The sequence below is a fragment of the Lemur catta genome, chromosome 9 (assembly GCF_020740605.2).
Source record: "Lemur catta isolate mLemCat1 chromosome 9, mLemCat1.pri, whole genome shotgun sequence".
NCBI lineage: Eukaryota > Metazoa > Chordata > Mammalia > Primates > Lemuridae > Lemur > Lemur catta.
This window is the reverse complement of record NC_059136.1, coordinates 90056792-90194131: the sequence shown is the minus strand read 5'-3', so window position 1 is coordinate 90194131 and position 137340 is coordinate 90056792. Positions and strand designations below refer to the sequence as shown.

Below are 137340 nucleotides of genomic sequence, written 5' to 3'. Positions count from 1 at the left end.
CTTCCGAGTCCTAAGAGGCCTCACTTTCCCACCTGAGCACACCTCATAATGATAAACATGACGCTTCCTTTAATTTTCCTGGAAAGTATTCCAGGCTCCTTGTCCTGCTAGAAAAAGTTATGCCCGTTCAGGAAAATTCTTCCTCAAACTTGTATTCCCAGAGGAAAAATCCTCAGGAACCTTGCTTGACTCAGGGGTGTCTGTTTTTAAGACTGTATTGAAAAATAACTGCTTTTTGATTAATAGTTATGAATCATATTGAAAAAATTAGATGTTGGCGTTGGAACTGGGGTATGGGGTGCGGTGAAGGAACACTTTCCTTCTCGTGGGCTGACATGTCCTGAGGCTTCATTTTGGTTTGTTTGTTGAGTTAGAGAGAGGCTGCAGAGGTCGTGGGGGCCTCTGACTGGTCAGGCTGGTCTGGGGGGCGGGGCCCCTCCACAGCCAGTCCATAGTCCTCTCCTGGGCTTGGCCGGGTGAGAAATGATGTTAGGGCACTTGGAGGTGTTTGGCTCAAGACTGCCTCTTGCTTAGCCAAAACCACAAGAAATTGACATGTGAAACCTAAGTCCAGTTTATTCATATTTAGCGCAAAATACACCAGTCAAGTGGTCAAGAGCATGTGTAACGCCCACTCTGCCTGACTCTGCTGAACTTCAACCTCATTTAAGCACACCAGCAAATAAACATTGTGTAGGGGTCTCAGAATCCAAAAGTTCCACCCCCAGGACGCTCGAGGGTGCTCACCTACACACACCTGAACACACTGTGAGTGAACCAGTGGAAACAGAATTCCGTATCAAAAATCACTGAAAATATGTATAATTTCTCTGGCCTATGTTTTCACAATCAAGTTTGCATGTTACCGAGTTCTCCTAAAAATCTGTTTGGTGTGAATATTTAAATTTAAAAACCCATCTGATGGAAAGGTAGATGACGTCTCACGCTTTAAGCAACCTGCTGAAAATGCGTACAGGTGTCAGTGTGGGTAGCTTTTGCCTGTTCAAGCTCTCACAACAGGCAGAGATGACTGAGAACTAGACCAGCTCCAGGTTGTTCCCCGCAGCCCCGCCTTCGCACCCCCTCCCCTGGCAAGTAGACGTTGGCTTTCTTTCAGCAACAGGGAGACTCAAAGTAAGAAAAAAGTCACATGGGTTAGTCAGAATGGTATCCTGGCTGGAAAACCACCACCATCGGAGGGGCCAGGAAATGACAATTTTTAGTCTTCTGCGGTACGTGAGGTATAAACCATACACAGTGTCATGTGAAACCAGGGAAACTCATATATTTCAGGAAAATCCCCCCTCCCCCCGGGGTTGTTGATTTTTGTTCTATGTGAATCAAATTGCTGTATTTTCCTGCGGAGCAGCTAGGTTCCTCGCTGGAAGGAAATGGAAAACTTCAATTCTCTGGAGGGAAGCTTCTTCTGCAGCGTAGAGGCCTTACTGGAACCTGCTGCATTTCCTCTATAGGACACACAGCTTATGGAAGCTGTGACGGCAACGTTAGAGATAAGACCCACCGTATTTTCCTTGTTACAAAAAGGCTCTCTGCTTCCTGTTTGGAGAAACCAGGAACTCTTTATTTTAAACTGACTCCAGCAGTTTAGGCATGAAAACAGCCCCTCCTCTTTTATTCAAATTACACCCTTGGGTGAGGGCTGCTTCTAAGTTATTCAAAGATTTAGAAAGTCGCCGGAAGGTCCCTGGTTTGTGGTTGCATTTGGCTCCTACTCTTGTGGAATAAAACCATGTTCTGCTTGTCTCCTTAGGTGAGAGCAGAAATGACTGGACGGAATGCCCAACCTGCCCCTACCCTTTGGAGAAAACAGTTCAAGTGCTCAAATACTCTGAAAACTTTTCAAAAAATCAGAAATAGTAGTAAACGTTATCTGAAGCCACAACATACTTCAATGCTAACCCCTGTGGCTGGAATAAATGTGCAAACCAATGTGTTAAACTCTGACGTATGTGGAGATATTACCCTTATGCAAATTTAAGTTGTTTACAAGTTAAATAAGTTCATTTTATATGGACTCCCAATTTGATTGGAACATGTCTTCATGATCACGTGTGTCTGTCATTTTGTTCTTGGTTGCCATCACTGGTAGCAACCTGAGTTAGGCACGGCCCATTCCAGGTCCAGGTGTATACTTTTGACAAGTTATTTAACATCATTGTGCCTTAGTTTCCTCATTTATAAAGTGGTAATAATAATATCTAGCTCTGAGGATGCTTCTGTATTTATTAATTTAACAAACATTGTTGCATCTTCCAGAAGTGTTACTCATTGAAGATACAGTGGAGAGCAATCTGAATGCTCTGGTCTCCTGGCTCTGGCTCTTACAGTTCAAGGAGGGAAATGAACAAGTAAGCAAATAAAAAACAAGTAATTTTACATGGTGTTAAGCTAAGAAGGAAGAGAACAGGGTACTGGTGATTGGATTGGTTTGAAGGAAAGTCTCCCTGAGGTGGAGACATTTAAATTGAAGGGGGAAAAAAAAAAAAGCCCGGCAAGGGCTAGGTATTGCAGGCAGAGGAAGAAGCATGTGCAAAGGCCCTGAGGTGTGAATGTCTTTAAAGGTGGAAGAAGCCCAAGCAGGTGACACAAGGTTGGAGGAATGTGGTTGGAGGGATGTGACGTGGGCCAAGGGAGTAAATAGGCAATAGGCAGGTAGGTGTAGGTGATGCTGTGTTGCAGGCCAAGAGAAGCAGTTGGAGTTTTCCTGAATACAGTGGAAAGCCTTCAGAAGCCTTTAACCATGGTCAGGACTTGACCTCATTTACATTTTAGAAAGAGCTCTCTGGCTACTGTATGGAGAGGGCACTAGGGAAGGAAGCCACGGCTTTCATTGTCAGGATTAAATGAGATTATGAATGTTTAGCATTTGGTGTCATACCAGACACATGATAATTTCTCAGTCCATATTAATCATTTTTATTACTAATTATTATGAATACTATTAATGACAATACTTCAGTTTGGCATCATAATCTGATGGTACAAATTCAACATGTACACCAGAAATGAAATGTCCTCTCAGATTTCAGTCACTACAATGTCAGAAAAAAAAAATTAGGTGCTCGCTTCGACAGCACATATACTAAAATTGGAATGATACAGAGAAGATTAGCATGGCCCCTGCGTATGGATGATACGCAAATTCGTGAAGTGTTCCATATTTTTTAACATTAATCAGGTGTTGGGCAGATGTGGGGGGAGGGGATGGGTGTATACATACATAATGAGTGCGATATGCACCATCTAGGGGATGAACACGCTTGAAGCTCTGATTTGGGGAGGGGGCGGGCAAGGGCAATATAGGTAACCTAAACTTTTGTATCCCCATAATATGCTAAAATTTAAAAAAAAAGGAAAAAAAATTTAGGTCAGATGGGAAGTGAGTTTATTGGCCTAGGTGGGATTCAAGCATAAAGTTGATTTTGATTCCTAAATTCTTTATTATTATCCACAGAGTTGCATATATTAAATGCAAACTTTTTGCTGATCCAGTTTGTGACATATTTTCCACTAATTAAATTAGTATATCAATCTATAAAAGAAGGCGCTTCTTGAAAACACTTTATTTTCCAGAAATGACAATACAGTACAGCACTTACTTTTGTGAGATTTACTTCTGGACCAGATTAGGATGGGTGTCTGGAGAGCTGGCATTTACACCAATCCAAGCTTTGAGAAAGGCTCTTGATTGGCTATAGAAAACCAAAGGACATGTCCTCAGTTCCTCTTGCTTACTGGTGGGTTTTCAGCACTTTATGGAATCTTTTCCACCTTCAGGCAGTGGGGCAGAACCATGCTCCTGTCTCAGCAGAGCAAATGTGGGAGCAAAATGCTGAGGAATTTTGCTTACTCTTCCTGCCAGCCTCAGCTTTCTCATCTGTCAAATGGCGGTGACAATCATGCCCTCCTTTTAAGGCTGCTGTGATTGAGGGAAGGAATTCATGGTGTCTGACACATAAAAAGATCTGGGCAATTGTTAACTATTGAGGTTACTATTGTTATTTGAAGACCAAAGTACCTGCTCTCTTTTATTCGACCCATTTAATTCCAGATAAAAAGACTGGTTCTGGTATTCTAGGTAGAACTGCTTCCGATATCAGAAAATTTTAGTCTGATGACCTTTGACTCCTTATCTATGACAGTACTTTGACCCTTGAGCCAGGATGAGACCTGAAAATGAGCCCTTGGGCCACTGGCTCCAGCTGTCAGGTCTCCCAAGTGTCCTCTCTAAAGTCACAGACTCACAGCTCTGAGAGGTGGCTTTCCCAAAGCTGCTTGAAATTACACTCGTAACCTGGGAGTTTGATAAGCCAAGGGCTCTGGAGTTTCAATTCCCTCTGTCCTCCGCTTTTGCAACGCCCAGTAATTATCTTTGTAATGCTCTAATGCTAAGTAATGACGCTGCTAATGCAGACTGCATTGCGAGCACAGGTGCCAGCTGTTACCTCGCCGGGCAGCTGACCGCGCTGTGCACACTTGGGCGCATTCGCTGGGCCCAGCCTCTGCCCACACCAACTACACAAAGAAAGCGCCAGTCTTCTTACCGCTCCACCCCGCCCCTCTCTCGGCCTTAAGCAGGCCCTCCTCCCTCCCCCTGGGCCCTCCCTCGCTTTTTCCCCTAACAGCCCTCCCTCCCACCGGTGGTTTCTTCCTGCAACAGAAATCCAGGAAACCACCCCCCCCCAACACACACACACACATTTCCTTTACCCACAATTTTCTCCAGCGCCTGACTCACACACAATTCAGCTTGATTTGGAGTTCCCTTTTCTCTGCCCCAGGAGAGACCCCAACTCTCCCATTCATTTCTGGGAGTAGGGGCTTGCCAGATAAGGGTGCTTATTTCTGAGTCTGATAATTGACCTTTCATCATTAAAAAAAGGCATATTGAAGACAAATTACTAAAGAACAAATATGAAGCTGTTGACTTCTCTCCCTCTCTCTCTCACTCTCCCTCTCTTCCCTCTTTCACACACACACACACACACACAAAAGACCCTTTACATATTTGTCAATAGAGCAGCCTTCAGCACACAACATCTGCAGGATGAGTCGTTTTTCGGTAACTTTAATCTCGTAATTCATTGTTTCTGTGGTGCTGGTTACAGTAGCTGAAAGGGCGGAAGAGCAGGCCAATTTGGCACACAAACAAATTGAATTGTGAACCGAGGGGTTTGCCACCTTATGATGAGTGGTTGACTTGTTGCCAAAAAAACAAAAACAAAAACAAGAGGTGGAGCTGATGCGGGCAGGGGGAAGCGAGTTGCAGTTGCTAACAGAGCGGAGGCTCCTTTCATCCTGACAGCACGAATGCTACCAGGGGTCACGGCACATCTGCTCGGGAGAAGAGACAAAGGGCAGGGTGGGGCCACCGGAGCCTGCGCGGGACTCCTCTCGGGCCGCCGGCTTTGTGCGCCCCGCCAGTGCCCGCCCGCGGCCCCGCCGCAGCATTTAACCTTGACTTCTCCCTCCTCGCTTCTGGCACCGGAGGAGAGCCGGTCCAGATGGGCGTCCTGGGTGTGACGACGTCCCCTCCGCCCCCGCGCTCCCGCGCAGCTGTCGCAAGCCGCCCCGGGGCCCCGCCACGCCGCCCACGTAGGCCGCGGGCCCCGCGCGCCCCTGGGTGGCGGCCGCAGCCAGCCCGCCCGCCCCCGGCGCCCCTCGCGTGCCCGGCCCCTTCGGACCTGGGCGCCCAGGCCGGCTCGGGTTGTCCCCGCGGGGAGCCCCGGGAACAATGGCGAGCCTGTGCTCTGCGGGCCGGGGGGCGTCGTCCCCGCAGCTGGCGCGTCCCTCCAGGCTGAGCGCCGAGCAGTCCCCGCGGCCCGAAACTGGGCCTCCCCTCAGGGCGCAGGGGCCTGGCCGGGCGGGGACATTTGAAGCCCGGGAGACCTGTGCTCACGGACAAGTGTCGCCCGCGCCAGGCAGGCCCATGGAGACCGACCATGCAGTGACAGGCCGGAGGCGGCTCGAGGGATCCATAATTTATGATGTTGTTCTTACCAGTCCGGCTTGGGATTTCACAAGCCCTGCCTGTTTCCTTCCCATTTGTGGCTTCCGTCCGTCCTTTTGGAGAAAACTCTTCTTCTCCCCAAGACAGAAGCAGTTACCGCATTGAATTATTGGGATAAGAGAAAAAAGTGGGATTCCCCTTGCACTGGCGAGGGGAGTGGGGGGAGACACAGGTGAGGGGGCGGGGCTGAGAGGAGTTGCTCGGTCCCGTGTGTGCCCCGGGCCAGGCTAATTTTACCCAGACTAAGTAGGAAAAAATAACCTTATTCCCAGAGAGTTGGGGTGGAGGACAGAACTGAGAGGTGGCGACAGCAGATCTTCCCCGCCACCACCACCAATCGTCTTCCTCATTTACAAATAAGCTCCTTGGCCATAAGTGATTTTTTTTTTTTTTAAAGCACTGCAGGCCAGTAAAAGTGAAGACTTGGATCACAGGAAGGGAAGGGGTTAATTGCTCCTCTGGAAGCTCTGAAGCTCCGAAGTTCCCTGGGAGGGGCCCGCATAGCCGTAGGGCAGCCTGGGGGCTCCTAACTTAGGATACCTTTGGAGACCCTTTGGCAAAGGATGCTCCTATCCTGAAAATTCCTTAAATTGCTTTAGCGATGGGGTAAAACTTTATGGATTTCATTAAGTTTTACTGCAATAAATGAGTAAATGATAGACACAAAAAAGGGCCCCAAACTAAGTTTGAGGAGGTTTTCCTTCCTGTTCCCTTTCCAGTTTTTTTTTTTTTTCCCCTAGATCCCTTTTTCTCTTGTGGACCTGATGTCGCTAAATGGAACTCAGACCAGAAAGCAACTGTTGCAAAGCTTGCTGTGGCAGCCGTGGGCAACAGAAGCCTGTCCAGGTTTGAGTAGGAAGAGTTTTCGAGTGATCAGTTCCATTCTGGTGGCTGCAAGGGTGGGGAGCAGGGTCTGAACCAGAGCTGCTCTTATTCCTCCTTTGGGTGAGGAGGGGACAGGCCTGGGAAGAACTGTGAGCTCCAGAGCCCGGCGGCTCCTGCAGATGGCTGGGTCATTTTGTGGTTTACAAATGACCAAGTCAGGTTGAAGCCACAGTCGCTGTGGTTACAGGCAACTGTGATTAGTCACACAGTTAGTGACCCAGTTATGGCACACCCTCTTTTAAAAAGGCCATCATTCAACATCTTGCTAGCTTGATTTCAGAAACAGTCCGTGTGTACAAAGAAAATGTAAACTACACGGGGCGAGGGATTGAAACCTAGGGTGCATATTCAGGTATGCCGGGAGTTGGTTTGCTGAAGAGGAGCAAATCTGGGGTGTGACTTTTGAGACACGCAGAATTTCACTAAACTGGAGATTGCTTTCCAAGTTCAGGTGTGGCCCTTCTGAGGGGAGTCTCAAAGGGTATCTGGGAGAGACAGGAGGCTTCTGGCTGCCTCGTGAGCTTTGACGTGGCTCATATACTTGTGGCCGTCTGTAAAATGAAAGTGCCGAGTGAGGAAGGCAGGAAGGGGAAGAAGAACTCTAAATATGGAGGCTTGTGTGGGTTTTTACTTTTTAAAAATAGCATTTCTTTTACCACAATGGTACAGGAACTTGTAAACACGAATCCCCAGCAATAGTAAACAAATTAGTCTTTTATCTGAAAAGTAGAGCAAGTGTCTCTCTGTCTCTGTCTCTCATTTTTTTCTTTTTCTCTTTCTTTTTTTTACCAAGAGAAAATGCAAAACAAAAAAATCCCCCTCCTCTTAAAGGCTTCTTTGCTGGTGAGTGTTTGTCCAGGAACAAATAGTCTTTTATTCGAATGGTCTCCAAAAGTTCATAAGCAAAAAAGTGTCCAACGTCTGGTTACCCACAATACAGTCTCTGGCTGCATAGTGGAGCTTTTCTGTCCTGAATTTGTGATCTGCTATCAGAGTCCTTTAATTTCTCTGAACAGAAGGCTCTTTGGGAGAAGAAAGGATGGGGGTGGGGGAGCAACATTGGAATCAGGCTCTTTTTTTTTTTTTTTTTTCCTTTTGCTGTTTTCTTCCAGTCAGCAAGTAGTGCTTGAATTCTTCTGATCTTTCCCAGCATCTTACTGAGGTGAGGGCCACGGAAGAGTCCCTGCCGGGTGGGGCAGCTGGGCTGGCACCCCCGCTCCTGCTGCCCTTTATCTCCTTTGGAGATTTTCCTTTTACCGTGTGTTTAATACAATCTTCAGTGAGGACCGTCTGTTTAAAGCCATAGGTTTCCTTTAACTATTGGGAGTCTACAGATATTCTCAACATTCCAAATGTGGTATCTGGTGAGATGAAAGGAAAGAGGTAACCGATTAGGGAGAAGGTGGACTATTGTCTTGAGAGCCAAGCAAACATAATGATTAGTAACTATGTTTTAATCGTGGATGAACAAATCATTTTAGATGTTTGGCCACTTGTTGTGGGTTGAAGCTTCCATTTCAATGAATTCAATTCGGCACACTTTCACTGAGCAGTGCGATACAAGCCGGGTGCTATGCTGGGTGCCTAAGGCACAGGAGAGAGCAAGACGCAAGGCCACGCTCTCCTGGAGCTTATATTCTGGTGGTGGGGGGAGCTAGGAATTAATTTTTAAAACAACTTTTGGATAAGAAGAATCGGACAGAGAGGTGTCTCTGAGGAGTTGATTTTTGAGCAGAGACCTAAAAACGAGGGGGGCGATCATGGTGCAGGCAGGGCAAGGCGACCTATGAAGGTCTGCCGCGGGGGTGAGCTGCTGCAGTGGCAGAGAAAGAAAAGGCCTGTGCCACAGGCTTGGGGAGAAGGAGGCTGGAGAGGAGGTGCACAATTCCTTCACTTTGCCGTTCTTCTGTTGCTTGCCAGAGTTGGTGACTTGTGCAACTTCAGGGGTGCTGTCGTTACCGTGGCCTGCCTGCCACCAGCATCTGCCGTGACTCACTTCCACCTGTGAGCCAGCAAAACAGCTGGGAGGTCAGACCCTGCCCCCTTTATCTGCAAATCTCCTCTGCCTGGACTTTAAAGCCAGCCTTATTTATTGAAAGAGGGAGACGCAGTTACTGCAGAGCAAAAAATGGTGTTCCAGGTGGGGGAGGGGGAGGTGTAGGTGTGTGTCTTGTGGAGTTGGCAGGACATGGGGACAGGCTTGGGTTTCATAGTCTTGAGGCTAGAGGTCCACCACCCATCCCACCATCTAGGGCCAATATTTCCCCTCGGGTGAGTTTTGTGCCCTCCAGAACCCTCCAGAAGCAATCCCCTCAGACCTGGGGGTGGCTTCCCTTCTCCTCTGCCTTTGACTCTTTGAGTCCGTCTGCCTCCCAGGAGCTGACATTCAGCCCCCAAATCCACACCCCTCACTCATATCCCCTGGCCCAGGAGGTAGCTGGCAGATTTGCTTCTTGTCCCGTAAGGCACCCAGGAAAAGAGCTCATCTCTCTCCTTTCCTGCTTTTGTGTTTCCTAAACTTAAATTCTTGATGGGCGAGGGTTCTCCAGTCCTTGAGCAGAATCTGGGGAAGAGGAAGAAATGAAGACAACTGAGGGAGCAGGAAGAAAAGGAACTAGGGACTGGCTAGGGCTGGGAAGGTTCTTCTGCCTTCATCCCCAGGGCTCCACGTTGAGTAGTGAGAATTGTTTTCACGCTAAGGTCGGCTTTTTCTGGCTGCCTTTTTAATGGGGTGCTGTGGACGCCCCAGCTTCTCTGAGTGGGCTGGTCTGCCCACCCCTGTTCCCCTCAGGGCCTCTGCTCCGGCCTGGGCTGCAGGGAGCTTGGACCCCTGCTCTGGGAAGTTGGTCCGGGAGCTGAGCTGTTGTCCGTCTCCCTCTCCACACTGCCAGCTCTCCTTGGCCTCTTGGCCTGTTGAAAAGCACCCAGGATAGCAACCCTGAGGACAAGTTTCCAGTCGGGGGCGGGTGTGGGGGAGGGAGAGAAGGCTCTGGAGTAGCCTCCCTTGCTCACTCTGTCCAGGTGGAGGCAGCCACTGCGCAGACACAGGGACATAGGCCCCACTTACCCTCTGCCTGTCACCCCCTCCTGGCCTCACCTCATCAGAAGAGTAGCTAGACTCCCTCTCTTTTTCAACTTCCATTATTTTCCAGAATAAAGATTTCTGCTTTGCTTTATCCAGCTATTAAGAGTCACAGAAAACTAATATTCCCCCTCCCCCACCTTGCCATTCCATCTTTCCCTTGATCTCCCAAATTCCAGCTCTGAGTTCCAAGACAATGGGTCTGAATCCTACCGCTGTTTTCTGGTCATGTGACCTTGATAAGTTGTATGCTTTCTGGCAGCCTCAGTAGCTCCTTTGTAAAATGAGGATAGTAATAGCACCCATCTCAGAGAGTTGCTGTGCAAATCATTGATGAAGAGTTCCTCAAACAAAGCCTAGCCCATGGAAAGAGTGCAAATACATGCTGGCCATTATGGTGACCGGCACTGAATCTTGCAGATCAGCTCCTCCTTAAACTCTCTCCTCCCTTGGCCACCATAACCTCATATTATGCTCTGCATGACCTCTGATCTCTGCCTTCTCTTTCTCCTTGAAGTTCTCCTTCCAACTTCTTCTCTGCTCCTCTTGACTTTAACTAGGGGAGCTCCCATTGGCCCTGTAGTTGTCTCACGCTGTAGAGTCTCCTTCATCCATCCTGCAGCTACTGAGTCTAGACAGGTCACCTCCAAATTGTCACCTCCAGCCCTCACTTCTCTGCAGCTGGTGTCTTAAGACTCAAAATCCCACTTGGACTTCTCATACCATCACAATCCCAATCTGTCTAAAAAACAAATTATTTCTTCCTTCTAAATCAGAAATCCTCTCCCAACTTCCAGATCTGTGACTCCACTCTTGGAGCCATATTGGTTCCATCTTCTCCTGAATACTCTCCTTCCTAGCTACTGTCCTCATCTGCTGAGATGCTGGGTCTGAAGCATCTTCGTTCACAGTGTTTCCTTCTTACAGCTGTTTCTTTTCCAAGACCAGCACACATGCCTGTTTCCTGAGCCCCTCATGGCTGTGATCCTATATAACCTGCCCCCAGGCTTCAGGTTCTCCTCTCTGATCAGCCTCCACAGGCAGCCTGTAGGGGAGAGAGAGCATTCGGATCTCTTAGCCTCACTGGGAGCCCACTTTCCTCCTCTGAATGATATGCTCCTGCATGTGCATAGCAGAGGTTTTTTGGCTTAGGTATACCGTGGGTTTAACGTTACGAGAAGTGACTTCTGGAAAGGCCTGTGAAATTGACTTATATGAAGGCCTAAGAAGGTCCTAGGCAAGGACTCACCCTAAGGGTAAGGAAAGTTGAGAGTACTAAGAGTATAAACTACTGGTGTTGGTGTGATGAGGGAGGAGAAATTTCAGATGTGCTAATAATAATAGTAATAATAAATGTTATTATTGATGTTGTTCTCTGGCCTCATCTCCCACCTTCCCTTTCAGGGACTTGTAGCAGATCTTTGAGGAGTGTAAGCTACAACAAAAATGAGTACAAGAGCTGGTTCACTAAAATGTCTCTGTGTTGTTATGAGCATGAGAGCAACACTTTGATGCATTAATACATTCATTCCTCCAGTGCATACTAAGCATGCACTGTGGGCTCTGCATTCGAGATGTAACTGAGCAATGTCCTGCCTGCAGGGCGTTTACAGTCAAGCCAGGGAGGCAGATAATACAAACAAGTAATTACAATGAAGGAGGTCGGCAAGTGCTCCCGGTGGCCAGGTACAGGAGATCACAGGGCACTTAACCTTAAGCTTGGGGAATCAGGTCAGGCTTTGTGGAGGACATGAAATCTAAGCTGAGGCACAGGAGAAGAGCAGGAGTCAGAAAGCTAGAGCAAGAGTTTCATGCTGAGAGGCTCAGGGTACACGAAAGTCCTTCAGTCAGAGAGGCGCGCCATTTTTGAGGAACTGAAAGAGGTTCTGGCTGGGCAGAGCGTGGGTGGGATGCTGAGGCAGGACTGGAGAGGGTACAATGCACAGGGCCCTGGAGACCGTGCACAGGGGTTTTGATTTTACCCTAAAAGGAAAGCCATGGAGAGTTTTCAATGCAGGCATGTGTGTTTGGGTGCATGTGTGTGTGTGTGTGTGTGTGTGTGTGTGTGTGTGCGTGTGCCGGTCAGACTTGGGTATTGGCTATTGGAGAGGAACAAGACCGAGGCAGAGAAACCATGAGGAGGCAGTTTATCCCAGATGAGAGGTGACAGCCTGGGCAGGGCAGGGTTGGAGAAGCTGAAGGATTGGGGCAGGATTTGAGAGCACTTGTGATTGGTTGGATTTAGGAGGCAAAGAAGAAGGGATGGTCGAGGGGAATGCCCAGGTTTCCGACTTGAGCAACTGGGAGCATATTAGTGGTGTTCGCTGAGTTTGGAAACACCGGGATAGGTGTGGAGCGGAAGTGGATGGGTTTGCCTTTGTGCATACTGAGTTTGAGGTCCCTGAGAGATACCCAAGTGGATATGAGTTTGGGAACACTGATCGCCATTCGCAAAGCCAGGCAGAGACCTGAGAGTCCTACAACTTGTGTCTGTATTTCTGCTGTAGTTTGAGATCTTTTGGTTGTAAGGAAAGGAATTCACTCAGGCTAGCTCCAGTGGAACGCGGTATTGTTCAGACACAGAGGGCTTCATGGGAAGCACCGCTCACGCGGGAGCTGTGAGGAGGGGAACAGCCTTCTGGACCATGCCGGGCAGCGTGGCCCTCGGTCCCCCATTTCTGCTTCCATGCCCCCAGCCAACCTCCTCTGCTTCCCCAGGGCCCTCTATCCTCCACATCTTTGCTCTCTATAAACTGACTCCTTCGCAGCCTGCCAACTGACTTAAGGTCTGAATTGAAGAGCTTACTGTAGACTTTTCCAAAATGTATACATTTCTTTATGCAAATTCTTGAGAAGATCTGATTGGTCACTGAGAAGTAAATGACGTGGCAGCTCTGGATCAGGTGACCATTCTTGGTCCAAGCAGTGACAGCAGTGTGTGTGTGTGTTGGGGGGGGGGTCTGTGTAACGGGTATGGCCAGGCCAGTTGTACTGTAGAACTGCGGTCCGATCCTCCCGGCCGCGGACCGCTACCGATCAGTGGTCGGCGGCCAGCTAAGAACCAGGCCACAGAGCTCCGCTGCACTTCCCCTCCCCGACCTCAGGAAAACTTGTCTTCCATGAAACTGGTCTCTGGTGCCAAAATGGTTGGGGACTGCTGCTGTAGAGTACAAAATTGTTGGTGGCACAGAATGTTTTTTTTTTTTTTTTTTTGAGACAGAGTCTCACTCTGTTGCCCAGGCTAGAGTGAGTGCCGTGGCATCAGCCTAGCTCACAGCAACCTCAGACTCCTGGGCTTAAGCGATCCTACTGCCTCAGCCTCCCGAGTAGCTGGGACTACAGGCATGCGCCACCATGCCCGGCTAATTTTTTTTGTATATATATTTTTAGTTGGCCAGATAATTTCTTTCTAGTTTTAGTAGAGACGGGGTCTCACTCTTGCTCAGGCTGGTCTCGAACTCCTGACCTCGAGCGATCCACCCGCCTCGGCCTCCCAGAGCTAGGATTACAGGCGTGAGCCACCGCGCCCGGCCAGAATGTTGATATTAATACTTAATTTATTTTGTCTAACCTATTAAATGTTGATTCTGCTGCCACTATGCCTTTCATGTAGCAGGAGGAAAGCAGGGGCCCACAAATGTGAGTGTGAATGGCCCCTTTACCAGTGAGATCTTGGGCAGTTTACATGCACTCTCAGGGCTTCCGTTACCTACAATCACTGATAATGTCTCCTTTACCAGCAGAGGGAATTAAATGAGATAACACCCTGACATGCCGGACAGATGGTAGGAACACTCACTGACTGCTCCTTTCTTCCCATTACTTCTTCTTTATGCTCGTGTGAATTACTGTTTTTTCAGAAAACAGAAATTGTACTTGTTAAGTCACTTTTTTATAGTGATTCCTATCCATGAGCATTAACAAATGTTTATGGAATGATCGTATGTTTTATTTCATTAAAAAGCAATTATAACCAATCAGTAACATTTTGGAAAACTGAGACAAGGAAAAATCATTTACTCACAATCCTGCCATCTAAATAAAAATACGTAAACCATTTATTTCTTTTTAGCTTTCTTCCTAGGCATTTTTTGCTTTTACATAACAGAATCATAATTTACACACAATAAAAATGCAGTGTTTTAAGATGTTTAAAACTAAATTATTTTCAGAATGAAAAACATGTTAAAAGCATTTGATTTTCATAAATCTAGAATACTGATTGGCATTTTACTCTAATTTCCTCTGTTTTGTCCAGAAACATCTCAAGATGGAGCAGTGTTCAGGAGGACCATGTTGGATTCTACCAAATTACAAATATGTTCCAGGCAAGAGCTATGTCCATTCAACTGCACTTTGAGATGTTAGATTTAATGCAGGGCTAATGAGGCCGAGCCATAGGTTTCATCCTCAAATGAGTCAATTAGCCGTACTAACTACCACATCCACAGATTTCACCCCAATCTTGGTTCCCTGCCCTGCAGATGAGTGGTGGGGGTCACAAGGAAGACTGAAGGAGAACGCAAAGAGTTTAATGCAAATCCATTACCATTATCAGACAGTCAACTCAACAGCTTCATGGGTGAACCATTAGGTGAACTTGGAACGGTGGGACTGGGAGGGGGAGGAGAGCTTAATAGGCATGCGTAGAATATTTTGTGATTGAACAATCGTTGAATTCTAGAATGAGAGTTCTAGATCCAGCTAGAACAAAACTAGTCCAGAGCCAGCTCTTTTCAAGGATGTTATGTGTGAAAATCTCTCTAGCTTCAAATGGAATAGGGGTTAGCAGCTACAAACAGTAAGAAAAACTAGAGAATTCTTTCAGCAGGGATGTGATGTTTTTCTTTAAATAAATACCACTCAGCTGGTTGGAGTTAGTAATTCTGAGAGAAGTAAAGTATACCTACTGATTGTGCCTAGACTTGAACGAACTTTAGAGATCTGGGAAAGCACTTGTGAGAGGTTGGAGAAATTTGGAAATATGCTCACTGTCTTAGTCCATTCAGCCTCCTGTAACAGAATCCCATAGACTGGGTAGCTTGTCAACAACAGAAATTTATTGCTCACAGCCTGGAGGCTGGGAAATCCCAGATCAAAGTGCAGGCAGATTTGGTGTCTGGTGAGGCCCTGCTTCCTGGTTCATTGATGGCACCTTCTAGCTTTGTCATCCCATGGAAAGGATGAAGGGTCTCTTTCAGGCTTCTTTTATAAGGGCACTAATCCCACTCATGAGGGCTCTGCCCTCCTGACCTAATCCCCTCCCAAAGGCCCCACCTCTAAATACTATCACCTTGGCGGTTAGGATTTCAACATGTGAATTTGGGGGAGGATACAAACATTTAGACCACAGCACCTATTAGCCCATTTACCTGGGGTCATCTTAGAGGAGACACAAATTTTAAAAATTCTATAGAGAAAAATGCATCATGCTATTGGGGAAATTTCTACAGTGACACCAAATATTTGTCACTCAACGTTTACATTGAGTGTCACCAGTCTTAGCTCTACCACTTGCTTTCTCTGCACTGAAGTGCTTTTTTTTCAGGCTGACTTGCACATACACCCACCTGCAACTCCATGGAGAAGATGTAGGCTGTTGAGAAATACGTTTGGTGGTCCCATGAGCTCTTTCGCCCAGGCAACAGGGGTCTGTGCCTTATTGATATTACTTGTCATCCTTTGTGTTTTTAGGTGGAGAAGGGACCTTGGCTTTAAGGAGAAGACAGGGACCTTGGTTCTTTCCCATGGTGGCTGTTTGTCAACACTCAGACATCCACTACGCTGGCTTAGTCACATGCCAGAGAAAATGTGTACCATTGAAGCTCTTGGGCTGCTTTTGTAGCATCTGGATTTATTCCCCGTCGAAGTCCTTTTTTCCCCTATATTTGAGAACATACAGTTCAGGCTAAGAGCACATGTTTGAGGCCTCATTGAGCAGCTGTTTGAGATTGTTCTTGCTTGTTACCACATTGGTGGCATCAAATGTCCTTATTGATTTTTGCCTGATTGGTCCAACCTAGAACAGAATCAGCTTCATAAATGGGACATCTTGTGGTCTGAAATATGAGATTTGTTTTAACAAACCGCTTTTAACCATCATCTCTCCAAGGAAACTAAGGATAGGCAATAGCTGAATTTCTTCTTGGCTTCCCCCTGGCAACCCCTCTTACCCCTCTGGGTTCCCCCTTTCCCTCCTGCCACTTTCTCCCACTGCTTCCAAGAAACATAAACCCAAAACAAACAAACAAAAAAACCTCCAAACAATACTCACTGAACTCCCAAATTATTCCCTGAGCCCCTGAATCAGACAGAACAGAATCATTCTGGTTGCTGATTCTGGCAGCTCTGTTAAAGCTGTGTTGGGATTCTCCTTTTAAACTATCCAAAGGCATAAATTAAGAACTGCAACCTTGGCCATATGACTACTGAACAGAATTCTAGTTTTATATTGTTTTGTTTTGTTTTGTTTTTCAGTGAAATTCTGCTGTTTCCCAAGAATTCCCACATGAAGCTTTACTTATTTTTCATGTCAGCCCTGTTCCCCTCCACCTTTGTTTTCCAGCTCGCCTCCCCTTAACAGCTGGACACATCACCGTTCCATTTTTCTATTGGTGGTGACTGAAGTAGCTTGAGGTCAATTATTTCCCCAGCAATTGACAAAGAATCTTGATGAAGAGGAAAGTGACATTGTCCCTTAAACAACACTGCTCCCTCCTCCCCCTGCCCTCCCAGCTGAGAGGAGAGAGGAGGGCGGACTTTCCTTTTGCAAGGAGCCCAGCGGGGCAGTGGCGGTGGGGTCTGTGGAAGTGCGTGGGTAACATATGGTAAGTGGAGGAAATATTTATATTCATAGTGAAAGCGCAGAAGATCCAAAGAAGGTCATTCCACAGAGATTTCAAGCAGGAGTCATACAGACTTGATATTCTGCCTCTGGCCTGGATACAACGGAGAATTTAAAGGAAGAGTTTTGTTTTGCTTTGTTGCTTTCCCTGCCACCTTTACTCCTAACAATCCGCATTGTTGGCAATTTGATAAAGGAAATATTCCTCCCCCTAAACTTCATTAAAGCACACGCTGGCCCTTCCCGGCGCCCTGCCCGGGTTGCAAACCGCCTTTCCCCTCCCCCCGCCTCTGCCCCCGAAGGCCAGAATTCGGAACAGCAGTCTCTCCCTGGCTTCTGTGCCTTGGGCCTGTCGCTGCGTTTGTTGTTCTGGGCGGCCGAGGTAAGGCGGGGCGCACAGGCAGAGTGGACATTTGGGGCGACTGGTTCTTGGGGGAAGATATAAATAATTAATCGGTGTTAGATTACTTTCTGATGAGACAGAAAGCTCCAGTGCCCTAGTGCTTTTAGCTTCCTAAGAAAGGTGAAGGCCTTTTTCGGCTGTGCCGCAGCACCACGACCAAACGCGCGGAAGGGAACGCCGGCCGCGCGGGCGCCTGTCCTGGCGCGAGGCAGACGCTTCCAAGCGCACCCTCGGGCCACGGACGAGCGGGCGGACGGACGGAGCCCCGTGCGCATCCCCTCGCTCCCGCTAGTCGCAGCCGCGCGCGTCCCTTCCCCCGGGCGTGGCGGCGGCCCCGGCACCGAGCCCGCAAGGGGCCACGTGTGCAGACTGTAGACAGAGCAGAGAGACCAAGGCTGGGCCGTTTCCCATCTCGCCGTCGAAAGTTGACCCCTCCTTCCCGGTGTGCGGGAAGAGATGGCGCCAGGGCAGGAAGCTGTGAAACTGGGGCTCTAGGCCGAGCCCCCCCTCCCAGAGGCGGAGCTCCTGGGCTGTCCTGTATAACTCCGGTTTGGGGGCCTCTTCCCCTCCACTTCCCCCAGATTCCAGTTCCCGAGGGGGAACGGTGAGATGGGATACAGGTGCGTCTGGGCCCCAGGCCCCTCGTGGAGCAGCCCGTAAACGGCGGCTGGCTGCACAGAGGCCTGTGCCTAATGGATTCTTGCAGATAAAAGAGCCCCGCTACCTTTCTTTGCAATAATGGCCCCTGAGGCTAACGTCTTAAAGAGGAAACAAAGGGATTGTTTTACAGCACACAAGGGGGGCCGGCGCAACCGGGGCCGGGGGGACTGGATGCGGGGGAGGGGGAGGTGGCCCCCAGCTTCTTAACCCTTCACCTCCCGCGGCCGCCCCGGTCTCTCTGAGCCGCGCACCTGCACCCACGACCCGGATCGGTGTCGGGACGGGGGAGGGAGGGGGCCGAGACGACCGCGCCTGGAGGGGACGGCCCTGTGACCCGACCTCCGGCTCTCCTCGCTTCCTTCCCCGTCTTCTTTCTAAAGAACTTCTGAAAAGGAGAGCGGAAGAGATCAGGCGACCCACGTCTCGTGAGCTGCAACTTTAAGTCCATCTAAGGGGGCACGTTTCTCGGGACCCCCGGGTGACCATGCAGAACCGACGCGTGGCAGTGCCAGCCGGGCCGGGACTCTGTCTGGGACGGCGGGAGGCGGGCGCGCCCGGGGCGGGGACCTGGCGTGCGCTGAGGGCACCCGGTGAAGGCCGGAGGAAGCGGGCAGCTCGCAAGCGCGGCCTGCACCTCGCCCTGGCAGCCGCTCCCGGGTCACTTGGCAGACACGGCCCTCAGGTGTGAATGCGAGGGGTGTGCGCGCGGCCCCGGCGTCTCTCGCAGGAAGTTTACGTTTGCAAACAGCGGAGGGAAAGAGAGGGAGACAATCGTAGTCGCTTCTGCTTCCTGGCTTTTTGTTCTGGCTCCAGGAAAAGATCAAAACAATAGTTAAATAGCAATTGAAGACAAGTGATGTAAGAAATAAACAACTCAACAAGAAAAATGCCCATAGGGATGGTTTTTAAAACCCTTTATTATGGAAATCAATGCACATACACAAAAGGAGAGAGAACGGTATTGTGCAGTGGGTCTCAAATTTGAGCACGCATCAGAATCACCAAGCAGAATCCTCTAGAGGGCTTGTTAAAACAAAGATTGCTGGGCCCCACCCTGGAGTTGGGTTTTTTTGTTTTTTGTTTTTTAGTAGATCTGGGATCGGCTCTGAGAATTTCCAACTTGTTAGATCTCCCAGGTGCTGCTACTTCTGGTCTGGAAAGGACGCTTTGCATTCCACTGGCACAATAAATCCCCAAGTAACCCTCTCCCAGCTACAATATGTGTAACCGCTCCCCATCCTGTTTCTTCTATCCCCTCCCCCAATCTGTTTGGTTTGCTGGAGAATTATAAAGCAAATCCCAGTCATCCTGTCATTTCACTCACATGGATGGTTTTTGATGCAGCAGTTACTTAAGCAGAGAGGACTGCATGCTACTGCGGTCCTGGAAAAACCTTTCCTGTGCTTCCAGGAAGTTCAGCCGCCCCTCTGGTCAGTTTGCACTGAGTGGGGTCCAGCACCTCTCTCTGTAAAAGCCAGGCCTGCATCTTGGTTCTGAGACCACCCTTCGGGAGTTCCTCTCCAGGAAAGCTTGTCAGGTGCCTGAAGGCCACTGAGTCTTCTGGCAAGCTGGCCTGGCCTGGCTGGGCACCACCGGTCCCCACCTGGTCCCCATCTCTCAGCTTCAGGTCATTATCCCCAATCTGTCGTCATGTACCCCCATGACTGTCATTACCTCTGAAGTATTTTCCTAACAAGGCACCTTCCCCCCAGGTTGGAGCTTTGAACCCCCCGAGTTGGGTGGTACCCCCAACAGTGGAAGCCCACAATGGCGTTTTGCGTTGGTTGCCTCCTCCTGTAAGGATCCTGGGCTCATATCCCAAGGACAGCTATTCTGGGCTACCTGCCCCTTCTTATAATTACTGTTACTGGACAAGGGGAGATTCCAGCCATAGCTGGAGTGGCCATCGTTGAAGCCCAGAGTAACTGCCCTTGATGGGTGGGTCCTGACACAGTCTGGCTGTGTGTGCCGCTCGTGTTCCAGAGAGGTCCGGAGTTCTCTCTTACGTTCTACTCTGCCAGTCTTCAGTGTGAAGTCTCTACCCAGACTCCTGGACTCTCCTGTGGGCCACTAGAAAGGGGCCTTCCTTCTTTCCTTCCCCTCCCTATCCTGGTTTAGGATCCCTTCCCCCCGCCCCCCAACTTTCTCATCCTGACCCCACACTGCCCCACCCTTACCCCAACCCTCCCAGGTCTCTTCGACTATAACAAAGTTTACAGTCCTAAATGCTGGTAGTTCTCACTCCTTTCCTGATTCTCCAAGAAACTATATGAATTTTTCCTTTTTCCATGGCTGCTGAAGGAAGCTCCAGGGATGGGGTAGGTTCCTCCACCCCGGAGCTCTGTTCCTATTTTCATATTACTTCATCTTCCTGTGTTTTTCTTCCTTCACCAGCCTGGAATCAGCTGTCACTTTTCTGTTTTCTCATGAGTACTTCCGCTTGCGTTTGCTTTTGTAGCCTTTCTCAAAGAAAATGCAAACAGCATATGTTTGTTCCCCTTTGGGTCCTATCACACCTCATTTTGCTTGGTGGTCTCTCTGTCTCCCGTGATGCCCACCAATGTAGCCATTTCCCCACTTCTGCCAGGAAGGGGGACACATGGTGCCGGGGGAAGATTTGGTGGAAAATTAGAGCCCCAAACAGTGCTGCCTTTTAATAGCTCATGTTGCCGGGTTCAACCTCGGGAGCTTCAAGTTGTCTCATTCATTCACTCGGCACATCCGTGTGAGCCTCTGCTGCACACTAGGTGCTCTTGTAGGTGCTGGGGACATGGCCCTGCCCTCACAGAGCTTTTATGATACATAATTATAACTATTGTATATTTTAGCGTGGGAGACACACTGTAAGGGAAGTGAGTAAAGTGGTGTGTTGGAGAGTGATATCGTGCTAAAGTGGATGGGGGTTGGATGTGTTCAAGCAGGGGCTGGTGTTGGTATTTCATTTTTTTAATTAAAAAATATATATATTCTGTTTTTTGTAGAGACAGGGTCTCGATAAGTTGCCCAGGCTGATCTCAAACTCCTGGGCTCCAGCGATCTTCCCACCATGGCTTCCCAAAGTGCTGGGATTACAGGCGGCATGAGCCACCCGGCTCAGCCTCGCGTTGGTATTTCAGACAGCAGACCCAGGAGAGGCTTCCTTGAGAAGCTGACATTGAGCAAAGGCCTACCGGAAACGACCTCATCTGTTGAATGGGGGTATTAGCATTACACAAACTTGTGAGGAGTATGTGGAAAGCTGCCCATAGAGACAAAGCCACTTGCCTTTGTCTTGTCAATGCTTTCTGCTAAAGTTGTGGTCCTTAAAATCTTCTCTGAACAAACACAAGGTTAGCGTCCCCCTGATGGCTTTGGTGGCTGACTTTCCTGTTCCACACTAACTTAGGTCAGTGCTGGCTTGGAGGTGAGCCTCTGCGGGAGGCCTGGCTCGTCCTTCCCTAACCCTGAAGAAAATGATGTCACTGGGGTGGTTGGACGGAGCACGAATGGGCAGGGCTATGTGGGGGTGTCACACTCTCCCTTGCATTTCTGTGACCTCAATGACAATGCAGAGGAAGTGATGATGCAGAGGCTGACTTTTAATGAGAGGAGGTAACAGTGGTTATGGGAGAGTTCCCCATGAGAAAGAGGATGAATTGTCTGGCTGAGGCAAAAGCTGAAACTAGGTTGTAACCGCAGCGGTGGGGTTGTTGATATTCATTAAAGTCGCTGTGCCTTTTAGCAACTGTCCTAGGTGCTGCTGCTGGTTGTTTAGTAGACCAGAAATCCTCAGAGGTGTTCATGCCCCATCCTGTTGGGCACGTAGCCAGTGGTTTTGAGCACGCCCTTGATCTCATGCAGCTTCATCCTTCCCACCATTCCGAGGTCGTCCTCGGTGTCGGGCTGCAGCCTGGTCCTGCGATGGCCACGCTCCTGTCTGCCCCACGCTCTTTCTGCGTGTTGTAGGGAATGAGGAAAAGGGGACTGTGGACCTTTTGTACTCTTGGTGGTTCCTGAATGTACCAACTCAGAGTTGAGGGGCCCTGTGACCTGTTCCCCTAGAGTGAGGCTGCCTTACGCTCTCTGATCCCTTCACTGTTGTTTAAAGCTGTGTTAGTCACGACACAGTCAGCGTCTCTTTACACCCAGGTCTCCACAGTGCTTTCAATCCTAAAGCAAACGGCCGTGCCTCTGGCAGCCCTCCTCCCCAGTACGCCTGAGCGGGGCTGCGCTGGCCGCTGCCGGTGAGTCACTGGGGTATTTGTCATGTTAGAGCTGTGGAAATGAGCCACCAGAGTCCGACCCCTGGAGAAAGCTTCCTGCTGGCCACCCCTCTGAAGAAGCTGCGGGCACGCGGGAGGGGGAGGGGGGGTTTCTGGTCTCCTTTTTGGGAAACCTTCCAAACCTTCTCCCTTCAGGAGGCCGGCAGGGTTGGAGGGAGCTACTCCACCTAACCCTTGTCCTGGGCGCACTCTGGAAGCATCTCTGTGAGTGTAGCCGGCTGGGCAGGAAGGGAGAAGCAGCCGAAGGCAGAGGATGTGGTTACTCGGCAAGACCCTAGTTCTGTTACAGGATCAAAAAAAAATTGTTGCAAAACACATTCATGTTACGATTTAATAGGTCTGTGCCCATTAAAACAGCTTGTGAGCAAGTGAGTGTGTGTGTGAAGGTGTTTTCCTCAGTGTTATTCTATGGAAGGCCTTGGTCACAGTACGCTTTTGTGGTCAATGACTGCTTAGTGTGATCGGTATAGTTTACCAAGAAAGACAATCGTATCTCCTTGTATTCCTTTGCTAGGGCTGCCGTAAGAAAGTACCCCAGACTGGGTGGCTTGAACAATGGAAATTTACTTTCTCACAGTTCTGGAGGCTTCAAGTCCTAGATCAGGGTGTTGGCAGGGTTGGTTCCTTCTGAGGCCTCTCTCCCTGGCTTGCAGACGGCCGTCTTCTCCCTGTGTTTTCACGTGCTCTTCCCTCTGTGCGTGTCTGTCTGTGTCCCAATCTCCTCTTCATGTAAGGACACCAGTCATTGGATTATGGCCCACCATGGTGGCCCCATTGATACCATTAACTTAATCACCTCTTTCAAAACATTATCCCCAAATATAGTCACATTTTGAGGTGCTGGGGTTAGGATGTTAACATATGAATCTAAGGGGGACACAGTTCAGCCCATAACACTCACCCAGAGTCATCACAACATAGGTCCTTGGAGTTTAGAAAGCAGAGGGGCTTAGCCTTGATAAAAGTCAAATGTATTAATAAGAATTTTTTTTCTGAAAAGAAAAAACAGGTAAAACATTTGAATACTTTTCAGAACCAATTAGGTCTGGTATATCCTGCAGAATATAGACATTGAAATACAAAACTAAAGTATTTATGTTAGGGTGGTAGAATTAGGGTCATTAAATTTGTTTCTATTTCATGAATTTTACTGTTATGTGTTATATCAACCTTATCACTAATAGTTATGCACGTAAAATGAGCTGAGACACTGCACATACATTACCCTTAGAAACTACTTATTTCAACCCCTTAATTTTGGAATAAGAAGCCAAAACACAGGAAGACAGTGAGCTGCCACGGCCAGGCGTGAGCCCCGGGCCCCCCTCCACCCCCTGAATGCATGGAGGTATTTGGGTTGGTTCTTAGATTCACGGGCTGACGGAAATAGATCAGAGGTATTAAATGAGATGATCGTCCTCTGATCCTGAGTTGGGACTTTTGCTGCTTTTTCAGAGAATACTTTCTTTTGTTTGTTTTTCTGATAAATCTTGAAACCAGTGCAGACTCTTCCGCAGCCTCCACGGTCCCCAGATGAGACATGCACTGTCTCATCTTCCTTCTCATCTCTGCCCACAACACCCACACAAACAGCAGTTGAGACGGGTTGAGTACTCGAGTCCTCCCTGATTCTTCTGAACATAGCACTTTATTCCTTTCTCTGTAAAAACAATGTGAAAGCCTCTGATCAGGGTCCTGCTTGTTTCCACAGGAGGCAGGTGTGGCCTGAGCTGGTCCCTCGTGGCTTCCCCGCGCTCCACCTCAGCCCTGTGGCCCGGCAGGGGAGAGCTTCCTCGGAGCCCCCTGGGAAATAGCTCCTGCAAGGCAGGAACTGCCCGTCAGCACGCATTTATCACGAGCAGCACGACGCTCTCTATTTGGACTCTGATGTGAATAAACATTTCAGGTTGCACGAATGTCTCCTGAAGGCCAGCCGGTGACTTCATAGGTCAACTGCTTCCTCACTGCAATTACAATTAGGATGCGCAGATGTTTATTTACAGGTTTGAGGAAGGATACGGCATTGTTTGATATGTGGAAGGGCTAGTGTGTGTGTTTTTAAAGTAATTCCCCAGTGTCCTGAGATAGCTGGTTTGTTTCTCAATGATATGGAATCCCTCAGCCGTTCCTTGCTGTCAAGACCAAACTTGCCATCTGCTCTGAGACTCTCTGGTTCTGTGCCCGGGATTGTCTAGCAGAACTCACGTCCTGCCTTCTCCGTCTCTTCCCTCTTCCAAGAACACGCAACTTCCCTCCTCTTGGCTCTCACCTGGTTGTCCAGGACATACTCCTCTCCTGGAACACGGGTCCTCACTTTTACTCTATCACAGGTCTCAGAACTTTTCCTTATTTTGATTTGGGGGTAGCACAATTAGGACCAAATCACTTTTGGGGGACAATTTTAAAAAATTATGGTAAAATATACATAACATAAAAGTTACCATTTTAGCCATTTTCAAGTGTACAAATCAGTGGCATTAAGTCTATTCACACTGTTGTGCAACCATCACCACCAGCCGCATCCAGACCTTCTCCCCAGACAGAAGCTGTGTCCCCGTTACACAGGAGCTCCGTTCTCCCCTCCGCTAGCCCCGAGAGCCTCTATTCTCCTTTCGTATTTATGACTTTGCCTAGTCTAGGTGTCTCATAGAAAGGGAATCATAAATATTTGTCCTTTAACCATGTGGCCTTCAGCAGATCACCCCATCTGTCTAATCCTTGTGTTCTGCCATAATAGGGGGCATCATAGCAGATGGACAGGGCTGTGTTTAGAGTCATGGAAAATACTCAAAGCCCCTGTCCCAAAGCACTTGCTGAAGGGCTATGTCCACAGCCCATCAGAACAAAGACATTGCTCCTGAGGTGGCTCGATTTCACTATTACACAAAGCTGAGGTGCTAGGGACTATAAAAGGGATCACCGTTTCTGGGATGTTAAAATGTGTATGCTAGAACGGATGAAATAGGGTACCTGCCTTTTGGTGAGTTCCTAAGGAAAAGTCATAAAGGGAAAAACAGAAGCTCAGACACTGCCTGACCTTGCTGGGAAAGGAACAAAGGACCTGGAGCAGTTCTGCTTGTCCTGCGATTAAATGGGGACCCACAGCTGGGTCAGTTCTTACCTACTCATGTCCAAAGAACTCAAGGAGAAAAAACTCCTTTGGTAATGCCAGCCCACTCGACACACCAAACAGAAGACAGGATGCTTTGTGGGGAAAAAAACCTTTTCACTTACCTTGCAGAAAGGAAGCAGCGTCCTTAACCCAGTCATCTTGGCTGGTGGCTGGTGGTCTGAGCTGACAGCGGGGAGGAGTCTCCACAGGTCCACTAAGTCCGGCTACCCCTTCTCTTCTTATCCAGAGCATCTTACACAATCGATGCTTTTTGAAGGTGCCAACTGTAGGCAAGTGACTCACTTCTGAGCCTCCGAAACAGCAACTTGTTGGGTCTTGACACAACTTTAGAGTTGACTTTAAGTAATGGCCTTGCCTGCAAATAGCTCCTATTCCCATAGTTGGTGGTGGCTCAGGGGGTAGTAGAATCTGGGACTTTTGAATCCCCCTCCAATGTGCACGTTGTGTCCCACAATTTTACAAACAAGACTGACTACCTTGTTAGAGTTCGAAGAGGACCCCTGGTGATACTCCCCAGATTGCTGGGACTCGCAGGCACCCGGGTTAACAAAGGTTGTGTTTGCTGTGGCAGGGAGTTAAACTTTAATAGCTGTGACCTATTAGTAGTTCTGTAGTTAGTTAGTGGTCTCTTCACTTCTCAAACTCTTCCCGTGCAGCCAGCAAACACGTCCTGAGCATGCACTGTGTTTCAGGCACGATTCTAAGCACTTTTACGTGGGGAAAGGAACTTTAACATTGTCATCTCACAGGCATTGATTAAGGCTGGAGGAGTCTGTGCACTCACTGCTGAGCAGCAAATTTGAGCTCCAGCTCTGGAGACTAACTTCTCAACCCAGGGCTTTAGTGCCTCCCTTGTTGACCTGTCACTTCCTCTCCAGAACAAATAGAAGCTGTCAGATGGGAGCACACTCAATTCCCCTCCACTAAACTTACAAATCTACCCCTCTCTGCACCTCATCTTCCTTGTCCTGCTCTACAGCTGCTGGCTCCAGAGACCACACTCTTTTTCCTGTATTTTCAGCCTCTTGCCATCTACTGACTCCTTTCCTCAGTTAAGTGTCTACTATATTAAAAAAAGAAATGGAATGCCCCCCAACCCTTGGGCCTACGTCCCCACTTCCACACTTACTGAATGGGTGGTGTAAGTTCCTGCTCTTATCTCCCCACGTTGCATCACTGCCCCTCTGCAGTCTGGCTTCACTGGTTAATTTTATGTGTCAACTTGACCTGGCCACAGGGTGCCCAGATATTTGGTTACACATTATTTCTGGATGTGTCTGTGAGGGTGTTTCTGGATGAGATTCACGTTTGAATCAGAAGACTGAGTAAAGCAGATGCTCTCCCCAGTGTGGGTGGGCCTCACCCAATCCCTTGAGGGCCTTAACAGAATAAAAGGCAGAGTAAGGTGCAACTCGCTCTCTTTGCCTGTCGTCTAGCCGGGACCTCGGTGCTCCTCTGCCTTCAGACTCAGACGTTGACTGGAACTTACACCATTGTCTCTCATTGGTCTCCAGCTTGCCACCTGCAGATCTTGGACTGCTCAGCCTCCATAATCACATGAGCCCATTCCTTACAGTAATTCTCTCTCTCTCTCTATATATATATATGTATATATATATGTGTACCTACATCTATATCTATCCTATTGTTTCTATTTCTCTGGAGAACCCAGTCTAAGGCAGATACTTACCTTCTGATCTCCCTCCTTTGGAAAATGAACCCCTCTTTTCCTTTTGGAAACCTCTCCTACCTTGCTGGTGGGACTGTCAATGGAAAGGCTGGTCTCCCTCAACTATCCACCACTTGCCCTGGCTTGGCTCAACTTCCTGGTTAGGGAGGAATGCTTGTCTCTTGTTCCTGGTTTCCTGCTCCTTGTTTCCACGTGGAGGAGTTTTATTAGATCTTGGTTCCTAAACTGTGGGCCCTGGGTCAGTGGTATAAGCATCCCTTGGGAACATGCTAGAAATGCGGGTCATTGGGCCCCACCCCAGACTCACTGAAGCAGAACTCTGGGTGGAGCTCAGCAATCTTTTGTACCAAGGTTTTCAGGTGATTGTGATGCACATGAAAGTTTGAGGACCACTGCACTAGCATAGAATACCTATTTGTTGTTGTTTTTGTTTTGTTTTAGGTTTATTGAAGTTTCATTTACAAATAGTAACCTTTGCCTTTTTAGATATACAGTTCTATGAATTTTGACAGATATATATATATATAATCATATAATCATTATCATTAACAAGATATTGAATACTTCTATCACCCAAAAAATTTCCTTCATTGTCTCCTTTGACTCCCAGTTCCTGGCAACCACTGATCTGGTTTCTGTTCATATAATTTTGCCATTTCCAGAATATCATGCAAATGCAATCTATGTAGCGTATAGCCCTTTGAGACTGGCTTCTTTCACGATCCATGTTGTGTGTGTCAGTAACGTGCTTCTTTTTATTGCTGAGTAGTATTCCAAACAAACTAGAGTTTGTTTTGTTATTCACCAGTTGATGGGACATTTGGATGGTTTTCAGTTTTTGGTGACTATGAATAAAACTTCCATAAACATTCACATGTGCTCGTTGTGTGGACATAGGTTTTCATTTCTTTGGAGTAAATACTTAGGAGTGAGATTGCTGGATCAGATGGTAAAAGTACATTTAATTTCATAAGAAATGGTCTTCCAATGTGACTATACTATTTTGCGTTCCCATCGGCAATGGATGAGACTTCTAGTTGCTCTGTGTTCTCATTGGCACTTGGTATTGTAAGGTTTTTAAATTTTAGCTATTCTAATACGAATATATCTGGGACTTTTTTTTCTTCTTCATCATTCCCCAGGGGATGGTGGAGGGGAGAGGTGAATCACCAGGTAGGTAAGTTTGGGAGGAGCCATGTGTGGCTTGGGTCCATCCTCCCATCTTTTACCTGCAGAGAAGAATGTTAGGCTGAGAAGGAGCATTATGATGCCATGTGGCAAGCTTAGCTGGGCAGGCTGTGTTCCCAGGCTGTGCCCTTGCTGGGACAGCTGCCAGTTGTTCAGTGTTGCCTATGACTCAGGTAACTTTTATTCCTAGGTGCAATATTAGAAACCCAATTTTTGCCAAACATGTTAAGTCATGTCTCCACTATAGCTTTTCCCCCCATTAAATTTGACATGTGGCCTCTGTCTGGCTCTTGCACTCATCTTTTCTAAATTTGGGATGGGGAAGGGTTGTCTTAATCTGTTCAGGTGGCTATAACAGAATACTATAGATTGGGTGGCTTATAAATAACAGAAATTTGTTTCTCACATTTCCGGAGGCAGGAAAATCCAAGATCAATCTGCTGGCAGCTCTGGTGTCTGGCGAGGACTCACTTCCTGGTTCATAGACAGCCATCTCCTTGCTGTGTCCTCACAGGGCAGAAGGAGCAAGAGAGCTCTCTGGGGTCTCTTATGTAAGGGCACTAATCCCATTCATGAGGGCTCCACCCTCATGACCTAAGCACCTTCCAGAAGTCTCACCTCATAATACTATCACATTGGAGATTAGGCTTCCATTTTTAATATTATATATTTTGGGGGGACACAACTAAGGGGAATTCACCTTCCTGGCCCCTGTGATTGGTTTGAGGGGGTAAGGCTGGACCTGCTGGGAGCTGTCTTTGCCATGTTGTCCATAAGGCTTGTCTGAGAATAAAGCCAACACTAGGGAGGCTGAGCTGAGAGATGGAGAGAGAAAGGAAGGGGAGAGGCTGGGGTGGAGTGATGACATTGCTCCAATCCCCTAGGTGTGCCTGAAATACATTGTATATTCCACCTCTCATCTTTTTAGTTATGGTGAACTAGTAAAACCCTCTTGCAGTTGAGCCAATTTGCACTGGTCTTCTGCTCTCATAACAGAAAAAGTAAGTTGAACATAAATGGGTAAGAATGTGGGCTCTGGAGACAGCCAGCCACCTGAGTTGCTCTGCCATTTACTAGCTGTGTGACCTCGGGCAAGTTACTTATTGTCTCTGTGCCTCAGTTGCCTCATCTGCAATACAAGGATACTAACATGATAGTGCAACGTGGGGGAGTTGTAAGGATTACATGAGTTAACACCTGTCATCCACTTAGAACAGTACTTGGCACATGGAATGTTCTTAATAGATGCTGACTATTATTAATACAACCATATTTCTAGTTTCCTCTTGCCTCTCTGCACATTCCTTCTCAGAGTCTTTTGAGACTCTTCCATAACTACGTATCAACCAAATGTTGGTGGATCCGCTGGTCCCTTTCCTAGAACTTTTCCTTGTTATTGGCATAGCCTCCCATGGCTTTGGCTACTATTAATACCCATATGTTACTAATTGCCAAATGTAACATCTCCAGGCTTAACCTCTGTCTTGAGACCCAGACCCAAATATCCAATTGCTTGTTTTTTATCTCCAATTAGATGCTATATTATTTTTCTAGTGCTGCATAATAAGTTACCACACACTTAGTGTCTTTAACCAACACATATTTATTATCTCACAGTTTCCATGGGCCAGGAGTCTGGACACAGCTAAACTAAGTCCTCTGTCTCTGCTTACGTGGCTGCAGTCAAGGTGTCAGTCAGGCTGTGTTCTCACCTGGAGGCTCGACTGCGGAACAGTCTACTTCCAAGCTCACTCCGGTTGTTGGCAGAACAAATTTCCTTGCAGCTGTTTGACTGAGGTCCTGATGTTTTGCTGGCTGTTGGCTGAGGACTATCCTCGGGTTCTAGAGGCTACTCTCGGTCCCTTGTCACGAGGGCTTTCCCAGCGTGGCTGCCCCCTTCATTAAGCCCTCGGGAGAGCCTCCAGTTCCAGCTGGCTGAGAGAGAGTCTTTCGTAACATTGTGTGATTGTAGGAGTGACATTCTACTGGTTGGAAGGGAATCCAGGTCCTGCCTAGACTCCAGGGGAAGGTACTACTCAGGGGTATGAACACCAGGAGGCCGGACCACGGGGCTACCCCAGGGTCTGAGTGCCACAGATGTCATGCACACTGGGCAAGCCCCAGGTGAGGCTCCTTTCCTTCTGACCACTCAGCTCTTCTAACGCGGATGGCATCACTGTTCAAACCAAAGGCCAAGAGGGCATCCTGATTGCTTCTCCTAACCAGCTCCTCATACAATCGACCCTCAAACCCTATTGATTTGCCTCCTAAATGCTTCCTGATTCTTTCATTCTCTCCTCTGTGGTTACAACAGCTGCCTGCTTGCCTTCATTCTTTTCTTTCTATAGCAGCCAGAGATGTATTGCCCAAGTGCAATTCTGATTGCATTGTACCCTTGCAGTGTACTTCAAACTCTGTGATAACTTTTCATCGACCTTAGGATGTGGCCCAAATTCCTTAATGAGGCCCATCAGACCCTTTGTCATCCGGCTTTGCTCCGCTTCCAACCTCTCCCGCTTTTGGCCTTTGTGCTTTCTATCCCCTCTGCCTGGAACACTCTCCTCCCTTGGCCTGTTAGTCCCTCTCTTGTGTCAGGCCTCGGCTTCCATGCGCTCCCTGGGGAGGCCCTTCCTGCCTACTTGCCTGCAGTGGCACCCCCGCCCCTCTCTCAGTACCCTGGACTTCCATGTTCCAGACACTCAGCACACAGACTGTCGCTCCTGTTCACTTGCCCTTGTTCTCCTCTAAACTGTAAGCTCTGTGAGGCTGGGGGGACGTCCCTTGGGCTGGCCCCAGCTTTCAGCACTGGGAACCTGCAAAGTTGTCAAGTGAAGAAAATGACAGATGAAACCTTGGATCTCAGCCTACTCTTAAAAATATTCCCACCCTTCCCTTGTAGCAGCACCCAGCGTTCACTCTTGATGGGCTCTGTTCCAGTTGGCAGACCTTTTTAAATCGAAAGTAATATATTAATAGAAGCACCTTTGTTTGGGGTAATATTTCTTTCCTATTATGGCCAGTCCAGCCTCAAGACACTTCCTTGCTACTGACATACTCCAACAACATCAGCACCGGGACATCACCTATTTCCTCCTTACGCGGCGTTTGTCTTTTTGCTGTGTAGCTGGAATTTTGTAAAAATAGCTGACCAACTGCAGTACCTATATTAATAGTTCTACAAACTCACTGGGAACAGTCCTCTATGTCTGCCCCATGGAGGGGCCTGCAGCTGCTCCCCGGACATTCCGAGAAATGCTCTCATCCACTGAGAACAGAAGGAGCATTTGTTTCCTGAGCCCACTTTGGAGGGACAGCTGAGGCTCGGCCCCATCCAGCCAGGTCGGCCTGTCCCTGGGCCCATCCCTGGGCCTGTCCCTGGGCATCAGGGTCTAGTTTCACACAACACGCAGCTGAGCTTCATTGACAGGTGTGAAGTATGTCCTTTCTAACCCATCTCAGTTCACTTCTGCCTTGTAGGGGTGAGGCAGACTCGCTTGGAAGCCCAATTAGCATGTTATGGTGGGTGGGGGTGTGAGAGAGAGAGACAGAGAGAGAAAGAAAGAGAGAGAGAAAACTCAGATGCAGAAAGACAGAAAGAGAGATGAAGAGAAAGAGACTCAGTGAGAAAGGGAGAAGTGGAGAAACAGAAGGAAACAGAAGCGGAGAGCTGGGAGCAGAGAGGGGGACAGATAAGAGGGCCTGGGAGCTGGTGCAGATGGGCACCCTTAGTGGCCTTTTAGTTGGGTTAAGTGCACACAAATGGAAAGTGGGATAGTGTCGAGTGTCAGTGCCATCTGGAGGACCATGTGTGGATCAGGACAAAGTGAGCGTCTATGTGGTCATTAGGAGATTCCTAATGGGCCAGGAGTGGATTCTGGGAGGGAGTTGGGCTGGGGTAGGATGAGACTGGGAAACCTGTGTGTCCATAGCAGGAAGCATCATCCCTAGTCAGCTCTCCTGCATACATGCGAGGTTAGGTAGATGGTAGAGTGACCCCCAAGTCGTGATACTGGGTCTAAGATGGCCTTGGATGTGAGGGCCAGTTCTGCATGGAGTGAAATCATTCTCTGGAATGTTTAGGGGGTTCCTAGCATATAAAGAGTCTGGATGCCCAAGCAAAACCCAAGAAAAAGATTTTTTGGACTGTCCCTTGGCTTCAGAACCCCAAATGGGACAAGGTGCCAAGTGTGCATAAAGCATGTAGCACTCCTTACACTCGTCATATATTAGCTCATTTAGTCCTTCAACACCCTTATGTGGTAGATACTGTTATTGCCTCCATCACACGAACGAAGGTATGAGGTACAGAGAAATTAACCAGCTTGCTCAATGCTACCCCATAGTACGTGGTAGAGCTGGACTTTGAAGCCAGGAACCCGATTCCAGAATCAGTGCTCTTTACTGTGCTGTCCTACCAGCTGAGATGCAGCTCTCAAACTAAGTTCAGTTGTTTGTTCAGGGCTCTTTCGAGAGAGGATAGAAGAGGCTGTAGAGTATAGTGCAAAGAACTGACTTCCTGCCTTGGCTCTGCCATTTCTAGCACTGAGATTTTGAGACGGGCTCTGTAAGCTTCAGCTGGACCAGTGACTAGGTGCACAGGCTTTGAAGCCAGACCTGGCTGGCCCACTAATGCGACCACCCTGCCTCTTACCAGCGGGGTGCCCTTGGTCCTGTCCTTAGCCCGTCTGAGCCACAGATTCTTCCTCTGTAAAACGAGTATGAATACAGGGCTGTCCTCATGGGGTTGCAAAGACTAAACAAGGTTGTATATTTAATGTGCCCGGCATGAAGTAAGCCCTCCACAAATGTTACCTGTTGTTATTATCTGTCGAATGGTGGCCCTTCCTATTTTATATACTTATTGTTGGAATGAGATGAGATGGGAATGTTAAGTGCTTTGTAAACTTTTTTGTGCTATTGGAATGTTAGATAGTGTTATTGCTGCTATGAAACACTGGCTGAGTGTAAGGCACATCTGTAAGGTGTGCGAATTAATAGCTTTGTCAGAGAGTCAAGGAGGGCAGGATGGGCAGGGCGTGGGCAGCGCCAGGAGGAGGAATAGACAGGGACTGTCATATCAGATGGAATATGGAAGGTGCCACAAAAGAATTTCAGCACCATCCTCTGGCGTCCAGCATAGGAAGGGATCAAAAAAGCCTTAATTAAAAAGTTGATTTTTGAAAATGACGTGAACATGTATTCATTCAATGCATACTGAGTGTCTACCCCGTGCCAGGCATTGTGCTGGGTGCTGGGAGTGCAGCCATGAGTAAGACATGGTCATGGGGCTCAGGAAATGGTCTTTGGGCTGAGACTTCCACTGGGATGGGGGGAGTTTGGAAGGTCATTTCAAGAGGAGAAGATAGGGTGAGCAGAGACATAAAGATAAAAAAAGGCAAGCTTTGCAAAGCATCCGGGAGGCCACTATGGCTGGCAGGAAGTTCATACAGTAATGGAAAATGGATCCAGGAAAGGTGTTTGGGGCCGTATCTGAGCAGTCCTGAATGACAGGCTGTAATTCACTTGAAAGTTGGCGGTGGGGTGGGGGGGGGGAGCCACTGAAGGGCAGTAATATACCTGCAGCCACATAAAAGTCCACTCTCAACTGTGAAATCATATTAGTGTAACTTATTTTAACTGGTATAGAGATCATGTCTTAAATATAGATGATAGTCTATCCCAGAAAATATCTACCGAAAACTTTTTCAGGGCATGAAAATGTACATTCAGTCTTTGAGAGTGATATGAAGTCGATTGCAGTAAACCGGCAATTTGCACTTTTCACAGATTTTGTACATATACATGCACACACACACACACACGTAGTAGGTGAATTAAATTTTAAAGTCAGTTCTACATTTGGGGGTATTTACATGTGTCATTTTCTCTTTCAGTTCCAAAATTTAATGTGTCAATATATAAAATTTAAGAATAAATGTATATGGCAGGGTAATTGTTTAAGAATTAAACTATATGCCAACAGAACATTGGCAGGCTTTAATTCGTAACATTTGGGGCTCTTGTCTTTGCAATGTTTCCTTGCAGTAAAAGAGGTAGATTAAAAATCATTGCAAATCAAAGTGATGCTTTCAACCTCTGAAACAATGCTAGCTTGTCTTTTTCCACTTTTCATATATTTGCATAGATCTGTCAACCGAATTCTGAATTCTTTTAAGAGTACTGCTGAGTACAAAGTTATGAACACCCGCGTGCCACAAAATTGTTGTGCCCTCTCTCCTTCAGTTCACGGCCCCATGCCCTCCGCCGCCCCCTCTCAAGAGCACGATTCTCTCCGAAGATCTGGAAGAAGCTTAAACAGGTGGAATCAGAGCCTTAAAAACAAACTAACTGCTGCTAAACAGAACTTCCAGGTAGAGACTGACCTCTTCCTGCCACTGTCCCTTTCTCATGAGTTTCTGTGTTTAATTGCAATTCTGCTGACAGTTGGAGAAATGTGTTTTCAGGTGTTTCTCCGTGGAGCCTCCGAAGTATCTCCCAGCCGGATCTGCACTCAGTTGTGGATTCCCCTGGGGGTTGAGGATCTGCTCTTGGCTTCAGCAGGGCCCAGTGACCTCAGCCGGAGACAGCCCTAGCTGGGGGGGGTGGGGGGGTGGAAACCTGACTGGCCATGCTGCGAGCCCATGCCCCTCACCTGTCACTTCTGGATACTCGCAGAGATCCACTGGTGCGTTTGATTCTGATTGGCTGCCAGCTGTGTTCTAACATGTTGTCAGATGCCACTCAGATTTGCAAGCCATGTGGGCTCTGCTTGCCTTTGGGTTACTAACCACGACTGTCAAGGACTTGAAAGGGAACAAAAACCCTGCGCAGGCAGGGTCTTGGTTTGGAATATGTTTTATTGTCTGTTGTTTTTATTCCAAATTAATAGCACAGATCAAGCCCACAGTTAAATACCACATCTGCCTGGGGTTTGGGTAGCAATTCACAATATGTTTTTATTCATTATTGGTTTAATTACGGCTCAGGATTGTTTTGAATAGCTCCCAAGTAACAGGTGGTTTTCTGACCATGAGAAATGCTAAATGCTGCTGAGGATGAGGTAGTCAGGCATTGTTTTCCTAGCTGTGGTTATGCCTAGGCCCCAGGCAGCTTCTGAATTCGGAGCCTGCAACGGATTGGAATTCCTGGGGGACTTCACTTAACCCTTAGTTCTCCCAAACCTGTTTTCAACGCACTGCCGGTGGGGGCTCCCCATTATACCCAGCTGTGCAGCAGATGTACTTTTTGTATCCTGGGAGGTAGCAGGAGGGTTCAGTGTAGGTCAAAAAGTTAATATGTCAATGTTCTGAAGGGTGACAGGAGTAGAAACTTGGTAATATTAAAGATGATTTGAATTCAGATTTTTTTAAGAATAAAAGCATTCTTTTTTGTATCTGCAATAGATGATAACAATTAAATAAGTCACACATGAATCATCAAAATTAGAGCGAGGGCAAAGACCTATTAGATCATCTAGCCAATTCCCCGGCGAATGCAGAATTATTCCCCACAGTGTTTTCAGGAGTGCTTTGTACAGTTTATTTTGAAAGACTTGAGCAATTGGGGCCTTCAATTATTTCCTTAGGGAGACACTTTCCCTTATAAAAGGCCACAGTGTTTTCCTCCTTAGCCTGATATTCAAGCTAAAAAATAATGTCTGTATGGCACATGCAAAATCATTTGCACAATGAGACTGATCGCAGGTAGAAATTATACCTGCAGGTCTCCCAGAAAACAGTGTGCATGCACTTGCTATTCTTCCCTGCACTCTGATTTCTGTTTTTTACACTTGAATTTGCATACTCCTTGGTGGTGGTGGTATTGAACTACCCTTTGGAAGGCTCCCTATTTCTGATACCATGATCACAAATTGGTCCTGGTAACATTGCACGTCTTAATTTGAAACTAGGGGAAAAGACGTTTTTGAATAAATTCTGTTCAGACTGTCCATGTTGTCAGGGTAAAGAATACTCAGTCATCCAGGAAATAGCAACTGCTTAGAATTCCTCTCTCTTTGGAACAGACTGGCATTGTCCTTCCCGGGTTGTTTGTATTGGACAGGCTACTGATTGTGCGCACACATGGCCGGGGGCTCCAGGACAGACACTCGGCCTTCAGATTCTCAGTAATCGGGGCCTGGAGCTGCGGGGCCAGCACCAGCGGGGGTGGCACACACAAGGCTTCCTGTGGAGTTGCCACAGCTTGTGTCAGAGTCCCCTTGCAGGGCAGATTTCAGTTCTAAGAGGTCAGATTTTGGAGAGTTACAGACACTGAAAGGGACAAATTGCATACATTTCCAGAACTCAAGAATGCTGTAATCGGAGCCACTTCTCCTGCCCCGTTCCCCTCAGCCTCTATTAGAGTCCAGTCAATGTGCCAGGCAATGAGCTTGGAAATGGGGAACAAAGAATCAGCCTCCTGCCTTGGAGGACCTCGGGAAAGGGCAAGGCAGGCAGGCGTGGAAATAATTTTGCAGCACTGGAGCAAGGGCTATGACATAGGTAATCAGGGGCAGCCACATGGTGCAGGGGAGTAGCCCCCAAGCAAGCCCAGTGTTGGAAGCTTCCCAGGGAAACAACTTAAAGATAGGTGCCAGGAAAAGGGAGGAAGTACAAACAAGACAAGGATTAACAGTGGCAAGGCAGAGAGGCATGGGAAGCAGTTCAGCTGGGGTGGGCAGGGGCGGAGGTGTCGCACCTGGGAAGTTGCCTACCGGGCCAACTTCAGCAGTCTGTGGAATGGGCCTTGCTGTCCTCATTGTGCAGGTGGCTCAGAGAACTGAGGTGCCTTCTCCAAGTCACACAGCCCAGTGGCAGAGCTAGGATTTAAACCAGGTCTGTCTTAACCCATTGACGGTGCTGTCTCAGGAGAGAGAGGCACCTGGAGTACAAATTCAAGGGCAGGCATGTTTGTGGCCTCCTGAAGGGATCAGGTGGCCATGGGAGCTCCAGAGCTCTGGGAGCTCCCAAAGTGGCCAGAACCTTCTGTTATCCACAGTGTATGGGACAGAGTCAGGGACCTCTGTGCCTCAGTTCCTGCAGAGTTTATCAGCTCTTAACATTACTCAGAATGACTCATGCTGTGGCAAAACCCAGTGTCGTCTGCAGACTGACCACCTTGACCAGGGCTGAGTCAGCTGGGCTAGTGGAGCCACACTGAGTCTGTGGCCATGGTCAAGGCAAGTGTGGAGCTTTGTGGTCACAGCCTTCTAACAGGCATGTGAAATATGGGGGAGCCAAGGGAGTGTTTTGCACCTCAGCATTGGGGGGAGGGGTGAGGAAGACAAAGGAGCAACAGAAGCAGAAGGCGCATGTATCCCTGGTGGGTGTTGGTGGCCCTTGTTGCCAATGTGGGCACTAGTTCCATTGGAATCATGGTCCTGACTTTTTCCCCCTGCCTTACTCATCCCTTACTCTGTTATTTCTGCCACAACTACTCAACTCTGTGGTTATTATGTAGAAGCAGCCTAGACTATATGTAAATTAATGAGCATGGTTGTGTCCCAATAAAATGTTATGGTACCGTCCTGGTCCTTTCCAGCTGGCTTATAAGCAACAGAAATTCATTGCTCATGGTTCTGGAGGCTGGGAAGTCCAAGATCAAGGGACTGGCAGATTCAGTGTCTGGCCAGAGCTAGCTTCCTGGTTCATAGATGGTCGTGTTCTCGCTGTGTCCTCACATGGTGGAAGGTGCAAGGCAGTTCTCTGGGGCCTCTTTTATAAGGGCACTGATTCCATTCACAAGGGCTCTGCCCTCATAGTATAATTATCTCCCAAAGGCTCCACCTCCTAATACCACCAGCACATCGGTGATTAGGTTTTCAACATTTTGGGGTGGGGGAGGGACACAAGCATGCTGACCATAGCAAGTACCAAAATTTGAGTTTCATTATAATTTTCACTTATCAAAAAATATTCTTGTGATTTTTTTTCAACCATTAAAAAAATGTAAAAACCAATCTTAGTTCACAGCTATACAAAAACAGGTGGTGGGCTGGATTGGGCCACAGGCTGTGATTTGCTAACCCTTGATTTTGGCAATAGTCAGGTTGCCTCTAGTTAGAAAACTTCTTAGGTACTTGATCTGGTCCATTATGTGTTGATTTTATAATGTCGTTATTAGGAACAAACTCATTTCCAAGTTTGTTGAGCATATGCACTTTGCTCCCTCTCTTTTCCATGCCCCCTTCCCACTATGTAATGGCCACACCTGCCTTGTAGGCCTCATATTCCTTATGTGTGAGGATTAAATGACATAATGTGGGGAAAGAGTGGGGCCTGGTGCCCTCATATGAGTTTTCATTTCCTTTTTCCCCTAAGGTTGTGCTTGGAATCTGCCATCCACAATGCTGAGGCCTGACCTTGGTGGAAGTTGAGAGTGCTGCTTAACTTTTCTTCTGAGACATAGTCCAACCATAATCCACCCTGGTGAGTAACCAGGTTGCTCTGTAATCCAACCTAAGTAATTCCTTTTGCTTATGATGTGTGGTATGGAGAAAAAAATATGAAAATGCTCTACAGAAACAATACTAGTGGCTCCCACCAGAAAACCCTTAGGCTATGCTCTCTACAGCTAAGGGACACATCTGGGGAATGTCCACTCCTCCCTCAATACCCCACATATAGCACCTGTTTACCTTCTTCTTGCTATTCATATATGTTGAGCATTTATCTGGCTCTTGATCCCATCTCAAGAAATAGATTGAGCTCCACTACATATTTAAGAGAAATGTGTATCTTACTGAAGATATTGTGGGAAATCAAGAAGAATCCACAGTGCATGCCACACTGCAAAAACATAATAAGACACCTTTACATACCTCTTTTGACTTCCATTAAGTGTTTCTCTTTTGCCAGCTTTTTTGTCTCCCTCTCTTCTCTTATCTCAAAATTCTCTCTATTTTCTGAGCAATTCACCTCAGCATTTCTTATTCTATGAGAGCATTCTGTTAGGACAATGTTTCTTTTTATGTATGTTCATCCTTTAGATGTTCCTTTCATAAAGGGCTGTGAGTGGTAAACTGTCTCAGTTATTGTTTTGCCAAAGTGTCTTTATTTCACTATCATTTTTTTTTTTTTTTTTGAGACAGAGTCTCACTTTGTTGCCCGGGCTAGAGTGAGTGCCGTGGCGTCAGCCTAGCTCACAGCAACCTCAAACTCCTGGGCTTAAGCGATCCTCCTGCCTCAGCCTCCCGAGTAGCTGGGACTACAGGCATGCGCCACCATGCCCAGCTAATTTTTTCTATATATATTTTAGTTGGCCAGATAATTTATTTCTATTTTTTTTTTTTTAGTAGAGACGGGGTCTCGCTCAGGCTGGTCTCGAACTCCTGACCTCGAGTGATCCACCCGCCTCCGCTTCCCAGAGGGCTAGGATTACAGGCGTGAGCCACTGCGCCCGGCCTCACTATCATTCTTAAAAGATAATATTTCTGAGGACACAATTCTGGATTGACAGTTACTTTCTTTCAGCCTTTGATGGCATGATTCCACTGTCCTTTGGCTTTATTATTCCCAATGGAAGTCTGCTGTCAGACTAGTCATTTTGTATAGATGATCTGTCTTTTCTTTCTTGGTGCTTTAAAAATTTTCTCTTTGGCTTTGGTGTTTTATAGTTTCACATAGTGTGCCTAATGTGTGTGCTTATTTTTAAAAAATTTACCCTGTCTAGGATGCATTATACTTTCTGTACTGAGGACTCATGTCTTTCATTAGTTCTAGAATTTTCTTAGCTAGTATCTCTTCAAACAGAGTCTCTCCCCTATTTTTTCTTTTCTTTTTTGTGGAACCCTGTTGTGATGTGTGTTAAAACTTCTCATTCTTTCCTCCCTTTCTCTTACTGTTTTCTATTTTCTCATCTTATTGTGCTGCATTTTGAGTGTTTTCCTAAGATTTATCTTCAGTTCACTAATCCTTTCTTTGTTCATGTTTATTTTGGTGTTTCACCTATCCATTAGTTCATCCATCTACCTACCCATCCATGTATCTTTCTATCTATACATGTACACGCATATATGTGTATATATGTAGTTTAATATATATCATTTTAATTAGATGTAGCTTAATTTCTATAAATTCTATTTGGTGCTTTGTTAAATCTGGTCATTTTTGATAGTCCCCTTTTCCTTGTTCATTTTTTCCTATCGTTTTTTATTTCTTTCAACATTTCATACATATATATTTATTTTTGTGTGTGTGTGTTTATTATGGTAAAATATATGTACTATGATTTGAATGTCGCCACCAAAACTCACATTGAAATTTAATTGCCATTTTAACAGCATTAAGAAGTAGGGCCTTTACGAGGTGATTAGGTTGTGAGGGCTCCACGCTTACAAATGGGATTAATGCAATTATTGTGGGAGTGGATTAGTTATCAAAGGAGTGGGTTCCTGTTCAAAAGAACGAATTTGGCCCAGTTTGTCTCTTTGTTTCTCAAGCTTGCTTCTACCTTTCTCATGGAGTAACCCTCACCAGATGCTGTTGCCATGCTCTTAGACTTCCCAGTCTCCATGAGTCAAATACATTTTTTTAAAAAATATATTACCCAGTCTATGGTATTCTGTCATAGCAGCAGCAAATGGATTAAAACAATACATGACATAAAATGACCATTTTAGCCATTTTAAGTGTATAGTTCAGTGGCATTAAGTACATTTACATCATACATTGTTATATTCTATATCTGATAATTCTAATATTTGAAGTCCTTGGGAGTTTAAATCTTACCTGCTGTTTCTTTCTGTTGACTCTCACTTGTGATTGTTGGTTATCTTGAGCTTTGGTAAAGTTGTTCTCTTTTAAAAAACATATATTTAATTGAACTTAAATTGTGGGAATTCTCATGTAACTGCATAATGAATGCTTTGCTTTGGAGAAGATTTTCATTTCCTTCTGTCAGACGTTTATTTTCTCTGATTGGGGTTTTCTGGATTAGCTGGGTAATAAAAGTTTGAACCTGAGACCCATGTGAAAGTTGTAACTAACAGTCTCATAGTCTCATAGGGGAGCCCATAATTATTATTTTTTTATTATTATTACTATTATTAATCTTCTCTGCCTAGAGCTATGGGTGGAGACATATTTTCCTCTGGTTTGTTTTGCCAGCAGGTATTTTTTTTTCTAGCCAACCCTTTCCCTAGAGAGTGAGCCTCTTTGAAGGTTCAAGCTTTACATGAGTCTCAGGTTCATCCCTTCTCCTTGTACAGGCCCTGTTTCCCTGAACAACCATTAAAGGTTTTCTGAAAGGGTCAGATAGTAAATATTTTAGGCCCGTGGGCCATATGGTCTCTGTTGCAACTACTTAACTCTGCTGTTGTAGCACAAAAGCAGCCACCACAGACCATACATAAATGAATGGGCATGGCCATGTGCCAATAAAACTTTATTTACAAAAACAGGTGGTTGGCCTGCAGATTGTGATTTGCCAACCTCGCTTTAGAATCCTGGTGTTGGCATTTGTCTCCTAAGTAACCTTGACTCTTGATTTTCTTACCTTTTTGTTCATGGCTTATTTTGTTTTACTTTATTTTATATTTCTGGAAATTTCTCTTATTATCCTGAGAGTTAATTCATTTAATATTGCAATTTATCCAGTGTCTTAGTGTTTTGCAATGGAGGGATTTTCAAAATATCTAATCTTCTATAGTTTCTGTAGCAGAACCCAATAATTTCTCTCTCTCCTTCAGCTTTCATACCCTCTTAGCTAAACAACACTTGGTAAGGTAGCTAAATGACTGCCATCTATTTTTCTGTAAGCATCTCCCCTAGTCCTTTCGCATCTTGTCACACCAATTTATAGCTCCTCTTCCCTCTGAGAGCTATGGTCTCAGGGTAGCAAGATGTCAGAAGAGAGATGCTAAGATTCTGACCTCTCTTCTGTCGTGTCAGAGGATGGAGTAGGAGAGACGTGGGTGTTGTGTGTGAATGTGGCCCTCTGAGAGCTCTTCCAGCCATGCTCACTGAACCTCTTCTATGTGCCTCTCCCTCCTCTAGGGCTGGGATTCACAGGTAGAAAAGACAAAAACAATCCTGCTCTTGGACCTGGCATTTTGATGAGAAGGACAGAATATAAATAAGTGAATAAAGTCAGAAAAATATCAGCAAATGAGAGTATTATGTTGAGAATTAAAGAATTTGTTTTAATAGAAAAGGGGAGGTTGTTGCTTTTTTTAGATTTGATGGGGTGGGGGATGCTCAGTGTTGAAGGAACATTTAAAGTTGACTTGAACGACATCAAGGAGCTGTGTAAAGATCGAGGCTGGGGCTGGGGGGTGCAGTTTTGGTATTTTCTGGGGCCAGAGAGAATGCTAGTGTGGCTGAGATATGGCATAGCAAAATTAAAACAAAAAGGACTCAAAGGAAAAGGAAAATGGGAATCTGAGAAACAGTGGGACCAGCCCAGGGGTACAATGAAAAGGAGCCCTGGGATGGCAGCTGTGCAGCAGTCTTAGGGAACAATTGGTCCGAATTAGAGCAGGAAAGCTGAGGGCCCAGTAAAGAATGGCTTGAAAGAGAAAGGGGGTTATATGACACACATTATACGATGAAGAGCCTGGGAGATTGCCATGATAAGATGGGTGCATATGTCTTCTGCTAATCAGAAAATAGAAAGGCAATAGCAATTGTGGGAAAAATAAAAATTTTATAAGAAATTTATAGTTTAAGTGTGAAGCAAGCTGAACTGTAACATGATTTAGAGCAGCTGATGTAATTTAAGAAAAGAGAATGCATTTGATCTCAATGTGTAGTACCTCCGTCCTTGGGCAGTACAGGTGTAGTGACATGCAGTGTGGGTGCTGCACTGAGTTTTGTTTTTTTAAAAAAAACAGCATGACTGAGATATCATCAACATATAAAATGGTATCTATTTAAGATGTACAACTTGATGTTTTGATACACATATACATTGTGAAATGATCACCACATTGAAGCCAATGAACATATCTATTATCTCTGTCACCATTTGTGTGCGTGTGTGTTTGTGTTACGTACTGACTTTTCTATGAGAACAATCGCACTCTTCAGAGCTGCAGTAGATAATGTTTATGCAATAACAGTAGCATCATAGATGTGGTTTCCGAGTGTAAAGTTTTAGATTCAACCTATGTTTAACAAAGCAAGAAAGACCCAAATACAGTTAAGGACAGAAGGTACACGTTCTAAGCCTTAGTGCTGTGGAGGCGCGCACACAGCTGGCTGATGCTGGGAGGACCGTGTGCTCTGGGTGTAATCATTTCCTCGTCTCATGTAGTGGGTCTGCGTGGTGAGGGTTTGAGGGAGAATTTGAATTTTACATTGTTTGGTATGCTTTATAATTTTTTTTTTTTTTTGAGACAGAGTCTCACTCTGTTGCCCGGGCTAGAGTGAGTGCCGTGGCGTCAGCCTAGCTCACAGCAACCTCAAACTCCTGGGCTCAAGCGATCCTCCTGCCTCAGCCTCCCGAGTAGCTGGGACTACAGGCATGCGCCACCATGCCTGGCTAATTTTTTCCATATATATTTTTAGTTGTCCATATAATTTCTTTCTATTTTTAGTAGAGATGAGGTCTCGCTCTTGCTCAGGTTGGTCTCGAACTCCTGAGCTCAAATGATCCACCTGCCTCGGCCTCCCAGAGTGCTAGGATTACAGGCGCGAGCCACCATGCCCGGCTTGCTTTATAATTTGTAAAACCCTCTGCCTGTATCATTTGTATTATTTATTTATTTATTTAGAGATGGGGTCTCACTCTATCTCCCAGGCTGGTGTGCAGTGGCACAATCATAGATCACTGCAGCCTGCATCTCCTGGGCTCAAGTGATCCTCCCACTGTGACGTCTCAAGGTGCTGGGATTGCAGGCGTGAGCCACTGCGCCCAGCTCATTTTTATAACCTTATTTTATAAAGAATTATCCTTTAGTTCTTTTATTCCACAATATTTATGGGACATTTCCTACATCCCATATGCCATGTACTAGGGAGTAAGTAGAGAACAAGAGAAAAAATGTGCTTGTCCTCGTGTAGCTCGTATTCCAGTGGGGAAGTTGTGCCTTTCTACAAGCATCAAGAGGACACAAGTTAAAGGAATGGGTGTCAGTGACGTCTCAGTCATGCTCTGTGTATATTGCCCGGTGTACACTGGTGACTCCTAAATCTCTATGTTCAGGCCAGATCTTGTTCTTGAGTTTCAGATCTGCATGTCTAAATGCCTACAGGGCACGCTCAAACCTGATCTTCCTCCAGCATCCTGCAGCGCCATGGAAAACATCCCCCTCCCTCTTCCACCTTCGTTCTCTCCTCTTACCCTCATGTCCAATCCATGACCGAGGCCTGTTGACTCTGTCTCCGGTGTAGAGCTCGACTCCTCACACGGGTACTGTAGCTGTTGCTCCTTCTCAGTGCTGCTCCTCCCAGCTGGGTGTTGCAACATGCCCGTCACTGCTCACCAGTCCATCTTCTACATGGCAGCCAGAGCCATGTTTCAAACAGACAGATCTGATCGTCTCCCAATGACCTTCAATGACGTCTTCGTCTGTTTTGTGCTGCTATAACAGATTACCTGACACTGGGTAATGTATAGTGAACAGAAATTCATTGGCTCACAGTTCTGGGGCCTGGGAAGTCTAAGTGCCGGCGTCTGGCGAGGGCCTTCTTGCTATGTCATCCCCTGGCAGAAAGTGAAGGCAAGAGCCCAAGAGAGTGAACCCACTGCCACGAGCCCTTTTTACAATGGCGTTAATCTGTTCATGACCCAAACACCTCCCGTTAAGCCCTGCCACCCAACACTGTCACACTGGGGATTAAGTTTCCAACACATGAATTTTGAGGGACACATTTGAAACATAGCAAATGACTTCCCATGGCCCCTAAGAGAAGGTTCAAAATCTTAGGTATGGCTTGCAAAGTCTCTGTCTCTCTCTGTCTTGTATGCACACATGCCTGCACACACATACAGGCCTATGCAGATGCTGTTCTTCTCTTCCCAGGATACTCTCCCATCATCAGCTGTCTTTTGCCCGGGTCTCTCTGCCCTGTGTCCCTGCACAGCTGCCTGTGTTGCTGGCAGGGCACAAGCCCCACGCTTACCACGAGCGTCGGCTTGTTCTGCTGTCCTTTGACTGTGTTTCTGGTAGAGTGATTATAGAGTGCAGGCTCTGGTGTCCCACCTCCTTGGTTCAAATTCTGGTTCCACCTCTTCCTTGGGCAAGTTACTTAACTTCCCGTAAGCTCTGTGAGCATCTGTAAAGTGGGAGTCACAGTGAACTTGCCTCACAGGGGGTTGGTAGTCATGTGATGTGCCCTTAGCACCCAGCACTGAGCATCCCGTGCCACCATGATGGCCAGCTATCCTCTCCACTACTGCTGTGACTCTTATTGTGACTTTCACTGTCTGGCCCAGCTTAGTGAGGCTCTCGGGGTGGCCTTGCCAGGCCCTCTGCTTGTGTAGCTCCCACGTTGTCCCTCCATGACGTGCACCCCCTTTGTAGTAAGCATTCCTGGATTGCCCGCTAGCGTGTGAGCTCCTGTTTCCCACAGCCCTCCCAGTGTTTCATACAGTGCTTGGTACCTTGGAGGGCCCAGTAGAAAAGAAATAAGTGAGGGATGCATGAGGTAGATGCAGAATTTAGTTAATTGGACTTGCCCCTGGAAAGAACATTCTGACCTTGAGAAATGCAGGAGCCTGGAACCACTGAGCAAGATAGCTCTGCGTCTGGAAATGCATCTGTTGTTCTACAGTTTAGAAGATCCTTAACAAGTGTATTTCTTTATTGTTTCTGTGGAATGCTGGTTTCCCAGCCATGTTTCTAACTTAGAGAATATTAGATGTGTTTGCATGTCCGCATGGTGGACCCACTTCCACCAGGTGAGTGCAGAGTGGTTTGGAGCTGCCCCTGCAGAGCGCCATGCGGGCCTCGGTGCACTGTGTCTCTGCCTTGGAAAGGTCCTCTTTAAAGGGGCTGTGTTATTTATTCATCCATGCCCCCGTGCAAACCTTCCGTAGGGCCGGCTAGCCCTCTTCCTGCGGGATGTTGCTCTCAGCTGAGACTGGTGGACCGATGTCAGGGTGCCTGTGACGTGAGCCCAGGCATCGATTTGCCTCCTTTAAGAGTGCAGACAGGCTCCCAGAGTTCTGCGGCTCCCACTGCTCTGCAGCCAGCAGCAGAGCCCAGCTGTCTGTGAGCCCCATGGGGCCCTCACTGTGTTTACACCACTGGTCATATGGTAACCTCTTCCAGCTCCTGGGCAGGCTGCACTGTTACCTCATCTGCAGCCCAATGACCTCATCCACGTAGAATGTAGCAAGCATGCACTGGGAGCAGAGCGGCCCAGCCTCTCGCTGGAGCCTGGGAGAAGCTGTCTTCCATGTGGGCTCAGCCAATCCACCAAGGGGACGGTGTTTACTTAGTAATTATTCCTGGCCGGGAGCCAACTGGGAGCCAAGTGGTGCCATGTTCCAGGGGTGGGGCTGGGAGGGGCCTGTGCAGACATGTGTGTGCCCGCACCTGGAAGTAGCTGATCTCAGGCAATTCATGTCCCCTCCAGAAGGGCCACTGACCACAGACTAGGCAGAGTTGCCTTCTCCGCAGCCTCTTAGGTAGGCACCTCCAAGATGCTGGTGTACAAACAGGCCGCGAAATGCAGGACAAGAGGGGCGAGAAAGGCACGTGGTCTCACGATGGGGGTGGAAGCTTCATTATTGTTTTTATTGTTTATCACTTTCTTTGAATTACATTTGCGCTCCCCCTCCAAAAAATATTGCATGTGATGACTAGGAATATAAAATAAATTACCTTTGCCATAGGCTGCTGGGTTTATTAGCCCCTTTCAAACTCTTCACAATGCAAAGGACAGGCTGACCTACACTGCTCTCCTCCTTCCAACAGGCCTGCACGCTCCCTCTCCCTCTCTCTGTAACAGGAGCTCTGCTGTTTGTGCATTTAACAGCTTAACCCTTTGAGTTACTCCAGAGCTCCATATTCTTTCTGGGATTTCTTTTGGAATGATGTTAATTTTTTTCCAGCTTTATTGAGGCATAATTGACAATTAAAAATTGTATGTATTTATGGTGTACAACGTCACGTTTTGATATATATAATGCATGCACACATTGTGAAATGATTACCACAGTCAAGCTAATTAACATACCCATGGTTTCACATAGTTATCATTTTGTGTGTGTGCATGTGTGTGGGTGTTGAGAACATTTAAGATCTGCCCCCTTAGCAATTTCCAAGTATACAGTACAGTATTATGAACTCTAACCACCATGCTGTCCAAGAGATCTCCAGAACTTATCCATCCTGTCTAAATGAAACTTTGTACCTTTTGACCATTTAAAAAATTTTAAAGCAGTTGATTTGGGTTATACACACCATTTATATGTATATACTTAAAAAATAAAACAGATTAAAATGCAAACCTGGGAAATAAAAATGGAAGAAACAACACAAAAGTCAAATAGCTCCAGAGGTCAAGGATTTATTTGTGTTAAGGTCTGTGTAATGAAAAGACTCTTGAGGGGGAGGATGCTCATTTTCTTGAGCAAATGTTAATAAACTTAAAGCATCATCCCCCTGACTACATGGAGATCAATTAGCAATCCAGGGCCCCTTGCTCTTGTTCTCTAAATTCAGGACAAAACCAGTTGTTAGAGTGGGATCTTCAAGTCTTAGGAAGGCAGGAGGCAAATGCTTGGCTGTAATGAGCAAAAGAGCTGGGGTCATTATTTCGCTGGTGTGTTTGCTGTCTACTTTTAGTCATGCATTTGACATATTCTTTCTTATTAGCAAGCCCGGAGCAGCAGTCGAGAGTGTCCAAATGATTTCCCCCAAATCTGGGCTCCAGGACAGTCCTGCACACAGATGAATGCCCCTGTGAGCAAATCGCCTCCCAGCCTGCCCAGAGTCACCTAGGCTGCTGGCAAATGGCGTTTCAGAGCAAGGTAAGCACGACAGAGGCCCAGAGGCTGTATATTTAAACAATTACAGCCTGTGTGTCTCAGCCTCCTGCTGCAGGGTCCTGAGCAAGATGGTGTAATATGTGCATTTTACATATCAATAGCAGAGGAGGCTGTTTCCAGATGGCTGTACCTATTTCAAAGCCACCTTTTTATGCAGAAGGAAGACTGTGTGACCTCCCTCCAAGTAAATGTGTTTTGTAAGTCCTGGGAATGAATGCTTAAAAAATGGTCCTGGGCTATATTTCATGTCCAGTCCAATGTGTTGTGTGTGCACAGCTGTTCGGGGCTGGCATGTGGTAGCATATTAAAAGGAAGATTACCATTTCCAATTTTTTCCCCTTCTGAAAGCTTAATATGCATATATGAAACTTGTGGAAAAAAATAGGCATAATGAGACAGGGAAGCGGGGTCTCAAGGCACTAGTCGGTGCACATCTGGAGTTTGTAGCATTCTAGAGATAGTTACTTATTCCCAGGAGCCGCAGCCGGAGTGGGAATGGTAGCCCGGTATCCATGGTGAGCTTCCCTATCTCACCGTGCCAGGTGTGCGCGTGTGTTATTTCTTGGAAAGGCTGTCCTCTGAGGGGGTAGGGAGGGAAGAGGACAAGAGAGGAGAGAAGGGAAAAAACAGAAGGGAGGTAATTAGGCGCCACCTTGCCCAATGGAGCCAGCTCAGGCGTCTGAAATCAGGGCTGGTATTGGAAGGCCGCTGGTGGAGTCAGATGATGCATGTGGAGCCTCCTTGCCGCCTGCCAACTCCATGCTTGTTTCTATGGGTACAAGACCAGGGAAGAGAAACCCTGGGGTCAGAAAAGACGCACAGATAACAATATCAAGCAGGATGGGCCTTGCTACTCGCCTCTTCTGCAGTGTGGTATTAGTCTTGAACTGACAACCTGAATTCATGCTGAGTCTTTTTCCCAGTTAAGAAATTGGAAGTGTTTCAAACCTTGCAGGCTGTTATTTAGAAAAAGGCTTCATGGGACAGCATTCTTGCTGGACGGCTGGCAAGCTGGCCTTTATATTCCCACTTAATGGATAGAGAAAGTGAGGAATTAGGAACTGTATGGACCTGCCTCACGGTAAGAGGTAAGTAGGAGCAGGTCTGGGAACTTTTCCCAAGAAGAGAGTTCGTTATAGTTTCATAGATTCATGGGATGCATGGATTTTTTTTTTTTTTTTTTTTTTGAGCTGCAAGATTGTGAGGTTCCAGATGCTCTGTGTAAAACAATGCCCCACAGGGAGGGGAAGTGTGAGGTCCGGCTTGAGGCCACCCTTAAAAAGGGCTATAAACAGCAGCTGCTTCTATTGTGCATGCCAAGTGCTGCCTATTAGTTTAGGTCTCCAAACTCCTTGTTTCTTTCTCTTGAACCAGATGTAACCAAGCAGGAGTTTGTCCGTTCAGAGGTGGATCCCAGATGGTGGGAGTCAGGGGAGGGAAGGAGAGGGGGATGGGGGCTCTGGGGGATGAGGCAGGGGAGGGCCCTCTGCTCCTTTTCAGGTGCTCTGTCTTCCTGTCTCGGCCTGATCTGTTCTTCCCAGCACTGGCTCTCAGGGATGGGCAGCTGAGGTGGAGTGGGAAAGGGGCCCACAGTGTCTGATCTCCAAGCCCAAGCGTGGGCACGTGGAGGGCACGGGGCACACTGGAGAGGGCACTCAGAGGTGCCAGGTTAGGCATCCCCAGGTGGAGGGCGGGAAGAGGGTAAACCGAAGAGCCCCATGCCGCTGGGCCCATGCGGGACCTGGGTGGTGAAACACCAGGGCACAGGCAGGAAAAGACAGAGACAGAGTGAGCGACTCAGCTGCACCTGGCGAACGGGTGCGTCAGGTCCCCGGTAGGTGAGGAATAGACGTCAACCTCCCCAGGTTACTTCTAGTTAATTGTGCGTGTGTCTGTGTTTACCGTTTAAGAGCTATGGGTTCAGACATTCTTAATTAATCCCTGCTTATTTCTCTTCCCTTTCTTTCTTCTCCCAAGGCAGAGGACCTTTGGAGGAATGAATGCAAACAGCTGTCTGGACAAGCTGTGCCCTGACCAGCAGAGCCAAGAGTCAGAAGCACAGAATGGGGAGATTGCGTCGGTAAAGTGACGGGTGCAGGTAAATGGACCCTCAGGTAACAGCCTCTACCTTTTCGCCCTCTCCTCCTCACAGAGGTGACGAGAATCCTTGCAGAACTTATCTTCTGAGGCGCTCAGCTGTGCCCCCAGAGCTGTTTCTGTCACGGCTATTTCTGAATTACACCACAGCGAATTCTCAGGCACAGCTGGGAGAAGCGGGATGGGTGGAGCCGTCCTGGAGAACAATTCAAAGTGATATATTTGCATATGCCATGACCCAGCTCCCAATGTACGCCAGAGAAACTCTTGCACAGGTCCGTCTGGCAACAAATGTGTGTCAAGTTGTTCAGCACAGTAGTATTTTGGGTCACGGGAGTTGGAGACAACATAGGTCCTCATCATTTGGGGAATGGACAAAATGTGGTGGAAGTGTATGGTGGAACGCCGTGTAGCAGCTGAAGCAGTGGCTGAACACAGTTCCTTAGAAAGACTCTTGAATGAAAATGTAAGAAATAGACAAAGTCTATAGCATGATACCTTATTAATAATGTTAAGAAGAGCATACACATATAAACAATATCTTTACATTTCCAAGGGCAAATTTCTAGTACATTACATGGGCGTCTACTGGGTGGGGACAGAGGAAGGAGGCAGGTCATGGGGATCAAGGTTAGAGGGAAAAAAATTCAGGTAAAATTAAAGAAGAGAGGGGGTATGAACTACCCAATTTTGAATAATTAATGTGCCATGAACTGAAGAAACAACTCAGTTTTGCACTTGAATTCCTATGTATAAAAATTCTCTTTCTTTCTCTACCCCTCTCCCCCGTCTAGCTACCTATAAATATGTGGTTTCAGTGCTAAGAGGTACTATAGAAATGCATAAATGCATATGTAATCTCATCAACAACCAATCATCAACTACTCTTTACACCTGTACTGTGGATTTGGTCCTGTGCTAGATCTGATGCGGGGTACAAGAGCACATGGTATTGTCCTTGTTCTTACCATGCAGGTTGGAAATTACATGTGAAATAACAGTATGCAATTCCAAAGTTTATAATTGACGCCCAAACTGTGTAAGACATACCCCATGAGCTGCATGAGATTTAAACAACAACAACGAAAAAGGTGGCTGAGGAGGACAGGGGTAGTCAAGGAATATTCAAGGGAGAAAGCAGCTCCTCTGGGCCGTGAAGGAGGGTGGGGTTGGCGGGGAGGAGCAAGGAGAAGGGAAGCTGCCGCTGCAGGAGTGGAGCAGCCGGAGGGCAGAAGGGGCGGGTTTGCAGCGTGGGTGAAGCGGCCCCAGTGCAAGCTCACCCTGCCGTCTGCAGGGACTGTTCCCGCCTCTGGCTCCCTGTCCCCAGGAGGCCTCGGGAAGCCGTTTTGCACACCCTCTCTCAGGCCTCTCCTGTCCCTCCTCAGGGTGTGGGCTTTGGGATTGGCCGGGAGGACACATCTGCCACCGTGGCATCCCTTCCACTTTATTTTCCCTCTTGTACTTGGGTTGCCTCCTTGCTCCTTCCACAGGACAATGGGAAGGGGACACATTTTACACTGAGAAGCCTACATTGGCAATATTGTGTAGAAAATTCTCCACATACCCGTGGACGGATCTTCCAGTGATCATTTTTAATGATCTTTTTAAAAATCAAAGTCATACGTGCAAGAGTTTAAAAGAGTCAACCAATACTGTGAAGTTTGTTGAGAAAACCAGGAGTCCCAAGCCCCCTTCCCCACCATTTCTCCCTCCTCAGAGGCAGCCACTTGGAGCTATATTGATAGATCCTTTTTGCACTTATATATTTTTATTTAATGGGATGATATTGCTACTTTTTGATTGTTCGAGTCACTGTATGAAAGTGTCTATCATGCAAGAAGGGCGTTTAACTTTCTTTTTCTCCCTTGGCAATGAACATTTCCCACCCCCTACATTCCCAATGTAGTTTATATTATACTTTTGGTTAGATCGGTATTCAGAGTATGAGCCTCGCAGTACTTATGATTATTTTTCCTTTTCCAAATAACTTTTTCGTCTCTCTGGATCTGTGATGTCCAATACAGTAGCCACTAGCCACATGTGACTGTTGCATTCTTGAAATCTGTCTAGAACAATGATGGAATTAATTTTTATTAATTTTAATTTTTTTACATCTAAATTTAAAAACTGATGGCTTTTGGAAAACTTTTGTTTTGGTCTGTGTTTAGCGACAGGGTCTCACTCTGTTGTCCAGGCTATAGTGCAGTGGTGTGATCAAAGCTCACTGCAGCCTTGAACTCCTGGGGCTTAAGTGATCCTCCTGCCTCAGTCTCCTGAGTAGCTGGGACTACAGGAACATGCCACCACATCTGGCTAATTTTTCTATTTTTTGTAGAGATGGGTCTCCCTCTTGCTCAGGCTGGTCTTGAAATCCTGACCTCAACTGATCCTCCTACCTAGGCCTCCCAAAGTGCTAGGATTACAGGTGTGAGCCACCGTCCCTAGCCTGGAAAACTTTTAAGTATATTTGGAACACCTTTGGTATGTGAATCACTTTTTCAACTGCAAATTTAATGAAAACTAAATACAGTCGAAATCAAGTATTGCTGAGAAATGTTAGTATGCAAATTAAAATGGGCTGTACATGCAAAATATACACTGGATCTTGAAGATTTAGTATTAAAAAAGAACATAAAATATCTAATAATTTTTATATTGATTTTATGTTAAAACAGTATTTTGGGTATATTGGGTTAAATATGATACATATTTGGCCTTCTATATCCATGGTTCTGTATCCAAGAATTCAACCAACCGTGGTTCAAAAATATTCAGAAAAAATTGCCAATAAAAAAATAACAACACAACAATAAAAAAAATACAAATAAAAAATACAGTGTAACAATTATTTATACAGTATTTACATTGTATTAGGTATTATAAGTTATCTAGAGATGATTTAAAGTGTATAGGAGGGTGTGCATAGGTTATATGCAAATACTACACCATTTTATATTAGGAACTTAAACATCCTCAGAATTTGGTATCTGATGGGGTTCTGGAACCAATGACCCAAGGATATCAAGGGACAAGTGCATTATTAAAATGAGTTTGGGTTCTTTTTAAAAACTGTGATTACAAACCATTTAAAATGACACATAGGGCTCACACTATGTTTCTGCTAGATGGGGCTGCTCTGGATTAAAATTATTTTTGTTTGTTTATTTATTTGGCTTTCCATGCATTTATCAACCCCAATTCTATACCAGTGTTCTAGATAGATCTCCTCTTGAGATATGCATTCCCATTAGCCCTTCTATCTCTTCATCTTCTGGAGAGCCTGCCCAGAGCCCTCTGATGAGCTCTCTTCGGGGTGGGCTGCTGTCATTCTGAGATCCTGTGCTGAGGTCCTGGGAATTCCTTTATTGCTCCACTGTGTTGAAGCCTGTTTTCTGGATCTTATTTCTTCCTCCTTCTTGGTTGATTCCTTTGTTTTATGAAACACACTCTCCAGTAGCTCCCTAAGAAAAAATGTGGAAGAGGTTAATTTTTTGCAGCTGTGTATGTCTGAATATTCTACACCTGCCCTTGATGCATAGTTTGTCTGGGTAGGTGAGTCTAAGATGGAAATAATTTTTCAGAATTTGGAAGGCATTGCACCATTGTCTTCTAGCTCCTTGTGTTGCTATTGAGAAGTTATAAGTCATTTAATTTCATATCCTTTGTATTATATATGACCTTTCTTTCAAAATCTCCCCTTTCCCTTTCTCGCTCCTTGCAGAATCTTCTTTTTCTTTCCAATGCTGTGAACTTTCATAATGATGTGCCTCAGTGTGGGTAATGCCCTTCAGTCCTGGGAAATTTCCTTCATGATTTGTATTGGGGATTTTCTCCCTCCATTTTCTTGGTTCTCTCTTTTTGGAGCTCTTTATTATTTGGATGAAACAGGTAACTGTTGGTCTGTACTGATCCTCTAATTTTCTTTTTTATTTTCCATCTCAGTCTTTTGCTCTCCTTTCTAAAAACTTTCCTCAACTTATCTTCTAACTCTTCTACTGAGTTATTCATTTATACTATCACTTTTAATTTCCAGCAACACTTTTTTGTTCTTTGACTACTTTTCCTTTTTAATGGCATCCTGTTCTTGTTTTATGGCTGCAGTATCTTCTATATCTTCGTCCCTAAGGGCAATAATGATAGTTTTGGTTTTAAATTTTCTTTTCCATGTGTAGTCTCAGTTTCTTCCAAATCGCCTTCTGTGTATTTGGTCTCTCTTTTTCACTTAAAGGCTTCCTCAGATGTGTGGTTTCACATGTTTATCTTTATGGGGGTGGGGTCTTGCTGAAAATAAGCTTCTCAGCGGGGTGCTGTGGGGCATACCCAAGCAAGTTACTTTAGGCCTTTCCTCTAGAGCTGGTCAGACTTCCCAGTAAAGAATCTTCCAGTTTCTGGGAGGGTAATATCCTGGCTGCCAAGATTCTGGAAGCTGAACTGGGAAGAGAGCTTGAGGTTCCAACATTCAGCAAGTGTATGGTCGCCAAACGCCCCAGTTTCTCTGTAAGGCACCCCAGACTGCTGTTGGCAGCCTCTGCCAGTTATCTATTTCTGCATAACAAACTACCCCAAAATTTTGTGGCTTGGAAACAGCTCTTTTATTTGCTCATGATTTTTAGGGTCAGGAATTTGGTAAGCTTGGCTGGATGGTGTGTCTGATCACATGGCCTCAGCTGGTGCAGCTGGGATGGAGGGTTTACTTCTGTGCTGGTGTTGTCACTCCCATGGCTGGTGCTCCTTGACACCTCCCCCGGGTGTCTCACCCTCTAGGGCCTCTCTGTGTGGCTTGGGCCTCTCAGCATGGTGGTCTCAGTGTGGTCGCACTTTTTACATGGCTGTTGACTTCCAGTGCAGGAAGCAAAAGCTGCCAGTGCCCGGGCAGTTGAGGGCTATGCCCAGAGCTCGCACAGTGTTGCTTCCAGCATATTCTATTGGTCAGAGAAGACACGGGGCTCCACCCAGATTCAAGGATATGAAGAAAAAGACTCCTCTTGGTGGAAGAGAAAGGTCACATTGCAAATGAGCATGTGGGTTGAGAGATTTGCCATCTTTAGAAAATTTAATCTGCCACACTGCCCAGGTTAAAGTTGATTTAAAAAATTTTAGTGAGTATGATTTTCATTTGATAGGAATATTTAGCAATTGTTTTCTCTTTATAGCTATTCTCTGTGATGTCCTTTCAACATATTGAAAATCCAAATTAAAGATTGTGGTAAACTTATCTCCTGCTTTTGGAATAAGTTTATTTCATAGGTAAATATTTGCTCCAAGTCTTCCAAAATGTTTTCTTTCTTTTTGTGTACAATCTTTTAGCACATTCTGTGATTTTTATTCTTTTTTTATTTGCTTTTTCCTTCAGAAGGAGATCTCTATTCCGTTTGGAGACTTGAGATGGTTTTGTCAGCGATTGTGTTGGTTCCTGTTCTCTTAGTCCCAAAGGGGAAATTTTAAGTTTTTATTTATTTGGCAGTTTTATTTTCCTCACTTAGGGATCTATTCAGCCGGGAGAAGTTGGGTGGAAGGCAGTTTTGCCTCAAGATTTCACTACTTTTTCAAAGAGTTTTTTTAAGCCTCTGTGGGGAGGTGCTGCTGGGGGCCCTTGTCCACTTCCCCTCAGCCCCTCCCGGGGGCCAACAGTGCTGTCGTGAGGCCCTGGTGTGGCTGCCAGACTGCTGTCCTTTGCCGCCCACCAACTGTCTCACTGTCCCTTTCTCTTCCAGTTCAAATTTGAGAACTTCCCAAATCTTTGGTGGGGGAATTTCACCCACTTAATTCCCACGTGGTCTTTCTTTGTCCGAGTTGAAAAGTGGTTGTCAGTATTTTGACTGATCTGTTCTCCCAGGCACCAAATCATGAAGACTTCCTCAAAATTTCTAGCCCACTGATCGTGTTCTTTCTTATTTTGCATTGATGTGATAGACTTTTCTCCCTGCTTCGCATGACTCTACAATCTTTTCAGTGTGATTTGGGGAAACAGGGGCATTAAACATGTCAGCTCCAAATACTATCTCTTAAGTCTCATTGACCACTTTGTTCTTAGTTTTGGTCAACCACGTTTACTAAGAAATGCTCCAAGGATCTGACTATGGTTGAAAGAGGGGATGTTTCATTTTGTGTGGCTGAGAAGAGGGGCAAACATCTGTGGCAGCGGCTGCACGTCGGGGTCAGCTGGGGGCTTTGATGAAATGCTGATGTCCAGGCCATGCCCCAGAGGGGACGACTTGATTGGCTTGGGATGGGCCCAGTCATCAGCTTTCATAAAAGCTCCCTGGATAGTTTTGGACTCTGAGTGCCGAGTACCATGGATCTTGGAACGCCCTTGGAATAGAGAAGGAGGAGGTGGCAAAACAACTAGTAGGAGTGAAAAGGAAGACATCACAGGGGAGAGGAAAAAGTATGGGATTTAGTGCCTGTGTCTGAGTCCCAGCTCCACAGTCGAACGTCTGCACAACCTCATCTTACTTCTTTGGGGCCCCTTTTCCTTCTCTGTGAAAGAGGGAAAATGACACCTACCTCATGGTATTGATGCAAGACAAAATTGCACGTCTGTGAAAGCAAATGTTTGTTATGATTTTAAAGAAAGGAAAGGAAAAGAGAAAGCATAGTGTTAAGAACGGGAGAAGTAACATGAAAGACAAGAGAAATTTATAAGATTGAGAACAATGATGTGTCCCCCTTTTGTTGCTTGCCTGACCATGGCCGCGAATCTAAATCACTTGTGTTTTAATGGTAAGAAACTGCAGGGGACATTCCAAGAAGGGAATTGTGAGAGTGACCTGCGTGTGGGTCCAGTTCTTTGAGTGCTCCCTCAGCTCTGGCAACAGTCACAGTTCCAGCGGTCAGCTCACAGATTTCACCCGATGACATGTTGTCCTTGTTTCCTGCTCATCCTCCCAAAAGCCACCTGGAGTATAAACTCAGGATTGAGGGGCAGATGTAGGAAGTCCTGAAGAAGTCTTACCATCCTTCCAAATAAAGTTCGTGCAAAGATCTCACATTTAACCAGAGCTAAGTCTCCACCATGAGGCATCCACTGGCCTCTCTACTTTGCCTTCATAGGTTAATTCCATGAATAACACACCCATAGATTTAATTATCAATAATATCAATATAAATGTCAATAATATGTGCTCAGTACTATTAGATTTGTGGGAAAACAAGTATCATACTTCTCCTTTCTCTTCTCCTTTGTGTTTGGTTGAATTATGTATGCCCCCAAAAGGTATGTCCTAACCTTTGCGTGGCATGTTTTCTCTGAAACCAACCAATTCTCCATCACCGAAACTGGATGTCCCACAATTCAATTCAATTGTCACACTCACTCCCTGGAGTTAGTGCACACTCCACAGGTTAAGGGCTCAATCCCACAAGACTGCCCCAACTTCAGATGCTAGTTGCGAGTCTCAGGTTACCCGTACTTCTGACTGAGTGCCTATGAATCAGAAGTCCCCCCTCCCTGGTTCACTAATTTGACGCCGCCTCCCCCACCTGGTTCAATAATTTGCTGGAATGGTTCACAGAACTCAGGAAAACAGTTTACTTCTGATTATAAAGGCTACAACTCAGGAACAGCCAGATGGAAGAGATGTATAGGGCGCGGTATGGGGTGGGGACACACAGCTTCTATTCCCTCTCTGGTGCACCTCCCTTCCAGCACCTGGACTTGCTCACCAGCCCAGAAACTCTCCGTATCTCATGGTTCAAGGGATTTTATAGAGCTTAACCTCCACGTCCTCCAGCCCCTTCCTGGAGGCCAAGGGGTGGGGCTGAAATTTCCAACCCTCTAATCACTGGTCTGCCTGGGACCAGCCCTGTCTATCTAGGGGCCCCATCTTAAGTCACCTCGTTAGCATAAACTCAGGTGTGGTCCACAGGGGCTCATTATAAATAACAAAAGACATTCCCAGGACTTGCCAAAGGTTTTAGGAACTCTGTGCCAGAAATCTGGGACAGAGACTGGATATATTTTTGTATTATATCATACCTTGATACTTGTAAATGTGATTTTATTTGGAACTAGGGTTTTGTGGTTGCAGTTAAGTATAGGATCTTGAGATGAGATTATCCTGGTTTTGGAGCAGGACCTAAATCCAATGGCTGGTATCCTTATGGGAGACTGGAACTGAGAGACAGACTCAGACACACAGGGGGGAAGGCCATGTGGAGATGGCACAGAGATTGGAGTTGTGCTGCCATAAGATAAAAAATGCTTGGAGCCACCAGAAGCTAGAGGAGGCAAGGAAGTATTTGGAGCCTTCAGAGGGAGCACAGCCCTGCCAGCACCTTGATTTTGGACTTTTGGTCTCCAAAACTGTGAGAGAATAACTTTTTCTTGTTTTGAGCCGCCAAGTGTGTGGTAATCTGTTATGGCAGCCCCTGGGAAACTGACACCTCCTTCCCCTTCTCCTCTTCCTCCTTCTCTTTCCTCCTCCTTCAGCTTAATTATAATGTTTAGGAAATCATTCTTGTTCTCAAGAGGGATATAATTATTCTGGAGCAAAGAACACATGTCCTAGCAGAAGTTAAATGATATGCCAATTAAATGACCAAGCAGGACCACAAGATGGGGATGCCACGAGCCACCAGCAGCCAATGCTAAGTGAAGAGTGCGTACAGTAAGTACAGGGAGTCCGGGGCTTCTCTGCCCTCAGACTCAGTGTTTCTCTGGATCAAACATTTCTTCATTTGGAGAACCAGTTTTCTCTCTTGATGCCCTGGAAGATGCACCTCCTTGAGTGACATCATTTGGGTCTCTCAATACTGAACTTCTAGCTCGACTCTTCTAGCTTTAAGCTTTTTTCCCCCCCAGATCATGTTACTAGCTAGTATGTTTTATACTTTTCTTGCCTCCTAAAGGGATTTTTAGAATGTATATGACTTAGAGATGGGAGACAGAAATCACTGTTTTTTTTAATCCCTCTTGAGAAGCCATGAGAAAATCAAGACCCACACTGATGAAATGTTTTTTCATGTTTGGGAAAAACATGTACTTTGAACCTTGAATCAATAATTATGTTCTCTGTCTTGTTTCTAAATCAAAATCAAGCACTACTGAGTGATGTCACAGGAAGATGGTGGAGGAGGCAGTGCTAGGAATCTACTCCTCCACACGGATGTCAGTTGAGCTGGCAGGAATGGTCTAAAGCAGCTACTCTGGAACTCTGGAGTCTACTAAAACACTTGAGCATCCAGGGGAGAGCTTGATAAAGAGGCTGGTAATTTTCAGTGAATTTCAGCCCTTTGTCCAGTAGTGGCTACAATCCCCCCTCTCCTAGCCTGCCACGGGGGCAGTGGCATGTACTCCTGGTGTGGCTTTCTGTGGCCAGGGTGGGCAATAGGAACTTTGTCCTCCACAAATTGGGGTTCAGTGTTTTGATTGCTGCTCACTGGTTTGACCACCAAGGGGCTGGTACAGCGGTTGACCATTATTTCCACCACATGGGCTGAAGCAGCTTCTGAGGGAATGTAAAGAGACAGGCCCTATCTTTCCCCCCCAACTGTCCCTATTCCACTTTTGGGAGGCAGATATTTTGGAAATCTTTGTCAAGTCATTGGCTAACTACAGAGACAACTGACCATGAAAAACAAGGATTACACGTTACAAAAATAGTTTGGAAAAGTTAGAAATGGTTGGCTTCAGCCCTCAAAAAGCAAGATCTGGCAATTCCAGAGGTGTGGGAGAATTAGATCTCTAGGGTTACTGCAACGTAATACTCAAAATGCCCAGTTCCTAACAACCGAAAAAATACAAAATGTACAAAGAAACAGGGAGATAGGGCCCACTCACACGAAAAAAAGAATTTGACAGAAATCATCCCTAAGAATCTCAGACATAGGAATGATTAAAGGTGTTAAACTGGCTGTTTTAAATATGTTCAATGAGTTAATGGAAACCATGGATAAAGAACTAAAGGAAATCAGGAAAACAATGAGTGAACAAAATGAGAATGTCAAGAAAGAGGTAGAAATTATAAAAAGGAACCAGACAGAAAAGCTGAAAAGTACAATACCTGAAATGAAAACTTTCTATAAGGGTTCAACAGCAGATGTGAGCAGGCAAAATGTGGGATCGATGAACCTGAAGATAAAACTGATATTATCCAGTCCGAGGAGCAGAAAGAAAAAAGAATGAAGAAAAATAAACTGAGCATGAGGGATGTGTTAGATACAGTCAAACATACTAACATGAATTATAGGAGCTCCAAAAGGAGAAGAAAGAGAGAAAGGGGAAGAAAAAATATTTGAATAAACAGTGGCTGCAAACTTCCCAAATGGGAGGAAATATATGAAAACACACATCCAAGAAGCTCAATGAACTCCAAGAGGAATAAATTCAGAGAGATCTACTTGGAGAGACATCACAGTCAAGTTGTTGAAATCCGAAGACAAAGAGAATTTTGAAAGCAGCAAGAGAAAAGCCACGTACAAGGAATCTCAATAAGATTATCACGTACAAGGAATTCTCAGTAAGATTAATGTCTGATTGCTCCTTGGAAACCATGGAGAGCAGAACTCCATATTGAAAGTCCTGAAAGAAAAAACTGGAAAAAAGAATTATATATCTGGAAAAACTGCCTTTTAAGAATGAAGGAAAAATTAAGACATTTCCAGATAAACATAAGCTGAGGGAGTTCATTACTAGTAAACCTGATATAAGAAGTGTTAAAAGGAGCTGGGCATGGTGGTGCACGCCTGTAGTCCCAGCTACTCGGGAGGCTGAGGTGGGAGGATCACTTGAGCTCAGAAGTTCGAGGCTGCAGTAAGTTATGATTGCATCACTGCACTTCAGCCTGGGTGACAGAGTGAGACCTCATTTCTAAAAAACAAACAAACAAACAAAAATTTCAAAAGGAATCCTTCAGGCTGAAATGGAAGTCAACAGTAAATTGACACCACAAGAAAAGTGAAGAATACTGGTTAAGGTAACTACGTTGCTAAGTATAAAATCCAGTATCACTGTACTTCTGATGTAACTCTTTTCATTTGCCTATATATTAATGATTTAATAGTCAAATGCATAAAATAATGATTGTAAGTTTCTGTTAGTGAGTCTGCAGTGCCTAAAGATGTGATCTGTGGCGATAACAGCATACGGAAGGAGGTGAGGAAGGAGATGGATATGAGCAGAGTGCATATTATTAAAAATCAGTTGGTATTATTCAAATGAGGTTGTGATAAGTTTAAGATGTTAATCGTAATCCCCAAGGTTACTGCTGAGAAAATAACTAAAAAATTACAGGAAGGAAAAAAGAAGGGAATCAAATGGTGTACTACACAATCAAGCACACCAAAACTATTCCCCATTTTTTCAGAGTACCTTCTGATGGTTTTTATTTATGCATTTTCACAAGCCAGCCTGTGTGAGAGGAGTGAGTTACGTCCTCTAAACTTTGACAGCTTGGAAAACTTAGCTGGGAGGTAGCGCACTGAGCCAGTTTTACAAGGCCAAGTAAAGACCTTAGGTTAAAGAGAGAACATAGCAGAGTGGAGAGGTCATTGGACTAGAAGCCAGTAGAACTGGGTTCCAGCTGCCTGGGTTCTTTGTGCTAGCAAGGCATGGGACGTTTGACAAGTCTGTTTTCTTATCTGTAAAGGGCAGCCATTAAACCGGAGGTCCCCTCCAGCCGGCCGGTGAGCACCAGGGTTTGCACACAGCCCCTCGATGGGGCGTGCCCTCTGAATTGAAGAGTACAAGTAACCAAGACCTCTTTCTACTCGTTTCTAGGGCAGATGTGCACTCTCTGAGGCTAATTTTAAACGAGATGAAAATACACGGCTGGAAGGGACCAAGAGCAACAACATCTGCAGGAGCTTGCTACCTTCTGTCTGTGTAGAATGTTTTGGAACGATCTCTGGAGGCCTCACTCCCGGTATCTGCTTTGAGTCTGTGACTCAGGTAAGGCAGACATTCAACTGAAGTAAATGAGTATTTATTGAGGGCTTTCTGAGTGCCAGGTGATGTGCTTAAATCTGCACACAAAAATAAGGCCATGTCCTGCCTTTAAAGAGCCCACGTAGTGTATCTGCCCCAGGTGAGGAAACTGGTGCTTAGAAAGGCCGGCTTTTGTGAATGAAAGCACAAAGGAAGAGGCATGGCTGGGGCGGGAAGCCAGGTCTGCTCTCCAGAGAGCTTGTCGCACGGTCAGGCTGCCGGTTTCAGCCCATGCAACCTCTCCGTGATGTCCAGAAGAGGCGGTTGGGGAACTCCTTTTGAAAATAAACTCTGGGCTGGTGCACCTGATTGCAGGTCGAAGTTAACACTTCCTTCCTCTTGTTCTATTGAATTGAAAAAGACACAGTCCCTGCCCTTTTTCACTTCTGGTCAGTGGTGCAAGTTCCTCATTCACCACTTTGCAGAAGACGCAAATACAGCACCCTCGGGGCGGGACGAGCGGGCGGAGGCAGAAGTAGAACCACTGCCCCAGCCCTGTGGGATCTTCAGGGCCCAGGAGCTGCTCACGCTGCCGTGGCCAGGTTTGCACAATGTGTACTTTCTTCATCTGCAGGTGAAGAAACGGGCCTGTTTCCTCTGCTAGTCCTTGGGAAAACTTAATTTTTAAAAGGCCTTGTCTTTTTTTTTTTTTTTTACTATTACCTTAACCCTTTAACTAATGATTTCAATGGGCTTTGGTATGGATATCTCTTTTAATCTGGTACCAGTTTGGTCACATCTTTGAAATCAGTTTATGTCCCTTATGTCATAAGACTCAAGGCCAGCACTGTATGGTCAACAAAGAAATAAATGTAGGGACCATAGTGGGCTGCACGGTGGCCCCCAGAGACATCAAGTCCTAATTCCTGGAACCTGTAAATGTTACTCTTATTCGGAAAAAAGGTCTTTGCAGATGTGATTAAGTTAAGGACCTCGAGATGAGGTCATCCTTTTTATGGGCCCCACGTGCCATCAAAAGCATCCTTATGGGAGAGAGGCAGAGGGACAGGGCACATACAGAAGAGGCCACGTGAAGGCAGAGGCAGAGATTGGAGTGACGGGGCCATAAGCCAAGGAATGTGGCAGCCGCCAGAAGTTAGAAGAGGCAGCACTGGCTTCTCCTCTAGAGCCTCCCAAGGGACAAGGGTCCTGAAGACACCTTGATTTCAGCCCCGTGATGCTGACATTAAGTTTCTCGTCTCCAGAACTTTGAGAAAAAGAATGTTTGTTGTTTGAAGCACCAAGATCGTGGTGCAGCAGCCACAGGATTCTAACACAGGGATCAGAGAGCTTAGGCCTCCATTGTTAGAGCAGTCTGGCAAAGCCTGCGATCCCTTCTCAGAAAAATGGTTTCAGATCATACAAGGAAATACATAGGAGTGTGCAACCAGCCAAACAGATTAAAATGTAGTTGTTAGAACATAAGAAAACACACTTGTACAGGTTTGAGCACATTAATCAAGATGATGCATCCCATATACAGGCAAGTTAAAGATGATTTTATTTTTGGAGGGCATCAGTGTATTTTCAGACAGGCTGGGGCTGCTCCACTCGAGTCTGCACGCCGAGGTGTGGAGAGGCCGGCAGGAGGAAGCACCGGCCTCACACATGGTCCACTCGGGTCTGATGCCCGCCACTGTTTGGGAGCGCTGATGAACAGTGTTGCTGGATACTTACAGGAAGGACAATGTCACTGGGAAAACAGCGGGCGTTCTCTGGTGACTAAGTTATGGGATTGTTGGTGCTCTGTGGTTTGTTGCCTACATCTGGATTGGAGGAGATGCTACATCTCAGTTCATGAACCTCAGAGGGAAAGGAAGGAGGAGCACCAGTGTGAACAGCCACGGGGAGTGTGGCGTTGGGTCTGCAGGGAGGCCAAGGAGGCTGGGCTGGGCATCTGGAAGGACGAATGTCCCTGTGCGGGAGCGGGACCCCTCACGCGGGCACTCTGAAAGGCAGCAGGCGCAGCAAATTGGACAGGGTGTCAGGTTGACTATGAAATATGACGGATTAACAGCCGAGGCTGGTGGTGTGACCTGCTCCCAGACACTTCATTTAGAAGTTATCATATTGCTGGATGCTTCCTATAATTTGTGATGATGCTGATTGTGATAAATCGTGAGTTTCTGGCGAACTCTGCCAGCCCGCTCCAATGGCTGAACAGAGAAAATGTGTAATTCTATGGGAACATTCATGCCACGAATGAGAGCGAGGGTCTGGCCGCAACAACAGAATGATCAGTCAGTGAACAAAGTAATTAAATCAAGCTAATTAAATCACAATAAAAATAATTTTAATTTAATTAATTTCTCTGCGCTGATTGAACATTATGTTGAAACCAAGAGGCTTTCCGAACGCTAATAGAATTTAGGAGCCGGGACACCAAAGTTGTGGTCACTGGTGTGGTACGTGGGTTATTGTAGAGGGAATGAAATTAAATCCCTTTAATGAGATGCTGAAATGTTGACTGAGCCACAAATAGGAAATGATTTCAGAATCAAGATAATGGGATCTCTTCCTTCCCCAGTTAGGTTTCTGTACTAACTGGGCCAATAAATGTCAAATTTGGTAATAATTTAAAAGGTCTGTATAAAGTAGATGGTGCACAATTGCCTCACTGTGTGGGAACTGGCGGAACCGTTAGGTTAGAATCTCAGTGGTGAGCAGAAGTGCGAGGGACATTTGCCTGTCGTCAGTCCTACCCCCAGCCCCTGGTACCCAGCAAAGGCCCTGGAAGCATTAGAACTGGAATCCTGTAAGGTCCCAGTCAACCTCTAAAGGAGTGGCAATGGGTTTTTTAACTGTAGCATGAAAGATTTAGGTGAGGCATATAGAGGGACTTCCTCTCTGGGACAGGTATTACCGATAACCAGTTACTACTTCTCGAAAATTTGAATCATGACCACCCCCAACCTCCCCTTTTCTCCAGGGCTGAACAGAGAGCCTTGTACTAGCTGGTACTCACGTAATTATTGCTAAATTGAATTATTGTGGCCTCTTAAGGAATTTCTTTCCTTAGGGCTTGAAAATTAGGATGGATACTCTGCTTCCTAGGTTGTTCAGACATTTGTGCAGTTTATAAGCAGGAGGATGCTCACATAAGACACCTCTCAAGGTCACCTCCCCGAGACTAATTTTGTCATGTAAGCAACACCGGAATTCTGAATGTGTCTTAGCAGGCGCTCACATAATTACCAACTGTGATTTTAGAGGAGTCCTGTGCTTTGGATCCCAATATTATTTATCATGCACGTTATTTTAATTAATATGTTGTGTGTGTGCCAACATTTGAACCAGACCTCATTATGACTAGTCAGGGCACTGCATTGTTTGTTGAGTGGAATTGTTTTGCGGGATGCAGCTGGTTTCCCTCCCTGGCAGCCAGGGAGGGCAAGGGAACCAAGGAGCCAGCATTTGCAGAAGCCTTTGCCGGCACAGGAGTGTGCAGCAACCCTGTGTTTCAGACACTGGCCAGCAAGGAGTGGTTTCTCCACCCCAGGGCGTGGGTCTGAGGATGCCTCCAGGGAGGGCTCCGGAAACTCAGTGAGGTTTTCCAGGGAGAAGGAATCGGGGGTCAAGGTTTGTGGAGTCTGAGTGCTGCACACCAGTCCCCCAAAAGAAGGGTACCCAGGTGCCTTGGATGAGGGAATTGGCACCTTTTCTGTTGTCTATTATGTGATTGTGTAAACAGTGTGGAATCCCCATAGTACAATGCCCAGGAGCAGCAGCCGGCAGTTCAGCTCCGCGCAAACAATAACCAGAGACCCCCGCTCCTCCTAGCAGTCGGCCTGGCAGGGCCTGTGGGAAGGTCCTCTCTTCCCTGGTGGAGCTCCCCCCTCCCCCCACTCCAAGGTTCAGAACATGACATTTTTCAGAAGGAGAATTTTTCCTTTCTGGAAAGAACTTCCTGCTTAACCTGCATTCCAGTCAGTTCATTTGGCTGCAGCCCCAGCCTGGGCTGTGCCCTGAGCTCCCCCCAGCACTTCCTGGGCTCCTTCCTCCCTCCCTCTTCACCAGTAGGAGGGGCATGGTGCACATGACCCCAGAGGAACCCCCGTCCCCTAGGACAGCTTTCCTGTTCTGGCACCTGCTGCCCACCAATGCGAACCTCCTTGTCCCAGTATTTGCTAGTGAGAGTGAAAACCTTAGTGGCTTTAACCACTTTTCCTCACTCTCACAAGAGTCTGAAGGCCTAGTTCTATTCATACCATTTAGAAAATGCTGGACTAATACAGTCTGACCTTCGTCTGACAGCAAAGTGCTGAGCACTTTGCCTGGACCATCACGTTAATTCTCATAGGAGCTCTATGAGGTGCGTGCTAGTTTTATTTCCCTTTTATAGATGAGGAAATGGTGGCCTGCAGAAGTTAAAAAATTACCCCAGATCACACCTGAATGTGGCAGGGGTGCTGGTGGGATCAAGGTCCCTCTCTTTCCCAAGTGCCACCTCTCAGTCCCCATGCTGTGTCTGGAATGAGTCCACGACCCAGGCGTGTTCTGAGAGTGTTCTGCCGTCCTCCAAACATCACACGTGTTCATCCGCACCCTTTGCCCAAGCTCCACAATCCTCCCCTAAATGCTCTTACCCAACCCTGAAAGCTGTTTTATAGAAGGAAGATTTTGGACCACCTAAGAATGTTAGGGCTATTTTTTTTCTCTTACAAAGTCAATTAACTGCACACTGTGCATCTGTATTGGTCCAAGGATTCTGTCACGGGAGGAAATCTCTTTAAAGGGTTTGACTCGGAGACCTGAGGACATCTCCAACACTGGGCTTTAAATCAGCTGCAGTCTCCAGCCCCTGCCATGCCCCGTGTCCGCGGCGCTCAGCCGCGCGGGTCCCCACCTTAGGGATAACTGGTGCCAGCTGCAGGCAATAGACAGCCTCGATCTGCCAGCTGGGCAGCTCCACCTTGATGACGGGGGTCCCCCTCTTTGATCTCTTCTCTCCCTCCCTCTGCTCCTTGTTTCTCTTGTTCTCTCCAAATGGACTTTGTCTCCTCTCATCCCCATCCCTGTGCCAGCCCCTCCCTTTCCTGTCATCTCGACTCTGTGCAGTTGGCTCCACAATATGATCGTTTGGGAGGCCTTTGCCTGCTTCTTCATTCTCTGTTGAAAAACAGGAATAATAGAAAACCCGAGAAGAGAAAATATTTACCAGTTCCGAAATGGCTTGAATTAATGAAATAATGTTTTGGGGCATTTAGATTGAACCCGTGTAATTGTAGGTTGCAAAGTATAATAGTAGCTCATGCAGGGATATCATTTTGTGCTATTTTACTTTCAGGTTTTTGTTAATCCAGTGGGTTTGGTGGAATTAGAGGGCTGCTGTGAAAAAAAAAAAAAAAGGCAGGAGCAACCTGCTGGCGGGAGAACAGCCTTGTCAAACTGGCAGGTAGCTGCACGCTTAGCCTTTATCCCGCGCACAATAAGGGCAATCACCAGGCCCTGTAGCAAGAGTATTGAACTGTCGACACAGGACATTTTTGTTGAAAGTAGTCCTTTTGATTCCATCTTCCCAGACTAATGTAATAAAAACAGACATTATGGAACACATTCATCTCAGTTTGATAGGACCATCCTGAATACCCAGCAACGTGTGCAGTCATAAAGGTTATCCGACTGCTGTAAGTGACTTGGAAGGCGATTGTTGATCCAAAGGTTGTGAGCACCTTATCCCAGATAAGAACGGGTAGCTGTCAGGAGCAGGCTAATGTGCGGATAGAGTTGCCATGCTCTTTCTTCCAGGAGAATATTTAACTTTGGAAGCATCCTATATTTCAGCCACAAGCCCATTTTCGCTAATTAGCAAAACCTTGAGTGGTTACCTCCAAGGAAGAAGAAAGGAAAACAAAGTTGAAGGAATCTTGAACTTATTTGTGCTGATCCAATGGCCGTTTCCATGGAAACAGAAACAGAAGCAGGAACCAGCCACGAGCAGCCGGGGTCAGAGGCCTGGTTTGTGTCAGCTTCTCCCACTTTCCATATTCCCAGATTCCACACTCTTTGACTCTGGAGTTTATGACCTCAGTGGGGACCGTTTGCAAAGAAAAGAGCTTCACATAACTTGAGAACTTAGGAGTTTTCCCCCACAAACAAAAAGCTCACAGAAGTGAGGCCGACTCTGGCATTTGGGAGGATTCAAACTTACTAAACCTAATTTCTTCAACGACTTGAAGCATTCCAAGTTTGCTGTAACGTGGTAAACACTACTCCCAGCATTTATTTGTGTGGTTGCTAGGGTGCTACTTTTCATGTACTCACTAAAGGGCCCTGAAAGGAACTGTTTATTCTCCATCAATTATATCCTGCCACGAGTTTATAGGTAACATTGTGCTGGATGTTACTTAGAATGAGAACAGGTTAGTAATTGCAGATTGAACTTGAAATTTAGTATAGAAATATTCCCTAAATGGAATAAAAAGCACAACCTGATATTTCCTTGAGTCTCAAAAGGGTCTTGTTCTAAATCATTACCGTTGAATCCACTGTAGTGGGTACTGTTCAGTCGCACGTGTGTTCATTCAGTAAACTGCCGTTGAGCAACCGCTGTGTGCCAGGACTTGGGCACTGGATGCTGGGGGTTCGTGGACAAAAGACACAGTCCCTGCCCTTAGGCAAGTTACAGTCCAGATGTGTTTCGAAGACAAGGTAGATGATTCTACAGTAGAATGTGATAAGCACTGTGGTGGGGTGATGCCGAGGGTATAGTAGGAGCCGGGAGGGGAGCCACGTACCCAGCTCTGTGTGTGTGTGTGTGTGTGTGTGTGTGTGTGTGTGTGTGTGTATGTTTGCATGTGCATGTGTGGACTCTCATGGGCCTGTACATGGGTGCTTGGAGGTGCGTAGTTGAAGAGCACGCTTCCTGATGGAGATGATCTAAAATAAATCTTGAAGGATAAATAGAAGTCAGACAACCAAAGGGAAATGGGTTACACTCTGGATAAAAGGAGGAATGGGAGCAAATGGCATTCTGAGAACTGCCAGTTACTCTGTTAGCGCGATGGTTACCTGCATTGTGATGGTGAGTCTGGTGAAATGGGCAGTGCTCTTGTGCTTCATGCTGAAAAGTTTATTTGTGGAAGGAAGGAAGGAAAAAACCGGAATGGCAGCAGGGAGTCATTGAAGAACAAGAAAGGATCTAAAATTTATTTTCTGCTTGTGCCTGGTGATTTAAAAAAATATACTATATCTTTTAATATTTAACCTCTGAATCTCAGTTTTCTCATTCATCAGAAAGAGCGATCCTTCATAGGGACGTTTTGAGGGTCTAATGGGATGACTGGTGCCAGGCACGGAGCACAAGCCCTGGCCCGCCATTCATGCTCAGCAGCAGTGGTCATTATTATCACAATGAGTGTGGAGGACAGAGACTGTAACAAAAGTGCCTCTGAGAGAGGAAGGTGGCCTGAATGGGGTGGGGAGCGAGGCGTGGACGGGAGATCTGTGGGGGCAGAACCTGCAGGGCTGGAGAGCAGCTGGCCGTGAGGGCAGGACAGAGAGGAGAGTCAAGAAAGACTTCCGGGTTCTGGCTGGGTGCGTGGGTGTCACATCGAGGTGGTCACGGAGCAAGCAGCAGGGAATGCCCACAAAGTGAAAGACCATACAACACCAGAACCAGAATCCGTCCTTGGTCTGCAGAGCTTGCTTTACAAAACTGGACTGCAGTCAGGCCCATGCAGGGGCTGAGGGGTGCAGGGACATCGCTATGGGAGTCGGGGAGGGGTTCGTAACAACCCAGCTGACCCCTCCTCGGTGCCTGGGACCCGCTGCACATCCTCCTCTCAGCCTGCCCGCCTGCCGGACACTGCTGGCTGGGCCTGCTTCTCTCTGGCTCCGGGAACACCTGTAAGACTCAAGCTGCTCCCGGAGGGCCAGGTTTCTCACCAGGACACATGACCTGTGATGTCGGTGACCTTTGATCTTCCCTGTACACCAGACCCAGCGTCATTATATATAAACCTGCTGCTGGAAAAAAACCAAAAAGTTATGAATCCTACTTCTTAGTGCTGTAGCCAGAGCAATAAAATTTATTCTCAATACTAATACTGCAATTTAAATTTATTATCTTTGTGCCTTACAGTATCCATGGCAGTAAACTCTACTCCCAAGAGAATCATTACACTTTCCAACTACTTAAGGGATTATTTTTGTTTATGTTTTAAAGCCACAGCAATAAAATTTAACACCAAGAATAATACTACTACAACTTTGTATGTCTTTAAAACTTGCCATAAATGATAATTGTGAAAAGAATATCAATAAATATGTAAATTTTTTTTCAGGAGAAAGCAGCTCTTTTGGTTTGTTTCATAGTGAGGTTCAGATTCTTAACGGAGCGTTGAGAAACACACTCCTTTCCAACTGGTCATAAGTTGTGTGGATCCCGGCTCCCAAATATCTCTTGAATTGGCCCGTTACTCTGTCCTCATGAGCCCTGAGCTTTGCGCATTGCTCTAGTCCTACTGCCTTGTGCCGGGGTCACTAACGTGGGCTTTCCCACGTCCACTGCCCCACTTTGAGGTCAATTCTCTACACAGCAGCTGAGAAGAACTTTTCAAAACCCAAACCTTGCCAGCTTCCAGGAAAATCTGGGCAACAGAAAACAAGTTACATGTTACTGCAAGGAAGCAATCAGCCAAATGCAGAAAGTGGACAGTGTGCAGGACAAGTGACCTGGTTTTTCTGACAAATCAATGGCATAAAGGAGACGGAGGGAGGAATGGGAGAGAAGGGAGACCTGCAAACACAGTGATCTGTGGGCTCTGTGAGGCTCCTCTTTCCAACAAGCCAACTGTGCAAAGACTGTTTTAGAAAATCAGAGAACTCTGACCACGGACGGGACGTCAGATGATGCTAGGGGACTGCTGTTAATTTTGTTGGCATGTGGTTAAGTTGTTAAAGCAAAGGTTTTATCAGTTAGAGGAAATGACATGATGTCTTACATCTGCACTAAAATATGCCAGCGCTGTCCTTCCTGAGGTGGATGGGTGGTGGGGATGGATGAGACTCCAGGTCACCAAAATGCTGACACTTGTTGAAGCTGGGGAACAGTACATGGGGGCTCATTATGTCTACTTTTGTGAATGGTGAAGAAGTAGCATAATTATAAATAAAAAATTAGAGAGAATAGGCCAGGTGAAGCATTTGTCCTCTTCAATAGTAACTGATTTATTCAACAAAGATTCTTTTTCATCACCTACTTCAATTAACAGATTTTTTCTTTGTTTAACTGAATACCTACCTCAAGCAAAATTGAGTAAGACACAGCCTCTGTTCCAAAGAAGCCCACCGTCTGGCAGGGGAGGAGAGACCTGAGTTGTGAAAGGGTAAGTAATAATAATAATACAAGAAGTGAGTCAACAATATACAAACAGTCAAAAGGTAGCACAAAAAACTTCTAGGTACAGAACTTCAAGGTATATTGGCATGGTATGCTATTTTTTGATTATATAAAGAGGAAAAATGAGAATCTCTAGTCATATTTGCTTGTATAAGCATAAAGGAAGTCAGGAAGGACCCATAAGAAACTGTAAAAAAAATGATATATTTAGGAGAGAAGAGAACCAGGCCAGAAAAGACTTTACTGGATAGCTTTTATACTTTCTGGTTTTTGAAAACATGTGAATGTGTTGCATAGTCACAATTCTAAAATTTAAAAAATGATCTCATCGCCTTCCCTGTACTGGATTTTTATTAGGTCCTCGGTATATAGCAGGAAGTCCTGTTTGTGGCTTTTCAGGATGGCCGCGATCTGGCTTCCGTGTCCTTTGGTCTTGTGCCCGTCAGCGCCCGGGCTCTGAGCTCCACCGTGCTGGACTCCGCGAGCTCTCGGCTCTGCACGCTCCTTCTAGAGCAGAATGCACCGAGCTCTGGGCTCTGCCGAGTTTGTTCTCCTTCCCTGTTTGGCCTGCCCAAGCCCTGCTCCTTCTTCGGGGTTCCCTGGAGATGCCACTTTTTCCGGGCAGCCTCCCTTGCCTCCCCTCGTGCCCTGAGTCCCTTCACCTCCTTGCTTTAGGTCCCTTTGCTGTCTGCCTCCGTAGGACACTGTGTAAGGCAAGGTGTTCAGTTCATAAATAATTGTCTGGCTTCATCTTTTTTACTCGTCTGTAAACTCTCTGAGAGCGCAGCTACATCTCGTTTGTTTCTGCGTTCCATCATCTATTTCCAAGCCTCGCGCGCAGTGGAGTTTGATGCAGACTGCTCAGATGAAGGGGCCGCAGTTACGGCGAGTGCAGACAGGATCGGTGTGTGTGTGACACACAGAGTGCGGGAGGAGCGGGGGTTCCTGAGAAGCAAAGAGGACGACTGCTCGAATGGTCAGGGAGAAGTGCCACCACGAGTTGTGAACAAGGGGAAGCAGGGATCTTCCTCCACTCAGTGGAATGCGGGCAAACATTTGTCCTGGAGACAGGAAAGTAGTGGGAAAAAATGGCTGAAAAGACTTTCGAAGTTGATTCAAAAGAGAAGGGAAACAACAAGAACAAGGCTTCTTGGAGAGGTGTCCCTGTTTCTGGAGGTCTGTGAACCTCTGGCAACTGCATAAAACTCGGTGGAGATATTTTTTTCTGAGTAAACTTCACTGTTTTTGAGGATTCTCAAAGTCCGGAGATTTAAGAGGAACTAAAGATATTGTCAGACAGACAAGGAGAAGAGCAAGTCGGAATGTCAGACGTGGAGAGCCGGGAGATGAATGGGGAAGGGATTCAGAGCAGGTGGCAGTGGGGGGCAGGTGGCTGGAGGGAGACGTGGCAGGTCCTGGAAGGACATGGAAGCCCCTGGAGAAGCCCTGTCACGGCCTGGATTGCGAGCAAGTCACTTGCTTCGTTGAGCCTCATGGTCCCTGTTAGGGAGGAGGAGGGGTGGGTGAGCACTACAAAGGTACCTCGTTGTCTACCTCGTGAGGATGCCGTGAGGGCACAGGCAAGACTCCTAACCCCTGGAAAGTTGTGGGGCTTTTTCTGTCTTTAATTTATTCTTTCTGCTGTTTCCACTGTGTTTGATGTTCGAATGAGGACAGTCACCACTGGATGGTGGGGCGAGGGGCCCTGAGCATAGGCCTGGTCTCTAGTCCTCCTCGACTTTCTGGGACTGTGAAGAGAGATTTACCGCAGCTCCCCTGCAACACAGTCTCTCCCCGGCTAATTTAATACGGTCTGCGGGAATAGCCTCAGGCTTTGCGCTTCCAGTGTGGAGTGCTGCCCCTGTGCCCTGCGCCCCAGCGCGGTTTCAGGCCGAGGGAAGGAAGCACGTGGGCCCTGGACCAGCCTGGGCTCTCGTCGGGTTCTTTCTCTCCCTCAGTGGTGTCCCTGAGCCAACCGCTGCACCTCTGTGCCTCGGGCCTCTCATCCGCAACTGGGAATAACAGTAGTCCCCAGCCCATGGGCTGCGGTGCGGATTATCAGGTTTGACACACGTGAAACCCCCAGGGGAGCGCCAACCACGCAAGCTGCCCAGTAGGTGGCCCCTCCGACCGCCTCCCTGGCCTAGTGGAAGGGGGGCCCCTCCTGAATGGCCAGGAGGGGTCAGCTTTAACGGGGCCCGACCGCACAGCACCAGCACTGCCCCTTCCAGACCTCCCCCATCAGTAATTTCTCCAGAGCTACCATAGGGTGGCAGGTTTAAGGACGTGCTTGCCTGTCCATGGGGCAGGGAAGTTTTTGTCCAATGCCTGTTCTGTTTTCAGGAGGCTGGGAAACGCCACTTTCTCTTTGAGGCCATTGAGTCCAAGTCAGAGGATATGTTTTAGTTCTTGCTCTGCTACCTCTTGATTTGGGGTTTGGAACAAGTCACTCCCCATCACGGAGCCTTTGCGTCCTCCACTCTAAACTGCACGTACAGGCTGTGGGGAAGGTGTATTAGTCTGCTAGGGCTGCCATAACCCAGTGCCACAGACTGGGTGGATTACACGGCAGAAACCCATTTCTTCACAGTTCTGGAGGCTGGAAGTCCAAGATCAGGGTGTGGGTGGGGTTGGTTCCCCCGAGGCCTCTCCTTGGCTTGCAGATGGCCACTTTCCCCTGTGTCTTCACATGGTCCTTCCTCTGTGAATGTCTGTGTCCTACTTTCTGCTTACAAAGACACCAGTTGGATTGGATTAGGGTCCACCCTAATGACTTCAGTTTAACCCAGTTATCTCTTCAAAGACCCTGTCTCCAAATACAGTCCCATTTTGAGGGCGTTAGGTCTTCAACATATGTGTTTTGGAAGGACATAATTTAGCCCATAACAGAAGACTAAGTGAGAAACTACATGTTAAAAGTTGTCATAAAGCAGGCATTTGGTAAACAGTAGTTAAATATGTGGACGCATGTTGCTGCTCTGTATTTTGCTAAGACAACCTGTGGTTTCTGACGTGGCTGAATCGGCAAGCGGGCCTTACTTTCCTGTTTCGCAGTGCAGACCTCCTACACCTGTGCCTGTCTACCTGACGCCCTGCCACTGGCGGGGGTAAATGAGTAGGGAGCCAAGAACTTATTTTTTATAAAATGTTTTGGCTGCAGTGCTCTTGAATGGGAAGATCGACTTGGTAAATCTCCTCGGGCCACGTGTTATTAGAGGGTATTAGGACATTATCTCTGTTGTCTGGGTTTTGCTTTTAGTGCTCACATGCCCTGTGTCACTGGAGCACAAGCTCACAGATGTCATCTTCTGAATACAGGAAAATCTGTCCTGAGCCATTTGGGTTGCTCGTGATAGCTTTCCAAAATATCTTTTCCGTATTTCTTCAACTGAAACAAAAGCAAGCCAGCAGTAGCAGTGACAACGACAACAGAAAGGAAGAGGGAGAAAGAGCTACCTGGTTCCAAAGATGGGACATGTGAAAAATTCCCTTTTACTGGAATCAAGCTCTTGGACATTCCAGGCCCACCTTGGACAGTTTCAGAACAGGAGCTGCTGCTGCTCCCGGGCCCCTAATTCTCTCTTCTCTCTCTTCTCGTTCCCAGGCTTCTGCATCCTACAAATGCCACCACCAGTTATGTATTTCTTTGCGTGTTGCTCTGGTGGCTCTCTGTCACTCAAAATGTCCCTCTTGCTGGGGTTAATGACTGTGAGCAAGGACTTGCTAGCTGGCACCTACCCTTCTGGGGTGAAGAGCACAGAGGCTTTCAAGCCCCGCGCAATTGCCTGCGACCTTTGACTCTCCACGGCCTCTGCATCCCGACCTTCTCTGCTCTTTTGGTTAATGACAATTATAAATGTTCAAGAGGCACACCACTGAGGCAAGAGGCCTCAGCTAATTGGGCAACGTGATTAAATGGAGGTAGACATTGTTTTCCTCCGGTACACAGCAATGTATATTTCAAGAGTATAAATAATGACTTTGAGAAAAAAATTAAGTCTAAAATGGAATGGAGGTTTAAAACAAAAATAAATTTAATTTTAGGTTTTGGGGAGAAAACGTTTCTGGTTGCAATTCTGGATTTTTATTGATGGATGGATTGGCTTCAGGTGGGGGATGTCAAAGGCTCAGGTGTGTGGCGGGGGAGGGCGGACTGCAGCTGCGGTGCAGGGAGGCCAGATGGCTTGCAAGGAAGGAGCGAAAACTCAGGGAATTCTAATGATGAGAAGCCCTCAAAGAGCTTTCAGAGAGCAGGCAGACATGCTGGGAGTCCTGGGAGCCGTCGCAATTAGCATCTAGAAATGATTGTCTAAAATACAGGTCTACAGTGCGACACAGCCTCAGCGTCCGGAGCATGTGCTCAGAACAAACACACAAACCAGCCAGCCATACACATATGTCGCATATGTATGCATGCATATATGTTTGTGTATCATATATAAATCGTGTGTATATAAATATATACGATTTGTACACATTTGTCAAATCTATGCTGATTAGAATAAAATCAAATGGGGGGAGGGTGGCAGACCAGAGGGTTCCCAGTCTCCATCTGTTGTGAACTCTCCCACGTTGCTGTCAGGAATGAGCCCTGGCTGCTGTCTGGGAAGGGACTGGCTTCCCGAGGCGACGGCCACGCCCAGCCGAGCGCAGGCTGAGGTGCTCTGCAGCCTCCGTGGAAGATGTTCCGCCAACCAAAGGTGAGGCTGCCACCGCTACCCCAGCTGCAGCCAAGCTCTCTCTTCTTGAGCTGAGAAGAGCCTAAGACCTTTTTCTTGTAAACGCTACAGGATCACCTCAAATAGCCAAGTGATCATGGTCAAAAGAAGATGCTCTAACGCTCAAGCAGAGTTCGTGTGAAAAGAGCTCACAGCCCTCCTGGGCCTCTTTCTAGTCATCAAGGTGCTTCTGTGCAAGGGTGTTTGTGTGTGTGTGTGTGTGTGTGTGTGTGTGTGTGTGTGTGTGTGTGTGTGTGTGGAGGCTGGTGGGGAGGTTGGGGATAGGTAGGAAGGAAGGCATCATCTTCCTCTTTTTTGGAAAAACAAATGCACTTACAGTTTGTGATTAGCTCATTGTCTCCCATAAGAAGGGAACCCTTGCAGTGGACTCCTAGTTGAGTGCTCAGGGAGGACATAAGACACGAGGAGAAAGGGCCTGGTCCTGCTCTTTCACTAATAGTGCTGAGGGCGTCAGTTGGAAACGATTTGAGCAGAGGACAGGCAGAGCGGGGAGGGGGCCCTGAGTCCGTGCTGGGAGGCTGGCCCACTCCCCACCTACTTCCTGCCTATCCCACCGTCATCTTCAGGCTGAAATCCCCTTAGCCTCGTTTCGTGGACTTGGATGACCTTTACTCCATTGCTGCAGTGTCACACCAGAGGAACTAGCTCAAGTGTCACGTGAAGACCTGTTTTGCCTGGAGTGAGGGATGGGGTGGGGGGGCGCCCGGTCTTCTCCATGGCTCAGAGAGCCTGCTGGCCTGGTTTGGTGTCTGTAGCAGTTGGTGACACAGGAGATGGATTGGGGATAAAAAGAATTCCTGCTGGGCTTGGGGTACTGTAGGAATTCCATTTACTCCCCACTCCAACGCCCCCCCGCCGCCCCCCGCCTCTGGCTAATTTGTGCATTTTAGAGCAATGCTACATTTTCTGCTATTTGAGTTTATTTCTCGTCCTTGAAGGGGGATCAGTAAATGTGGCCCTGAAAGTCTCAGTTTAAAAAGAAAAACGCACAACAAAGCAGTCTCTCTCCCTCTCTCTGTCTCTACACACACACACACACACACACACACACACACACACACACACACACACACACACATATTTGCTGCTTATCCCTTCCCCTGTAGTAGAGGTCTGTTGACTGTCTCACATGGTGCCTGTTGAGTTGGTGCAGGTAAAGTCACTTATCCTGCCAGACACTCTGCCTGCTGGGTTTTTCTTTATTCTCTTTTTTTCCTGTATCTATTTGTCCCCAGGGAGTGCTGCAAAACACGTTGAGGATGAAGGAAAAAAAACAAAAACAAAGATGAGCCTCCAAAATTTTACAGCTCAGGGTGGTTTGGGAACACAGAGGATAGCAGTGAGCATGTCTTGGGTGTGACAGGTGTGTGTGGGGTCGAGGTGGCAGGGGAGGAGAGAGGGTGGAGTGGAACACAAGGTGGGGGACCACTGGTGACAGCATCTGAGATCAAAGTCCCACCCTAAAGACAGCTTAGAGCCAAGCCAGGGTGCTTAGCACTACCACAGAGCGAGACTTGCTGCTGCTTGTCCGTCTCAGCACAGTGTGCACTGCTGCCGGCTGGCAGTCACTGCGCAAAGGGACCCGGCAGAGGACCAAGAGGACAGGAAGCCGCGTGGTGATGCCGACTGAGCGGAGGCCTGGCCAGAGCTGTGACAGGCCAGCAGTCGACGAGGAAGTGAAACAGTGGGGTGTGGTGGAAAGGCACCGCGACTCGGTGGCAGAGGGCCTGGGGAGGCCTAGGAAAGGCCTCACCACCTGTAAAATGGAGCTGATGGATACCTCCACCCGCCCCACCTCACCAGGACATTGTGAGAATTAATGAAACACATTAAGGCCCCAGAACCCAAACCCATGCTAACTCACTACTTGGCCAACTGCAACCACCTAACAATTGAAGAAAGAAAGAAATAGGTGAGCATAACCCAGAAAATAGAGCAAAGATGATTAGTCAAAATAAGCTAGAGAGAGGTAGGCAGAGAACTAAGAGAGCACCGAGTGGCAATGGCACTGGCAGAAGTATCAGATTCACTCAAAAATGGAAAAAGAGCAGCAGGGTCCAGCGAGTGTGCAGCAGCACTCGTGCTGTGAGCGCCTGCAGGAGCAGCTACTGCCTGGGGGAGTGGGAGGCCGGGGCCAGGAGAAGGGACAGCAGGGGAGAAACCACGGGGTGAAGAAGGGTGAGACACAGTCCAACCGCGGTCTGTTTCTGGGAGGCTGGAGTTGCACAATCATTAGACAGATGGAGTTGGCTTGGACTCGTTCAAGTTGCAGGTGAGGAAGAGCTTTATTTGAAGCCTGGGGCAGGTCACCTTCTTTGAAATTTAGGATAGATGAGATCTTTATTTAAAGTGGCAATCTCAGAAAGAGACTTAGAATTTTCTCAGGAGAGACAGCACTCACTGATTTGCTCTGAACCCAACGATCTGGTTCAAACTGGCGGTTAAAGCAAATGTAACGGAGATCGGGGAAAGGGAGTCCCATCTCCAACTGAAGAGACGGCACGTCAAGCTTCTGTAATTCAGTGTCGTGACACGTCAAGGAAAGAGATTCTGGAAGGAGGTGCCAACATTGTTTCTCCTTTCGGGAGGGGAGCCAGTGAAAATGGAGTGATTGTAGTTGATTTAAGGGGTAAAAGTTGAGAGGCAAAGGACAACTGAGGTTGAAAGGGCTTCTCTGAGTAGCTCTTTTGTTCATGGGCAAGACGTTCTGCTGATGGGCTCAAGGGCAGTGGGAGGCACGGGAGGAGTGGGAGGGATGATGGATTGCTGATGAACCTATGAAGAATGAGGCAAAGCAGCATGAAACCATTTGTTTGGGCTTTATAGATTTTCTAATAAAAACGTCAAGGTTTTTTCACACCATTTTGAAAATGTCATCAAATGCAAAACAGTTCTCCTTGTGCCAGTGACAAAGGCTGCATTTCCAATGGTAAATTCCAGCTCAGGATGCAATAACAAACCTTGTCAGGTTTTCCTCCAAGTCAAACCAGGGGTCAGGTTTGGTCCAGGACCCTTTGGGGTGACCTTTGACCCTTCACAGTAATGGAACCCTCCCAATAGCACCCAGGACTTTGCTGGTTGTGAAGTATTTGGACAGTGATTAAGGGCTAGTGTTAGACCATTGGGAACATCAGAGTGTCCACCTCTGAGTCCGAGTTGGGGAGTGGAGTGCGTATCTCTGGGCCTCTGACTCAGGCTGGTTCTTCCTGATGCAGCCATGGAAAAGATCTTCCAATGGACTCTCCTGTCTCCTGTCTCTGGTCCGTCCCCCATGCAATCTGCCTCACACACTTCCTCAAAGTTACTGTCATTATTACAGTTGTTTTAGAGCATCTCCCACCACGTGACGGCCCAGCTCAAACACCTTCAATGGCTTCCCTTTGCCTATTGTTGTTTCCATTTCATAACATTTTTATTTAACCCAAGAAATCCAAAATGCTATCATTTCAAAACATAATCCACATTAGAATGATGAACAAGATATTTCATATGCTTTCTTCATACTGAGCCTTGCAATCCAGTGTGTATTTCACTAGTTACAGCACATCTCAATGTAGAGGTTAAATTTTTTCAGATATACTTGATCTGTATTTTGCTTTTATAAGATCTACAGTTGTAAGAGAAGAGTCACAAACTAAGTTGTCCAAACAGACCTTACAATTTTCCAGTAACTGAATCAAAGATCAGTTTTTAGAGTTGAATTTACACTAGTTAAATTTGTTTTTAAAAAAATTTTGTAAATTTTTTCCTCTCTAAAGCCTTAACTTGGTATAGATTTTTTTTGTTTTCTTTTTTTAATTTTTTCTTCTCTAAAGCTTTAACTTGGTATAGATGCACTAGTTTAATTTGAATCAAATAAAAATTCCCATTCTTAGTGCAGAGTAGTTTCCCATTGTGGGACAGACCACTCCCCTTAGCCTTTTAAATTAATCGCAAACTTCTTCGACTGGCTTTCAGTACCCTAAGTCCTTTGCAGCCTTAGCTTCTGTAATTCTTTGGCACGTATCCATGCTCCGGCCAAACTCCACCAGCCCTTGCCCCCATCCCCAACGCTGTGCACCTCTGGCTGTCGAGTGCAATGACTTTGGGTATGCTCGTCTCTTCTCCGTCCCTCTAGGGCACTGTTCCTTCACACCATCATTGCGTATTGAAATTCCACCGTTCCTTCAAGATCTATCTCAGAAGCCACTTCTTTCATGAAATCTTCCCTGAGCCTCTCAATCTGTCAGCTGTGATTTCTCTTTCTTTTGAAACTTCAAAGCATCTTGGTGTCTTCGATCAATCCACTATAGCATGTATTCTAGTTTCCACATTCTGGTTTAATCCAAGATGCTCATTTCCTTGAAGTAGAAAACTGTGCCTCACACATTTTTGTGGCCCTCTGCACCCACCACCTGCAATAAAGTTTCTTGGAGTTGCCACCATGCAGGCTGCCGTGATTGGGGAAGAGAGGAAGTAGTCACCTTAGAGTGAGTCTGCTTTTCCAGTTCTTCTCTGTTAACATTTCCGTGCTGAAAGGACCAAACATGGGAGGAGGAGAGAAGAGAAAAGAAGGAAAGGCATTTGGGCTTTGGGTCTTGGTCTCCTTTAGCATGTGAAATCTGCTTCCTCACATTTGGCTTTTGCAGGTGTCTTTCTCCTGGGCCCAGAAGCAGAGCCCCAGGATGGACGTGCAAATGTGCCGTCTCCTTCCCTCCCTGGCTCCCTGTGGCTCAGAGGTAAGAAGTCAAAAGACCAAGAAGAGAGAGAGTGGTTTCTGAGGAAACTGCTGCACTTGAGTAACTTCTACTGGGACTTTCTCTAGAGGGGTCTGTAGCTGGGTCCCACTCCAAACATCTCCTCTTGGATCTTCTAAGCGTGGGGTCACTGGACCCATAACACCGGAAGGGGTCACCTTCGAGGATCAGAGTAAACACAGGAATTATCTTCTTTGACTTTAAAAAACAAGTATTGATCTGGAGAGGGGCTAGAGGGAAGGCAGTAAGGGTTACCATGGTTCATCTGGAAGATGACACAGGGGTCAACTCAACAGGCTTGCTGCCTTCCACCCCGCCGGAGCCACCAAACTGTCAGTAGTTGGATTAGTGATGTCTAGGCAAGAGCTTTGCAGTATGCAGGAAGAAAGCTTTGAGAAGCTTAATAAAGCAGCTCCCAGACACAATTTGCAGGGTGTGGCAAGCTACTGTAAGGATAACTGGCAATGGCTCAATCTGTTAGTCACACACAGTGTGATGGTTTGGTTCTACTTCCACCAGTGGTTCATGGTAGAATCCTAAACAAGCCTGTCTCATGCCCGAGTTTCCATATCTAGGAGGGATTGTTACTGTTGTTTCTGGCAACCTGACCACACGTTATGACTGTTGTAGCTTCAAGCTGGAAAGAAATGCAGCCGTATTCATTCATTCATTTACTTAACAGATCGTTTATTAAGTACCTGCCATGCACCATGAGGATACAGCAATGAGCAAAACAGTGAAGTCCCTGTCCTCATACACGCGCTAGCACAAGGAAATACATATACACAGAAGCGGGTGGGGATAAATGCTTGAAAGAAAGATCAGGTGGGGGAGAGGACAGAGGTAAGAGCGTGCTGTCTGAGATAGAGCAGCCTGTCTAAGGAAGCCTCATCTGAGGGGGCGGCATTTGAGCGGAGACCTGTGTGAAGTGTGTCCCGGGGGAAGCTCCCTGGTACCCACAGAGAGAGCAGGGTTGAGTCAGACAAATGCAAGACGTTCTGTGAGCCTCAGTTTCCATGGTCTAAAATAAGGCTAATCACACCTACCCTACCTGTCAAGATGCTTGTGTAGCTTAAATGCAATAACATATGTAAAGTGCTTAGTATGCGGTAGAAACGCCCCCGGTTGGGGGAGGTTATCAGCGATAGTGGCTGCTGCTTTAGAGCCTGGGAGCTCCTTCTACTCTTCCATTTCCACCCTGCAATCTCTCTGGGCCTCTTTCTTAGTCTGTAAAAGGGAGAAACAACCCTTGCCCCCTCCTCAAAGGAATGCCGGGGGCCAGGTACGGCCAGCTCTTGGGAGAAAGGCAGAAAGGCAGTGCGATGTGAGAGGCCAGCCCTGACCGCGGGGCGCTGGCCCAGAGTACGGGCCCAGGCCAGGTCCTTTAGAAATGTGGGCGTCAGACTGTGGCAGAGACAGATTTGCTAGCACAAGAGAGAGCTGGGAAGAGAGCCAGGCCCAGGATGGAGGCTCCGCAGCAGGGCGGGTTGAGAGTGACCTCCAGGAAGCAACAAAGCAGCCACATAAACAGGAAGCTGGCGACAGGGTGGGGCCCTGCGAGGGCTGGGAAGAGCCCAGGCGGCCGCAGGGGAGCCGGGCAGGAATGAGGGTGACGCACCAGGGGCGGGAAGGGAGGCCGCGCTGCACGGGGACCTGCCGGGAGGTTTGCTGCCACTCTCGTGCCAGATAAAGCTTCCCTTTCATTTTTCTTAAGAAGACAACAGAAAGCTGCCTATTTTGTAACCTCCCATTCCCACCCTCCTCTGTGGAGAAAGGGGTTTTTGTTTTGTTTTGTTTTGCTTTCTTCTTACTGATTCACACGTCCACCTGGTCCTTGGTGAAATATCCCTTCACCCCCGGGCCTGCCGTTGCACTCTGCGGATCCCAGGCGCCAGGAACCGTGTCTGCCTTATTACTTAGAAAACTGCCCGGGAAATGATTGACTCCCAGTGACTACAGGATCTGCGTCTAAAATAATATGAATAGATTGCAGATTGATTCATGGGACCCAGCATGGAGAAGCCCAAACTCCATTCTTTCTTCCGAGTTCCATCTCCGATCTCCTGTCAGTCTCAAAATTGATAGAACAGCCTGAAGCCATTGAACAGAGTTATGTCAGCAATCACCTTTCTAATTCTTGCATATAGATGCCAATATGTCAAGAGGACCCAGGCGAGGGGACAACAGGGTGGCTTTATTTAGCGTTATGACAAGCAAATGTTTGACTACCAAGAAGCTCATGAGCTTTACAGCAGCAAGGGGGAAAAAGGGGGAAAAAAGCCCCCACATGGACACCTGCTTGGAACTCCAGTGGCCCCGCACGGTGCAAAAAGGAGATTGCTAACAAAAAGGTTATTCAGCAGTTCTCCAAATAAACCCAAAGGTAACAAGTATGGATGGAGCAGATGTCAGGAGACTGAGCGCTACTTTGGAAAACTGCCGAGATATTTAAAAATAGCGCTTTCTTATTAACCCAAGCATAATGCTGAAAGTCCTTTAAAATAAAACTTCCCAGATGCCACCTGCATCTGACATGGCAATAGGATGAATGCCAGTGCGTCCACTGATACTGGAAATGTTCTTAAGAAACAGCCTCGACTGATTGTTCCGGCACAAACAAATCACAAACTAATTTATGTATTCCTGCAGCTGCACCCCAGCAGAGGCGGGGGAGTCAGACCAATTCACAGTTGACTAGTGCTGCCTCATTCTTTGCAGATTTTGGCATTTAACTATAATTAAGATTTATTGTTCACTAGCTTGCAGGTCAGGGCAGGCATGACAATATGGGTAACTTTTCTGTTTACTAGTAAAATGTCTGGTAGGAGGAAGCCTCAAACCTTCCAAGCAGAACTTGACAGAAATAAATAGCTCCTCTTCACTCCAGGACGAGCGCATTACCGATTTTAATCAGACGCGAGGAGTCACTTGAAGGGAGGGCAGGGAGAAATCGGAAAGAGCTGGGGAACTGTGCTGTTGCTCTTGCACCAGAAGGGTAATGGCCATAAGCCAAATCAATTATTGCTGATCTTCTGGATTTGGGGAAGGGATTGTCTGCCTGGTGTGGGAGGGAGAGAGCCCTTGACGCTGACAAAGGTTCTGCAGAGACTGGGACCTGCGGTTTTTCCCTGCCTCTCCTTGCCACCGAAAGGAGAGCCATTCCTCATCTCTCCCCGCTCCCAAGGATGCCCTTGGACCAAATCAGATGGCCGGAGGAGGAGGGAGGCAGGGTTAGCAGTCAGTGGCCACTCACCTGCTTTTCCAGTCTGCCTGCTGAGGGCCTGTGCAGGTGACCCAGGACACAGCGGGTGTGAACGAACAGACAGTCGTAAGCAGACAGATGAAGAAGGGCATCTCATCCCCACTGGTTTATTAGAAGGCAGAGATGCTGAAGCATAATGTGCTTCAGTTTTCTAGCATCTATAATTTATTGTGTATTACTGTTTGGCCTCCTTGGGATATTTCTGTCGGGGTCTGTATCAAACCGAAAACCATCACTCACACGGACCAGAGGTTTGGAGCCTGAGCTTGTCCTGTTTCTCTTGTTCCCTTACAGAGGAGGGAGAATCCTTTATTCTTTTGTAGCGCTGCTGACCAGAGAATATAAGTTTATATGATAATGTAAAAAATGTCTTTGTGTCTCATCTTAAACTGTAAAGGATTCAAAATGTGGCTTCCAAAAATTCATACAACACTTTAGGAAAAAAATTAAGGGTGAAATATGTGAGTGGGAAACTTCAGTGATTCCTACATTCTCCTGTTTCATGTCGATTCCTACATTCTCCTGTTTCATGTCGCCTGTTACCATTTGAGCCACCGTTCATGGAAGCTGCAGAGGGTTTGACTCAGTACTGCAGTGACTCAGCCCTCCCTGGGCACCTTGATTTGAGCACGTTTGTTTCCCTCTTTATCAGAAAAAGATCTCAAGATTCTGAGAAATAGAAGGAAACTTTTTTGACATTAGAAGAAAAGTATAAAAGCAAACATTTTCCCCAAAGATGAAAAGGGAGAAAAGGGTGTGAAATTAATTTTCATGGTGGATATAGACAAGATCTGAAAAAAGATTTAAAAAAATTCCCATCTATTTTAGCGACTGAAGTTGCTTTTATAGTCCTGGATACCAGATTTCTAATCCTGTGGAATCCAGTTCAATGAAAGTGTTGCTGAATCACGGAAGAGGAACATATTATTGTGGGAGGGTGGATTCTAATATTTAGATTTGGTTGTTAGCAGTATTTTTAACCACTTAAAGAAAAATCAAGTCCTTGGTTCCACTCAAGTCACTATCATTAGTTTAATTTTCAGATCTTGCTGGTTGAAGTTAGCACTACTCTATCCCAAGGAAACGTGAGACAGGCACAGAAAGGTTCAGGGAAGTCTCACAGAGAGCAGACTTGACCCTAAATGCAAGCCTCGTTTACCAAGCCACAGAAATTTGAACTTGGTGATGCTCTGCAAGGTCATCTCCAGAGAACACAAACAGCCACCACACCGTTCTCCCGCACTGCTGATACCAGCAAAACTCATTTATAAACACGGGCATCTGCCATCGTGGACGCAGACCGGCACAGAAAAGGACGTGCAGGACACGGCAGCAGCCATTTAGTGGACAGGACATCGTTGAGCACACTGCCCTTAGGTACAAACGAGGGAAGGAGGGGGAGGGAGCTACATGGCAGAACAGGTGGGAAGCTGGAGGAAAATCACTTTGCTCTCAGCTGGGGAGGGCTTTGTGGAGGAAGCGGGATTTCAGGACCTGCTAGAATGATTGCAGGAGACAGCTTGACAGGATGGGATGGGGCAGGATTCCAAGCGCAGGGACTCCTGCCCAGGGCAAAGGAAACCTTGAAGGAGGGAATATGTGCTTAGTTGAAGGGGCAGTGGGAAAAATTCCAAGGAAGGAAGAGGAGGCACCGGTCAGATACTAGCAGGGCGACTTGGATGCACAGGATGTAGGTCCTCCTCCCCTCAAACACAATCACTGTTTTCCCGTCGATGCTGAATCTGTAATTACTTTGTTACAGTCCCAGGCCTTTATGCTTTGTTTTTTAAGAATAATATGGCACCCAGATTGGTCACCACACTCATAATGGAATGTTAAAAAATGACAGATGATTCATCAGACTGCCTGCAATAAAGATAAAATGGATTAAAACACAGGGAAAATAACTCTATTGTTAGAAAATTTTTTAAAAATCTGTTTTTTTAAATTAGAGAAGAGAGGAGCATGGAGTAATGATTATTTCCCGAGACAGTGAGAATTAGGAATTATTTTTGTTTTTTTTTTTTTTAGAGGCTGGGTCTTGTTATGTTGCCCAGGCTGGAATGCAGTGGCTGTTCACAGGTGTGATCCTAGCTCACTGCAGCCTTTAACTCCTGGGCTAAGTGATCCTCCTGCCTCAGCCTCCCAGGTAGCTGGGAGTACAGGTGCGCACCACCACAACCAGCGGGAATTGACTTTTAGGAGGAGGAGGGGAAACAATAGTTTTTTATCTTCAAGGAAGAAACGTAGAGATATCAGAAATTTCCGGTGCCTTTCATTGATACTGCTGAGTTACTCTCCAAAAATGCTGTAGGACAGTTTACTCCTACTAACAGTTTGTGAGAGACTGGCTATTTCTCCAAACCCTTCCCAGGAATAGAAGGTATCAGTATTTATGATATCATAGGCTAAGAACTGGTATCTTGTTTTGCTGTGCTCTTCCCTGATTGTTGTGGGGAGCATTTGTCTAAATCTAAGTCTTTATATCTGAATCTGTATCTGTGCCTAACCTGTCTTGATGACTTGCACCCCCTCTGTGAATTGTCTGTTCAAACCTTTTGCCCATTTCTTCTATTGGGCTCTTTGTTATTTATTATTTTGTGCAAGTTCTTTGTATATTAGGGATATACATACAATAGGCACTCTATTGTACCCTTGCCAGCATTTGGTAAAAGTGATTTTCTTAATTTGCCAATTTAACAATCTATTAATAAAAAGGGTATTTTGTTTTTATATACATGCTTATTAATGAAGTTGAACATTTTTTTCATATGTTTATCAGAAATTTATATTTCTTTTGCAAATAACCTCCTTGCCCACTTTTGGGAGATGCTGATAGTGTTTTTCTTACTGGTTTGTGGGACCTCTTCATGGAACATGAACCCAATGTCTATTACTTGTTATAAATATTTTGTTACACAAATTTTAGGCACTTCAGGTATCCAAGAGCTATCAGTGAGCTCTTCTGCTTGGTTTACAGGGAAACTTCTGACACTGTGGACAGGGTAGAAGAAAAGTGTGTGTTTCAACTCCTGTTCTCCTGAAGTTTCTGAAATGAAACGTTAAGTCACCATCCTAAGGATTAATTTCCTTTTGAAAAATACCCCACCTGGTCTATATAAGAGATGATATTTCTTGTGATAATATGGCTTTGACCATGTAGCATATAACAGTAACCCTGGCCTTATTGTGCCAAAGGTACATTTGCTTGACTTTATTACCATCAAGCTGATGAATTAAAATGCCCCTGCTTCTCCCCTGACCACAGGAGCTGGGGCTGGGGTTGGGGTGGGCAGGGAGGAGGGGGTCAGCACACAGATAGCAGAATTACCAAGCTGTAAGACGGGTAGGGAGGAGACTCGAACCTGGCCTCAAATTCCACCTGCACTCTTGCTTGTCCGTGACTTCAGACTTCATCTGATCTTCTCCCTTGGTAGGTTGGCCTTCTTCACGTGGAAGAAAACACCTTGCACTGTCAGCCCCTAGAGAGAGGCAGACTCCGTTCTCCTTTAATTGCATCCTGTAGCAAACACTCTCTTGAGGGCCCAGTTCGGGCCAGGAGTAGGGTTGATAGATAAAATACAGGACACTCAGATAAATTAGAATTTCACAGAAGCAACTCGTCCCTTTTAAGTTATAGGTATGTCCCAAAAGTTGCATGGCTTATGCTTGTAGTGAAAAGGTATTCATTGTTTATCTGAAATTCAAATTTAACTGGATGGCCTGTATTTTTATTTGCCAAGTTTGGCATCCCTAGTCTGCCCATAGAGCCTAGAGCCAGGAACTTGTGGTTGTTGACCCTCACATCAGCGAGTGAACGGGCTAGCTCATGTCCTTGCTGCCGCCCACTTGCTGGTGATGGGGTGGGGCTTAAGCATGCTGAGCAGGCCGTCCTGGGGTGCCCACCACGCCCGCCCTGCTTAGACAGACGTTCCACCAGCTCTCCCAGGCCCTGGCCGCCCTCCTGAGCACCCCCTTACTCCATAGCACAGCCCTCTGAGGTTCTCTGTTGTTTGCTAGCTCTCTGGGTTCCTGGTCGGGGCTTGTCCAACGCATCTTGGCACACATTAGGTGGCAGGACACACCTGGGTGGCACAGATTCAGCCCAAAGTCCCCCATATGTGTTACGTGATCTTCTTTCCACACCTGTCCCCCAGTCACCACTATTGTGCTCCCATAATAGCACTTGTCTCTGGAGAGGACAGGTATGTGCTTGTCCTGTCTCCCTCTTCACAGCTTTAGCCTACGCACATGTCCCTTTACCTTTGGTGCCTTGCATTCCAGCCTGCCCCGTCACTGCCAAGCCTCATGCCCATGCAGGGGCTCGGCTCTGGGTGGGGGTGGCCAGTGTGTCAAGGCACACTGCTCAGCAAGGGGGCGCGTTGGGGCAGGTGCAGCAGACAGGACACGGGGGCAGGACCACCGGGGACTGGAGTCAGCTCATCCAGGGAAGTTGGACCCTGCACATCCTGGGATGCTCCTTAACAGATGGCTCTATAAGGGCAAAAGTACCCAGGCCCTCCCCTTCCTGCGTTCTCCCCTCCCCACTTACATTTCCTCTTCCTTCATCCTGGGTCCCCCGCCCTCCTTCCATCTCCCCTCCCCCTCCACGGGCCCCCAGCTTTCCCCTCTGCTCGCCCAAGCTCTCTGCTCTCTCTGCTCCCTCTCCTCCCATTTAAAGAGCACTTACTGTATACAGGGCACCTTACATATCTTTTTCCTCTTTTTATCAGTTTAACAACTCTACAAGGCAGCAATATTTATTTCCATTTTGCAGATAAAAACTGGAGACGTTAGGAAATGGCTATTTAAGGAGATCCAGCCAGAGGGTGATGGAGATGGCTTTGAACCCTGATCTTCTGCCGGCAAAGTCTGCATTTGCCAGGGCCGTGTTGTTCTGCCCCGTAGCCCTCAGGGGCTGAGGTTTCTGTGGCAGGACTTGTGCATGGGCGGGCAAGGCCCACGTTTTGACGTTTCTGGGTAGGTGTCCTGCTCAGCATTGCACAAGCGCTCTGCCCACTCCGCCAGTGCTCCCCCCCTTCCCATCTGTGCCAGCCCGCACCCCCTCCATCGTCACCTGTCTTCACCCTGTGCCTTTGTTTTTCATTCATTACACTGTAGGTTAGCTGCTTCCTCCCACATCTAGGGAGGCATTATTACTTTGCAAACAAAACATGTCCTGCTCGCCCTGGAAGATGGGTTGTCTGCAGAGATTTCCTGCACACTGCTGTGCTCATCGCAGCTCAGGATTCTTGTAAACTGCAGTCACAGAGGGTGGCACTTCCTGCCGGAGGGAACCTTGTCCTCTCCCTGACCTCTGTCTTATTATCCTTTGCCTTCCATCTTGGAACCCCGCTCCCACTTGCCCCAGGCCCTCGTGCTAGCAGCATCAGGACTTCCAGGCAGGGAGAGAACCGGTGTCATGTGGAGGTGGTGGGGACAGACAGACATGGCCAGGTGGGCTGCGTTCCTGCCTTGGTCCTTACTGGCCATTCGGCCGACCCACCCCGGAATCACTGGAGGCCAAGCCGTGCAATGTTCCTGAGCCCCACTGCGGTCAATTACGTCACAAATAAATAAAGGTGGAGAGAGTGTGTGTGGGGTCCTTCGTGGCCCCTTTATAGAACCTTCTTTGAATGACAAGATTCTGACGCCCAGCTGGAGCTGAGAATGTGTTTCAGGGCTGCACTTCACACAACTAGGCTGCGGTCTCTCCCTTCCCCAGCTCCCGGCTGCATTTTGCCTCTGGCCTCAGAGTCTCTGCCTTGTCTCCTCTCAGTCCTTCTCTCTCTCTCTCTCTCTCTCTCTCTCTCTCTCTGCCCCTTTCCAGGTTTCAAAAGGGGAAGGGACTGGGAAGCAAATTCAAGCTCTGATTTTTGAGTGGGGTGAAACCTTTCACATGAAGAAATAAAAGAACATACATTATAGCTTGGAAAACAATGGTAATATTTAATTAACCTTTTGAAATGGCTGATCTGCAAATCTGCACATGTCAGCTCATCTTCAGAACAGAGGCACTGTGTGTGCCGATGCCAAAATCAACATGCTGGTCCATGGATTTCCTCCACGGGGATTTCACAGGGGGAAAAAGTAAGAATATATCCCCCTCCTCCCTCCCCCCCCTCCAAATCAGTTGTGTTACTTTTAAAAATTCATGTGCTCCAGCTGCCCTCGCCAAGGCTGGACGTGGCCTGGTGTGCGGCACTTCTGAGGACCCCACGCTGAAGCTTGGCTCCTAGCTCTGTCATTGTAGCAGACAGGCCTCGGGCCTCCTGGGGGACCGAGGGTCAGTTCTGATGACAGCAAAAATCAGCTCGCTGCACTTGGAGCTCTCCCAACACGGTGCATATCCACAGGACAAAGGGAATTAGACTCATCTGCAAGTGTCAACTCTCTGGCTTTTTTCATGGTGTTTTTTTTCCTTGTGAAGGTGGTGTGCTCTCTTAGTTTGAGAAGGCATGTCATCCAGGGAGCACAGAGGCTGGCTCATTAAAATATCACCTGGTTAGAGTAAATCAGTGTTGATGGAATTGTTTAAGGTATTCTCCCTCGTGGAGCTGGTGTGTCACGCTGATCAACCTGTGACTCCCATCATCACGGGCTACGTGGAAACCCCTCCTTTCTGCCCTGCACCCCATACCTGCTTTAATGAGCATGTTTCACCATGTAATCGGAAGCCCGAGTTGATGGGTGGTGACTAATACATTTCATTTCCTTTTATCAACGGCAGTAGCAAAAAGAGTTAGGGAGGGTGACGTTTTGCTCTTTGGGACTTCCAGGAATGAAGGCATGTGGGCCTCAAGGAAATGAATGTGGAACTGTTGATTTGCACCTTTAAGCTGTGCATACATATCAATGAAGCGACAAAGTGCATTTTGAAATGTTTAAAGAAATCACTGTAACTTGTAAAAAGTCTTTTGTTGTTGTTTTTATGTATTTTGGCTGATCAAATAAAAAAGTGTGAGACTTTTAAGAAACGTGGCAAAACTGTAAAGCTTTGAGTAGGAAAGGGTTAAGGCGTATGAAGACTTGATTGATCAAGGTGGAAAGAGGCACAGTGGATTAGATGGAGCAATTATTTGGTTGTTAAGGTCGCTTTTTCCTGGTTGGAAGGACATAGCACAGTTGGGCACAACAATTGCAAAATGATCTTATCTCTGTCATTCTAGCAAGATCAGTACGTGTGGGATCAAGAAATTAGGCTAGAAGGTGTGAGGTCTTCCTTAAGATGACCAGTAGTGTGCCTTCCAGAAGAGGAAGTAGCTCATTGTGAGGGACTGATCATCAGTGACTCAGCTTACTCGGCAAGGACGCGAAAGCCAATGACCACAATACCCAGGAGTGTTAGAAATAGCAAATCTACCAGTGGCAATTGCTGGGTTGAGAGCCAAGGTCTTTCTGGTCCCTAAAAGCACAGAAGATAATAGGAAGTGAGGTTTCCTGGAGGTAGAGAGAAAATTCGTGGTTTGGTTTTAAGCCTACACTTAGAGATCACTTGCTACACACCAAGCTTGTACTAGGTACTTTACACGCCTTAGCTCATATAATCCTCACAACGAACCTAGCCCAAGTGAAGACTCTGAGGCACAGAGAGGTTAAATGACTTGTTCAAGATCACACAGAATATACTGATTCTGAGTAGCAACTGAAGAATTGAGGTGAAGAGGAATGTGTCAGTTATAGCCAATGGTTTGAATTTGTTAAATGGATTTTCTCTGTTTTTTTTGTTGTTTTAATTGTGATTAGTAATTGGGCTCAGATGCTTAACCTGACCTTCCTAGTATATAGTGGCATTCAGAGGTTTCAATGTCAGGCTCTCTTTATAAGCTACTGTGCCTACCCCAGGACACATGGGTCTTTCTTCTGTGAGATTTTTGGAAGAGCTTTGCAATCCTGAGCCACTCAGGGAAAAAAGTGAGCCAAATTGAGAAATGTGAGCAATGGGGAGGGGAGATGGGCTCACGCACAACGTCCCCTCCCCGACCCCTTCTCCCTCAAACAGGAGCACTGGGCTTCAGGAAGGAATGAGAAAGGAAGACTCAATGGCAAAGCAAAGGAGATCTTATTGGCAGAAAAATTCCATCCTGGCCTTCCTGGCTTGCCCGCCCGCCTGCCCCCCCCACTGCCAAGTGGCCCCCAACTCTATCTAAATACCAAGACGGATGGCCTAAGGGTGGACTGTAGTATTGGGGCCCCTGAGAGCCTCACAGCACAGAGCTGGGAAGAACCTCAACACATGACCTGGTGAAGTACCTAATATCTGGCCTGAGCATGATTAAACTATCAGAATTAAGAACATATGGTGAGCTGGGTGTTTCTCAATAAAGAAATACGGGTTGAATATCCCTAATCCGAAAACCCAAAATCCAAAATGCTCTAAAATGTGAAACTTTTTGAGCACCAACATGAAATAGTGACACTTTTGTTTTCTGATGGTTCAGAGTACACAAACTTTGTTTCAGGCACAAAATTATTAAATATATTGTATCAAATTACCTTCAGGCTATGTGTATAAGATGTATATGAAACATAAATAAATTTTTTGCTTAGACTTGGGTCCCATCTCCAAGACAGCTCATTATGTACATGCAAATCTTCCAAAATCCAAAAATTCCAAAATTCAAAACACTTCTGGCCCGAAGCATTTCGGATAAGGAATACTCAACCTGTAGCGCATGCACATGACGTTTTGAGGTCCTGCAACCCAAAGTGTCTTACGGGCCCTAACACAAACGGGCTTAATCCAGCTCTTAAGAGGTTTATCTTGGATCAGGGGGCAGCTTTTCCACCAAGGGCTCTGACATTAAGACTACAGGCCACTAAAAGGCAATGTGAATAACAATGTCACTAATGGCTACTGATGGTGGAAACATCCGCCAACCAAGGGACTTCTTTGATGTCCCATGTATTCATGCCTGTCTAATTCCCTGAGCAGCTAAACTATCACTTTCAGTGATTAGCTCTCTTGCAAAATCTAAGTTGACTCCCAGGGGTGGGGGAAGAAAACTGTACGTGCATACAGAAGAGGGGAGGCCGTCCCAGTGTGTGTGAGCGCGTGCATTTGTGCATGCAAGTGGTGAGAAGCTGAAGGTCTGAGCAGTTTTCCGAGATTCCCCAGAATACAGAAGGCTTGTGGTGCATATGGGAGAACTGACAAGTATACCAGAAGGTGAGGAAATGGCTGGAAGCAACACTAATGCCACTCCATCTGGAAAGAGGGGTACTGTTTAGTACGTCTGGAAAGCATTATTTCTGCAAATAGCTCAACCTCTATCAACTTTCAGGCAGGGATCCCGATCTGCTGCCAAAATGAGATCTCCCTGACGGCAATGTGGTGGGAGAGGCTGAGCAAATGAACTAATAGCACAAAGCAGGAAATCTGTAGAGATGGCAGCCGGTAAGGTACCACACAGCACGCACCTGCCTCTCTCCAAAAAGACAGCCGGGGCTTCACATCACATTAGGCCGGGGCCGCGCTGGGGGAGGGCTGAGCCTGGTGGGGTTTTGGGCTCGGCAGCCATTTCCAACAATTTCTCACAATTTTTGGGCTCAGAAAAGCCCCAAATATAGTTAGCCAAATGGCTTTCCTGCATTGATTTTTATACCCGTGGGTATTTTGAAGGAAATTAAATCCATGTGTTTCTGATTCAGTTGCCATTAGCACATGAAAACGCTGTTTTGTGAGAATTATGGTATGCCGTGGGTGCCTTCGCACAGCGCTGCTAAATGCCGTAAAACCGTCTAGCCAGACACGGAGGCGCAAGGAGCCGGGTGCATTCTGCTATCAGCCATTTCCCTGCCTGTCCAGAAAGCAGCATGTTTTTGTCATTTGCATCCTTTCTGAATGTAGCACAACATGTTTTCTCGTGCCTGTTAATCATCTATCATTTCCAATTTGAATGAAGCCGTATTAGAGTGGATGATGAGAAATTGCCCTTAACCGCTAATAGCTGGACAGGATTCATAGAAAGGCAGCCACAAAAACTGGTATTGGCCTCCAGGTCCCAGGGCAAGGAGGCCAGCTGAAATGCACCCCCAGGAAGGCCGTGCAGGCCTGTCTGCAACCCCTAGAAGCAGGTGAGCGTGCATGGGCAGTGAGAAATAGCGGGGAGCCCTGGTCTGCGAGCAGGAGTGGGGGGTCGCTGGGGCCCTGCTGCTGCTCATCTCTGAACTCCCTCTGTATCGATCATCTGGTTGAATGCCATCAGTTTAGGGCCCTTTCTGGGCCTGACATTCTATGAATTAAAAACTGGCCCTCATTTGTCCTTAGTTATCACATTCATTGCATGGTTGCCTATGTTAAATCTCTGCTGTGTTCAAGGTTTCGTGCTCAGTGTTGAGAGCACAAAGGTGAAAGGCACACTCTGGCCTTCGGAGGAAAGATGCAAGAGAAAGGGAAGAGGACTCACTTACTGGGTCAGGCACAGTGCTAAGGGTTTTATTAGCCAATCTCGCCTCATCTTCACCAGAATTTTCTAAAATAGGCATTATTGCCCCCATTTTATGGATGGAATTTTACTAAAGATAAAGAATATTGGGTAATTTGCTCAAGGACAGAGCTTGTAAATGGAGAAATTGGGATATGGAGTCTCTTATCGCTAACCCCAAATCTCATGTTATTTTCTCTCCTTCTTACTGTTTCTTATAATTTAATGTGATGAGTATTAAATGTACATGTACAATATATTATATTTTATATACAATAAATTACAAGGAGGGAATGCCTCATTCTGCTTTGGGGATAGTGGAAGACTTCACTGAGAAGACAACATTTGCTTTGGGTTTTGAAGGATGAGTAGGGGTTGACTCAGTGGAGTTGGGAGATGGCAGAGGGAACGGTATGTGCAAAGATATTGAATGAAAAGGAGAGCAAAGTCTTCCAGGAACTGAAACCATACTACTTACCTCATTTCTGCAACACTAATGACTGTTATAAACTGCTGAAAAATTTCAGGTCACATTTCTCCTAAGGACACAGTTATATCTTGACTGTACAGTTTCAAGACCTCCAGTCTGGTCTCATTATTCTACCTACTGGGCTACAGAAGATCATCTTTGAGATCAAGTGGCCTCTCTGCTAGGGATTTGGTTGACTTTGGTCAACTTGACGAACTCAGTGGGAAAGGGGTTCCGTGCATTTTCCTCCATTCACGTTATTATCCTAGATGTTTCGCTCCTCACTTGCAATGGAGAAAGAAAGTTAGTTGAGAGCACAGCTGGTGGCAATTTTGCTCTGAATTCAGAGGTTGTGGAGCAAACGGGAAATTTCATGCTGCAGCCATGGTGGAGGCCAACTGAACTTTAGTAACTTACACGGTATGTCCACAACCTGCTTCCCGTGAAATTGCCCATAAGTGTGGACAACCTGGGAAGCTGCAGCTGAGCAGCTGCTCTAGAAGGCTCTCTGGATTTCATAAGTAGCTCGCTCTAGTGCTTAATAAAACTGTACTTTCCTACAGCTTAGGCTGGCCGAACTTGCCCTGCTCCCTATTCCAAAAGCCAGCTGGTTTTCTATAGCACCGTAGTAGGCAGTCCACGGTGAGTTGTCTTGTCCTATCTTAAAGATTCAGGAAGTCTCTCGACTCCTGGTAAGGGGTGGGCTATGCTGCTGACTGAACAAACTTGCTTACTTAGAACCTGAGGCACATGCACCTTTGGTGACATGTCTGTACCTTTAATAACGTCCGAACTAATCCTTCTGGTGCTGGTGTCAGCCAACTGTGAGAATCTAACACTCATTTAGACTTAGGGGATCTACTCCTAGTCCAGCATCTTTTCTTAAGAAAATAAACTTCATCATCTGCCAAATGAAGGGGTCAGACTCCATAACCACTAAAGGCTACTGGCTATAAAACTCTCTGATTTCTCTTATTCTAGCTCTGCTGGCACTTGAGACCAGCTGTTTACTCTCATTAAAAGACAATCTCACTCTCCCATTATCATTCTGAAGGTCCCACATCCTCATCCTGGTTTTCTCTTTCTTCATTAAAACAAATCCTGACTTATTCGACCTTTTCTCAGAAGGATAGTTTTCCTAAACATAACATCATCCATGTGGATGGGAAACTTTATGGGACCCTCTCTAAGGTTTTCACCTTACACTCTGATTGTACCTTCCAAACAGAACACCAGTACAAGCTTAACTACAGTGGAGTTGTGTTGTTGGGTATGGATACAGTCAGACTCTGTCTTTCCAAGCCTTGCTTCTGTGAGAGCTAAACCATTTCAGGGAGCTTGCAGCCCACTATCTTCTTCAGTTGGGGACATTTAGAATATAGGCAACGTTAACTGTGTTATAAACATGGCGGCCAACAATTAATGTCCTGGACCCATTCCTCTCTTGGCTTGTGCAGAGAGAGGCCAGTCAGGTGGCTCAGAGACGTTGTTGGCAGGAACCATCACACCCTCTATTTGGGAATGAAGGACCATAAATGGTGGTTGCCTTCCAAACTGCCAATAAATAAGTAAATATAGAGAGTGTTGACATTGATCTGCCTGCCAAACACCAGTCTGCATCTATTCTCATTTTAGGGGGAGACGAAACAGAGAAGCATTATTGAATAGGCTTTTGAGAAGTAGCCTCGGTTCTACTTGGAATCTGTCCTCCTTTTGGAAACCTTTCAATCGGCTTTCTGGCCCTTATTGGAGAGTGAGACAATTCTGTCAAACATGAGATTGTGTTAGCTTATTCATAATAATTATCAGCAATAGGCTGAAATGGAGCCATTTCTAAGGATGAACTGTTGTCAACAGATACTTCAGCTGTAGTTTGGAATAACAGCTTTGCCCCAAGAGGGTGTGCATTTAGTGTGCAGCTGACTCCAAGACAGTTTAAGGTGCTGGCCAGGCACACACCTCTTTAGGAACACTCAGCTCTGGGGCTTGATTTCCTCTGAGCCCACAGATTCACAAGGTTTTTAATTCCTGCCTCCTGAGTTTAGAGGATTTTGTGCATTGATTGACTTTGAAGACAGACAAAATGGTGGCCATTTTGCTAAGTCAGGAAGGCATTGAGAAGAAATATCTCGTTTACTCCTGCATGCCTGGTGCTTAACATGGTGCCTGTCACATCAAAGGCACTTAATACATATTTGTGGAACAAATGAATGAATTTGGAGATGCTTTGCTTCCTCTCTGCTGTGATCCACAATCTCAGACTGTTCCTGTATTTTGAGTTACTCCAGAGCCACACTTCTAGGCTGTCTAAAGTCTACGATTTGGCTTTCACATGCTTCCGCCACCTACTTATGTCCAGCTTTCTTTTCCTTAAGACTCTCTCCACCAGCATGGTGTAGAGCTCCCCAGAAAGGCTGTTCCAGCCCATGCTGCACTCAGCCTTTTCCTGTTCTGAAGTATACGCCTAGAAATTCTACACACTTGCTCGCCACCTCTGAAAAAAAACCATTTCACTGCTTTCCTGTTCCTTTTCCTGTTTCCTGAGAACTTCCAAGATTGTCCAGTGCAAACAACTTTAACTGAGAAAATCTAACTGAGAAACTGAGGCAAGAGAAGGCCAAGGGCTAAGGGGGGGAGCGGATAATTTCTCTTTTCTTGAGACCCAGTGGTGTTCTCTCCCTTGGTGGCTGGCCTCCTGGGCAGAGCTGCTAGCCTTGAAGGGCCATGCACACTTCAATTTTCTACTCTTGTTTTGACAGCTGAAGTGCAGTGGAATTAACCCTTTAATCAAAGTCTTCTATACTTTGGTTACAGCTTTTCTTCAAAGTGCGATTTATTTTTTACCTGTTAAGGCATGGATGTGAGGGTGTATTCACATATCCACACACATTGGATATTACTGGGTTTTTGACTAGTTTAGAAATCACTACTTCCCTGCACATTCTCATGGCATCTGAACAACTCAAGAGTCCCTACTGACAGTTTCAAGATGAGATTTTCAGGTAATTCAGGAGATTCTGTTTTCTAAGAAAGCCTCATCTGTTTAGAACTCTGGTCCCAAAGAACTGTGGGTTATTCTATGGAAGGTTCCATTTGGGGGGTGACATAATTTAAAGGACAGCTTATGCCATACTGATCTCTAGCATGTGTGTGTCTACAAAGGGACACAGCCGGCATGATTGTTGGTTTTTCCTAGGGCTCTTAATATACTTTCGCTATTTATATTTTTAATGGTATGAAAGTACCAGAAGGCTTAGTGGCCAAGGAAGACAGTTGTAAAAATGGAATAAATAAATAAATTAAAATTTAAGAAAAAAATCCGAGTTAGTGATGTCTGACTTCCTCTATTCATGTTATTGCTACTCTTGTTGCTTTTTGGTTTTTGTTTTGCTTCTTGACTGTTGTTGTTTTCCAGGAAAGCTGTCATTTATCGTGAGAACAAGAGCAGCCATGTGTTGATTTTTCTGGATTCTTTTTGGATACTATCCCAGTGCTAATGAAGGCCCTTCCAAAGTGCTAAAGAGCTGGTGCCAAAATCAGTTACGCTGAAAACAATAGAGGACGGTGGTACACAGACTGCATATATACCCATATATGTACACACATGCATCGATATTTGAATTAATGTGTGTGTGTGCAACTCATGTTTATGCAAATTTACACATTTGTGCAAACATATAATGTATGCGCTGGAGCTACACTGAGGGGAACGTGATGGCTGCATATTTATAAAAGGACTTTTTACATCTGCTTGCTGAAAGTTTTTTTTGCTCAAAGATGAGCAAGTTTCTAGATTTGGCAGTGCCCAAATTTGTCAGTTTGGAAGCTATTGGAAATGCACCTTCATCAATTTAAAAAGCTTAGGTAGGAATATAAATATTGTTATAGATCTTATTTCTTCTGCTAAGAGATGAGGATTTTACTACAAGAAGCATCTGGAAGGTGCTTGGCTTAGGCGTAGCTGCTGTGCGTCTATGAATAAAGTCTTTAATATTGATCTTGGAGTACTTTTGAGGTAGTTTATTAGCTGAAATAGAGACATTTTGTAGCTGGGGCTCTCCCTCTACCCTCCGTGGATTCTCCCTTCCTTTCTCCCAATGTGTGATCATTCTCTCCTCAATTTGTTGACACAGCTTGGACATGGGGACAAAAGTTCTCTGGCGACCATACAACGGAGTGCAATCACCCTAAAGAGAAGCATTTAGAAGCTATAAAACCTACACGCCCTGCCATGCACCATTACGTCGCACAGTTACCCAGCTTTAGCAAATTAAATGAAATAATCTCAAATAACTTGATTTTGGGGCTTTACAGATTGATCTCTATGGTGCCCAGTCGTCAATTTCCTTTATTATTATTGTTCCTCAAGTAGAATTTATGTTTTTTATGAATCAAAATCCTCGCCGGCCCGGCTGTCCGCCCCTCTGCGGCTCCCGCGGCCGAGGCGGAGGCTCGGTGCGCCACCTACCGGCCGCGGGCGGCACAGCCGGCTCCGGAGCGCGGCCGCCGCGAAGGACGCGGGCAGGACGCGGGTCCCCCTACCCCGCGCTAACTGCGCCCTTGGGCTCTGTCACGGGGGGTCAGCTTGAAGTCACGGGACGGTCCGGAGAGATTGGCCCTGGAGGCCGGAGGAGTTTTTCCGTCCCTGCTGCAAAGCCACCCCGTGGGGTCGCATTCGTCTTTATTACAGCCCGGATGATCTAATTGAACTGCTGCTTACCCGTCCCGGCCTCTCTGCTCCTGCACGGTCCTGCTGGAGAGGACATTTGACGGTAGAGACAGCGGCTGCTGGTGCCCAACGCTCCCCCAGAGAAAGACAATCGTGAATTTTGCCATGTGTTAGGTTTTTAAAAAAGTATTTTCTTTCCAGGGAAATCTTTTCCCTTTGACATTTCTGAAAGGGGGTTGAATGGGTAGGGGAAAGGGCGAGCGAGATGTTTTAGAGGCTGGTTTAAATTGACTTTCGATTTAATTACAGTTTAGCAAATAAACAACCATCAGACAATGGCCATGCGCCGAAGGAGGGGAATCCCTTCAAAGAAGCATTCAAATACACCTGAATTCGAACTTCTGTGATGCCTTTGTTTGACCTATATTGCTTTGGTAAAGTTCCATAGATGTGCCGCTTACATGTTTTCTCACATTTTTAAACAACACAATAACCTGAGCATCCTGGGGAAGCATCCAAGAAGTTCCTTTTCTCCTGCAGGCTCCCAAGCAGAGGGCTCAGCGTGGATGTGTGTGAGCCTGAGATTCTTCCACTTTATCAGCTGTCTTCTCTCTCTCTCTGCAGCCGAATGTTTCCACATAGCAACAGATGGCATTGAGGCTTTTTGCTGAGTTTAGGATGGTCTATTTTGGGTTTTCTCAGAATTGTGGCAATAAGTCCACCCTGTCCTTAATAACTTCAAATGAGACGATATAACCTTCTCTTAGAAATGAAGGTGACTTCACTGAGTCCCATGGTTCAAACAGTGTTGCTAATGTGTTTTCCTCATCTTCAAAAGGAACTCTCCTTCCCGCTGCTTAAAAGTACACCTCTCCTCCTGCCTTATGTCACCACTTCCCATAACTCCTAAGCCTTTTCTCTAGATGTTGGTGCAGAAAAGAAATGTAAGAAAAAAGTTGCCAGATTGGAAGCAAAAGCACATAATTTATAGTTATCTTGCGCATATTAGGTTACAAATCTCTGGAGATTTTAAGACCATTTTATCTTCCACGCAAGAGTCAAAAACTAAGTCACCTCCATCTTTTGATTCAAGAAAAGCAGATTGAATGGTTCTGGGGGGGGTCTTGTTACTGAGCTGCATTTAAGGAAGAAAATCCTATTCCTAAGGGATTGCCTGAGAGCCTTCCTCTTGGTGTTCAGCGGTGTGAGGAAAAACCAAAGCCTCTATTGCCACATTGTTAAAGTTCAGGGTGGAGCCAACTTTCCCTCACCTGTTAACTGAAGGCAACCTCTTCTGAATATCCTGGCCTTGTCCTTCATGTTGCAGTATTATCACCACGAGGATGGCTTTCATTTTAGATATGTCATGATGTGAATGGGCCTGCATTTGGTCCAGGTTCTGCAAGGTCCCCCACCAGCCAATGCGCTGGTCCATTGCCACGTCCTGGAGTTAGCCACCTCATCCTGACCTGTCCCCTCTTAGTGCTGTGGCCCTCTAGCTCCAGTCTGATGTAGTGATCCATTTGGTGGTTTAAAGGAGTTGAAAGAAATACAGGCATGTACTAGCTTTCTCAGGTCTTCTCATTCTTTTTTTTTTTTTTTTTTTGAGACTCTGTTGCCCAGGCTAGAGTGCTGTGGCGTCAGCCTAGCTTACAGCAACCTCAAACTCCTGGGCTCAGGCTATCCTCCTGCCTCAGCCTCCCGAGTAGCTGGAACTATAGGTGTGCACCACCATGCCCGGCTAAATTTTTCTATTTTTGGTAGAGATGGGGTCTCGCCCTGGCTCAGGCTGGTCTGGAACTCCTGACCTCAAGCAATCTTCCCATATCTGCCTCCCAGAGTGCTAGGATTACAGGCATGAGCCACCGCAACAGGCCTCTTCTCACTCTTTAATCTGTTATTCTTATTCTTTTATGGAGAAAACCACAAACAAAGTGACTAAAAGGTTGTGCCATCTGAAACCAAAACACTTACAGGAAGGTGTCATAGACTGAGTCCCCTTCCCACCCACCTCGATTCATATGTTGAAACCCTAATCTCCAGTACCTCAGAATGAGGCTATACTTGGAGATAGGGTCTTTGCTGAGGTAGTTAAATTAAAATGAGGTCATTAGGATGGGCTCTAATCCAATATGACTGGTGTCCTCATAAGAAGAGGGAATCTGAGGCTGGGCAGAGTGGTGCACGCCTGTGATCCTAGCACTCTGGCAGGCAGATGTGGGAAGATTGCTTGAGGTCAGGAGTTTCAGACCTGCCTGAGCCAGGGCAAGACCCCATCTCTAGCAAAAATAGAAAAATTTAGCCAGGCATGGTGGGACGCACCTATAGTCCCAGCTACTTGGGAGGCTGAGGCAGGAGGATCAATTGAGCCCAGGAGTTTGAGGTTGCTGTGAGCTATGATGATGCCACTGCACTCTATCTGGGGTGATAGAGCAAGACCCTATCTCAAAGAAAAAAGAAAAAAAAAAAAAAAGAAGAGGAAATTTGGATCCAGACATGTGCAGAGGGAAGACCACGTGACAACACAGGAAGAAGAAAGGCAACCATCTACAAGCCACGGAGAGAGACCTCACAGTTCTCAGAAGGAATCAACCCTGCTGACACCTTGATTTTGGACTTCCAGACTCCAGAACTGTGAGATAAGAAATGTTTGCTGTTTAAGCCCCCCAGTCTGTGGTGCTTTGCAGTGGCAGCCCTAGCAAAATAATACAGAAGGGTTGAAAATTTATTCAGTCATCTGTATGTTTTGGTATTCCAAAATAACTTCCATTATTTCAAAGAGCCTGAGGCTCACCGTTTCAGGCAGGGAAACGTGGTGTGTTTGGGGAAGTCCTCGGCAGTGCACTGAAAGCGTCTCTTGAAGTCTGCAGCCCGGTCCTGCCTAACTGAATCCTCTGTAAACCGTAAGTAGTGCTGAAATCTGTGGAGCATTATCGCCACGTGTACACTGTGGTTAGTAATGGAAACAAGTGTCTTCTATTTAACTTCATGTGTCATCTGGACACAAAAAGCACTTTCCTGGGAGTAAACACTTCAAAAGGTAATGCTTTATGTGTCTCTCTTGCAAACCCTTAGCATGATTTTGAACAGATTTAAACTCTGTGGGCCTGCAGACTTAACCCTAGAGGTATCACCACACCTGCCTATGCCGTCCAGACAGAAGGCTCAGGTGAGAGCTTTCTCCCTGTGCACTTGAAAGGTGAGGCCTCATCAAGAAATGGTCTTTAGGGATGTGTCTGATTAGTCTTTTCATCAATGCAGCTGTTTTCTCCAGGGAGTGCTTGGTCAAATGCTGAGTTCTTTGCTGGGTGCCGTGAGCATTGAGTTTATCCCATATGGTGTTCGTAGAACCTCACAGAAGCTAACCTTGCTTGATACCTGGTGAAAATAATAAACTGGCAAAAACAATAAGCACAGTGATGATAGATTTGGTTCAGTAAATAAGAAGAAACACGGCTATGACTTTTATTTGGGTTTGGTTTTCCTTGTAAGTAAGTAAATATTTCAAAACCAAATCAAGTCCCGAGAATCGGCCAGGTATGGTGGTTCACACCTGTAATCCTAGTGCTCTGGGAGGCTGAGGCAGGAGGATCACTTGAGCTCAGGAGTTTGAGACCAGACTGAGCAAGAGCAAGACCCTGTCTGTATTAAAAATAGAAAAATTAGCCGGGCATCATGGGGCAAGCCTGTAGTCCCAGATACTCAGGTGGCTGGGGCAAGAGGATCGCTTGAGCCCAGGAGTTTGAGGTTGCTGTGAGCTACGATGATGCTATTGCACTCTAGCCCGGGCGACAGAGCAAGACTCTGTCTCAAAAAAAAAAAAAAAAAAAAATCATGAGAATCCAACCTCTCTGACAAAGACTGTATTTAAATTTTTATTTTATTTCAGGTGGATAAAACTTAAAATGAACCTCAAAATGGATAGAAAGGCAGTAAAGAAGTAGAACAAAGAAATACCTTTTACACAGACTTTTTACTAAAGTTCAGAAAAAATTTTGAAAAATCAGATGGCGTTACTTTAAGAACCTGTGGGATTACTAATGGATACAGGTCATGGCAACATCCTCAAATAAACCTTCAGTAATAAACAAGTCATGTTGAGTTTTCATACGATTATCATCATCTTGTGCCTGTTCCAATAGGGCAAAAAACGCATGAAGGAAATGAACATGATGGATCATATACATCATACTGTCATACCCAAGAGTGAGACAAACGATATCTCAAGGAGGCTCACATTGTCTTTCTGATAAAAGCCAATAAGAATGTGCATTAATATGAATCCTGTATTTTATTATAAACTATTCATTGCCTTGTGTTACACTGTGTTTTACATACATACACATGCACCACCACCACCATCTTGAAATGAAAAAGAATTCAGTAGACAGAAGGCATTTGCTCTGGGGATTTGGGAATTAAATACTAGAGGGCTAATCAAATGTCAAAAATTGGAGCAGAATTAATAAAATGAATAAAATTAGTTGTCTAATTCAAAATTACATATGTATGTCACCTTTGCTTTGGGTTCATATCTCAAGACCCTACATAAATTAAGTTCATCTTCTGACCCATTTAAAAATAACTCTCTCTGGCTGCTGAAGTCTTTAAGGTCAAGTTCAAGAAGTATCAGCACTATAATGATTTACCACTTTATGTTTCTTCTCTGAATATTGTTTTGTAGCACTGGTGTGTCTTGTCGCTTCGCATTTCCATTTGCACCAGAGAACTGATGGGCTATGTATTTTCAACATTCATGTCTGGTCAGAATATGACAAACATCTGCATTACTTTTCATTTTTCACTTGTCATCAGGATATTTGAGGTGATATACCAAATATACTCATACGAAGTCACATGACTTAAAATATCATTCCCCTCAAAGTAATCTCATTCTAATGTTCCCATTTAAAAACATGATTTTGTTTGCTGGTGAATCGACCACTCTCTGATAAGGTGTGTTAAGCAATCAAGAGAATATTTTCGTGGTTTAATAGAAAAGGTCCCGATGTTTTTTCCTATCTGGATGGTCCTCTAGATGAATGTGGTGTAAAAATATGATACATTTCACTGCGACAGAAGCAGCTCAGAAATCTTTACATATAATGACAGGCTAACAGCTGCAAACACAAGGTGACATCTTTGAAGATAAGGACACTGAGGTATTGATTAGACAAATCTATTTGGCAAGGCAGCAGTGATGTGTAGAGAGGGGAAGAGGATGTTGAGAGAAACCTGTGAATGCACATATTAGAAAATGCCTTGCACAGTTCATAAATAATAATGATTATAATAAAGGCTCTGCCAGTGGTTTAAGGGTCCGAGTAATATGAATTGATTGTTAACATTTCACTTTAAAGATAGATTAATTAATGCTGAATCCTACGGTAATTCTTATGAAAGTACTGTACATATGACATCGAAATTAATACCAAATGAATTCATTACAAGTGAGATAATTACAGTGAATACCCAATAAATTAGTAACGACAGGACCTTTAGAATTCTAGGCATTAAAGTACTGAGAGTAGCAAATGCCCTGCCCACTGCTGAGGTGTCAGGTCACCTCAAGCCCAAGCCTTTCCAGGCACGTTTCCCTCCTGGGTGGGTTTGAGAATGGCCACCTTGGCTCTGCTGGACCAGATATGCTGAGAGTGGCTCTTGAGGTCACTCGGCTCTCCCATGGGTGCACGTCTCCCCAAGCAAACTGTTGCCAAGGAGATGTGCTGCACCAAAGCAAACCTCTGGGTCTTGGGTAACAGAGACCTGGCAAAGAGTCCGGAACTGAGCTCTGTTTGGAGCACAAAGTGCCACGTCCTTTGGTTGGTCTTCCTTACCCTTCCTGCTTTGCTCTGGCCCACGAGGGGATGGAGTAAAACCCTCTCATTTTGCACAGCCTCATGCTGGAATGCAGAGAAATGGAGGGACTTCCCCAAGAGGACACATCTCTAAATCCCCAGCCCAGGGTTCTTGCTTCTAGGCCATCCGACTAGGAGACAACAATAAGCATGATAGGCAATGTTTATGAAGCACTCAGCACCAGCCAAACACTGTGTTACATGCTTTGTGTGTATCTGGATACAGCCCTCTTAGGGACATGGTATCTCTGTTTTACCAACAGTCGACACAAGTTGGGTAACTTTGCTCAAGGTTACCTCGCTATGAGTGGAGGGGTGGGGACTCCAACCAGGGTTTATTTGTCTTCAGCATTTGGCTCTGAACCCCCGGGCTCCGAGGCAGCTGTCAGGTTCCTGGCGCCAGCGAGGGTGGTCTCCTGTGAGTCTGGTTCTCGGCCAGGAAGCCCGGTGAACCTGGTCGGCTGTGCGGGTGGCGCCGAGGGGAGTGAGCTCGTGGGGGTGGAACGGGCCACTTTCTGGCCAAGGGTTTACGAATTGGTCAGCCTTTACCACCCTTTGACCCCCTGTCTGCCAGGGGGTGGTAGAACCACCCGAGGAAAGGAGCCAGCTAACAGGGAGCCCTGGTGTTGGGCTGTTTTCTGTGAAAAAATGAATTTTGATTGTATTAAGTCACAAAAACATTGGGGCTTATGTGTTCCTTTAATGAAAATAAGGGGTGCAAAACAAGGATGCAGGTCTAGGGTGATACTAATTCCCACTTGGCTAGTCAGCGTGGATTTCATGACTCCTAGAGGTCACATTAGGACCCATGACAGTTTCCTGGGAGGAAAGGGCCCCTACAGCTGTCCCTTATGTAGAGAAGATGAATCTGCATCTGATGTGTCCCTGCAGGAATCCCAGACGCCATTGGAACCCTCCCTGAAGCCCTGGCCCAGCCGCCTCTGGACCCTGAGGGCTGCCCATGCCACTGCGGCAGGTGGCCTGTGCTGACCCCACGAGCCTCAGTTGTCTGTCTCCGTCCAGAGCTGCGCACTCAGTGGTGACAGGAGCATGGTGTTCTGTTCAAGGATAATTGCAGTGTTTCCGAAGAGATGCTTCTCTCCACCAAACTTAGATCACCCCTGGGGAGAAGGGGAGGGGAAGGCAGGGGTTGTGAATCCTGAATCAACCGAGTCTTTACCCAAAAGTGTTTGAAAAAAAATCTAGAATTGACTGAATTATCATGAATTAGTGAGACTACATTTTCCGACATGGCTGGAGATGGGCAGGTAGAGGGACAATTAAGCTTGGTCTTGGGGAAATAAAGGTGACTGCGTCTTTGAGCACATGAGTGCACTTCGCACGCTGTGCATGACGCTCCTGCAGAGGCAGTGGCCAGCTAGTACTGGGCAGAGTCCTGGTCTCCTCCAGGTTTCCAGAAGATTGTGACAAAGTAACATCAAGACAGGATTCTGCCCAGCAATGCAGTTTGTGCTGAGAAGGCAGCTGCCGACAGGTTGGGTGTTCATTTATTCGTCCAACAGATATTTATTGAGCACATACTGTGTGCCGGGCACCAGGCTTCCCAAGGTGCTAAGAAGGTCCCTGCCTGAAAGGATGGATCTTTTACTACCTGAGAGTCCTCATATTTCTGAGCAACAATGTCTACATACTTAAATGAAGTCAGCCACCGTGAAGGAGAGATTCGGAGTACAGAAAGATGTAGTTTTGGGAGTCAGGCCAAATCTCAGGGACCAGACCTCAGCTGGCTTTGTAACTTCGGGTGAGTTAGGAACTCTTGTAGGGCTGCGGTTTTTCATTTGTAAAATGAAGATAATCACAATACCCACTTCATTGCAGGGCTGTTGTGAGGGTTAAATGAGATAATTTATTTAAACCCCAGAATGCATTAGCTGCAAGTCTATGGATTCTGAGCAACTCAGTACACTGAAGCTATTATAGTTGATAGAAAAGAATTTTGGTGAGACGAAGGAAAGAAAGATTCTCGAAGGAGAGCAGAACTAGATAGGATGCCCTGGCTGGGCGCTTGAGCTGTCAGCTGTCAGGCCGGAGACAAAGGGCTTGGGGGGAGTGGGGGGAGAAGGGTCTCGGGCAGGGAGAGGACACACACCTGTTTGCCCCCCTTGCCATACTGCCTGGCGTGGCTGCTGGTCACCGGGAAGCCCACCCGCAGCATGGCGTTTGCTGAGCCCTTCCCATGGGCTTACTGGTGCCATCTTCCCAGAAAGCAGACCCTTCCCCACCCAGGGGCTACCCAGCCTCCTTTCCGCAGCTCCAACTCTGTCTCTGCACCAAGACTCAACCAGAGCAAAATGCTAAAGGGCAGCTTCTGTGGCACCGTAGAAGTGGAAAGCATCAGAGTAATTTACAATGTCCCAATTTTCTCTGTGCCTTTTAAGAAAGCCATCATTTTATTCTTTTGGGTTTTGCATTGTTATTCCCTCATTATTCTCTGTTTGGAGTAGTAAACGAACACAGAATTGCACAGCAGAGAAAATAAACCAAACAAATTGCAAAGTTCCTGGCCATTGAGGAACATGAAATCTAGCTGCGTGAGTGGCATAAATAATTCAATGAAGAATGGGGACAAGGTGATTAGTGGCTTTTACTGGTGAACTCCTCTGTAGAATAGGTGGGGTTTCAGGAGGAGCAAAATGAAGTTGAAGCAAGAAAACTCTAATTGGCATATGTTTTAAATAAAGGGAGAAAATGGGGGGAGGGAGTTGCAAAATTAAGATTTTATGATAAAGAGGACAGTGGCCTGAGAGTTTTCTAGGTTTGGTTAAAAAGATCCAAGGGAAAAAAATAAGATAAAAAATGGTGGCATTGTAGTGGTGGAAGTTTTGGTTTTCAGACAAAGAAATGTGACCTTCATGTTTTCATGACAGGTTCAGAGACGTTGTGTGTCACAGAGGCCGGGGTGTGGGAGGTTGCACAACCCACCAGGAACGGCTGGCCCAGGGAGCAGAGCCTGAGCCTGGGAAGCATCCCCAGCATCGGGCATCACAACACTCTACCCTTGGCAAGTGCTGCTTCCATCCCGAGAGGAGAGACTGTGTCCCGGGGGACAGTCAAGACATCGGGGTGATGGGAGCAGGAAAGAGTCTGAGTCCTGAGTTCCAACATTCCTGCCCCTGTGGTCTCCGTCATTTGAGCACCTCGTGCTCTACCTCTCAGACCAAGTGCAAGCAGAAGGCGGAGACTGGACTTCTCGAACAAGCTGCTGCTTCCCTGGGGTCTTGCTGCCTTGCCTTTGATTCCCTGCGTGTGTCAGAGTCTTTCCCGAAACAGTTCCGGTGCCCCTACGTGGGCCCTGTATGGAATGCAGCCCAGCCCTGAATCGCTGGCTGCCGCCAGGAAACCTCTATTGCCAGTCAGGCCTTGGGGGTGCAGGGACGTTTCAGGCCTCTGGGCTCTAAGGAAAGCAGGACCTCGGATGAAGGAAGCCAGAGGCATCTCTGTGTGGAGCATCTCTCCCTTTAGGCGGCCAGCTGGTGAGAGTGGGTAGAGGAGACCACAGCAGAAGGGCAGAGAATAGGTGAAAGGCTGTTTGTTTCTGCTTCCAGTGCCTTCTGGCTTCAAAGACTTTCCATTCATAAGTAAAATTGTAGTGCAGTTGGTCAATACGGTCCCAATGGGAAGACCCAGTGGGATGCATCCGTGAGCTATTGCCTTAAAATACTATCTGTGAAGGTTTCCCAAAACTCAAGAGCTTAAAACAACAGCCACCACTTAGTTCTTGCAGGTCTGAGGGCCTGAGCTTCCCTGGCAGTGGTTCAGGCCCTGGTGTCTTTCATCCTCCTCCGGGGGCAGCAGGCCAGCCCCAGCTTGTTCTGCTCAGGAGGTTGGCAGGAGTGCAGGGGAGCGAGCCGGCACAAACACTTGGCTTGCATCACGTTGGCCATCGGGGCTGGGGAGGGACAGGGAAAAGGTCTGGGAGACAAGAAAGAGCAGAGAGGGTTTCCAGGAGGGAAAGCCCCCCACGCTTGATCTCGTGCTGGGTGAGCAGGGAAACTGCCCCCCTCAGTCAGGTGTGAGCCTGGGTGGACCCTTCCTTGCTCTGTCTGCCTCCAGGGACTTGTGATGGTCCTGGGGAGTTGCCCTTAACTGGCCATAGTCTGGAGGAAACTGGGAGATTTTGGCCAGAAAAGCCCAGGTGTGGGGTCACTTCTGGCTCTAGAGGGGTTTGTGCCCTCGGCTACTGCTTAAGCGAGGAGCTCCCCCAGGCTGCTGAAAGAGTTCATGCTTTGTGCTGCAAGCCAGGGCTGCACCAACCTTGACAGACGAACTAAGTCAAAGAACAAATGGTGTTTATACTGATAAGCAAGATAGAAGCTTAAAGTCAAAAATGAACAGTAACACCCCGCAAATAACCATGGTCTTGGAGACTTGGGCTTGGTCCATGAAATGGAGAAATGTCCTTTGCCTGTTCTTCTGGCAGCATCACCTCTGCCCGGTCTGTTCCATCTTCTGCAAGTTCAAAGAAAGAGTCCAGAGCCAGGGTCACGTCAGGCTTCCCCCTGGGCCTGCAGCTCCAGGCCTTGGAAGCCAGTAGTCCCTTACCCAGAGCCTGAGAAACTGAAAGTGACCTTCAACACTTGGACACCCTAGGGCCATTAACTAACAGGTTAAGAAGTTTTACTCATTCTATTTATTATGAATCAACAAATTATAATTGTATATATTATGAGAATGTGATATTATAATATGTGCATGCAATGTGGAATGATTAAATCAAGCTAAATATGTCCATCACCTGGAATATTTATCAATTTTTCTGGTGCAAACATTTGAGATTTACTCTCTTAGCAATTTTGAAATGTACTATGCATTATCATTATAATTAACTATACTAATCATTCTATGCAATAGGTCTCGAAATAGCAGCTGAAACTTTGTATCATTTGACCAACACCTCCCCATTTCCCTCCACCCCTCAGCACCGGCCCCCCCGCAGCCTCTGGTAACCACCATTCTACTGTCTGCTTCAATTGCTGTAGATTCTATACGTAAGTGAAATTATGCAGAAGTTTTACCCGTTCTCTAAGGATCACTCCCTTTTGTGTAATTTGGTGAACTTCCACTTCAACACTATGGTGAAAGTCAAGCTCAACTTTGAGTAAAACTTTGAATGAGACTTTATTTTACTTGCAATTGCTGTCTGTGAAAATTATATTTAGCGGATCCCAAGGGAAAACCAATACAGTGGCTGCAAGAAGGAAGCAGAGGACTTGAAAAAAGAGAGTACAGGAGATCCAAAAAATCAGGAAACGTCAGATAAAAATACAATAAACACACAACTTTCCCTGAATTTCCAGATGTTTAGATAGTAGACATAGCCTACTTTCTCAGACTAACAATTGGACCAATCCTTTAAGTTTAGTGATACTTCATCTGAAAGGAAGTAGCATTGAGCATATTATTTAAAAACAGCCATTTTTCAAAAAAATTAGTTTATTGTACGTTTTCAGATACACTGAAATTTGTTTGTTTAAGGTTTAAAATAGAGATGCAAATTGCATCAAACAAAAACAAAACCCCTGAACTTGTTGGTCTTTAGCTGCTGCTGCTTCTGAGATCTGTCCCTTGTGGTTGTCTTCCCTGACCTCAAGATAATCATGGGGAGGGGCAGACGAGAGTCTGAAATTCCTCATTCACTAAAGCCGCACTATTCCTAACAGCCCAAAAATCATTTTCCAGTCTGATTTCCTATGTTTTTTGTTTTATTTGTTACACAGTTGAATGGTAACATAAGAACAAGCTACCAAAGAGTAATTTTAAGATTTTGCAGCCTCAGAGGCTGAGATTGCCAGTGCTTTGAATCCGACCCAAAAGAATAGGTGTGCAACGGCCCAGGCTCCTGAGGCCCGCCCCCGGCGTCCCACCTGTCTCACTGTCACAGAGAGCTGGGCTGCATTGTCCCTGGATGGCCAGAATTTAGAGAGGGGAAAAAGGGAGGTCTGTTTAGTGTAATCTAAATACCAGCACAAAGCCTGGAGGTGTCTGCCCAGAGGAACACAAACACCGTTTCTCTCAGGCACAGGGAGCCGTCTTCAGACTTGTTTAAAGAATAAGGACCAGGCAGACACCCCAGCAATGCTGATGATAAACGATCTCTCAAAGAGAGCAGAATGCTCGCAAACACAGACCCTCCCCTACTCAAATCCCTTCCTTTTTCTCTTGCAACCACTCTTCCTAAATACTGTCCTCACAAATAAGCTGGTTTAACTGGACATTGATAATAAAAACATATTTATCAGAATAAATCCCAATTCTATGACACTTTTGGGTGAGCCTGAGGCATTTTGCTATGTGAGTTGACATTGTCTAGACCTGGCCCCTGCGGCCGTTCTTGGGTGTTGCCTCCGCCAGGCTGCACACCATGCTCAATTCCCGCTGTGCTCCTGTAGGGTTGCAGCTTTGGTATCGACCTGTAGGTTGTCTTACTGTCAGTGTATTTCCTAAGGGTCCTCAGGAGACAGTGAACTAGAGCAAAGGAGCATGGAAGAGGCACTTTTGTTCCCTTACCTTCCAAGGAAGGGGATAGAATAGCCAGAGGAAATGAGGCCTTTTGAAATTCCCAAATGGGGATTTGAGAACAATGCAGCCTTCTGGAAACTGGAGTGTTGAGGGAAGTTACCCTCCGTTACAGGAAGAGTGAGCACAGCAATGTGCCCGTGGGACCCCTGGCCAGGCTCTGCGGCAGCTGCAGGGGGGCAGCAACCTGGGGAAGAAGAGGTGACTTCATTTGGTAAGACTCAGAACTTGGCTTGGAGGAAGACCAGAAGCCTCACTGTTGGGCTGTTTGTATTAAAAGGCGAGCATTAAAAGGGGCCAAATAGTTGAATAGGACTTGACTTGTGAGTTTTAAGAAGCTAAATTTGAAGGTTAATTTCTTTCCCTCCCCTCCCCTTCCCTCCTCTTCCCCTCTCTTCCTTCCCACCTTCTTTCCTTCCCGAGAGCTAGTAGTAGAGTTTATCCACTATGAACATGGGATCTGGTTTGCACACAGCTGCCACTTCCTAGCTATGTGCATTTAAGCAACGCACTAGTCCTTCTCTGCCTCAATTAGCTTTCCTGTAAAATGTGCACAATAATAATAGCTACCTAGTAGACATTTGCCTTTAAGATTCTGATTATGATTTTTTAATTTAGGGGAATGAAAAACACTTTTTCGGAAGTGTGTGTAATAGTGTGTGTAATACAACTTAAAATTCTGCCTTTCTTGTTAAATGTTTTCCAGCCATCCATTCAAAGAGCGTTTCTAAACACCTGCCATGGGTGGGATGTGGCTGGTGTGACACACTGGGCCTCTCTGACCAGAAAAGAGGAAATACAGAAGCTCCACTGAGTCACATCCAGAATGCAAAACTCTCATTTAGCATGTGATTAATATTTTTGGTATTTCTGTGTCAACATTTATACTAAATATGCCCTGTATTGCCATGACACCAAAAAATAGGCATTTGTGTGGTAGTAAACACTTAATATTTTAACATTTTATTTTCTGAAAATTGTGGTAAAATACACAGTACATACAATTTACTGTCTTAACCTTTTTAAGTGTACAGCTCGATGGTATTAAATACACTCATGTTGCTGTGCAACCATCACCACCATCCATCTCCAAAACGCTTCCATCTTCCCAAATTGCAACTCTGTTCCCACTGAACAGCAACTGCTCCCCCCTCCTCCCCCCAGCACCATTCTACTTTCTCTCTCTATGATTTCACTACTCTAGGTACCTCGTATGAGTAGAATCATACAGTACTTGTCTTTTTATGACCGGCCTGTCTCACTCAGCATAATGTCTTCAAGGTTCACCCACGTAGTATGGGCAGGATTTGCTTCCTTGTTAAGGCTGAGTAATGTTCCACTGAAGGTGCATATCACATTCTAAAAATCTGCTCATCCATTTTTGGACCCCTGTATTGTTCCCACCTTTTGTCTATTGTGCATAATGGACTATGAACGTGGGTGTTTATTAACATAAATACTTAATATTTTGATAATAATGATTACCTCCTCAAAATCTGATAGCAAAACACCTGCTTGATAGTCACAGGTAACGAAATCTCAATTTTATAAAGACAACTCATTTACTCCTTCAACGAGCCTTCACTGTCTCTGAGTGCCAAGTGCTGGATGTCCAGGGCAAACCCCAGAGCTGTCACAGAGCTTCAGTTACCCAGAGAGGCAAATATAAGACAGGTGAACACGCCAATCAGCACATATAATTATTCCTTGCAGCCAGTGTCGTGAGGGAAAGGAGCAGGATGCACTGAGAGAGCATTGATTGAGGGACCTGGCTCAGGCAGGGTGGCCAGGGAAGGGTTTTCTGACAAAGCGACATTTGTGCCGAGGCTTGAGGCCGAGAAGAAACCAGGGCAGTGCAGAGTCAGAGGGAAGAGCCTTCTGGGTGAGGACCCAGCACAGGCAAGTTCTGAGTCAAACTCCCGGACTGTTTTTCCAATGGCCCTTCTGTGGATCAGTTCTGACGGGGCTTCTGGTCGCCGAGTAGAACTTGAGCTCTCGATGTTCCAACAGCTCAGTTCTGGCTTATGAATCAAGCATAAAATTGCCTGCTATTGACATGCTGTGTGACTTTGGAACTGCAGCATTTCAGGGGTGCATAGAAGCGTGAATATCCTTCTTCTCCAGGCTGCACCCAACCCAGCCCTATTTTGGGGTCTGGGACCTCCTGAGTGCCCAGAATAAAAATCCTTGCTGGGGCTTTCTATATGAGAGGCAGGGGAAAGCAGGGTGAAGCTCGTTCTTGGAACCATTTAGGAAGGAAGCTGCTGTTTCAATATGAAGCGTGCCCTTCCTGAGTGAAAAGTGCTTTGAAAACTTATAAATTTCCTCCTTTCCATTTTATATATCTTTTTGACCCAGAGTGCAATCAGTCTAGAGTCAGGCGACTTTATGTTGTGGAGTGGATAGCTAAGGAAGAAACCTTGGATTTCCAGGAGGCCGACAAAAGTAGCAAACAAAAATGGTGTCAAGTGGGAGCAAAAATCGACATCTGCAGTCTCAGAAGCCTTCCTTAAGCGGCCCTGGCAGTGACCTCAAGCCCACACTAGCATGCAGGTCCTCGTCGCGTGGGTGGCCTTGCCTGCTCAGGCCTGTGCACCCAAACCACTTCCTCAGACCCACTTCGTGGAGAAAGGGGTGCTCAGTGCATGTGAGTGGGGTGACGTGCACTGAGTCCAGACGCTCCCAAACACCTGTTTCTGTTAGATGCCCCTGACACCGGGTGCGGTCGTGGAAAGTTTAAATGGGTTGACTCTTTGTTGTTTTTGTTGCTAATGTAACGTTATCTACATTTTTAAAAAATTAATATGACCTCATGGGATATGAAAACATTTATAATTATTAATATATTAGTCTCAGATAGCCAAGGAGTGTACTTTCGTTTTAGTCACTCAATTTTTTTCTTACAGAATGCAACTTGGTGCCTCTTTGCCCCTTGGTCTGAGGCTGCCCTCTCTTGTTTGTGTGTTACTATGTTTTTACATATGTTCTATGCAGTCGTTTTCAAGTTTTTTTTCAAATCTTTTTTCAACCCACAATAAGAAATATATTTGACTTCATCTGAAGTATTATAATAAAATTTCACAAAAACTCTATTTATTCGTACTCCAAGAGGTGCAATCTGGTATTTCCTATACTATAATATTCTCTTTAATTATGTTCTATTAATACTTTATTCTTTTAAATGCTAGTCAGAACCTACTGAAGTGTTGTCATGATTCCCTACTGATTGAGCCCTGTGATTTGGGAAACCATACAGCCTGGCCATGGAGCCCAGGGAGCACTCTGTGTCTCGTCACCTGTTCAGAGCATGAAAGCGCCCTCAGGACAGCATGGTAGTTTTTCTCAGGGCTCAGGATGTGGGAGCTGTTTCCAATGGATGACAGCTGAATTAGGTAACTTAATCTTTTGAGTTTTGAGCTCCCTGGCATTGAATCAGGTTGGATTGAATCACAGAGAAAAATGTTTTTAGATGGGTACTCTCTGCTTGCAGATTAAGGGAGAACTATCAAATTTGGCCTCCTCTGGTCAAATTCCAACCATCTGGAACCCCTTTCTTGCTGTTGATTGTTCTCTTATTTGTTTGACAATAAACAGCTTTAGGGAGGCAATTTAAACTTAGCCCACTTCTCTAAGAGTGAGTCTCCCCATCCACAAAATGAGGAGACAGTCCTCATAGGGTTGTGAGAATTAAATTAAATAATATAGATAAAGCACTTAGAAAACATGGTAATTCCTTGGTCTTAACCATTATTATTGTCAATTTTGCTTTCAAGTATGTCAGCTGCTGAGAATCTGCAACATTCTCCATCTTCATATTCTGTTTTTTTTTAGCCTGTGATGTTAAGAGAAGGCTGTCTTAGTCCCTTTGGGCTGCTTAAACAAAGTACCATACCCTAGGTAGCTTATAAGCAACAGAAATTTATCTCTCACAATTTTGGAGCCTGGGAAGTCCAAGAGCAAGGTGGATTAGAGGTCAGGTGAGGGAGGGCCCGCTCTGCAGTTCATAGACAGCATCTTTCCACCTCACATGGTGGAAGTGGACGGCTAACTGTCTGTAGTCTCTTTTATAATGGCCCTGATTCCACACTTAATCACCTTGCAAAGGCTCACCTCCTGATGCCATCACTTTGGGGGTTAGGATTTCAACATATCAATTTTGGGGAGACACAAACATTCAGATCATAGCTAAGATGGAAGGAAAAAGTTCCAGGAGGTCAGGAACTGTATCTTTTTAACCCTTATTTTTTTACCCTTATATTAAAAGCAGTCATTACTTTATAAATATGGCATCAGGAGGGAACAGGGAACAAGACTGGAGAAGAGAACCGAAGGCGACAGTCCCAGTGGAAACTCATGACCTATTACCCAGTTTCTAAGCATGAACCAATTTTTAGACATAAGCCCCAGTAAGAAAGTATTCTGCACCACTGAGGCCAGTGTAAATGGTAGATATTCATCATTTTTCTTAAAAGGATTTATAGGCCGGGCACGGTGGCTCACTCCTGTAATCCTAGCACTCTGGGAGGCCGAGGCGGGCGGATCGTTTGAGCTCAGGAGTTCGAGACCAGCCTGAGCAAGAGCAAGACCCTGTCTCTACTAAAAATAGAAAGAAATTATCTGGCCAACTAAAATATATGTAGAAAAAATTAGCTGGGCATGGTGGTGCATGCCTGTAGTCCCAGCTACTCGGGAGGCTGAGGCAGTAGGATCACTTAAGCCCAGGAGTTTGAGGTTGCTGTGAGCTAGGCTGACACCATGGCACTCACTCTAGCCTGGGCAACAAAGCGAGACTCTGTCTCAAAAAAAAAAAAAAAGGATTTATAGACATTTACTTGGGTAACCATTTCCTTGGGAAACCATTTCCTTGGGAATAGGTTATACCCAGCTTGTTCAAAAGCTGTTGGTTACACGTCTAGGTTGATGTTGATTCGTGCACTATAATAAAATCCCTGCCAGAGGAGGACTTCATGGGGCAAGTAATAAATGGAGTCATGGCTCTGGTCCATCTCATGGTGGGTCTCCCGGGTCCATAGACCAATCCACCATAGGTCACTTCCCAATTTCATGAGCGTATAATAGGTAAGAACATACTAAGCTGGCAGAATGCTCATACTGGTTTCTTGACCTGTGGAGTAAAAGCTATTGCAGTAGGAAAAACTAAGTGGAAACCTCTGAAACTGCCTTCCCATATCAGGTGGTTAATCAAAAGCAGTGTGGTGTCCTGGAAAGAATGACACATGTAAGTGCTACACTAAATGACCTACGTGATGCAAAGGTAGTGGCTTTCATCATAATCACCAGTCTGGTTCTTGAAAAACCAGGTGGATCATGGCAGGTGATAGTGAACTATCATAAACTTAACTAAGTAATGGCTCCAGCTCCAGCTGCTTTGTCAGATGTGCTCTCCTTACTCCATCACAGCCTCAGGTATGGGAGGTGCAGCTATTGATCTGGTGAATGCATTCTTTCCCATCACGTAGGAAGGACAGAAGCAGTTAGCAGTCATCTAGGATGGATGACAGTATGCAGTCATGATCTAGTCTCAGGGATATATTGGTTCTCCTACACTCTGTCTCAGGATCGTCTGAAAGGACCTGGATTGGCTGGACATTCTGCACAACATTGATCTACTATGGCGAGTACTCTGGTTGCCTTAGTAAGATAAATGCTCCAGAGTGTGGGAGATAAACTCACAAAAGATTCAGGGGCCTGCCACATCAGTGAAAATTATAGGTGTCCAGTGGTCTGGGGGCATGCTGGGCAGCTCTTCCAAAGTAAGGAATAAGTACCTTTTTCTTAGCAAGGAAGAAAGTAAGGAACAAGTGAATACTTTATATCCATTGCTACTCAGAAAGAAGCATAGGAATTGTTAGAACTTTCTGGGGTTTTAAGGCAGCATATTCTATACTTGAGAATATTTCTTTGATTCATTTATCAAGTGACATGGAAGGCTGCTATTTTTGAGTCGTCCCTAGAGCAAGAAAATTCCTTGTAGTACTAGCATCCCTGCTATTTGGACTATGTGATTCAGCAGATGTCATGGTCCTAGAATGGGGTGCTGAGTAGGGGCTCTAGAAAGGCCCCAAAGAGAGTTCTAGCACAGATCCTGGAGTTCTGGAACAAAACCATGCCATCTGTAGCAGAGTGCTACATACTATCTGAAAAATATCTCTTGACATGCTGTTGAGCACCGGTACAGGTAGAGCTAGAGCATCCAAACATGGACTATCAATTGACCACATGCCAAAGTGCCTCCGATAAGCTGGCTACTATCAGCCCCTCCAAGATACAAGGTCAGGCAGGCGCAGCAGCAATCCGGGTAAGACGGAAGTGGTCCATCCTGGATTGGGCTTGAGCACATCCGGAGGATGCAGAGAAGCTGCATGAACACGTGGCCTGGACTCCACATCACTTACTACTTTGTATCAGTGCGTTTCCCTCAACTCACACCTACTGTCATGTGGGGATTTCCTATGACCAGTCGAAGGAAGAGAAAAACTGAGCATGGTTCACAATGGATTAGCTAAGTGTATCGACACAGGCTGAAAATGGACTGTTCGTGTACCACGGCCTTTCTTGTGGCCCTGAACGACATTGGTGAAGGGCAGAGTTTCACAGCAGCACTGCACCTGGCATTTACTTTGTATGGAAAAAGAAATGGCTTAGGGTGAGAACATACATGCGTTCCAGAGAAATGAAAAATGACTGGTTGTTAAAGGTACACAGAGCCAGGCACAGTGGCTCATGCCTGTAATCCTAGCACTCCGGGAGGCTGAGGCAGGAGGATCGCTTGAGCCCATGAGTTTGAGGCTGTTGTGAGCTAGGTTGATGCCATGCACTCTAGCCAGGGTGACAGAGCTAGACCCTGTCTCAAAAAACAAAACAAAACAAAAACAACAACAACAACAACAACAAGGCACATAGAAAAAGAGGGGAAAAAATTTCAGAGAAAGAGGTAGGTGGATTGGATGGACCTATGGGAGAAGTCCTAAAATGTGAAGGTCTTTGGATTGCATGTAAACACACACCAAGAACCACTGCAGCAAAAGTGCAGACAACCAAAGAGATAGGATGAATTGGCCAGTGATGTCAGCCTCTGTCCTCAGCTTCTCTAGTGCATGGCTGGAGCAGTCGTGGAAGCAGAGACAGTCTATGCACGAGCCCGGCAGCAAGGACTTCCTCTAACCAAGGCTGATTTAGCTACTGCTGCTGTTGAAATGTCAGATCGGTCAGCTCAACCAAGCTAAGCTCCTCCAGCAGATCAGCAAGGTACCCTTCCCATCCTGGGCAGAGCAGTGATTCATGCTCCCTGGGATTGGTACACATTCCAAATACGGATTTGTCTTTCCTGCCCACGAGACCTTGGCCATCATACTATTTTCAAGGGCTCACAGAGTGTCTGATTTACCAACATGTGACTGTGTATAACTTCTCTTTGGATTAAAGACCTACTTTATGGCAAAGGAGAGGTGCGCACAACCATGGGATCCACTGATTCTGTGCTACACCATTCAGAAGTTGCCAACCTGATAGAATCCTGGAAAAGCTTCTTAAAGGAGTGGCTGAGTCACCAGCTTGAATATAGCACCTTATGCGGATGAGGGGTTACTTCAGGATCAGTAGACTTTTAAAACTAACGCTAATTTATGTGCTACCCCTAAGAGGTAGAAAACATGGCTCCAGGGAGTAGAGGGGACTTTGTTCATCTCCATCATGAATGACAGGGAAATTTGTGTTTTCCGTCCACACAATTTTAGATACCCTGGTTCTCAGAGGCGGCTGCTTCCACCACGGAACACAGTAAGGGTCCTAGTGAAGCTATGGCTGCCCCTCTGGTCACTTTGGTCATCTTATGCCAATAGACAACCAGGCCTAGAAAAATGTGCTATACTGGGAGGGACACTTGATCCAGATCCTCATGAAGGAGTGGACGGCTGCTACATACGGGGGCAGGGTGTGTGTTTGGGGTCGCGATGAGCCTCTATGGAGGCTCTTGGTGCTCTCAGGCTCAGTTTAAGTGGCAGTTGGGCAGGAACAGTAAACACAGCCTGATGGGGGAATGATGAGAAATGCTCAGATAGAGTCACAGAAGTGCTGCCCAAGGGAGAGGGGAATCTAGACTGGGTGGCAGAGCAGGATGATGGTGGCTCTCAGGGATGGCCTTGGACCAGCTGCAGGTTGGGGGCTGAAGTTCAACCCACTAACAGTCCTCCTGTGAGCTCCTGTAGGAATCATGACACAGACTCCTGGAGAATTCGTACCTGCGTGGAGTGTACGTAATGTGAGGAGCAAGTGGAGATGAACCATGCAAGGGGTGGACGGTAGCAGGTGCTGCAGCTGGAGGCCCCAGCTGCTCTGTGTGTCAGCAGCTAATAGCTATTGAGTCTTTCCTTCTCCAAAAATTTTCCCTCAGCTGATGGGGACAGCTTTGCCCAGAAAACTCACACTGCCCCTCTGGGTTAGGAGGGTCCATGGGCAATGACTGACTGATATGAGGTGTGAAAGGCAGGACCTATTGCGCCAAGTGGTGGTGTGGCAGTGGAAGGGATAACTCCCTGCATCCCCACCGTGGCCGGGCCGGGGCTAGACTCCAGCTGAGACAGCAGGCCTTGCCCAGCTCTCTCCCTCCCCGGCCACGCTCCCCTCTTTCCCTCCTTCCCAGGTTCTTTCTGCAAGTACTCCCTCCCCAAATCCTGTGTACCTCCCTCTCTGACTGAGGCTATGAAGGTCTCCCTCCTGCTGTCCTCTGGCCTGAGGAGGAGGCATTCCTTCAGTTATCTCATGGACAAAAACAAATACCCTGGTGAATAAAGCTAACACATGTCAGAATATTGAGAACCAAAGAGTCCCATGGAGGGCAAAATTTACTTAGGGGCACCTCTTATTTTTGCCCTTTTTATTAAAGCATAATGCATGCAGAGAAAAGTACACTGAAGTGTCCGGCCTGCTGAATTGTCACGAGGGCACTACGGGAGGGAAGGGAAAGGGTACACAACGTAGTCCAGAAACGACCATGGCACTTCCTCGCCATTCCACAGGCTGGAGCTTGTCATGTGGCCGATCTAAGAGGGAGGGAGATTGGCCGCAGGCAAGATTAGGAATCTCTACAGCAACAAACCATTTTTTTCTCACTGAGTTTCCTTGTGTATGTCAGATTCTCTCCCTTTCCCCGGATCTGGAGGCCGGCTCAAACCATCCCAGCCAGTATGCAGAAGAGAGACTTTGCGCTCGGTGTGTTTATTTCAGTGATAAATTCTGGAGAACTTGACTGACTTGATTTGGGCTAAATTTAGTGTATCTTTAAATGTAAGAAAGTCACCTTAACTACAATCTGAAGTTCAATTGAGAACAAAATCCCAGCTAACAAACTTTCTACTGGGAACATCTTCTGCGATTTTTAACAGCTTGCAATGAAATTTTGCACACAGAGGCCACAAGGACACATGATTACACTAAGAGAGGTGTACAATTTACAGAATCACTGATGATACTAGAAAAATGTAAAAATAATTACCGACCCTTTGATACTGATACACGTTCTCATAATGACTGCCATTACTGGCTTTGGGGCCACGTTCCATAACGAGTCTTTTTTTGGGACTTGGTGTTGCATAGAAGCACCACTAATACTGTGCTTCTATTAAGGAGTATGTAATGCTAAGCCGTGACAATGGCAATCCTGCATTATTCTGTGAACAAAATTCTGCTGAATTCACAGACAGGTGACACGGTGTGGGCACTAATGTATATGGAGCTCTCTGTTGTAATAAGGCTGCCATTATCTTTAACACAATAATGCTGAGCGTGCTCTGGACTTACGGCAGGTGCTGTCAGCTAAGACTGGACTTAACTCTTTGGGGTCTGATTTAAGCCATTTCTTACAATCTCATCAGTGATTTCCAAGCTCAGAAATTCCCATTCTGGTCCTTATTTTATTTTTGGCTGCAGTCACTCTCCCTTTGCCTCTCTCCTCTACGTTTCTAGAATGACCCCCTTTGCATCCAAATTCTTTATGTGGAAATGAATGTTTTGCCTGTTTGCCTGAGGAGATTGTTGACTTGTCTCTTCATTCTTGCAGTCCGGAGGAGAGGCACCCTGTGCTGTGCCTGTGTCCCCCGCCCATCCCCAGCCTACCGGGGCTCTACGTGGCAGTATCGTTTCTCTCAGACGTTGCATTCTCTAAGCAGCAGTGACTGCTCTGGGCTAAAAAAGGACATTAAACATCACCACTGGCTAGACTGGGACATAGCGCGCTGGTCTGACAGAGGGCCATGCCATGCGAGGCAGAAGGGCCCTGGCTCTTGTTGTCGCTGATCGGAGCCACCCACAGCCAAGGGCCCTGTGCACACGTACTGGGCAGTCTCCACGCACAGAGGAGCCAGCCTGGGCACACGCAGGGCCCTCAGAACAACACTGTCCTCCATTATCTGCCTGCACAGATCTCTTAGGGATTACCTGGGGGAGGGCAGCGGCCGCTGGTCCAGCTGGCCTTTGCCCCATCGTTTGTTTCCGCCTTTGCCCTTGGCCCCTGCCTGTGGCCGGCAGCCCAGGGTGGCAGGGAGGGGATTGGGAAGGAGAGGCCACTGGATCCCGGGCAGCTATTTCTGTCCACTGAAAGGGCCATTTAAGCAAAACACTTAATTACCTTTCCTCTTCCCTGCCACCCCTGAGAAAGGATGAGCGGGTCAGATAATGAGCTTAGAGACAGTGAGCAGCCTGGGAGGGCAGGGACTTCCACTCAGCTGAGGAGTGACCTCATCTGATCGCATCACGGAATGGGGAGCAGAGCAAAGAGCAAGGGAGTGTGGTAAACAGGTTCCTCTGCATGTGGCTTCATTATTTCACCGGGCACGTTGCAGATTCCTGGGACATCAGAGAGTTCTAATTCACAGGTGAAGCACCCAGGCCTGGCCTGCGACCGGCCAGCCCTCCAAAACGGAGTGTCTGCCCTCCATGGCCGCTGTCACCCCGGAGCTTTTGACCCTCTGGGCCTCAGATTTCTGATAGATAAAATGAGGGCATTGGACTTGCAGGTCACTAAGGTACCTTTAAATTCTATGAAGCTAGAACAATTGCTTCAGGTGTAGGAGTTGAGAAGACGGGGTCTCCTCCACGTGGGGGGCCTGGCTGCAGAGGGGGTGGTGCGGTGGCTGCATTTCACACCCTGGTGTCCCTCCACAGTGGAGGACAGGCCTTGCCAGAACCAGCAATTGGGGCCCGCCCGCAGAGGCCCAGCCTGGACAGTGAAAGACACGAATTGCTGGGCCTTTAAGGGGAGGGAGGTGCTGGCTTCCAGGGAGAGCCCGGCTCCTCCAACAGCTCCCGGCCTTGTCCCTCCAGAAGGGACGGTGGTTTGCTGCCTCTGTGGCTGTGCTCGCTGGGCAGCATTTTTGGCGCCCACCCATTCTGACCTCAGTGTGTCTCCTGTTTTCTGTTCCCTTGTTTGCCCTGCTTGGACTTGGCTTCCAGCCCGTGCTAGCCCAACAGAGCACTGTGGCCATGTGGCTTCCTGCTGGCAGCTGCAGCCAGGCCACCCCCACCACCTGCCTGGCCACCTCCCACTGGGTCCCATCCCGAGACTGGAATGTGATATCCCACCCACGTTCTCCCTGCTGTCCCCACCTCCTGCCTGCCCTCTGGAGTCCCTTGCCTTTGCAGGCCAGACGGTGCCATCTGGCCTCGGCCCGGGCCGTGACCCTGTGCTACCTCCTGGTCCCTGCATGGGGACTGTCAGCGAGGAGGACTCAGAGCGTGAGACGGGTGAGGGGCATTAAGGCCATCACATGCCGGCGGGAGCCAGATTGGAGGACTGAGAAAGTCACTCTGTTTCATTCATTCATAAAATCCTCGCTAGCTGCTGGGGTTGTAGCACTGAGCACACAGGCAAGAAACACCTCCACCCGTGGAGTCCAGTGCTGGGGAAATAGATGAGGACTAAAATAAGTAAATATAATTTTAATTAATTAAGTAAGTAAAAAGATATTTAAGATAAAATGAGTAAGTGTGGTAGAATGTAACCACGACAATGGAGAAAAATAAAGCCATGAAGGGAGGTAGGAATTCCCAGAGTCAGGATGCGGGTTGCAGAGTTAGACAGGAATGTCAGTGGAGGCCTCACTTGGAAGGGACATTTGATTAAAAATCTGCCAGATGCAAGGAGGGAGCCACGCAGAGCCCTGGAAACGGAGGACTCCAGGTAGAGGGAACAGCATGTGCAAAGGCCCTGGGGCATGGGCGTGCTGGTGTATGAGAGAGCCAGACAGCAAGCAGGCTGGTGACTGGAGCCAAGGGGACAGGCTAGGAGATCGTCCCAGAGAAGCATCAGGGCAGGGTGGCAGTGGGCCGTGGTGCAGGGCCTCACAGGCGGCTGCAGAAGTTTTACTTTGGGTTGAGGGCCCTTCAGGTTTTGACAAGAGAGTCATTCTTTGGCTATGTTCGCAGGTTTGCTCTGAGCGCTGAGATGAAAGAACCCCAAAAGAGGACCAGGGCACAGGCAGGAGGCGACTGTGATCGCACAGGTGACATGATCTGACTTGGCCCAGATTGGCAACAGCTGAGAGGGTGAGAAATGGTCAGACGGTAGCTGTACAGGTAGAAAGACACGATTTGCTGGTGCTTGGATGAGGCAAGGGAGAGAAAGAGGAGACAAGTGTACTTTTGAGATTTGTGTCCTGAACAGCTGAAGAAAGGAGCTGTCATTACTGGTGGGGAGAAGGGGCTGGAGGGGCAGTTTGGGGGGGTGGTGTGGAGCTCAGCACTGGACATGTGGATTTGAGGTGCTTGTGGGCTGCCAAGTGGGGGGTGGGGTCTGGAGCTCATGAGGGGACACTATAATTTGGGGGTGCCCTCAAACAGATGGCGTTCAAGGTCATGGACAGAGTGGGGTTACCAGTGGAGTGCAGATGGGACAGAGGGGGGAGGCGCTACCGACTGAGCTTGGGGCCTGCAGCAGAGGAGGTCAGGGAGACGAGAAGGGCCCTGGAAAGCCGGGAACAGAAGGCCCAGTTGACAGGAAGACCAGTGGGGTGTGTGGGAAGGTGGCTTCCGTGTGTCAGGGAGGAGCTATCCATGTCAGTCAACAAGGACTAAAAATTACAACTGGGCATAGCAAAGTGGAGGTTACTGTCAAGCCCCATTTTCTTCTCATTAAACCCATTCAGTTTGGTTTAATGGGGGTTCCTGGCCCCTAGCCTCAGCCACGGGGTGAGCCCATGCCCAGGTCTGGCCACTGATAGCGAGCTTGTTCCCTGGCCACAGTGACTGCTGCGGAGATGAGCACGTGGCCCAGGCTGGGCCGGTTATGGCTCTCTCTGGACATTCTGTCCTGGAGCTGTCAGGAAAGGCAGCACCTTTCCCTGGAGTTGCTAGGTGTTGGGCTGCAGGCCTTGGGCTCCAGCAGATGCCCTGCCTGTTGGTGGTCTCACTGCTCCTAGGATGGAGGGAGGAAGACCCCTGACAATAGCATTTGAGCCCATGTGGGTCCCACTATGCCCAAGGCCTGCTGCTCCCTCAGATTTCACCATTTTGTTTCCCAGCCAGTAAATTCTCTATTTCATGCTAGTCTGAATTATGCATCTGTCTCTTGCATCCAAAAGGTCCTAATTGCAGGAGATTCCTCTGAAGCCAGGGGTGGAAGCTCTTCCTCCACAGTGGGAGTGCAGCCCCCTGCATAAAACCTTACGGAGAAACTCCTGGATTCAGGACTAGTCTTAGTTGCTTGCAGTTGCCTGGGGAAGGCCAGCCTGGGCGCAACCAAACACGGTCACCTCCCCACCTCCTCCTGTAGCAGCCTCTGACGCAGGCCTGGAATCTGGGGCAGGCAGGGCTGCAACCAGAGAAGCTGGGTGAGGGCATCAGACGCCACGGCACCCCGTGGGCTGCCAGGGCCGGGTACTGGGAGTTCCCCAGGAGATTATGAAAACCACGCAGGGAGCTGCCCCGGGCTTGGAGGGCCACAGGGTCAGCATCTGGGAGACCAGGGCAGGGGAAGCAGTTGCTAAAACAAACTGACTAATCCTGCTGGATGGGGCTTCTCTGGCCTGGAGCTGTTATTAAAGGGCCAGCCACACACAAAGGGCAGCGTCCTAAAGATACCTGGTGTGCAGATCCACTCCTGCTGGCTTTCGGCCCTGAAGATCCAGCCTGCCACCTGCGGGTGTCTTCTCAGAGTTTGAAAACGGAAAGCAATTCATTTTTTACAGTTCTTCTGGGTCTGCACGCAGATAGACAGGTTGTTCAGCCTGTCTCATTTCTTTCCCATACCTGGGCAAATAAATGCGTGAGTCAGCCATGGGAAGCGCGGTGAGCTTCTCACCCTGCATCTCGATAAGGATAAATTATGCTCCGGTGATCACCCCTAGCTACCCACACTGCGTAAACCAATCAGGACCTCAGAGAGCCCCGCAGTATCTATGCGCAGAAGGTCTCGGTACAAATTCCTTCCATCTAAAAATCATTACCTCATTGCTTGCTTCTATTTCAGGATTTCTTTTGTTCTTGGAGAAGGCATACCTTTCACTCTGACCTTTTCACCATCTACCTATGGTTGAGACTTTCTTCCAATCACATACTGTACTTTCATCATGGAATAGAAACGATACCAATTCAATAAACCTCATTAAACGTAATGCTACACATTTGGAGTTTGTAGCATTTGACAGAAGCGGAAATGAAATTCACTTGTTGCTCAGATAACTAGACTAAACACATTTGTAGGAAGGGTGAACCTGAAGCTTTTAAGAGAAAAACTATTTCAAACACCCTCAAGCACTTTAAAAATTCACATTGCACCCAAACAATTGATGGCAGGTACACATAATTCTTCTGCATTCACAGAAGCAGGTCTTCGAGGATTGCTGGCAGACAGCGGTGGTTTAGCCTACTTTTTATTTACTGCAATAAAATTACATCAAAACCCTATCATTCACCCCTTTTGCTAATTTACTTTGGTCTTCTTTATAATTGGTCTGAAAAGGAATGTTTCACTTCGTGACTTTACCCTTCAGGGAGGTATATTCTTGGTGCCACAGTTGAATTCTGCTTTCTAAATCACATAAAGAAAATGTTTTCCAAGCTTGTTTCATACTTCCTGTAGATAGGACACAAATGGCAAGACAGACATACGGTGGAGGCTCCGAAGTAGATAGGTGTTCCTTCCCGAGACAGTGGTTTCCGTTCTCTGGCTCTTGTGTTTTCAGGCACACGTCTCAATCTCTGTGATGTGAGCAGAACCAATCCTCTGGAATATTGTCAGGGAGTGGGACCAGCAATGACAGAAACCCCCCACATCCTAACAGCTTTACTTACCAAAAGTATCTGTCTTTCTCAAGGAACATTACAAGGCTAATGGGCTCCAGACACCTGTGGCTTCGCTGGGTTTAACCCGTGGCTTCCAGTGTGGATCCGGGAGGCTGTCACTCCAGCCAGCTGGGAAGAGAAGCGTGCATGGAGGACTGCACCTGGTTTTGTGGTCCAGACTTGGGATCAGCATGTATCAATTCTGCTGATTTTCCACTGATGGGGGCAGGACTGATGCTGGGCCGTGGACACTCCTCCCTGTGAGGGAGGCTGGGAAGTGCAGCCATGGGCCCGGTGTTTGGGTAAACACGCCATCGTTTCTGCCTCCTGTGGCCATAGTTAAGAGCTTTTGACTCCAGTAGTGGCTAGAATATTCTAAAAATATTCAGAAATACTCACTGGGGCAGGTCCCAAGAAACTGAGAACATTCTGTTGTTAATTTCCTTTATTTGCTACTCAGTTTTGCTTCTCAATTTTTGCCTCATTGATGTCTAGGATGGGATTAAACTTCTTAAAATTTTGGTCTCCAATAACATCTCGAAAAAACAAAAACCCAAAAAACTAAAGGAGGAAAGAGTCTATAACAATAGAAGCTAATTTGACCCAGCTTTCTTATCAATCATCCGCAAATGATAGGCTATTCACGGAAATGTTCTTGTGGTTTGAGGCAGACAGGATCAGCATCGGTCTCTCCCAGTCTCTCTCTCTGACCTGGATAATATCTATCACGAGTACCTGACTCTTAAAATTGACGACCTTGCCCCTCACAGAGCCCACCCTGCTCTCTCCTCAATGGTGAGGCGACTTCTACCCTCAGGTGGGTGTGGAAACAAATCTCAAGTCCAATACCCTGTAGCTGTGACGTTTTGGCAATTTATTTAGTTTTCCTGCGATTAAACTACTCTGTAAATTATTCTCCTCCATTTCTTTATTCTGTGCAAATGGGGCTCACAATTCCCATCTCCTGGGACACTGAAAGGATTGAGTTAGATATTGAAGGAGAAATCACCTAGCGCAGGTGTCTCAGGTGGACGATCCATGCCTACTGGCTTCCTTCGGCCTTCCCGGCCCCAGGGAGGGGTAAAGCGCAGGGCCTTGGTCAGAGTGGTGGCGCCTCTGCTGGGGGGGCAGCTCTCCTCCCCCACCCCCCTGCACTGCACGAAGATCCTTCTGACTGCAGCAATAGTTCTTTCCATTCAGGCAGAAACCACAGGGTCTGAGGGCGAGGAGGGAGTAAGAGCCAGACAAAGGCGTAATTACCCGCACATGACTGCCTGCTAAGAATTCTGGCTGCAGAAAAAGCTTTTCTGCAGTTTGTTTTTGCTAGTTCTGCTCCAAGAACCCAAGAGGTAAGGTCTTCAGTCAACAGAATAGCCCAGGTCTCATTGTTCCCATGTGATCCAACTCAGCTAACCTCTCCTCGCAAGATTTCCTTGATTTATCAGCAGCTACCTACTCCAGTTAGCACAATTTCTGTGGCCCAAGCTTAGCTAACCCCAAATGCTTACACACACACACACAGACACACACAGACACACACACACACAGACACACACCCTCCAAGAAAAAGTTCGCCTGTGAGTGAAAGGTGGGTTGGTACATTCTGCTTCTCAGGCCATGCCTAAGTACATGTTGGAGGAAGATGAAAATCACTTCCCCCAGTTCTCCTGAACGAAATTTATGAGAATCAATTATAATCCTTAAATCTTCTCATTCTTATATAGGCTTATTTAGTACTTAGTTCTGGTATCCTACTTTGAGCCAGTCAGAGGGAAAGAAAAAAAAAAAAACAACTCTGCATTTGTGATACCGCACAACTGTGCGCCGAGAAGGGTGATATTCTGGGATAAATCAGCAAAAGCCTTGGCTGTTTCAGTAGTAATCCTAAAGATCAACAGAAGAAATTGCTTGAAGTGGATGGATAAAATTCTTAGAATAATCCTGCCAAGCCCTCTAGAATTCTTTTATGATGCCTTTATATATTTCAGCCTTTCACCTAGAAAGATTCCAAAGCATCACCCAACCAAATGTGCTGCGCTATTGGGAAAGAGCACGACAGCTGTGAAAGGGCTTAGACTTGAAAACGTCTTTTGAAGGAGTATTGGGAGAAAAAGTCCTATTGATGTTAATCAAAAATCTGGGGAGGTGTTAAGCAAGTTTCAATGAGACACAGACACAGTAACTTTTCTCACTCTGTTGAGAATGTCAGTGGCTCTGACCCAGAGGGCCAGGTCAGCATCGACCTCGCTAGAAACTTGTTCTGCAGGCTCAGTTGCAGCGGTTGCTGGCAGAGCCTGAGTGGGAGGTGTGGTCTGGCAGGCAGGGCCCAGGCTGGTGTGTGCAAAGTCACTGGCAGTTGGCGACCTGGATTCGTAGTGAGTGAGGGTTTTAATGGGATCGTGCAGGATGGGATGTGTTCACGGCAAGAAATCAAGACTAGAGATAGAAGCTTGGCTGGCATTTGAGAAGTAGAGGAGCCAGAAGCTGGGGCTAGAGCTGCAAGATCATTCTCTTACACCTTATTTTCCAACAGGAATCTTCCTTCCAGAGATTCTGGTCCACAATCTCTCAGAACTTGATAGCAAAATATCAAAGAGAAACCACATGAGGAGGATACTTCTGATTGACCATCAAATTCTATTCTCTCTATTATCTTAAAAATAGAGAACATATACTTTTTAAATTGAGGTAGAATCGACACACATAAACTGCACATTTTAAAAGTGTATAATTTTCTAATTTTGACATATGTATTATGCACACACATATTCATTACTCCAAAAAGTTTTCTTGTGCACCTTCTGACGTTCCTTACCTCTATCCCTCCCTGCCTTGTCCCCTCTTTCCTGGCTAACCTTTGGTCTGCTTTCTGCTACAATATATTAGTTGGCATTTTCTAGAATTTGATATAAATGGAATTATTTAGTATATACTCTTTTTTTTTCTGGCCTGGCTTCTTTCACACAGTGTAATTATTTTGGGATTCATCCATGCCCTTTGTGTGTTGCAAGAGTTCATTCCTTTTTATGGATGAGCAGTATTCTATCATGTGGATAGTACAGAGTTTGTGTATCCATTCACCTTTCAATGGACATATAGTTGTTTCTGGATTTTGAATATTACAAATAAACCTGCAATGAACATTCATGTATATGTCTTTTTGTGGATATGTGCTTTCTTTTTTGTTGCATAAATATCTGGGGGTAGAAAGCCTGGTTTATACAATAGTTATGCATTTAATTTTTGAGACACTGACAAACTGTTTTCCATTTGGTTGTATCATTTTTGATTCATACGCTAGCAACATGTGAGAGTTCTAGTTCCTCCACAGCTTTGCCGACAACTGGTACGGTCAATCTTTGTAACTTTAGCTATTCTAACAGATGTGTTGTGCTGTCTTTCATTTCCCCAATCACTAATGATTACTGACGTTGAGTATCTTTTCACACGTTTATTTGCTATCTATCTTTCTTGGTGTAAGTTCAAATCTTTTGTGCATTGTTTTTGACTGTTTGGTTTTCTTATTATAGAGGGTTGAGAATTCTTTACATATTCTAGATTTAAGATCTTTAGCAGATATATGGCCTGTCTTTAACCCCCTTAACAGTGATGATGTCCATTCTGCAGCCTCCTCTGCTGCTGGCATGGCCATGGACTGAGTTCTTCCCCACGGACTGTGAGTAGAAGTGCAGATGTGAAGTGTGCTACTTCTGAGTTCAGTTCTTAAACTAGTGTGTGTATTTCTCCAGGCTGTCTTTGATGTCCTCAAGCTGGTGATCCAACTCTGATCATGCTGGCGAGGACAGCACCCTGGGGTTGTGCACTGCGATCACTCCTTTGGACAGTAGCATGATAAGGAGTAAGCGTCTGTCTTTTTTTATATCACTGAATTTTAGAGTCTCTTTGTCAGCCCTTAGCAGCTTGGTCCTTATCCTAACTAATACACCAAGAAAGATATTCCTTCTTCCTCCTTCCTTCCTACTTTGAGCACTTTCCAACAGAATTTAGGTGGGCCTGACGATGAATTCATTTTTCTAAAGAGATATTTCTTGAGCCCCCAATAAGGTACTGTGCTATGTAATTAGCCTACAATAGGAATAAAACCAATCATTGCTCTTGGGAAAAAAATGATGGTCCAATGAAAATCTTTGGATTTAAGCTCCTATCTGGCCAGTCTAAAGTTATAGAGCTAGTCATTCAGCAGTTTAGGAACAAGAATTTGCTGAGCTTAGAGGAACCTGGAGAAATGTAGATATTTAGCTTCAAAATGGTATTTTTCTCTTGCTAGTCTGCAGAAAATTCCATTAAGAGAAATGAACTTTGACCCCTCATCCTGCCAAATGAGAACAAGGTCTCAATGTCCAGGTACCTACAGACCTGGATTCACCATTAGTCCCCCTAGGTTAAGAGCAGTTATTTTTATTATGGGCCATAGATTGTACTAGACTTACTATAATTCAAGTAATTTAGTTCTCTCAAGAACCTAGTTGAGGCTTACAGGTGAGGAAACTGGTTCAGAGAGGTTAACTAACTTGCCCGAGGACACGGAGCCAGTTATGGGTGGGAGCAAACTTTGAAACCAGGTCTGTTCCCAAAGTTTGAACCCCATTCCTATAAGCTCTGCTGCCTTTCGTGGGAGCAGCTTCGGACTCAGACTATTCAGGATACTGCTTTGGTCCCTTTCTTTTCATGGAAGAAACAACCTCCCAGACTCTGGTTCCGTTCGTACAGCCTCCTCAGCCCCAGGCTTGATGACCAGCCTCTATTACTCAGAAGAACTTGTGCAACTCCCTGCCTCTTTATATTCAAGCGTCAGCATGTTTGACCTTTGTTTGCAATCCAGAACCTGCCTTGGATTTTACAGAACAAAAATCCAGCTTCATTCTGAAAGTGAAATGACAGCTGATCACTGGAAAACAGCCCACAGCGCAGGCCCCCACTGCAGCACAATCCGAAGTCAAAGTTTCTGACTGGATGCTTCCAATCCCAGCTTGACACCTTGGTAAGCACCCTCAGATGTATCAAACCAGGGGAAAAGGAAAGAGACCCTCTTTCTTGCTGTCCCAGATCAGATAACATTGCCTGATTAGTTCCTCCACCATGAATTCACACCGCATGTGCCCACACGCCAGCCCTTCGCTAAAAGGCCATCGGTTCTATTGCTTCCTGCACAATCATTCATATTTGGCCTCACGCCTTCCCTTCTCCACCTCTGTTTCCGGCTCCTCCCCCCGAAGTAGCACAAATGCTTACAAAGAAAATGTGTCAACAGGTGAAATTTATAGGAGTTTCCTGGCCCACACAGAAATGAGAACCACAGGCATCCCCAATGGAGAGATTTCCTTACCCCGACACTAAGCCTCTTAAACGTGGCCTGATTCATTCGCGTGGGAGTTCTCTAGAGAAACCAGTTGTCTTTTTCATGGAATCAGAGTGGGGAACTCCTGTTTGGGAAGGGTGGCTTTGATACAAGCCAGTTGGGATTATTCTGATGCAGTTACAGAAAAACCCAACCCAAACTGGCTTGGTCAAAATAGGAATTTATTGACTCAGAGAAGCAGAAAAGAGGAGGGCTAGCTTTAGGCATAACTCCATTCAGTATGCCCGTGGAACAGTAGCACCTGGGCATTTTTATCTTTATTTCTTTGTTCTGCCTTCCATTATGTGGACTTTAGCTTTGAGTTTTACAGATATCAAAAGGGTCTCTGTGAACCCACTCATTACCTTATGTTTTAGATCAGAGTTTCTTTTTCAAAAGATATGGTGAAATATGTCATTGTGTCTCATTGGTTCTGACTAGGTCACGTAGGATGCATGAATGTCAGCGGGCAGGGAAATGAGACCCGCTGATGACTTAGACCTGGGTCACAAGCTCCACCCTTGGGGCTGAGTGTGGAGTTAGTTTTAATGGGACTGTGTGGACATCCGGTACTGTTACCAGGGGGACACTGGCAGTGTTCACTGCAGTGAGTTTTGCCTTCTAAGAAACGATGCATGTGTGTTTCATAATGTTTTGTCTCCACAGCACAAGCCAGCTGCATACCTTGAAATAACCAGCATCTGCTCACGTAAAATAAGAACTCGCACCCAAAGCCAGGCTACTTTGGAGATAGGAGTACTTACTGATTTAACCTCCAGGAGCCAAGGTAGTTTGCCAGAATTTTGATAGAAACGCATCAGTGTGGAAAACTTACTCCAGAATTTCTCCATAGTCTGCAGGAGAATCACCCTATACTCTTTAATTTAAAAACAGGAAGATCCTCCACCGGTTTGGTATTGAAGCCTATTGCAATAAGCTTCTCTTATCTGTTTCGTTGAGATTTTGCTTTTGTTTTTATTTTCTGAGAGGACCACGCTATTTGAGTTATAAGGACCTCTGTGGCAGGATCAGGCTGGTTCTAGAGGGAGTGGAATAGTTTATGGCGGAAACTTGAAACTTCGCAAGTCCCTAGAAGCATTTTTGACTGTGTTGTGGTCCACAGGCCAAAAGGAGCTCCCCAAGTTGCCTTTCTTCCAGTCATTCTCCATAGGTCTTTGTAAGTAAACATCTGGGATTAGGTTATTTATTCTTCTTGCAAAGTCTCTCCACCTTAAATGTTCAAGCCTTTAGTCACTGAACAATTGTTGGTTACTATGCAACTATGTGATCATGCAATACTATGTTACTACGCAATTGTTATGTACTTCCTTTCTTCAAACATTTTACTGTCCATTGTGTATCAGACCCTGTGCTAAAGCACTTTGAAGGCATTATTTCATTTATTCCTCATAACTATGACAGGGAGACTATTCTTATTCCCATTGTTTGAAAGACAAAACTTAGACCTAAAAAAGGTTAAATATCTTGCCCAAGGTCACACAACTAGAGCCAGACATCTTAAAACCATGCCACGTAAAAGAAGACAAAGGCTTTGCCCTCGCTCCCTTAGTACAGCAGGGGAAGACAGATCTATAAATAAATGAGTGATTAAATGTTGTATTGGCCATAATAATGGTCTACCCAGGGGAAAGTGAGGAAGGAAGAGAGAGCAGTCTTTCCCTGGCGTGGGTGAGGGGTCCAATGGTGCTGGTCCAAGTTCTCTAGGGGAGGCTAAGCTGAGGGGATGAGAAGGTGTTTTCCAGCTGATGGGTGGGAGCTGAGAATAGCCATCCAGAGGCAGGAACCTCATAAGTAAAGCAGAGAGGCATTTAGAAGCGACGCAGAATGGGAACATCACGAGCTGTTTGGCCTGGCTGGGGCGTAGGACTCAAGAAGGAAGGACACAGGGGGACACAAGCAGGTCCAGCCCATGGAAAGCCTGGCAAAAGTGAGAGGGGTTTGGTCAGGAGAAAGTGGGGAGCCCCCGAGGGGTTTAAGAATAAAGGTGACATTCATCCACACATGCATAACCAGTATTTTTTTTTCATTTTTTAAATTTCCAAGGTTTAATTTTTTGAACTTTTTAATTGTATAAAATATTTATGACATAAAATTACCATTTTAATCATCTTGAGTGTATAATTCAGTGTCATTAAGTCCATTTATAATGGTGCAACCATCTTCACTATCCATTTTCAGAATTTTTCATCATCCCCAAAAAGAACTGTACCGATTAACCAATAACTCCCCATTTCTCCATTACCCGGTCTTTGGTAACCTCTATTCTACTTCCTGTCACTATGAATTTGCCGACGGTAGGTACTAATATAAGGGCAATCATCCAGCGTTCGTCCTTTTGTGTCTGGCTGCTTTAACTTAGCATGGTGTCTTCAGGTCTCACCATGTTGTAGCACGTGTCCAAATGTGATTCCTTTTTAAGGTGAATGACGTTCTATTGTATGTAGAGAGCACATTTTGTTCCTCTATCCATTAATAGACATTTGCGTTGGTTCCACCTTTTGGCTGTGAATAATGGTGTACAACTAAATGGGTCCCTACTTTTCAATTTTTGGGGATATATACCTAGGAGTGGAACTGCTAGATCATGTGGTAATTCATAATTCTGTGTTTAGCTTTTTGAGCAACAGCCAAACTGTTTCCCACAGAGGCTGCACCATTTTATATTCCCATCAGTAGAGTACGAAGATTCCAATTTTCCCACATCTTCATCAACACTTTTTGATTCTAGTTATCCTAGTGGGGTGAAGTAGCATTTCACTGTGGTTTTTGTATACATTTTGCTAATGCCTGTGCCTTTGAACATCTTTTCATGTGCTTCTTAGCCATTTGTATATTTTCACTGGAGAAATGTCTATTTAAGTCCTTTGCCTTTTTAAAATTTAGGTTATTTGTTGGTTTTTTTGCTGTTGACTTATGGGCATAATTAGTATTTTTTCAGTTGCTAATATGTTCCAGGCACCAGGTTATCAGATTTGTGTTTTAGGCACATAGCTGTCCCTCGGTATCCATGGGGAATTGGCTCCAGGACTCTCCTCCCAACCCCTCCGCCATAGTGAACAAAATCCATGGATGCTAACGTCTGTTATGTAAAATGGTTTAGTATTTGCGTACAACCTATGCATACACTCCCATTTGTTTTAAATCATGTTTAGATTCTTTATAACACATAATACAATGTAATGCTATATAAATCGTTGTGATACTGTATTATTTAGGGAATAATGACAAGAAAAAAAGTCTAGACATGTTCAGTACAGATGCAACCATCCATTTTTTTTTTTAACTGAATATTTTCAATCAGTGGTTAGATGAATCCGTGGATACAGAACTCCTGGGTATGGAGGGCTGACTGTACTACTCTGGCTGTATGTGAGGGGGCCAAAAATAGAAGTTTTTGCTGTAGCCTAGGTAAAGGGTGATGGGAGATTGAACTGAGTCAGAGCAGTAGAGGTTGAGACCAGGGAGCAGATGTATTTTCAGTTCTATATGTTAAGAGACATCATTAGCTTACTGATCCTATTACATTGCTACTGTTTTTTGGTTTTTTTTTTTAATCTCTTGAACCCAGTGAGTTAAGTAAATTTGTTTTTTTGTCATATTTTAACCAGGGTAAATTTTATTTTGCAGATGCAAGAAGCAATAGGCAAAGTCTCTCAGAAAGCTAAGTAAGAATAAAACAATAGACAATAAATCCTTTGGTGTGGAACACATTATGAAGAAAACAGTCTAGTTAGATTGGTATCTTTTGGTGGAAAATTTGCGTGGTGGGAAAGCTTTTTTCTTGGTAAAATTGGAGATGACTTAAATGTTCATCAATACAGAAATAGGCCGAGTGTGGTGGCTCACTTCTGTAATCCTAGCACTCTGGGAGGCCGAGGTGGGTGGATCGCTAGAGGTCAGGAGTTCGAGACCAGCCTCAGCAAGAGCAAGACCCCGTCTCTACTAAAAAAATAGAAAGAAATTATCTGGACAACTAAAAAAAATATATATATATATATATATATAAATTAGCCAAGCATGGTGGTGGCACATGCCTGTAGTCCCCGCTACTCAGGAGGCTGAGGCAGGAGGATTGCTTGAGCCCAGGAGTTCAAGGTTGCTGTGAGCTAGGTTGACGCCACGGCACTCTAGCCCGAGCAACAGAGTGAGACTCTGTCTCAGAAAAAAAAAATACACAAATAATTAAGAGATTATGAAACATCAGGCTGTAGATTGATACATAGTATGTAGTGATATGGAATAATCTTCAAAATGCATTGTTATTTAAAAAACGAGATTCAAAATATAACATACAGCATGATCACATATCCTGCTTGGTTATGTATGTACATATTTATAAAAACACAGACAAAAGTCAGGAGAGTATTTACACAGTGCCATTAGGAAGGAGACAGCGGTGCAAAAGTGAACAGTGACTTTGTGTTGTAGCATCTGTGCTGTTTTACAACTTTACCATGAGAACATATCCATGTATTCATTACATT

The 137340-nt window shown here is 46.3% G+C and overlaps 1 long non-coding RNA gene and 1 other non-coding gene across 2 annotated transcripts; both read left to right on the top strand.

Moving 5' to 3' along the window:
• The first annotated feature begins 3079 nt into the window (after positions 1–3079).
• LOC123645293 lies at positions 3080–3186 on the top strand. Its single transcript, XR_006737486.1, has one exon. It is a non-coding gene; the product is annotated as a U6 spliceosomal RNA (small nuclear RNA).
• Positions 3187–17161: 13975 nt separating this feature from the next.
• Positions 17162–75859, top strand: LOC123644704. The gene is made up of 7 exons (XR_006737229.1): positions 17162–17224; positions 38498–38605; positions 47944–48098; positions 50094–50214; positions 61933–62103; positions 71390–71468; positions 75087–75859. It is a non-coding gene; the product is annotated as an uncharacterized LOC123644704 (long non-coding RNA).
• The last annotated feature ends 61481 nt before the right edge of the window (positions 75860–137340 follow it).